Here is a 144,179-nt window from a genome sequence, read left to right as displayed (position 1 = left end):
TAGAGCAAGTCAAAACAAATAAAAGCCCCACTGTACACCAGTGACCAGGGATGCCTCAAGGGGACATTTGTGACGAATATGGTTTCAAATAAGGTCATGTTTGAATGGGTATGGCTGGAAGCACAGTCTGTTTAGAGTCTCAGTGTAAATGAGGTGTTGCTGGAAAGCCAGCTCATGGATATATCTGACTGATTGAATTTTTCCCTTATAGCCTGGGGGATGGTCATTTAGAGATTGGGAGTCTTTTCTGACTGAAATGAAAAAGATTTAAAATATATTTGAAGCTGACAGATAAGAAGCAGCAGGGACTACACACATTCCATGGACATAACTTTCTCTAAATATAAAGGATAAAGTAATAAGAGAACCTTAAAAGAATACACAAGCAATCCAGCAGCTGTGGGAGAAAGAACAATACTTCTCAAGGTTAGTCACAGCAACAGTTTGACAAAGAAAACCTCTGTCACCAAAATGAGGAGAAAGTCTACTTGTTGCCAGCCCGTGGATGGTATTTTAAAGGGTAAAGTAATAAACTGCACACAAAGTGACAGAGTTGGAGGACCATGAAGTCACATTTATGTGTTTGGGTTTATTAGCCTTGAAGACTCAGCAGCAAGGTAATTTTGCTTCAGCTTTCTTGTAATGAGGAACACCAGTTTGGCTCGCTTCTCAAAATTTCCCCAGAGAAAATGTATGTACATACACTGTTTAGTGAGCATACACCAATTCCAAAACTTGGGATAAAACTAGGTGCAAGAATATGTCATGCAATCACCTCTACTTCCCAGAAATATCAGCTTTCATTTGATAGACATAACTTTTCTGCTTTATCCTCATAACTTTTACATATTTCCTTCTGTCATGACTGGCCTAGCTTTGCTGGCTGGTGTAGGTCAGACTGAAGCCAAAACTCCAGCTGCACTCTTGTCAACCTAATCGTTGAATGACTGCCAGTCATACAAGGGTCATATACTCCTGTAAGCCCAATAAAAAAATCTGAAACGCCACACAAAATCATTAGGAAAGGCAGGTCTTAGTGGTCTTTTGTGCCCAAGAACATCTACAAAGTCCACAAGATCTCCAAGCCTCATGTGTAAGGACTCACAAAAGCTTTAGATACCTAAAAGCTGTAAGCCACACTTGGGAAACAAGTTTTGCTGCTGCTCCACATGAATTATTTTGCCTTGGAAGTACACAGAGTCACATATGTTGGTGTGAATGCATGTTGTAAGCATCAAATGAAAAACACTAATAGTAATAACTTGCACCGTAAAAGTGACCATTAATGCAGATATTTCCTTTTTTCTACCAATCTTTCCTGGCAAAAATATACAGAAATGGCTAAGTGCCTTTTCTTTGTCAGGTAGCAGTCTGGGCGTCCTAAGGCATTTTTATGTTGTGCACTGTGACATCTCACCTTTCATTCCATTTGTGGTAGGGTGATCCTGATCTTAAATGACTACTCAACCATTAATGTTGTTTAAGAAATACAGAGGCTTATACACATCTAATTAGTTTTATAAACAAGAAAATTACCATTTGAGTAGGAGAGACAAAAAAACTTTTTACTATCCTCTGAACCTGGTAACTATCTTGGGGAGTACTTTATAGTGTACAGCTGTAGACTTAGGAAAGTACAGTGGCCACCTTTTCTATTAAAAGTCAAAAGGATTTCATACCTTATGCCCTTAATATACCTTTCAAAATTTCTGACAACCTCTGGCTGTCAGCCACTAACACCCACATATTGCTTTGCCTCTGTGCACTGTATTCTGCTAATCATAAATAACAACAACTTTGACATGACATCAGTCCTCTTCTTCAAGCCTCATAAATATGCAACATAACTTGGACCAGACATTTCCCCTCTTGTCCCACCAAAAGGTAGGTGAGGGACAGAGTAGAGCTGTTTGCCCGCCAAAAACGACTCCTTCCCAATCATCATCCATACTGAACATTTTGCCAGTGGCGTAATTTTCCTGAATGCATGCCAGTGCCAAGAAGCACCACTGCAAGTTTAAAATGGTTTAAAGTTATAAATGGTTTATATCAAAAGCACAAAAAACAAACAAGTGATGGGACACAGCCAGGTGAATTGCAGTCTCCTTCTCCACTGTTTCCCACAGGATGGCATGCCATGCTGCAGAGAAGGTAATAGCAGGTCCTCCCCAGAGACTGCTTCTAAGACAGCCCTTGACATCCAAAAATTCTGTATTCATTAAAGGCATACTGCATATCATTTTCCAGTCCTTCCGGTGGATGTCGCTATCCCTGTCTTAACATCTCTTCACTGGTACTCTGGTCATCATAGATGTAAACTAAACACTTAAGCTACTATCACGGGAAGCAGTTTTATCAATGTCCACAGAATACTTTGAACAAGTTCTCCACCCTATCTGATACGATGCTTCCTATGGAAGATGACTTGCCTGGACCTACTGCAGAAAATTAGGGAGGTCTACAGAGAGGACAAAGGCTGCCCAGAATGAACATGAGCAGAAACTGAAATAGTGCAGCAGATTTGTACAGTTCAATGCAAACAGCATGTTGTCTCAGAAGCTCTAGGAGGCTGCATGCTTGCTTCAGACATGATTGCCCTTTCTGCAAAGTTTTCTAGCATGGTGAGGTATTACAGACAGGCAGAATAGTTTTGAGTATGGGAACTGCTTTTTTAGGAGATAGGAGGAGGAAGAGAAGAAAATTGATCTGATGATGCAAATTGGTCTTTATGGATGTAGGCCTACACTCCAGTTCATTCCAAGAAGCCAGTAACCAGTCCCCAGAAGGAATTAATTTAATAATGCAGATATACCCCTAATTAAGTTCATGAAGCTATCTCAGAGCCAGTAGCAGCTCTCTGGAACTCACAGAGAAGGAGTGAGGTCCAGAAGACTAGAAAACATGATACATGCTTATGAGAGTGGATAAAGGCTGAGAAAGAGAATTAGCTTGGTAGCCCTAGAAAAATGACCAAGAGCTGATATGAACTTGCTGAGAGCAAGGACAGAAAAACCCCAAAGAAAACCTAGACCCCCTCTTGTCAAATAACAGGGTTTATGCATAAGTGAGCAGCAAGAGATGTTTCCTTCAGTAAAATGTTTGACAATTTCACATGATTCTTCAATCAGCAACCCAGAAAAAGGATATGAATCTATTAGATGATAGGTGGAAACATATATTGTGGCTATTCTGGAAATAAATCAAAGAATAAAATCACTGTTGCAGGTTTTCTCCTACAAATACGTTTTGTACTTATCCTCAAGATCTGATTTTACTTTTCAGGTTTAAGGTCACTAGATGTACCTACAACTGAACTGTCAAAGGTCGCGACAAGTTTTACTGTATAGAAATTCTAACTTTGCAAGATTCTTATCAAAAATTTTAACCCAAGACTGGAAGTCTGGATGTCCCAAGTTTCACATCATCTCACACTAGAAATTAATTCTGAAAGAATATTTTTCTAAGTTTAGTTACATTGGCAACTAGCAAACATCCAACTGAACTCAGTAATGATGCTGCAATGTCAGAACAGTGAGATAAGGATGAGGTTTTTAACCTTGGTATGTCTGACTTCACTGAAGCATAAATCTTTACAAGACACTTCACGCTGCTTTTAAAGTACTGCACAGACACCTACTCTCCTAAGCAATAGCAAGATCAAGTGTAAGAGGTTGTAAGCTAAAGATATAGTCATTACACTTATTTAAGGTACAGGAAATTGTCTAGTCCTAGGAGAATTTCATCACTTGTCCTCTGATTAGCTGAAGCCATTACTCGGGCTATTTGTTTTCCCACTTCAGTGAAACTACCTGCATTGTCACCTATTTCTAACGTAAGAATTTAGGCGGGGATCCATTGGACTAGTATGCCCTATACATACAAACTGTCTCAAAAGATCTAATAAACTCTTGAACTGCAAACAACAGAAAGATCAAGTGACAGTGAAACAATAATTTCTGATAGCCTCCCATTTTGTAGATAAGCTTACCTGGAGAACAAACGGGTCCACAGGAATTTGCCTTGCACTGCATTACAGTGACATGATTACATTAAGGTTGAGAAAAGAGAAAAACCCAGACCTTTGATTAGTAAAAACATGGGGTTTTAACACTGCTCTTAAATCTGTAAAAGATAACTTGAGAGCTGTATGAGGGATATTTCTGAGCTACAGTAATGTGCTAAGGAAGACCCAGTAGCTTTAGTGACTATGATTAAGGTTTTTTTTCAGAGACAGGAAACCAACATTCAAACTTTATGACTGTTGCATAACGACAAGGGCTCTGAAAACCTCCCAATGGCAGGTTTTCATCTTAAAAGCAGAAAAAAGGCATGGTAAGACCATAGGATACTGTCACCATAGCTAAAAATTGAACTGTCTGTTCAATTAAAATTTACATTTAAAAACTAGACCAGAAGCAGTCTTTTGAAGTAGAAACTCCTTGCAAGTGGGAGGTTTCATTTTTTAAAATCACCACTGAAATCTTCTGGTGGCATTGAAAGGCAGATCAGCAAATGAAGCAGAGAGTTATCCAATTAGAATAGACCAAGAATATAGAAAACTGGTAGGAGGGTTTGAGCAATATGAGCATAGCAGACCCTACATGCAGGACAGAGACTATAATCCACCTCAGCAACCTTGTGAGCAAGTGTCATTTTTGACAAAGTGCTTCATGTTGAGTCACACCATCTGTAAGGAATATTAGTGACTCCAAGGAGATGTCATGCTTGATAAAGCTGGTAATGTCAATGCCCATCTGAAGTACTAGCTAGTATTTCAGAGCTCTGAAGAGTGGGTGCAGAAAGAACCACTAGCAATGATGAGCTTTAAGAAAGCACCTGGGAATACTGTTAATGAGAATGAGCACACTGGACGCAGTCTGTACTAAAACAGTTTTCAGCAAACTCTTTTTTTTGCATTTTGCTTGGCTTTGTTTTCATTCTTTTGTTATGCTCTCTTTGAGGAGTGATGTGCCTTTTGTGTTACAACAATTAGTAGCTTAATGCTAATTTATTTTGCTATCATTTCACTGTGGTGTTCATCCAATAACTTTATCTTTTTTTTTCATTACAGATATTAATTTAAGCTGTGCATGGAACCCAGTCTGTGCATGAAATCTTTAATCACCCTTGTTACTCTTCAGAAAACACACAGACATGTATAATTCACCTTTCGTTACGGTTATGAATAGGACAACCTTCTTTTCAGTCACATCATTCTGCGCTTCTTGACCAAATCTGAGAGAGAACACAGAACTGAATTTGGTTCTGCGAAGCTGCAATTAGCACTAGTGGTATAAGGAGCAATTTCATGACTCCGTGATATTTCAGGGCTGCTATACCCTGACCCTAGAGTTGATTTACATGACTAGAAAGATGGCTTTGAGTTTTGCTGGTCTATACCCAGTATAGAATTCCCATCAATTCTTGAATTCTCCATAATTATATCAGATTTCTTTTGGCAAAGAGTCATCCTTTAGCACATTTTTGTGCTAAGACAGTGATGCAAAGGAACTTTATTGGGAGCCTGAATTTTAGCTCAGATGCTAACGAGGTGGGTGCAAATTAAGCCAATATAATTTCTTGGGGGTTTTTTGACAATCAGAACAGCATTATAGTATGGTATTTCACACACAGTTTTTCCAAGTTACTGGCCTTTCTCCAGTATCCAGTGTCTTGGTTTTTTGTGTCATTTTTAATGTTTTTCGGCGTCATCTCAATTACACGTACAGCGTTGTAGTTGTCGTTAGATGAATTTCCCCTTTACTCTCACAAGGTTAACCTCACTAGACAAGGGATTTTGCACCAGAAATAAACTTGGCCCATCCTAAACTGAAGAAGTTGGAAATGGACAGCCTCATTTGCAAGAGGATTAAACGTATGCCTCACGCACAATAAACCAGAACACAACCATCTGATTAACAAATTTTGATTTATCTTGCAGCCTTTTCTAATTTTCTTTCTCTTTCGTATTCACTGATAACATGCCTGTGAGTTTCTGCTAATGAATTAGACTTCAGCTGTACAGTAAGTCTTAAGCTTTTCTTCAGTTTGTTCTACTGGATACATTGTTTGCTTGAAATTAACCCCTTAACAAATGAATGAATATTAGTTCTAAGACTGTATGTATGAATAAAGGCTTATATGTGATATCAAATTGTAACACAGATAGACCCTTTGATGTCATTACAGAATATTTTGCAGTGTTAAAACAAAGATGCAATGTCATCACACACTGAATATTATGTTAGGGTAGGAGAAAAAAGAAAACATTTAATTTTGATTAGGACTTTTACATCTTAGATCATTATGGCAAGATTTTTCCTCAACGAAAATAGACTTCATTAAAATGTACATGTACTTTCTCTTTTACCTCACATACATTTCAGATTAATCTTTCTAAAATAACACGTTATACTACAAGTTGGCTCATTTGTGATACAAGAGATTTGCTGTACCCTGACCATTTATTGTCCTCTGGCAAAAAAATCTTCAATTAATTATTTTAATCTCATTTGTTTGTGTTACAACTACAAAATATCATTTTGCTTTTTTACCAAGAAAGTGGGCACAATCAGAGCTATATCCTCAGTAGGTTTAAGATGCTTTACCCAATGAAAGGTTTAATTTGGCCACAGACTGGATTAGCCCCCTCCTCTGTAAGCCATATATTGCAGATGGGTTTCTCAAAGAAAAAAACAAACAAACAAACAAAAAACCGCAAACCTCAAAGAATTCTACCACAGGAGTTTTCAAGATGAAATTTTCCACTGACAATAAATTTACCCTGTTTCCACATGCATAGTCCTTCCTAGAAGAGAGGCAAGAGATATGAAGTTGTAACAGGCAAGCTACACTAAAGACGTAAAACAGGCAAAGGACACTTGCGTAAATATCTAACATACCCTTAAACTGGTTTCTGCAGCAGCCAGTAGTAGTTACATCACTGAATTAAGTAATTTTCAAGTGGAAGGTTAGGGAGGAGGCTAACAATGTTTTTTTGAACCCACTGCCCTTTCTGGAAAGTGTGCTCTCATCATCCAGGGCAAGGTCACCAGGCACAACTTTTTTGGATCATCAGTTGCCTACTCTTACTAGTGTGATTTGAATCATTGAATTTTTCAGACACCACATGCAGTAGGACCATTTCTGATGGAATTTGTTCTGACAAGCTCAGAATATGCCTGTATTCACTTCCTTTGTTGGAAGTATGAGACACTTTGCAGGTCAGCACTGTCAAGACTGCTCTTTTATTTACAGGGAAGACTTTTCATTCATTTTCTGGTCTGTCACTGAGAAGTCTCATCTTTACTATACCATGTCTTTCAAATTTCAGTTTCATTTCAGTCCTTTTTTCTTTCTGTTAAGGAAGAAAATCTTTATAATCTTTTTTTCAGTTTTACACTACTAAACCCATTATACTGAACAGTTTCCTTACGGCTAAAGTCCTGCAAAATCTGCAACAGAAATTGGAGTCTGACATCTGGAATAGGACATCCCTTTTTAAAGAGTAGTGTTCAATGCAGCACAGAGGCCTCAAGAAATTAGTATTCAAAAAATCACACTCTAAGTGTTTAGGGAGTGGCAGTGAAATCAGTAAGATAGCCCACGTATGTAAGATATATATAAAAACACCTCATCAGCTATTGCTGTTCTCAGGGAACACAATTGCCAATCTCCACATAAAGGTCTATGGTGCACCTAGAAGATTTTTAGACACATCTCCTGTAACACTCATACAATTATTATAGCTATAGTTGCAACTCAATATCTGTTCTTGGCAACATGTCATTAGACAATGTATACAGAACAGTGAGACAATAAAACAACTCCTGCAGTACTCAAGAATTTTAATCCATTCTACACTTGACAGCCAAAGAAACTGGATTGACATATTACTAGAAGAGATCTTTTCATCTGTTACTCTTAGTCCTCAGTGACCTCTTTACAATAAAAAATGGATGGCACTTTTTTAACAGTCAATATAAAAGGAGTTTGTTGTGCTTCACAGAAATGTCCCCCAGAGAACAAATCCTTTATCCTATTATTTACTATTTCTATATATACTGAAACAATTTAAAGTTAGAAAGACTTCTAATGTGGCAGAGGCTAGAATTCAGAGGTGAATGCCTCTCCATCACTTGGAAACGGTTCTGAGATATCAGCCAACCAGCACCTACTTGCTCAAATGCACTGCAGTCCTGATGGATGGATAGCTTAATGCTGCTATGGTACCCTGCTGATCAATTTATCACACCAACTATTTCTCCACCATGACCCCCTTAAGGAAAAGGAGGAAATAGGGAGAATAGAGCCAGGGACATAAAAAGAAGTAAACCAAAAATAATTTCCATCAAGCTAGTAGCAATTTCCCCGTGGCACCAGCAACTGACAGGGCCTTTGTACCATAAGATGATGAAACTTGCAGTAAGTGTTATGTCGTCTGCTAGCTCCTCTAGTTAAAACTGCAGGGCAGTGGGTGTCAGAGTGACAGACGACAAGAACAGACTTTAAAACTTCATTTCATATATATGGGATTTTTGACTGAAAGAGGCAAAATGAGTCCTGTTTCGACTAGTAGCATGCCATTATTTTTTGTTGTTGTTTGAGCAATTCTCTTTTTATAAGCCCAGATCTCCCGGCAAAGATAAAGAGACTATTAACATGTGGGTTTTAATCTCTTGCTATATTGTCTGCTCAAAACTTCCAGTATTGATCTTTAATACAAAAATATAATAAGATAAAGATATTAAGTCCTGCCATCAAAGAAGAAAGTTTTTGCTGCCCTGTTACTTCTTGCTGAAATTACCAATAATGAAATTTGGAGTTTAAAAGTCCTGAGATGGAACTTGTTCAATGTATTAGAACATTTAGAAAAATCCTGGCACACCAGATTCACATAACACTGTGACTTAGCTTTGTAGAGTGACATATTTAAATCACTGGTCACTAGAACTGAACAAATGAATAAATGAATCATAATGTAAATTCCAAGAGCTGAGTTTGGGCAGTTTAGTTCAATGTGACAAAGTATTCTGGAGAACTTACATGAGATCTTCAATTACTGGTAAGTGAACTGATTTTGAGTCAATGCTAAACTCCCACATTTGGAAGAATCAAGCATATAACTACAGGTTAGGTCACTCTGGACAGGGCAAGAAAGGAAGACTGAATAATATTCTTTGCATCTCCAAAGTGGGAGTGGGAAACAGGACCAATAAGAGATTTGGCTCAAAGCAGTGTATATTCAGTGAGGGACTCTGGAAGCAAGAACAATAATCTTCAGTAGACTGACTTCAGATAGCGAATGGAAAGCAAGAAATTCTTGAGTGAAAGAACGGTTGTTTCCTTTCTCTCCCATCCCTAGGTACAAAAAAATTTCAATTAAAAAATATCTACATTATTCAGTTGTTTGATTTCTGCAGAGGCAGTAGGTCTATATTGCATGTTATATTTTTCATTAAAATGTTACTGAAATAGTTATTCCTCTTCTGTTTACAGTGCCTGAAAGCCAGGGACTTTATCAAATGAAGTGAATATTTGAAATATGCTTATAACCATATTTAATATTGGTGGGGGAGAAATTATTCCCCTTCGCTCCCAAATCATGAAAGGAATAAAGAAAACCATCAAAAACATTTATAGAGCACTTCGCTATGACTTTTGCTGTCTGAGGCTGGAAGAGTATTCTGAGGAAATGCATTTGCTCCATCCTTATACTGTTTCTTAGACATCTGATAATGGCCTCTGCTGGAGACAGGATACTGATTTAAATGGACCTGTCCTCTGACATCTTGATGAGGACAGTGGTGCATCACTGGTCACAGAGAGAAGCCGTGCCTAGTGCATCACTGGAGGTTTTCAAGACAGCCACACAAAGCCATAGCTACACTGATCTTCACAATCATTCTCCTTCAAGCAGGATTCTGGACTACAAACTCCAGTTACCTTCTGACCAACATTTCTGTATAGAATTCTATGAATATCCTTATGTTCCTACATTATCTTCTTATAAAATGCTTCTAAATTTTAAATTAGTTGAATATAGACAGGATAAATTTGTACCTATATATTTTTAAATCTCTGGAAATTATCTTTTAATAGGAAATCAAATGAACTAGAAGAAAATCTTCCTTTTTTTTAAAAAAAAAAGGTAGGAATTATCAAGTAAAATGGACTTTCCATTTCCACTATTTTCAAGCAAAATAAAACAAATAAGCCATCACACACTCTATTCACTCAATCACGCACACAGAAATAAGAAACACACCTAAACAGAGGTGAGGACAAACAGGTTTTAACAGACCTGGTGGTCTCCAAAACTTACAAAATGAATGGCTAAAACATTATTTGAATCCATCTTTTTAAAGCTGGGAGGAGAAACTATGGCCTCTGCTAATTGGTGGGTTAGACAGGATGGATTCAATGTGTCATGAAACAGCTTGCTGACCTATTTGTGGTATCTAACAGCACTGGTAACCCAGAATCTTTTCCACTGGAAAAGGTGACAAGTAAAGAAAACAGCTTTTATCAGACTGAAGATGAAGATCATGTCTGCAGCCAGTAATGCAGATGACAGTGTATGTCCCCTGCTTACACTCAGATAAAGGGAGATTCATTCAGCTGTGCTGCCTTAAGGCCCTTAAATCAGAGTGGTAAAACAGAGCGAGATACAATTGGTGGGAACCAGCTGAATTACTATTTAGCAAACTGCTTTGGATTGCAACAAAAAGAAGTTCCTACTGTGGGTGCTGTACTTCAGTGTCACAGTAGAGCTCATAGACATGTGAAACCAGAGTAGTTGTCACAGGTTTGCTGCCAGGTACTAAAAAGAGAACAGAGAAATAATTTCTGTGGGCTTTTAGAACACACTCTTTGCTTTTGGGTTACATGATGCTTCTTAACAAACAACAAAATACTTGTTTTCCTGCTTCAGGGGAGCGAGAAAACATTAAAAAAAACCCCAACATCCTGCATCCAGATGTGCTGCTTTTTTGCTAAAGGTGTCTTCATTGAGCAGTTGTCTTAAGCTTTATTAAATACTACACATACCAGAGTTCTTCCTAGGAGAAAGACACTTTTTCTGATGGTATTTGCTCTCATTTTCTCAGAATAATCTCTTTGTTTAATGCCTTATATTGAACATGGTTTTAAGTTATTTGCCTAGAGATGATGAAAGAATGGGGTTTTGGTTGTTTTCTTTTTTGCTTTCCGATCCCCTAACAAAGGAAAAAAATGGTGATATTTACTATAAGGATTTATTTTAGACAAGGACTTTCACAAAGACACAAATATGAAATCCATGGCCCCTTTAGACACTTCACTTTCTTAAGTAATTGAATCTTTTGCTCTTCAAGAGCAGTCTATTACAAAGCAAATTGGTGCTTTGTTTCTCTTTAACAATCTTTCTTCTCCTCAGATATCCTAATCTTGCCAGTCAGTTAGTAGAAGCACGTTGTTCCATTTGCTTGAATAAACTACTGTAAAAAGCACTCAATGACCTACATGAACATAATGTTCAATTTACTCCCTAGGACTGAATGACAAAAGAAAGGTGACTTTTAATGATTCTAAAAGCATCAAATGAGATCAATAAACCATCAAAGATTTGATCCCAGGAGACCTCTTAGCAGCTCTCTTTGCTCATAGTTTCCAGAGAAGACTGTATGTGAAAACGAAGTTGTCTGCCTGTTAATGGATTTTTAGGCTTTTTCGTATGCATTAAGTAAAGTATAATTAGCACCTGCATTCTTCAAGCTTTCAAGAATGTTACTTGTGTCTGTCTATGCTATTTTCTTGTTTTGATGAAAGTTGCAACCCTCCATCCTCAGGAGCTTTGTTATAAAAAAATACGTTGTGCAGGAAAACAATGCCATAAGTAGTAACTTGATTTAGTAAGAAAATTCATTTTTCTTACAGGATAGTATGATTTTGAAGTGACAAATAAATAAATTAAAAGTTAAATACTACAGATAAATACAGAGTCTTCTAACGTGCCTCATTCAGTTCATTAGGGGTGCTTATGTTTTCTATGGCAATCTGAGTTCTTTGTTAGGTCTCTATTTTCCCTGAAGAGAGAAAGCAGGATCTCTAGGTAGGCCTTGGTTGAATATATCATGGGAATGGTACCAATGGGAAAGGGTATTTTGGTGGGAAAAAAGTGTATCGATCAGTTCAACAGTGACTGCAATGAACAGATTTTAACAATAAATTAGGTTTACTAGCTGTTCTTACTTGTATTACTGACTCACATTAACAGTCACCTGATTGATACAACAGCAAAGAATGACACTTTTTAAAGTCTTCATTATGGTAACCTATACAGCTTTGTTCTTTCTTTTTCTTTCTGCTTGGGTCATGGGGGCAGCCAGAATTTCAGGGTTTTGGCAGATGAACATTTTTCAAATCAAAGTTTCTAACATATAGTTTACTGTATTTCCCTGAGTACAAGGGGTATTGTTCTATGCAGATTAACACTTGTTTCTAGTACTTGTATAAAATCTGCTCTTAATTGAAGCAGCGTTTTATTTTAATTCAAAAATATTATCACAGGGACTGCAACACAAATGTGACCCAGTCTTGTGCTAGCACATTAGAGACAGAAAAAGAAAGTGATCTGAACAAAAGTGTAACTGTTCTATTTCTCAAACTGAACTCTATACAGAACACACATTTTATAAAGTAAGTAATTTTTGTCCACTTATTTTAAAATATACATAGGTATTTGTAACATAAATAAGAATGAAATATATGTGCATGCTTAAGAAAGTACAGTAATTGCCAAAATGAATGTAAATAGAAATCCAACTAATCTGACATTCTATTTCTGACAGAGAGGGGCCTGATACATCAAAGAATAATCACATATATCATTAAACTGTTCAATAGAGGATTTATATTTATATAACTGCCCTTGTTAGACTTTGCTAGAACATGGACTTTGGTGTGCTAGAGTAAGCTTATGAACACATTTTAAAAATATAATGTTATCACCCTCTTCTTTAAAAGGACTCTAAACATTTAGTTGAATAACAGAGTTACAAAGCCGAAAGTTTAAGGGACTAAATGGACCTGTTCTCTGTAAGTTAAATGCACATTTAAAGTAGCTGGCTGGAGTATGGCTACCTGATTTGATGGGCAGTTCTGCATTTAAAGGCATTTTCTGAATTCTATTGCTTTCTTCATTACTTTTCACAGGACAATGAACCCATTACTGACTGTCTCTCCCTTCATTTCCTCAGTGGAAAAATAGACATGATAAAGCAAAGCAAAGCTATCTTCTTAATTTGATCGATTCAGACTACATTCTTTGACCCTGAGGCTGACAGTCAGGAATTGCACGTATGTAAGTGAGAACAATGAGACCCATCTTCCCTGTGCTCTTTATGCATATATACAATACGCATAGAGGGGCTCAGAAATATTTCTTACTACAGGAAAGACACTACAAATCTTGTTCAGACAAATTGAATACTTGGGTATGTTGTTAGAGATCTTATAATTTTACATGGAAAATTATAAGCAATTTCACAGTTAGTTCCCCACATGTTGCCTTAGAATAATCCCATTAAACTGAAAAGAAGCCACATTCCCAGAAGCACTGGTGACTTTTAAGCTAAACTAATGTACTTGGAACAAGGCCACAGAAGTCGTTTTAGCAGTATTTAGAATTACCACTGGTTACTGAACAGTATGTTATTTTCACACTGAAGCACAAGCCCTGCTCTCTACCATGCAGTAAAGGGTTTTTTTTCCTTCTTCTCCCACTCTTTTCACTAACCTGCTTATCCATCCTACATTATCCAATCCTAAAAAGGCTTTGTGCAATGATCATTTGGTGGAAGAAATTCAAATAAAATTTTCTCCATTTTTATTTCTTGCTAAATTTTCAATGAAAATATAATTTGAAAAATAGAAAATTTCTCCCATTTCTCATTTATAGTAGTCAGTATTAAAACAAAAAAATCATTCCCCAATTCTTGTAAGCCAAATCAATTGGATCAAACTGCAAATCTTCTCCTGACTTCAATACTGTCAGATAAATATAAATTTCATTCCACATCCAATTGCAGTTCTGAATTCAGGTACATTATGTTTTAACTCTTTAACCGCTTGTCTCCAGTCAAAAACAGTAAAGGTAACAATTTTAATATGTGAAAAATGTGAATCATGCAGAAAGCTTGTAGCTCATAATAATGGAACTTACATGGTGATAAAACACTTTAAAAATTAACATTGTTATTAATAAGAAAATTCCACTGAAATCTGAGTGCATAGCCTCTTTCCCCGTTTTATCACAGAATCACAGAACCATTAAGGTTGGAAAAGACCTGTAAGATCATAAAGCCCAACCATCAATCCAACCCCACCATGCCCACTAAACCATGTCCCGAAGTGCCACGCACACATGTTCCTTTGACGCCTCCAGTGAAAGTGACTCCACTTCCCTGGGCAGCCTGTTCCAATGCTTCACTACTCTCTCAGTAAAGAAATTTTTCCTAATATCCAGCCTGAACCTCCCCTGGCGGAACTTGAGGCCATTTCCTCTTCTCCTGTCGCCTGTCACTTCGGAGAAGAGACCAACAGCCACTTCTCTGCAACCCCCTTTCAGGTAATTGTAGAGAGTGATGAGGTCTCCCCTCAGCCTCCTCTTCTCCAGACTGAACAACCCCAGTTCCCTCAGCCGCTCCTCATCAGACTTGTGCTCCAGACCCCTCACCAGCTTCGTCGCCCTTCTCTGGACACGCTCCAGCACCTCAATGTCTTTCTTGTCGTGAGGGGCCCAAAACTGAACACGGTATTCGAGGTGCGGCCTCACCAGAGCCGAGTACAGAGGCACGATCACCTCCCTCCTCCTGCTGGCCACACTATTTCTGATACAGGCCAGGATGCCATTGGCCTTCTTGGCCACCTGGGCACACTGCTGGCTCATATTCAGCCGGCTGTCAATCAACACCCCCAGGTCCTTTTCTGCGGGGGAGCTTTCCAGCCACTCGTCCCCAAGCCTGTAGCGTTGCCTGGGGTTGTTGTGGCCAAAGTGTTGAACCCGGCACTTGGCCTTGTTGAACCTCATGCAATTGGCCTCAGCCCATCGATCCAGCCTGTCCAGATCCCTCTGCAGAGGGATCTTATCAGTCCTCTACATCACTCAGGAGAACCTCCAAACTATTTTCCACAACTTCTTCCTGATTTTCAGCTCACCAAAAGAAAACCTTTAGATATATTTATAAATGAGATACATGAGAGATTATTCTCTTCCAGCAGGGAAGGGAAACTTGAAAAAATCAGACACATTCAAACTAATAATGAGAACAAAACTAGGACTAATCCCATGCTGTCAGTTAATTGCTGTGGGTTTACATGTATTCTGATTTTTTTTTCCTTTTTTTTTCCTTATGTCATCATTCTTCCCTTGTTTCAGGGACTGCCAAAACAATGAGTGCTGGAAGCTCAACTTCACATGTGTCCTTTTGACTCTGAATGCTCAAGCTTCAACTTCACTCTGCCTTTTTCTATCTCTCAAGGCAAAAAAAAGAAAAAACCTTACTTGTTAATCTTTTAGAAGTGCAGTAAATTTTTGTTTGTTTCCTTAAAGACTGATAGAGAAAGCTTCAGTATTATGTTCTAGAATTTTTGAAAACCTATTTTCCTGGGAATATTGCCTATTAAGGCTTAACAAGATCATTCCATACATGGACTGTAACAAGAAAGAAAAGGTGTAAATCTACCACAAATTATTTATGAGTGCACAGGGACTGCATCTTCTCAGAGATGCCTGCCAGCTCACTATTGAGGAAAGGCAAAACACAGCCTAAACCTACAAGTAAAAATTTCACCTGTAATTTTAGTTTTCCCTTAGTTAAGATGAAACAAAAATACACTGGTTGATTATACATGGACTGGAAAAAAGACTCTGGCTAGAATACAGCTGTGAGATCTATTTACAGAAGACATCAGGGGTTGGTGTGATCCAATACCTTAACAAACACATCATGTGACTTCACATGCTGCTGAACAAACACAGTCAGTGTCAGCAAACAAGTCAGCCGAAAAGATTCTGACCAAACATTTTTTTCATTTTAAAAATTTCCCAGAAAACAGCTTTTTTCAATGAAATAACTTTATGTCAATGAAATTCCCCTGGAAAAAAAATACGGTCAGAAAGCAGCCTTTTTCTGTTAGTTTGGTCATCCATGTGTCCTCCGCACTTCTGGCCGCAAGGCTTACAAGCCAATACTCCAAATCATTCAGACTAAGGCTAAGTACTGATATTCTCAGAAAAGTTCTATACCACTAAATAAAATAGGGCCACAGACCAGTTTCAAGCCTTCATCTTTTGGCTGCTTAACTGTGAGCTCACTCTGATACTGTTTTGGGCTCCTCTGCTACTTCTGTACCTCTTCTCTGAAGGGAACTAGATTAAAGCCAACTGAACAAGGCAGTTGTTAGTATCATCCTGCCACTCTACTCTTACGTAGCAATACAGTCATAGCCTGAGTTCTCTAAAGTAGCCAATGTCTAGTTTATCACCTTATATCCATGACTGTGAAAATGACAAAATACAAGAGGTAAAAAGGATTTGATTAGTCTAGGACAAAAAAAACAATTATCTTCAGAGTACTGAAAAACTCTGTTGGCTACATCTCTAATACTAAATGAAGCAGGCTAGGACATGCTCTGACCCTGGGGGCAAACTGATGGCAAAGGCAGATTTTATGCGGCTCCTCTCTTTCCTCTCTGCCCCCACAGGATGGTCTAATTCCTATAGTCCCAGGCACAGGCTATTCCCTGAACCATACCCAGACTTTTGCCAACAGTGATTTCACTCTAACAAAGTCACACTAGTTAAGTAAATGTAACCCAATTTCTGAGCAGTAGAGTACCATCTTCTGCTACATGTGTCAGATCTTCTCAAAGCCCTTCCTCCATCCAAGTATTTAAGCAAATGTTTAATGGTGTTTGAGTCAACAGTCCCACTGAAAAGTTTTTAATTGCTTAAAATAAAGAATATATTCAAGCATTCTGCTGAGCCACAGCCTAAATCCCTAAGGACCTTGGCACTTGTTCATCCAAAAATCACTCCCTCCCCGGCTGTCACAGCTGAGGTTGCAGCTCTCAGCACTTATGACCAGCTGCCTGCCATTGGCAGCTGAGATTTCTCAGCTGTGAGCCTTTAGCCAAATAACCATCAGAACTGGAATGGGTTGGGCTTCCTGTTGTTGTACGCAACCTGAAGCTCAGCAAAATGCGGTATGCATACACGTGTGTGTATACGTATGTACATATGGGATCTTGCTTTTTTGATGGATTTGTAGCCTGTATTAGGTCAGATGTGCTTTTGTGAGTAAGAATATATTTTGCCTTCTTGATATCATATAAAAATATTGCTTTCTTGGGCCAACCCTAGGGTCCACCTAAAGCAACAGAAAATTACCCATTCATTTAAATCGATCTATCCTGTTAACTATGCAGATCTCTAGATTATTTTAATCACAGTTACTATTAAGACAGTAAGTTCTAAATTTTATATATTGTTTCATTTCTCATGAAATCACATTTTGGCAAATGTTTTTTAAATTGCTGCTCTAATTAGTCAGTGAATTTTGAAAATTAAAATAAAGTTAAACGAATTGTGTTATTCTCAGTTAGTCCTCCTGATTATACTGCTATTTGCAATGTATAGCAAAATGCATATTCATTCCAATCTTGCTGGCCAGCTGGTGGAATTGCTAAATACCATTATTTCAGACAAGATGGAGCACCGAATTAATCCAAATATTCAGACAGCTTTGGCCTGGTAGAGGCTAATTTGTCTTTTACCAGTAAAAATCAAAAACATGTTAGCAACAAGCATGCAAGTTGTTGTTCATAAATTTTGCAAGTGACACTTTAGTGAAAAGGATGACCATGTAATTTGAAACAAATTCCTTACTGTAATTACAAATATAATATTTTTTAAGAGATCTCCATTTAAGGTGCATTTACACAAAGTACTGGAGACCTAGTAGAATAATTTCATAGTTTTATTTAGAGCACTCACCATTCTAGTCTTTGTGCAAAAGACCCTGCATGGAAATCTTATTATCTGATGACATGATCATTCCCTGCATATGAACAAAACTCTCTTATAAACAGCCCTGTGCTACTTAGGCTTCTCAATTTCCTTCTTTCCCCGCTTTGGTGTTCTCACTTTTGTTTTGTCAGCATCATATTCCAATATTCTGCCTTAGAAAGACTGGAATTGCCTCTGACATCAGTTGAGGGTTTGTACTGAAGATAGGAAAACTCTTGTCCAGTTATGGAAAATAGGAAGGTTTCCTACACATACAGGAATCTAGGGCTAAGGCAGCACCATAATAAAGAAATCCCATTCAAGTCTGAAAAACTGCATAGCAGCATTGTGCTGTCTTGCATTAACCATGGAACGTTTGGAAGACACACACAAACACCAAAATACACACAGTCCTGCCCATGATGTACTATAATTGTAAGAAAGGGTATGTCATACACATTGCATACGCTTTCCCTGCTCTTATAAATTCCCATGATCATCTATTGTGGACCACTGTCACAGGACACCGTGTTAGCCAGACCTCTGATTTGAGTAGGTATGGCTGTTCTTATACATTCTTATAACTGAATAAAACCAACCAAACAAGTCTCTAGACATGGTGTTAGTTTTCACTAATGCTACTTGAGAAGCAGTATGTGACTATGCCACTGAATATTGTGAATGTCGTTATAATACAAGGTGGAAGAAATGAAGTTGTGTCTCCACAGATAACTGTTGTTATCCAGTCCTAACACAAATTCAGAAATGTGCTTTTTCTCTCAGTACAGAGGACTTTACAAATAAATTGTACACCATCAAGCCTCGACTGTTCTCCCAACTATCATTGTTTTTGCAGCCACAAAAGGAGTGTTCTTAATTCTCTTCATGAAAGCAAGACCTCTCATGCACTTAGAAGAAAGAAATTTAATTTGATAGTCTTGAGTCTTTTGACTAGTCTTGTGCCTTTCTTCAGCTACATGGATTTAAAATAAAATCCAAGCTCTCAGTCAGCCCAGAGTTTACCCATTTCAGTTATGAAGCCCACTCTGCTCAGTGAGTAACAGGGCACTTCTGGTATGCAAAAGTACCCAAACTCTTTTCATCCTGGATTACTGAAGGTGCAGCAACCACCTCTGACCTTCATGTAACCACGGAAGAAGTCCCTGCTGTTCTTCAGTCTTATCATCTGCAGCAGGTGTCACATGAAAGAGAGTGAAAACTCCATATATATTCAAGTTGTTGCTGATAGTTACGACAGTCAGGGTAAATAAATCACTTGGAACTTCACTCACATTTAAGAAGATAATTTAAAATATTAAATTGCTTTAGAACAGAATTTCACTTTGGTTGCACAGCAAATCACAAAATTCCCCTATTTTCTTCCCCAAATAGCTGTTGATTTTTATTCTTTTTTTACTTAGTGATACTGACAACTTGCATATCTTCATTGAGACTTACAATGTTCCTTTGATGTGTCATTTACCCATATGACAAAAAAATGACACAAGCGACATGACATTCTCTGTATTTTGACTTTCTGCTCAGTGCAGACACCATAATCTAAAGGCACAATTAAACTTCTTACTGTGTTGTCTACTTGTTGTCTGTCTGCAAAATAAAAGAAGTGCATGAGACCCCAGTTTGTCAGCACCCAAGAAGTACATGGGCTGAGAAAGGGACAAGAGAGGCTCCTTACACTCCTCTGCTTGGCTGGGATACACATGGGCACAGTCTAGCTGTAATAAGGTTGCATCTTATTACTAATATAGCTTAATTTATAATCTTGATAGGTAAATATGTTCTTTTATAATTAGGGAAGATAATGTTGCATAAGAGATGCGGAAAAATTCTGAATAAATACACTGAGCCTCTAGCAAAGATAATAATACTTATGTGTTATGTAATTACTTTAAATATCTGTATAATCAAATACACACTCATTCTTTTTAATGTATTCTGTTCTGCAGTGAAATCTGTTGCTTTCAGATGATCTTGTAGAAAACGAAAGGAATGAATGCCTGCCTCCTGTTTTCACCAAGAGACATAATAACACGTCACATGTATAGTAAAGTGTTTTTCTGTAAGAGTACAGGCTTAGATTTCAGAGATTTGAAAGCTTGCAAAGGTGTGTATCTATGCTATGATCATATCTCTTATTATTTTAACTTATTTATTTTCACTAACCAGAATTTTGAAACATGCTTGATTAATCCAAGTTCAGGAAAAAACAGAACCAAATATCTCTGTCCTTCTAAGAGCTGAAATGCAAATATTTGATGAAGTCATCAAAACGTATTCAGATTGCAGGAAGGAAACAGAGCTCTACAATGTATTACATCATTTTACACACCTTCCAGATCAGGCCCTTGGCCTTTCTATTTATTCCAGGCTTATGTATTCAGCCTGATGTAAATCAGTTCTTTTACAAAAAGTTAGCATCACTTGAAGGATCCTGAACTGCGGGGAAAACATGCAGTCAGCTCAACTCAGTTCATTGGCTTCTGAAGAGGGAACTCAGCTTCCAGTGCTTGAAAGTATAGACTCTACATTCATACGATTGTTTTAAGGCACTAACACTAGCAGAACATCTCTGAAACAAAGTGGGGAAAAAGCCCTCAATATACGCCAGCTTGCCATTTTCTGTATGAAAAAAAGCATGCTCTTCTATTGAAATGTGTTCCAAGGCTCACTGCAAGATAAGGAAAAGCAGGTGTCAAATTAAGGAAAACAGGTAAGCCTCACATCTCTGGGGGTTAAACTCAAGCTTCCTACCCACTGTTATGTACCTGTTCCCTATCTGTATAGTCATATTTGTCATGGAAGTGAGACCCATGTCTCTAAGTGAACTCTACACAGCCGCTTGTGCCTTATAGGTCTATGCTCACTTCATTAAAAGTTAAATGGCAACTGGAATGCATAGTGCAGGATATAGACTTGCCTGCTATACAAACCAAGATAAAATCATGGGCCATCATGATTGTATTCAGAAGCTGATATGACTTGAACAGGCTTTAGTTCCAGACTTCCTGAAAAGTGAAGTAGGAACTAAATTCCCAACCAATTCAGCTTGACTGACAGGACCATGGCTTGATTTTTCGTAACAAGTATGCTCAAGTCATTCTTGGTTAATTGCTGCATGAATCACCAGACCGACTAAAATAGAGAAAAATAACTCCCTTCACAGCCTGTGCTAGATCACATTATTTGTGGTATAGTAAATGTGCATCTCTATTGCCCACATTGTGCCAGCTGCATGAATAACTTTACAACATTACTTCAAAGTATTGTCATCTTCACATATATGTTGTAATATCTGACAGATTAATACTAGGAAATAGGCTGTAACTGGAAGAATAGCCAAAACTGGAGTAAATTGCCTTAGACAGGTTAAGAGACCTCCATCACCAGAGGTGTGTAAAAGCAGATTAGACATATGTGTGTCACAAATGGTTGCTTTTGCTTTAAGGAGGCTTCAGCAAGTTCTACAAGCCTTTTTTTAGGATTCTAAAATACTATTACAACTCCCAAATGTATGAACATGAAAACAAAAACATATGGTGTGAAAATGCCTGACTTTCAGTCACCAATATACAAACAAGTCTGAGAGAAATAAAAGGAAATTTTCTTTACTTCACATGTGAAGAGTAAATTCTATTTTATCAAATGGTTATAAGTAACATATATAATTTTTTTTCTGTTGAAAACCTGAATTTTTCCCACAAAATAAAAATCTCCAATAATTTTTCTGATGTAAGTTATGAAACTATGCATTTAGAAATTACACAGAACATGACACAAGTTTTTTATAATATCATCCAGTCAGGAACTAGATACAATGCAACATGAACAATAACAGTGTTGTTTGAAGTATAAATGTGAATTAGTAAGTTTTTGAATTCTGATATAAAAGCTGATTTTTAATATTTTTTCTTCAGAATAATGTTTCTGTAAGAACATCCTGGTAAACTGTATGTAGAACCCAACAGCCTGTTTAAATTGAGGGGAAAACTGAACATGGAATATATAATTGTAAATTCAGTAAGTTCTCTACACTGATTCAGTGAAGAAACATTGTACAGTTGAGAAACATTGTCACTGTTCCCCAAACCTGCTGATCCCATCTGAGTATTAGCAGTTGAAATACTTAGTGATATCCAGCTTCAGGTAAAGATACAGATAAACATCCAAATTTTTTAGCCTAAACCACAATGACCAAGGTTATTAGTTAAACTTATTTCTCAGACGATACCCTTAAAATACCATTCCCGTTTCCCTGAATCATCTGTCTTCATATTGTGTTTTCACTACCCAGTTTACTCCCTCCTTTATACAAGTAGCTAGAAGAATAATTTTTTTATTCCAAGACCTGATCCAGAAGAACCAAACTAGTATAGGACGACTCTGGTGAGACTTCCTTTGGTTATAATTGCCAGTTCTCAATTACCTCATCTCTTTATCATGGAGTCTGAAGGATCCTTAAACCAGCCAATTCTTTGTTAATTCAAGCTGCCTCATGTCACAAAGCACTGAGGAATGAAGCGTATCTCTTCATCTTAGTACATACTTAGGTGTAAATGCGCAACCATGCCCATTTTAATTACATGCCTGCAAAGCACAAAAATATTTCCCACAGAGCAAAAACAAGGTGAAAATTGGCTTAAAGAAGCATGAGTCAATCCCTCAAAACACAGTGTTATTCATACAATATACTGCACTTTACTAAAAGGGAAATGACATTTGTAAACACTGAAATAAATCAAAACAGAAAGACATTCAGAAAATAGGTAGGAAATAACTGGTAAGAACACAGAATCTTATCGTAATAATTTTCACTTACACCAGTTAAAGAAGCTTATGAAGATGTTCCAGTTGGAGATAGGGTAATCAATAAGGGGGTTGACCACTCCTTCAGTTATCTGGGGTCAGAGTCCTTCTAGTGATGCAGATTTCATGCCCAAGAAAAATATGAAACTGTCTGAACTCTGAAACATGCGCTCTGAAAATGAGCAGTCTTCAGCTACTTGCTCAAATCAAATAATCACTTCTCTTGTACTTAAGGATCAAATCGAAATAGTGGATAGTAAACTCTGCCTGTCAAACTCCACTGAAGAAGACTAAGTGTTGCAGATTACATCTACATAAAATATCAAAGCTGTGAGATCACAAGAAAAACAGCAAAAGAAATCATGACAAGCCCAAATAAAAAGATTGAGAGAGTTTTATGACTGAATGCATGGAAACATAAAAGGTGCCACTACATAACCTTAAAGAATATGTTGCATAGTTATTACTTCTGTAAAGCTTTTTGCTGCTGCTCCAAATAATTTCATTTTCCTTGTTCTTGGTCAACTCTTGACCAGAAAATATGCAAGCTTATTAAAGAAAAGACAAAGTTCTTGCAGAAGAGGGTTCAGAGAGGATGCCATCTTTCTGGTGCTCACGAACAGGACCAGAAGTTTGGCAGCGAAAAACATTAGAACCTTCCAGGCCCCTACACAGTGAAAAGATTGAATAGAAATCAACTACACCACTTTCATCCTGTTTCCTTCTATTCCCACCCAATCCTACTTCACAAGCAAAGTAGCTGAGAAATTCAGATTGTCTGGTAACTGTATCTGCTAGTGTGGAATGTGGTTAATGACAGGAAGAGGGAAAAATAAGCTGTTTGTGATTCAAGCATATTGCAAATGATTAATATCTTTTTTTTTTTTCCTTCCACTTCTAATATCTACAGTCAAAATCTGTCTGTTTCCCTGAATAAGTAGTTTTAAGAGAGCTTTGATAGTCTTGGGACAGTTTGAGCAGGTATATAGCACAAAGTGGCAGATATTATCATATTTCCAGTCTCTCTGCATCACAAGGCATGAAATACACTATGTGTATTTATGTTTTTCTTCTTTCCACAAGAATAGAGTCACTTTAACTCCTAAATATTTTTAGAGCATTCGTACTAATACAAGCATTCTAGCAGAAAGAAGAACCCCTTCCTATCCTCTCATTTTTTTTGTTTTTAATTCAAGTACTAAAAACATGAAATATCCCTCCAAAAGCTGTTTCCTCAAGTGACTCTCATCAAAACCTTGATCTCATTTCTACTAATCTGACAGACCTCTTGTACAAAAGCCTTGCATTCTCAGTAAAACCACAGCATTAACCGTGAATTGTTCAGTGACTTCCCTGCCTCCCACCAAAACATCTATCCTCTATTACACAACTTCTTTAAGATCTTCCCTTTTTCTGGCCTGTATATTTCCAGTAACCTATAGATGCTACCTGACTACCATACCTATAAAACTGAAATATGCAGCTAAGCAACTAAAGAGCAAGGTGTTTGCAGCCCTTCCAACCTGAAGATCTGTACAGAAAGTAACAGCAGTATCACAAACTCTGGACACATAAAGCAAGAAATAACCAGATTAACGTGTGCAGCAGATTGGACACAGGGTGTGTGAAGGCACATTTAGTATCAGAATAAAATTTTCCTACTCAGGAAAGAAGAAGTGTGATAGAGAACTAACAGAAAGGCATAAATTAAATATTTAAGAAACCAGTAAAATGCATTTCAAAATAGGCTTATGACTTGTGCTTCCTTCTTCACAATGGTATCCCACTGACTTGTGGAAAAGGGATGAATAGCCCTACTCAGGGAAAGTAACAGGGGCAGTTAACAGTAATTGCAAATGACAAAGCTACAACACCACCTCTTTAAGATGTCTGCATAGCTTTGAATTAATGTTATTATGAGCCTGCATATGCTAGGGTCTCCCACAATGTAAAGAATAATTTAGACTGGCACAGCCTAATGAAAAATAACTTTAGATCAAAGTTCACAAAGAGCCAGTCAGTGCTCTTCCTCCTTTCAGAGACACTTTTTCTCCAAGTGAGAGCACTTGGATTTTATAGGGCTAATCATGCATTTGCCTAATACTGTCTTCCTCTCTCACATACATTTAAAGAAAGGATTTGAGCCTAACTGCACAGATTCCCTTGTGCCTCTCTTCCTTTCTGGAGCCATATGCAGGAAGCAGCCAAACACTAAAAAAAACCACTCCAGCAGAAAAATCCCATCAGTAGATTCCCATCAAATCATTATATTTCAGTAATAGCTGTTTGCTGGAACCAAACTTCAAAACCCCAACCAAACTAAAAGTAGGGTCTCCATGCACTCTTAAATATACACACACACACAGCTTGAAGACTGAAAACCTAAGCTGAAGTTTTTCCCTAGTCTTCTAGAGCCAGCTCTACAAGAAAAAAAAAGCACCTATATAGCCTGCTAAAATAAACATGAATCTAGAGAAAATAAATCCATAAATTCAAGCCTCAAAGCTGACCTAACTACAAAAAAAAAAATAAAAACACCAAAAACACTTCCTACAGTTTACTTTTAATATAGTAAAAGTATTCTACAGCTCTTCCCACCCACCATTGTCTATCCCTTCTTCCAATGCTACATCAAAAATAAATCAAAATTCTGTAAAGATTTATTAATACTCCTCTACCTTTCTATACCTTCTTTCCTCCTCTTCCCTAAGGGAACTATTATGATCACATGAAACTAGTTACATTCCCTTGTTTTGTGACTGGGTAGTACTTGCAAGATGCTGAACACAGCAGACACAGATATTCTGTTAATCTGCTGTCTTTCAAGAAGAATGGATCCAAGAGTGCTAAGCAAAAGACTATATAATATGCAGGTGTTTACAAAGGAATAATTTTAGGCAGTTGCAGTCTTTCCGTTAGAAAAAGTAATGCTATGAAAAAAATAAAAAGGGGGAAAGAAAGAAGACTGCATGCAGTACATGTTATATGTGTATATATATGTATAGCTAGACTTTAATTTTGAAGAGATAGTTTCAGCCATTGCATAGCTTGCTTTTTTTTTCTCTTTTTGGTGGGAGGAACTATCATCATCTTCTCTGATCTTTCTGCCTAATTTTGACCAGAGTAGCTTCACTGGTTGTTTCTAATTCTGTATCCCCATCAGGCCATGCTGAAATAAGCACAAAATGAAAAAGCATCAGAATGCCTATCAGGCAGCAAGGAGCAGCAAATACAAGTTCTAAGTACTCAAGCAGTCATTTAACCAACAACCCCAATGCTTTAATTCTCAGTGCCACTATATCTTTTTCAGTGTAAATTATGCTACCTAAAAGTGTGCAGAGTGTACCTGAGCTACTGGAAAAGTCAGTAGCTCATGATTTGTTTAGATAACATGTTAGTTTCAGGCTCTGCTGTTTCAATATGGTGTCACTTCTCTATGGATCAACTGGACAAAAACACTTACAATGCTTTCACCTAATACCTAACATATAGAAAATAACATCCATAGGGAAAACAAGCAGTATAGAAGTGGAAATACAGGAAGCAGCAAGACATGTTTATAAGGGAAATGATCCATATGAACTCAGACTCCAACTACTTTTCATTACTACCTAATCTGAGGGGGGGTTGAATTATTCCCAAGTGTCACATACTCAGAGCACAAATTCAATATAGAATTATTTTCTTCTGAGTGCCACATTTTTTTGAAAGAGCCAATCCTATCTCTCCTGTAGAAAGCAGTCTGTACCTACTAATGGATTTTTGTATCCCATCTTACAGGGTGCTAAACATCTCAAGCTCTGTGGACCAATAAAGTTATCCTCGATAATAAAGCATCAGCCCATAGTCAACCTTATAAGAAAATATTATACTAGCCTATGTATCTGTTGGTGCAGAGAAACAAGAAGACATTTTTTAGAATCATTTTGGTGTCCCTATTACAATCAAAGAAATACTTTTAAAATCTTTCTTGCAAAAAGACCATCTACACAGCTAACAAAGTCCATTCCTTCATTCAGATAGGAGGCAGCAAAGAGGAATAGAGGCAGACAGCAATAAATCAGAATAAAGAGGGCAAGTTCAAGCACAGAATAGAAAGCTGGAAACTGAAAAAAAAAAAAAGACGACAAACTATTTTGTCTTTTGTGAAGTATATCAATGTCTTGGAAGGATCTGTAATCAAGGAAGAAGAAATGTGGAGAAAGAAAATTATAGTCAGCATTGGTTTAAATGTCAAACAGAACCAATAAACAAACGCACAAAGCTCTAGTTTGGAAACAGGTAGCATCAGCACAAGAAACAAAAAGAGAACTAGGTGAAATCAGAATAGGTGAAAGGAAGCCCGTTATTTTAGTAAGATGACTGCTGCATTGCATTTATCTGCAGAGTCCTACACAAGTACTGGAACCACGGGGTGCTTTGGGCACATATCTGCAGACAGATGTGTCCTACTGAAACTTCAACACCTCCTACAGTGAGAACAGTACCAACCTGGAAGGACTAACTTGAATGGAATAATTTAAATTAGCTCTTCACAAAGATATGACTAACAATAGCCTATTTTTTTTCCTTTTTAAAAAACTAGTAAGGTTTTTCACCAGAAACAATTTAGGCCAAAGATGGGTACCAAGAGAGCCTAACAGTGGGAGGTGTGGTACTGACATTAACTTACTACTGTATGATGTGCACATTGTCCATAACCTCATTGATAATGAGAAGGTATCCACATACTATTCCAGAAAAACATATGTTAATCTCCAATGGTTAACTGTCAATAACCTTGGAAAAAGCTCTGCTTTGACTAGCACTCTGTTCTGTGTCTGAGTTTCTTAATGCCTTCTCAGACACTCTTAGTAAAAACAGACCAAGAGACAGTCCCTCAATGTCCACCCCAAGGACCACAACTGTCTGTCACATAACAGAAATAGGTTTTTAAGTAAAGGTCAAGTTAAACTGTAGTGGAACTATCTAGGGATGCTTCACAGAGTGGGTACAGCCAAAAAAACACAAAGTTAGTAAAACTAGACATAATGCTTGGTAAGTGTAACACCTTATTGCTCAGTGGATGTGCTCTCTGGGTTAATTTGATGAAACATTTGTGGGCTTGCACAATGACAAAAAGTTTTCCTACTTTCAAGACCACAGAAAAAATGCTGCTTTGTCATTCACGGGTTGCCACACCTCAGCAGAATTATCAGCTGATTTCTTTGGATATCTTTTATAAAAGAATTGTTTGTGGTAATTAGGGCTTAGACAGAAAGAACACCATTTGGTTTCCCATTTCCAGGACAACTAGGCAGATTTAAATTGGACTAGTATTTGCTGAGCCATACTTACAGCGAGGAATACTGCCCAAAATAATTCAGAAAGCTTTTCTTATACAAGACAGAATGCGTTTTGCTGGGACAGCTATCCACAACACTTAAGGTGTTTTTTGACAGTCTCCCCACGAAACCTAGATGAACAGACATACCTGAGCGACTGTGACAAAACCAGTCAGTATTCACCATTTCTCCACTGCCCCTCCTACCCTATTCTTTTACCCTAGTCTCTTCTTCCTCATTTTATTTTTCAGTGGAGTCTTTTCACTATGTGCTTGTATGCAGTATAACTCAAATGTTTCAAATTATGAACTCAGTGTATGTTATATATCCTTTCCTGTATCTACTACACAAGGATGCAATTTGTTACAGCCCCTTAGGATTTTATCTTAGTGCTTAATTATTGTATCTTGTATATCTGCACCCTCTTTTCAACTGCCATGCCTGTCATTCAATCATGAGCTTATGTAATTGGTTACACTCTGTAATTATCAAACTATATTCTCAGTGAAACACGTAACTCAAGAAGGGTTTTCTTTATTCTTGTTTAACACATGCAGAAAACAAACAATGTGGGGAGTCAGTAGAAGATGGACATTTTGTTTCTGAAATTTTAGTTGTGTTTCTGATAAGAGTGTGAGAGACAGTGGATTCAGACCACTGAACAGAAGGTCTCATCTGTGGCACACAGGAGAATGAACACTCCACCTGGGATTCAGAGCTTCATTCTCTACATTGCCTAATTTGTCTCTCTTGCTCTTGTTCCCTCCCACTATTTTTACCATGCCTGCATACAGAAGCAGTAATTAACCCTTAAAAGCCATGCTGAAGTACAGATGGAACTGAACTTGTCTCCTGTGTTTTAGGGAAGGGCTGACTCTGCTCTTCACTTAGACAAAAGCACATGGCTTCAATGCTAGCTTTTACTTCCAGGTTTAAAGGGCAGTAGAGAATATTAAAAACAGAATAACTGAGAATGCTCTGTGAACTTTCTATCAAGCAGAACACAAAATGGCTGCAAATGTCTGTAATAGTTCAAAACAGGCTTAAGCAATGTAACTAGTCTGTATGGATCAGGAAAAAACTGTTCATTGTCTTAGTACATGAACTCAGGACCACCTTTGCAAAGGACTTAGGCACCCAGAGGCAGATTTCAACAGAATTTTAGAATGACCTTGACCACATCAAACTCTAGCCATATAAAAGTATCTTTTATGAGCTAATTATTTTGGCTCTTGCTATCATTTACAGAGACAAACAGACACTCCCAGGGAGCAATTCATCCCATGACTATGTTAGAAAAAGATGAACTTGAGTTCTGGAGAGCCAAACTCTCTCTCCTTTGGCTACAAAAGGATAGATGACTACCTTAGTTAATCGTTGTCTTCCAGAGGGGCACAGTTAGGTGAGATGATTCCTGTCCTGTATCTAACCCTGGAATGTCCCCAGGTTCCTGAAATTTCTATACCTGCCCAAGTCCTCAAGTACATATTTTACAGAATTGAACACATCTGTACCCAGTTCAAAAGTAGCACTGAAAGTGGTACAAAAATGAAGCATTCATTACCTGGAGCAAGTGTAAGACAGATTTGGCTTCTGTACATAATAGGGCTTCCATCCCAGGATCCCTACTGCTGTGTTTTAACAGGTTTTGTGTAAAATGCAGAAACAGTCTTGGGAGGAGGGACATGACCCCCATCTTCCCCATTTCTTAACACCTAGCCTAAACTGTACTGCACTGGATGCCACTCTGGTGACAAAAATAGCTTGTTGTTCCTTCCCCATGCAGAAATTCAACAGCGACATTTTTTAGAAAAACTGAGGCCAGGGCAACTAAAACCTCTGCAGATCATTTTAGCCTCAGGGGATCTACATGACAGAAACTGGTTCACTCATAGCTAAAAATACTTCATTCATGGCTGCTGCCTGGGCAAAATGATGGTGTGGTGCTAATCTACTTGCCTGAGGGCATGTGTTGAAATCTCTGTGCAGCTGGATCTAATTGGACAGTCTGATATTGATAGTCTGAAAAGATATGCTGCAGAATTATCTGTGGGGACAGTGCTTCACCTCCACTGTCTCAAGTGCTCCCTGTGCGATGGAACTAAGCTTCTCCAGCAAAGCAGTCTACGGTAAAGATAGTGTTCTTGTTCCAAAGGATCTCTGTATTGTCAAGCCAGATAGTTTGGTAACACTTACTTAGCTTTTCCAAAAGAACCCAGAAAGAACTTCTGAAATTTCTGCAGCAACACATTTTCCTTCTAAAGGATATAACCTGAATTTCTATGAAACACAAACGTTCAACTCCCCTCCCACATCCTACTCAGGGTCCACTGGGAAATGAGATATGTATCTCCTAAGGCCATCCCAGAGAGTAATGTTTTAAATAAATAAATCAAACCCATTTGTCTTTGCCAGGAGATATCTTTTAAATAAACCTCTGCTTGTCCCTATTGACTGTCACATGACATCCTATTCCACTATTGTTCTCGCCACTCAACACAGTGCACGCTTCACTTTTATTCTTATCAAATACTTTTGTTGTCAATCTAAACTCTAATTGCTTTTCCTCAGTTGCAGTTTTTCTCACCAGTAGTTCCCCTCTGGATTAGTATTAACATCCAAACTATCAACTGATGGTTTAAGAAGTCTTTACTTTAACAAAATCTGCATCCAGGTTACCTCTATTACAGGATAATAGCAATAAAAGCTGGAGGCACATGGATGATTTTTTATGCTCGATGCAGTGGCGATTGGAATGAACGAGGCCATTCTTTAGGGACGGGCAAATTGAGCACAAATTTTAGCGCTACTCAGCTAGCTGAACATTGCTTGAATGACATTGTAGGCCCTACTGCAGACTGTCTATCTGACATACATGTGGAATGTCAGATTTCTGAGGAAGGAGAGAAGGGGCTGGGATCTATAGCCTAACAAGTAAATATTGGCATAATATAGATCAAAGTTTTAATCTTTGAGCAGTTTTGCAAGATTTGGACTTTATTGGACTGTGTTCTATAGAACATCCTCTGTTCACATCCCACCCAACACCCACCATAAAACAACTCCAAGTACATTAGCAGCTAACAAACCTCATGAACATATTGGTGGCTTCTGCAGAGAACAAGAACATTCAGAGGGTTTCTTTTACTTGCAGGAAAAAAATGCATTTAGAATAAGTAGACAACAGCTGTATTAAGTTTTTATTACAAGGCAGATTTGCCTATCTTTGCCTATTGCAGTCTTTCTGGTACCTTTCTGTAAAATGGCAGCCACTTATCAGACTCTCTAAACACCACTAAGGACCAAGGCATGGAGTTTTCTAACGAGTATTAAAGACAGTTCTAGGGTCTACCACAAAAAAGAAAAGGTATTCCTGTGCATGCTCTAAACTGCAAGAGTCTCCAACCCCATGCCTTTGTACTCAAATGTATAATTTAGGTTGACCATAGACTTTTCCCAGAATGGCCCTTATCTGCTGAAAAGGTCAGGCATTTGTGGGCTTAGAAAGTATTTGCAACACAATACAGAGCTAGGTGAATCTCTGCCCTGATCCACTGTTTTTGCAGTGTGTTCTCCAATGAAATCATATCTTGACACTCCCTTCACTTTCCAGTTACAACTGAAAGATCTAGGGGTCTGAGTTGGTTCTCACATGCATCAATATACTGACATAATTCCACTGGACTTAAGCCGTATTTATACTAATGCCTTCTTACACCATTCTGCCTTAAGAGTAGATAGCAGTATACAACAGTATTAATCAGAATCGGCTACTGCGGTCTTGACTAGAATTGCTCACTTACTTACACAAAACCAAGAAAACAGAATCAGCAGCTGAGACTTGTTTCAAATAAGTGCAGAGGTTGCCCATTCTATAAAGAAAGGAGCTGTGAAGCTCCTTAGTCTGACTGAAAGCTGAAATATCTTTGTTTCTATGCTTAGCTGCTTTTATCACAATAGAACATAAAGCCAAGAGAAAGAGAAGGATGATTAAACACCCACTAGTGGAAATCCATGGATGCAAAGCATTTCTCACTTAGGATCTTAGCTGCCAGGACTTCTGCTAGGCAAGAGTGGTTTGCAGCAGCACACACCTGTCAACAGTTACAGAAGTTACTTTAAGGAAGTTTATCTGCATCCACCTGGAGAAAATAACTCATAGTCACAGAAATGCACATACCCACAGTCAACAAAGATGATAGCACTGAACAAGTCGGAAACCAAAATGATAGCCATAAAACTCTTTGTTTACATTTGCAGAAATATATGTTTTCTATAACTGCCTGAAGTTTGGGAGGCTGCAATGTCATATACCAGCAGAGGTAGGTGTGCACCTCTCTGGATTTCTTGAGGCACACAATGCATCAGAGTTATAAGAGAATAAAGAATCAGCAAAGAAATACAGCAAAAGGTAAAATGAAGGAGAATAAGCCAAAGTACAGTTAAATCAGGCTTTCCGAGTATCAAATCAAGGGAGAGTGTGTTTCTTAGAGAATATAGCAGTGAACTCATAGTCAAGATTAATGAATTATATTCCTGGTTCCCATATTGATTGTGTAGCTTTGCTCAAATTACTGAATTTCCCTATCCTTCATTTGACACAGCCACTAAAAAAATGAATAAAAGTCAGGTTCAGTTCATTGTTTGGTTGCTCTGAAATCCTCAGATAAAGCCTACTGAACATAATTGTTCTTATAAATGTCAATAACTTGCACAGCTGAAGCAATTTACTTCTATGAAAAAGAAGGGTGGTTATAAAGCTTTGCCAGCCATTGAAGAAGACTGAGTGCTGTAGAGCAAAAATTTTATATTTTCTACTTCTGTAGAAAAGTAAACATTGATAATGTTGACAAGATGGGAAGAAAGCCTTAATGTGGTAAGAAGAGAAACTGGAGTTCTGTTTTGGGTTACAGCTGAATGTAGCTTTAGGAATGTGCTATTTTACAGATACTTTTTGCCTCAGTTTCTCCATCTTAAATAGGGATAGCTGTCTACCTATATCGGGGAACAAGAGAAGGCTTAGGAACAAGGACAGCTCTTCAGATTCACACTCCCTCTGTGCAAGTGTTTTTCTGCATAATGCTTCACTGTGCTTTCTTTTATGTAAGAAGACAATGTGTAGCATCGTTATTGTGTAAAACACACTTATAAACATGTTTGTTACTGCTATATATGTGGCACTCTTGGATTTGTACCTTCATACTTGACCTACCTCAAAATTAAGTCTAATTTTTTTACGGCATGACCCTGCAAAGTGGCAAGTTCCTCTGTATTCCAAGTCCACAGCGATTACTCTAGAGAATGGCAAAAATGTACTTTTTAATACCTTGTTTCTTCCCAGATCAGACCAGTCCTCACATTAACAACTTTGCTACTTCATAGACACTTCTTTGAAGTTTGATATATTGCCATCTTCATTTACTTTCTTTTTCCCGCTATTTGGACTTTTAAGAGAGTATCAGTCTGCACAAGTGTTCCCATCGAAGCCAATTTGAAGTTAATCTTTCAAGCAGGAGCTCATGTCACACTATCAAATGTTCTAGTCACTAACACAGAGCATCTGCTAAATTCCCATCATCCCTCAATATTGTAATTCTGCCTTATAAAAAGCACTGACATTTTTGCCTGTCAATATTTTCTTACTGCTCGTGACATAGTTGTTAAAACGCACAGTGAATCCTTTCTCTCTATATATATACCATCATTATGCAAGAATGTAAATTAGATTTAACACATATGATTGCCATAATCATGTATTTGGGCTTTTTTTTTTAACTTGGAACAAATAATTTCCTCAGTTTTTCCTTTGCCCCAGCAAATAGCCGCACATCTTCATTAGACCAAACTTTTCAATACCTTACTGGCTTTCACTCGACAGCTATGTTTAAAGCATCCTAATATGTATTACCAATGGGTATGCAGTCTTCCATTCTTCATGAAAGACACTCTAAAGGTTAAGTCAATTAAGGCTACCAAGTTTATATGAAGCAAAGTTAGTCAGTGAATCTTCATTTTTCATTTGCATATAGTGCTTATTCTACATTCTAATTTAACCAAATAGGCAATAAAGATGGCATTTACCTCACGAAAATTTAGTCATTGCAGGTATATAATTATCTCTGATCTCGACACCTTGGGCTCCCTTTCTAACCAGCTGAAAAACAGGACTGTTTGAGAACGATTAATCTGTTCTATAGGATATGTGTAATTTGGGCAGTAAAATTCTATGCAGAGAGACAAAACTAAAACCTCTTAGTATCGTGTGCATAAGCAAAGAGTGAGTGCACAAGGGTGCCTCAAAGGGCTTCCTCTCAATTAAAAACAGGAAGAACTTACATAGAACAGTATTCAAAGAAATGTCTTTGGTGGTTCCCACTTCTATTATTTGACATACAGTGAAAAATATTGGGTGATAAAGTGAAACTGCTTTCCAGAAGCGAAGTACATACAATGATAAACTATTAAGTTTACAGAATCATATTAATTTATTAAGTTTTATGATGATGGATGTCTTTCATTAGTAGTACTACTGCTATTATTAATAATGATTACTAGCTATGATGATTTTTCTACGGGGCGGAAATGCTGGTGATGTGGAATGAAAAAGGTTGCAAAAGATCTTTCCAATCCCTGAATGTTTTCCGTTTGTTTTTACCGCTTGGTGAAATGTGTTCAGAGAATAATTGCACATTGTATGCTGGGGTGAAGTACCCACCCAGCAAATCTTTGCTGGAGTTCTGCCCTTCCTATAAGAAACACCAAGCTGTTGCACTGCCTGGAGAAAGGACAGGCCTAGGAAGAAAACCTTAATGTTTGTCTGATAATGATTCCCTTGTGAAAGAAATCAGTTCTTTCTGTAACAGAGTGTGTTCTTGCAAAACTGGAACTCTGGGCTGCTTAATTATGCCAACACTCCATTTATCTGATGGCAACCATCAAAGACATTTATAAGGCAGCACAAATCATCTGTCCCATCTCAGTTGTTACCATCCCCAACAGCAGTTACCATCCCCAGCTGTTTCCCTTCTACCGTAAGCTTTGTTTCAAATGTTGTTGATAAAGGTTTGAAAGACTCATCTATATCTGAAGCATTCTCATTTCACTGGGGTTGAGTTTTCAGATCTTCTTAAATCAGGAGGGGAAAAATCATCTGCCTGTGTAAAAAGGCCAAGTTCTCTGTAAGTGAGTGAAAATTCCTGAGAGGGTGTTTTAAGCTGTTATATTCTTGCTACAGTTCCCTGAAGGTGCACCTAATATTCAGATTTATTTAAAATTCAATGTTAGTATTTTCTTGATCATTCATTTCCCCTTTCCACAGGGTGGTACCAATCTGACAGGGAAAATCATGATCTGTGTTTATATAGTCTAATAGGAACTGTCAAAATAGTCACTAGCCAATCAGTCATCTGTCTCTCATTTTCCAAAACATTTTATAACCCTTTGTGGACTTGTACAGGTTCCAGACAGATATGGCACAAGATACACTTGATTTAGTCTGTCATCTATTAACAACGAAAACCTTCAAGGAATTCTTCTTTGCCTCATTATGAAACAGAAGTAAAAGTGCATGGCAGGGAGAATACTAGACACAAATAGACATGATTTTTTTTCTGAGTCCTTAGTAAGTCGTGAAACATAAGTCTTCTCCATCTTTACCTAATGTAACACTCTCAACAGCTCATACAGCTCACTTGCCCAGAGGTGCTAAGCAGTTTTATAGTGGAATATTGTTCTGCTACTTTGCTGACCTCTGTTCTCTCAGGGATTGTTTCAAAATTTCTCTGTCATTCTGCCAGAGAAAGTTCCCATTGCCTAGAAAAGTGCTACCTTTCTGTCCTGAATTTCCCAGATAGACACCTACTTGTATGTGGTTTGCAGCAAGAAGCAGCAGCTGTCATTCTCTGCATGTGCTGCACATGTGGTTTGAGCACAGGCTATGTGTCCAGAGGATTCGAGATACGCTCATTGTGTTAGCAGACGATACAGGAAGAGTGGGGTGGTCTTGTGCACATGCTGTGTGTGTAGTCAGCGTTTCCAGATGCCCAAAGCCTTGGTTCAGAAGAATTTCTGAACACTGAATGAAGACAGTGTTTCCCAGCACTTGCATTTTTTGCAATAATGATCAGTATGACTAAGATATCCCTATTCTATTAGTAAAAATTGTCACAGTTATGCAAAACTTCAGCAAATCACTGCAATAAGGCAACACAGACCTAAATGAGGAATCAGTTTTACAACCAGTTCAGGGAAAAATCTAGCAGAATTTTCCTGTGCACAAAGAAGAGGTCTTTACTTTGAAGCAGAATAACCTCTTGTTTATATTGAAAGAAAAAACACAGTCTTCTATTGAAACCTTTAGAGAGCCACTTGGATAGAAGGAATTGCTCAAGACTAAGGCAGTAAAATACTTTTGAACACAATAAATATAAATTCTAAAAACAGCCCATCGACACATGATTTTCCAAGCTCCATTGCCTATGTGCACAGTCAGAAGTCTTCTCTACAATAGTACATAACCTTTGTCTCCAAAATTTCTGATCCAAAACCTGTTCAAGTCCAAAAACCTCCCCGTTAGCTTTCAAAGGCACAAGAATATTGACAAGATCAAAATAAGAAAGAAAAAAGTGAAGGCTCCGTGCGGAATTAGACAAAGAGTGCAGATTGCCCCACAGTGCATTGCCTCCCAACAGAATTCATATTCTATCTGAAATCATGGATAAGAGGGTCATAGTGAATTAAAGGAGCAGCAGTCCTGCTTTTATGATCTACCTGTGTTCCATAGTTTCATCTGAATGTATAATCTATGACTACTTTTAAGTCCAAGATCAAAGGTTCCCTCTTCCAGCTTAGTTTGCAGAGAACATGCCTACACTGAATAAGGATTCCTCAAGGTAAATTATTTATATTTATATAATGTCATGTAAACAGATAGGATTGGGAATAGTCTCCATATTACTTAAGAATTTGTTGTGCTGTTACATGTAATGCCTGTTGTTAACTTTCTGCTGCTGAGGAAACAGCTGTCTGGTTCTTCCAAGGAGGAAGGAATTGGACCTTTATAGACCATTGTAACTGAAACAAGACCAAGTGCTAAGAGGCCCATTTCTTTGGTGTGCTGAGAAAGGAAGAAGAACAATTTTACAAACAGGCGCAGGTATTAATTACCTATTGATAGATATCTTTAGCATCAGATCCAAACTTCCTTCTGAAGTCAATGGAGACACTTTGACTTACGTAACTTGAATTAAGTCTTTAGTTTAGCCTCATGTAAAATGGACCGACTTCTCAATTTTGGAAAGAACTGCTAGAACCAATGAAGGAAAGGCATATATCAGGTGATGTGAATTTTGTTTAAGCTCATTCTGCTTTGAAAGCTTCTGAGAATGAAATACTGGCAAAATCACTGTAAAACACAGTTTGATTATTCAGGACACAGAGTTTTATGCATACCCAGACAGAAACAGCTCAAGATTCATGGTCACAGTACTACTCACTACACAAACTGAGATCCCATCTGATTTTATTTTCTCCTTGCCCTAACTCTCAACAAGTAGGCTGGAAAACTGCTTATGCACATTTTTGAGTTCTGCAGTGATGCTCATCACCACTACTATTAGAGAACCCATTTCAATGACTTGAATAAGGTAATTTGAAATGCTTCATTTTCACACAGATCAGAGGAAAAGAGGACAGATGTAGATGTATCTGCCATGAAATCATTGTGCATAAAGAGAATTTGTCTTCCTCCTTTGTTGATTTTCCACCTGGTTTTCCAAAGTACAGTAATGGAGCTAGAGTGTGAGCAAAATAAAACATCCTGTCCTATGTGTGAATACATGGTGAAATCAATTTGAGAGAACTATCAACTTACTATCAGCAACAGAGCATCCTGAACTATCTCATTCAATGACTGTTGGAAAGTTGGATAGAATCAGCCCAGAAAGTTACAAACTAAGATGACCAACCTAAGACCAAAGATTTTCCCCAAAAGAGGATGTGTATTCTTCATTAATTCATCCTGATGTGCCAGTTGCTACTGTTGCATAGTTAGGATATTAGATAATGCTATGAAGGTCAAAACTCCCATTCTCTACTGCTTTGGTAAAGTTGCCGCCAACATCCTTAGTCCTGTCCAGATGCAATTTACCTTTGGCCTTTCTTCATAATAGGGCTTTTTGCCAAACTCATGCCTTGCTTCTTTCAGTGTTTAGGATTCTTTTCAGGATAAAAAGTCCTTTGGAAAGGACATGTTTCATGGTCTTATAGAATCTCAGCCCATATGTCCAAACTCAAGAAATTAGCATCAGCCACCTAAGTGAGGCAATCTGGAAATTAGCATGCTATTTTCATAACCACTGAGAGTTGGGCACCTCCACGGTGCAACCTGATCCAAACTGCTTTTTGGAACCACCTGTTTCAATTGCCTGCAAGAAGCATCCATGAGGGTTAACCTGTGTGCCTCAGACTCCTAAGTTTACAGAGGAAAATTCTATGGCACAAGGATTATCTGAGTTGGCCAAAATTTTACGCGTAAGAAGAGGGTTTGGTTTTGCTTGTTTCTGTTAATTAGCCCATGCCCCTTCTGCTCTTCCTCATGAAAATGTGAGGAAATACATTGCCTGTGGTTTATTCCTTGACTTTTCCCTTTTCTACTGCATAGCTCTAGATGAGAGATGATAGTTTAATTGCAACTCCTCTCATAGAAATGGCATTTCTTTCAATGTTTCTAGACAGACAATAATGGCTTTGAAGAAATGTTTCACTTCAGCTGTTGAAGAGATACAGGAAAGGAGATTGCAACTGAATGGTATGAGAAAGGATTCTACAGTAATGCTACAATCTGAAATGTTCCTGAATAAAAATCAATAATGAAATGCTACAAATGCTACCTAGACCATGAACTGAAGAAGAAAAACCAAACCAAACAAACAAAAAATGAGGGACCCTGGGAAAAATAAAATACATGTTAGAAAAGACATTTTAAATTAACTTTCTCAGGCAAAGGGTATCATTTCTGTTTTGATGAAACCAAGTTTATCAGGTTGCTGTGGGAATCAATTGTATAACAGCCATAATAAAGAGCCTGATAAAGACCTGAATAAATATCTGAAGTAACACTATTGTTTCTTTCTGGATAGAAGGCAATGAATAATCCAAATCTATGATTTGTCCATCAAGACTTCTGTATCCAGAATTCTATAATTCTATCCTATTTTTCCCTCTTGTAAATGTAAAATCCTTTAGAAACGTTTCAATGCTGAAAGGCTTAGACAGTCACGGGGTTGTTTTGCCACAGTTGTTCCTTTCAACTTGATTTAAAAACTAGAAGTCAAATGAAGATATTTGCAAGTAGACAACTGGCCCGAGTGTTGCACACCTTTTTTCTACTCTTGAAATAATTGGTCAGAGAACTGTGGTTTTTTAATAGGAAACATGCCAAAATTGTATCCTCCAGTTTTGACACAAAGCTACCCTGCCTAACTGAAAAGGACCAAAATTAACTGATTGGTATCATTGGCTTTTACTTTTGAAGAATCACTGCTTGGGTTTGAGCTAAGAAGTTTAGGGAACTGAATCCTCCTCTCAGTTATACCAATGCAATTGCACTGAGCTCCTCAGAACTGAAGGGAAAACAGTCTGGTATGTTATAGTTGTTCTTACTTAAAAGCTGATCATTTTCATGGCAGAACTTGCTTATTTTTCTGGATTCTGAGGGCAGATTGCATTCAAAAAGCTACATGAACCTTCTATATAATATTAGGAGTGGGGTTTTTTTTCCTGTAACAGTGTGATGGAGGTCAAACTACGAAAGCAGAGAGAGAATAATAACTGAGTGAATAGTGGGACTTCTGGCATAGCCTAAGGATATTCTTACTACCTTCCGTACAACCTTGCTTCAGCAGCTTACAAAGGAGCAGTGTCCTAGAGATAGAGCTTGTTGCAAACTAAGGATAAAATGTTACACATACTCTCTAATGTGATGTAAAATAGATTCATGTCATAGAGGAACCAGTGTAAAAGTTGGCATTTGTTAGAGAACTATGGAAACTGGAATTAACTAAAGATATTCTTTGAGAAACCGATGTTCCAGGCTGGTTTCAAACTAAGGTATGAAGTAGTGAGGCCTCAGTATGGATTTATGGTTAAAGAAAGGTGTAGGCAGATTGGAAGGGGTAAGAAAATATGTCCCATTAAGGTTAAATGAAAGTGAGTTTACTTAATTTAAGGAAGAAGAAGAAACATGATCAAAAGTGTTTCAGTATACATGAAGCTGTTATAATGGCAATCAATTGTTTGTGAGCATTGGGGAATCAGTCAAGAAATCAACTTAAATTTTCAGTCATAAGGATTTTTATCCAATACTAAGGGGAAAAAGTGTCAATAAAGTATTGCACCAGGATACCTAAGGAAAGTCTGTTTTCTTCCATTTGTCTCCTGTGGTGGAAGTGCTTGATCCTGCCTAAGCGTAGAAGCACAGATAAGATGGTCTCTCAAGGTTTCTCCAGGCCTGCATTTCTATGATTCCACATTCACACAGAATTCAGCCTTTAGCATAAGAAACCAGGGAAACTTAGTTTCCAGCTAGTCTTCACCGGATTCTAATCTAGTTGGTCCAATCTTTCAAGTAGGAAAAGGACAAATGTTCCGGGATTAGAAAAAGCTTGACTAAATTTTCCTTTTGCAATGTGTTTTTCAGGCCAAAAAGGAGCTATTCAGCCAGAAACTCTAAACTCAGCAAGTGTCTCCTTGCCCCATTGAATCATTTTATACTGATCTGTATTTTAACCTTGCTATTGTTTCAACCCCTAGACCAGTGAAGTTGATGGAAAGTGTTTGCACCACTGAGTGAAACCCTTGCACTCCACACATTTAGCTCATTCTCAGACAAATATACAAACCCGCAGGAATGTTATGAATGAAGACATGGAGAAGTAGATCTTAAAGATCCATCTTGTCTTTAAGCTGTTTGGCTTTTCACTGTTTCAAGTAACTTTATTTCAGCTTGAAGAATTCAGACATTGCAACTCCTCTAAGGGGCATTTAGGAAAATTGTCATAGCTAATAGCTTTTACCATTTTCAATGTCTAATAATGTACCTCCCAAAATAGGCAGAAGGTACATGGCACCTCCTTACAATGACCTTATAAACAAAAGTTCAGTAACACATAATGAGAAAGTAATGAGATGGGACTGAACAGAGAAGAAAGGAAAGGTGAAATATTATTAAGATTACGTATAACTATCCAATAAAAGCTCCTACATGGGCTGATGGGCTGAAAAGGGTATTTTCAGGGGAGGAGTTAAATGCATATATTTCTGCATTCTATTTAGTGTAAATAACCAGCTGGCATTTTGCTCAATTTTAGTCATTCTTGTTATTTATATGCTGCAGCTGAAACGATGCCTAAAACATTGTTGGTGTGTTTGTGTTTGTGGGTTTTTCTTCTTCTCTTAGTCCTTCAATATTCTAAATGATGCAATTAGTTTTTTACAGTTGGGCTTTCACTTTATATTTTATTCATAGTAAATGTTTATCCATAAAAACACATGCATGCACACACAGGAGAAAATCCTTTTACCAAGACATTAATGACTGCTGTTTGCAAAAGATAATTTTGCTAGAGCCTTGGTACCTTCTCAAATCTTAGCAGGTGGACCCTAATAGTTGACTGTAAAACCTGTTATTTTATAAAATTTCTATTACCATCAGTGTAGGAAAAGGTTTTAGAGAAACAGAACTGGTTAGGATGAGAAGTGTATGGTTAGCTGTAATATGACTCCATTAAATCTTACTGCATTGTTTCTATATTGATGCCATTCCAGTAACTTACACTGCATGTGCACCTCTTGTGGAAGGAATAATATAATCTTGGGAGGAGAAGCATGTGCTGCTTTGATGACAAACCACGAAAAGAAACAACCCAGGGCTTTATTGCCAGAAACAGAAGAAGAAGGATTTGTTGTACTATTCTCCCTTGCTCCCCCAACAACTAATGAGGAATCTTAAAAGGCAGAAAATCTCTCTCGTTAATTGCAGTGTTGGTAATAAGAACTGCATCACAATAAGGATCCTTTCTCCTCCTACCAATCTAATTAGGAAAAGTTCGAGAAATCATCTGAATGTGCAAAATTCACAACAGAAATTAGAGAAGCAACTCAGATCTACAGAAATGTAATAACATATTCCTCCTGGCTCAGACAGTTATGTTTTGCTCGCATGAAATGGAACCTCAACTTCCAGAGCTCCTGACATCACGTAAAATGTATTTTTTTTCCCCCATGCATTAATATGTAGGTTAACTACCCTAAATTCTGCCAAACATGTTAATCATGCTTGCATTTTTAGTCCTGGAATTATTCTCACTTATATCAATTTTATACTCCCAGTCAGTGCAGGCAAAACTTTCAAGGTCCAATTTTACACTTGGATATCTCCTAGCTTAATTAGTGTACAGTATAAAGCAAACATTAAACAAATTCATTTAGCAGTATGAGTGCCGCAATTAACCTGGAGACAGATTCTCAAAACAGTCTCATCACTACAAATGGTAAACGAGGACTAAAGGTGGCCTAATAGTGGCTAACTTAGTGCCAGTTCTGGGAAGCTTGGAATACTAACAGAAAAAATTCTTAGGTTGAGCCAGGATGAAGAAACAGTAAAACATTTTTCTGCCAAAAATAAAAATAAAAATAGAAGGGGAAAAAAAGACTTTTCCAAGAAGGTCAACTGACTTTCTGACCCAAAAGAAAAGATTTTGTCTTATGTTCAAAACATTTTCATTTTTTTAATTTAAAAATAATTATATGCAAGAAAATTTGGAAGTCACTATTTTAGTTCATTTTAATGTTTTAAAATTCGAAACTTGCCATTTACTTTGAAGTAGAAAAGTTCCACGTTTCAGAAATAAAAAGATTGTTTTTCAGATGACCCCATCTAATGAATTTGATAATCACTATTCAGTCAGTCCACACCAACCTGTCTTTTGGTTAGTTAAATATTTACCTGAAAACTTCGCCAGCTATATCTTGCATCTGGCAAAACGATCCAACAAAGCTAACAACCGAAAAGACACTTCTCACAACACAGCAGCCCTAATATAAATCTTTGTTAAAGTATGTTGAAGTAACCAGACATAATGTTAAATCTAACTCTCAGAACTACTTCTGAGAGTTAAAAAACTCTCAGAAGTCAAAATACAGATGTTTTCTCAAAGTCAAATACAGATGTTTTGACACTGTATTTCAGTTTCATGTTTAGGGGGATCTTGTTTATTTTTCCTGGGAGAAGAGGGTGCCAACCCAAAGAAGTATTGTAAGTGCATCTCCCATTAGACTCTCAAATTCAAGAAGACAACAGGTCTTGTGATGTTTCAGAACCAGCTCCCCTCAAATAATCTTTGTTGTCTACTTGGAGAGTTTGCTCAGGCAAAATTAGAGAACTTTACATGTTCATCTGAGATTTCCAGATGACTGTAGGCCTGGGAATTCTGGACAAACCCTTTATGTGCAAATCAACCCCCAGACTCACTGTATATTTCCCATTGTACATTTATTTTTTTCTTTTATGACCTCTTCCAGTAGAAGTTAGGTTTGTAAAACTTCAAACTTTGTTTGAAAGCAATACTTGTTGCACACTTGAATCACTTCATAAATGAAGCTGCATCTTAAGGTAGGACCTCTGTTTTTCTGTATTTGAGGAATAACATTAAAGGGAGCAGAAAATATCCCAAAATGCAAACTGCTGTTTTCTCTTTCCTCTTTTCTCCCACCTTTCTTTACTAGAAGCAAATACATTTAGTGTCAAGCTAGTGTTACAGCAATACGAGTGAAAAGGCTCTGTGCTTTCACAGTGAAGTGGGGGAAAAAAACCCTATCTCAGTTTACAAATAATACTGCAGGGGTCATAAAAGTTTGACAATAAAACAAAGTCATATACAAAGAGCTAAGAAAATCTAGACTTCACAATTTCTGCTCTTCTGGAAACTTAGAGTGGGTCTTGTGTGACTTCATTAGGATGCCAGCTACCAAACCATGGGAAACACTACAGTAGCTTCATTCAAACGTAAATTTAGCTCTGCATTTGAAATCAACCAGGCCGTGGAAAAAATTCTTAAAATATTCACTCTCAGTGTAGAGAGGGAGCCCAGCTTTGAGATAACCCAGGCTTGAAAAGGAAAAAGAAAATAATCACTCACTGGAGTGCTAAAATTAAGCTCTTCAGAGACAGACTTATTTAGCCTACACACAGTGCCACATTGATCTGTCTCCATTGCTTCAGGAACCCAAATTAATATCTCTGCATTATGTTGTATCATCCAAGAAATATCAGCTTATTTCGAGCTACCTAAGGGATCTCTGATCTGCTTTGCTGCTATGCTTTGCATCATACAAACATATCTCAGGAGCTGGCTGACAGAAGAATATTGAAAATAAGAAAATAAGATCTGACAGAGTCAAAAGCTAAGATGTTCATTTATCTCATGGGGTCTCGGGGATGCTTGCCCCCATGCCCATGTCCTCAGGCTGCCCATTTTCCTGTATGAGTTGGGAGGCTCCCTGTACTTTTAGACCCCAGTGACTTGTAGGTAGCCTTAGCCACTGCTTATACCTGAAGGATTCTTGACATCTTGGTTGTGGGCTTGAGAGGTACAAGACTTCTTTAACTCTTTGGAAACCCAGACGCTGCATGAGCTGATTAGCTCTGCAGACAGATAACTCTCCATGCCACCTGGGCTGCCACGCTTCTCAGATTATTAGTTTTATTTTGACTGTTCCTGAGCCTGCTGCAAAATTAGGGGTCTAGGCAGGACAGAGAGTAACCTCCCGAAGAGATTTTTAAAAGATTTTGCTCCTGCACATCACAGTTCTCAAATTTGTACTTTGTCCCTGATTTAGGTACCTTTTTGGTTTGGGGTTTTTGTGTTTTGTTTTTTCACAAGTTTGGCATTTTCATTTAAAGGAGCCAGTATGCTCCCTCTTCTTTCTTCTCAATTTCTGCACGACTTTCTCCTTGTTTCATGTCACCAGCTTGGACTTGTTTTGAGCCAAAACATCCTCTCGGGCTGAATCAGAGATAATAAATCAGTACTTTTCTTCGGGACTCATGCTTCCAAACAGTGAGGGCAAAAGAGGTATAACATGTTCAAGACAACTGTGTTTCTCTCTCAGCAGTATTTTTCTCTTGGTAGTGATTATAGAAGTGTAAAGAACAATTACAAGTCAGGCCACATTCTTCCCTAAGTATAAAACCCTTGGATGGCTTTCAGTATATTTTAATTTATAAGCTTCATGAATGAATACAGAGTATGTAAATGTGCTCGTTTTTATTAGAGGTACTAGTCTGTTTTGGGATTGTACCTTGCATTAATTCTGCATCTTTGCAAGCATCTACTTAACTGTAAAGATGAGGAAACTTTGGATCCATCATCAAAGCTTCTAAAAATGTTTTAATCATAGCTATGAAACAGAAAGGTGGAATGGAAATGATTTAAAGAGTATTTCTGAAGTGATCAAACCACCTTGTGAGACAAGGTTATTGCAATGCTTCAAAAGATTGCACAACAATGATTTCACTTTTTTTAGTGCAGAATAGCTGTTTAGGTCTAATTGTTATAAATATTTACTTCCCTAAGACCTGTGGACTTGGACAGATGAGCTTACCATATACTTCTGAAGATCTGAGTTTTCTATGTCTCTCTGATAGACTGCTTTATATAGTCTTGAATGGTATCAGCTAGATTAGATGGAAGTGGAAGTAGAAGGACACCTCAAAACTGGTAACAGCAAAAAAATTTCCCTGGTACACTAATCCCAGATCAATCAGGGAGCCTGACTCAGCAAAGTTGATGTCACTGGCAATTTGCTTATGTTCAAACCTCTAAGAAGCCTGAAAAGAGGCAGTGAAATTGGGGGGGGGGGGGGGGGGGGGGACACCAAAAAAAAAACCAACTCCCCATTTCTGAAACAATCTGAAATTGGATTCTGGCTTACAAACAAAAACAAGCCCTACTTTCCACTTGGCAAGAAGCAGTGGCTCTAAAATGCTATATGATCAGAATGGATTTTTTGTAAGAAAAGATTGGCTGATAAGAAATACATTTCGTTGTTTTTCTAGGAAATCAGGGAAGCTTTTCAACAAAAAGATTCCATTGTTCACAAGGGTACATGCAACAATTTCATTAGTTTGTTGTATTTGAGAAGACTGAAATATGGTCATGTTTACAAAGACCAAAAATTTTCTTACAATTTTGACATATAATATTGATAGGGTTTTTTAAGTTTATTGATGTAAACAATACAGAAACATTCACATTAAAACATGAAACATTGAATCCTATGATGGGAACAATTTTAAAATTTTTAGCAGGAGACTATTTCCCCATGCTTATACCTATCACATCTTTTTTACAAGTGACACTGTTTAAGAAAGTAATTTAAATTTCTATATTCAATTGTTTTATCTCTGCAGCTCTATGGAAATGTTGCTATAACACTGGAAACCATGACAACTGATTCTGGTTTCTGATTTCATTACAAGATTATACCTTACATAGGTTCATGAACCTTTCATACAAGACAGAGTTAATCAATAATTTCACAACTAACTCTTTCAAAAATATGTGGGTTGACAGAACAATATTGCTTCATTGGATCACTCTTTTTAAAGACGTCACCATTACATTATTACTGGAGTCATATCGCTGCGCTTTTTTAATTGTTGCCCAATAGTCCCACTATTTTTTGACAAAAGGCCAAGCAGGAAAACTTCCAGATACAAAATACCCTCAAGAAATAAATCGTGTGGACTTCTGGCCTTAACACACAACAAAATCTAAACCTGGGCCAAGTTTGTCACATAAATGTATTGCTTTGAGGAGTCACACTTAGTTAATTCACTGTTTTTAATATGCATTTCCAACTTCCTCTAAGTCACCAGCACTTGAAAGTGAAGAGGAGAGGTCTGAAGGTCCTGCCACGTTTTAGCATGGACCTATTTTGTTGCTAAGTCTTCATAAAATGTCAATATTACCACATGCTGGGGAAGTGCACTAAATATCAAGCTGTTACCTGGACCAGTATCACCTTTCCTTTTCACAATGCTTTTGAGAATGGAATGCCCTAACAATTCACAGTTTAGGACTGTTAATCCTGACCATTTAGGAGTTCCCTACAGCTAAGAACACATCCAAAACAGAGGTAGAATTTAAAGTATTAGCTGGGTTAAGCAATTCTCCTCTCATTATGTTGGTGTTTGTGATTACAGTCTTTCACTTCTGAATTACATCCTTTTGGTCTGAATAGGAAGAAGCCTAAAAAAGTGATCTGGAATAGGTAACTTCCATGAGTCCCCAGTCTGAGGCACAGGCAGAACCACTCTCAGAAGAGACAGTTTTTCCTAATTCCCTGCTAAATGGTGACTGTCATAATTTACTGCATCAATTATTATGTTAGTGCTTTAGCAGCAAAACAGAAATTAAAGAATTGTTATTAAAGAAGAACCAAATCACAGCAGAATAAACTTTAGAATGACTTTGACTGCATTCTGACAATCTGTTCTCTCCAGAATCCTTTGCGACTGATGGTTACTAGAAGCAAAATTTGAGAGTAGATGACCACTGACCTTGATCAGTCATGACCAATACAGCACTTCTTTATTTTTGGTTGGGAAGAAGCTGCAGTTACCAAGAAGTTTCTGTTGTTCCCAGACTGTCTAAGCCAAAGTTTTTCAGTCAGAATTACAAAGCGTTATTATTAACCTTCATTTTCAGAAAGGAATGTTTGTTCTGAAAATAATAGTAAAGATTGCAAGATTGATGCATATATAAATATTTGTATTCTGATGTGTAATTTGAGAAAAGACCAAAAAGGTTTTGTCAGAACAGAACCATTCTTTTATCACAGTGCAGAATTTAAGATAGCTTCATCTCTGTTGCTCAATGACTGATACATATTATCAGCTCTCATCTCTGACTATGTTTCTTCCTTTCCTATTTTTCTTTCAACTTTGATCTTACTCTCATTTCTACTATTCACAAACTTTGTTTTCAGCACTGGAGATGGCTACTTCTCTTTTTATAAATCCCCTTCCCACTCACTTTCAGCTAATAGCAGTTTTGCAGCTGTCATTTGCTTCATCAGGAGAAAGCATGTGAACCTGAAGTTCACCTACATTCTACTGCTTGGGAGTTAGAGAGTTTATATCTCTGCCAGATACTGGCTGAGTGAACTTGGGAAGTAGATTAAGATCAACTCACTGAAAATAGTCCATTAATTTGGCTCACCAATTTGAGACATGTCACATTTAATTTTAAGATTTTAACAGTCTAAGTGCACCAATATCTCCAACTGAACTCAGTGGGGAATGCATGTGTTCAGTAACTCCATCAGTTATTATTGTAATATATTTCTATTGTTTGTTTCTTGTTGAGATAATGAGCAGCTGCTGCCTGTGAATCGATATAGGCTCTGTGCACAAGTCAGAAACCAACATATGTCACTGTCAAACTATTATATGCAATCCAGAACAACCTAGTGCAAAGGTAGCTTGTAAGTATTCTTGTGGAGTCTCAACTCCTGAAAGAAGTACAGACAACTGTTAGCTTCTGAAGGATACTAGTAAATTACCTCAGCAAATAGAAAGGAAAGTGGAAGGACCTTGATTATATAGAAAATATGTATTTTCTAGTATCACAGACTTGGTTCACATATCTATGTCTTGTGGAAAGATAGGGGAAGAAAAGAAGTTTCTTGTCTGTATTTCACTTACTCTTGCTTAGGATAGAGCCAGACACCTCATCCTTTGCCACTGACTTCCAATTAAGATTGGGCTTGTTTGCTGTTTGTGATCTCGGTACGGCAGTGAAGAAGCTCTCCTACAGGTCTCTACCACCTCATGCCCTAAAAAGGCAAATGTTATAGCGAAATTAATTAGTACCTTCACAGAAATATAAACAGTAGGGTGAAATCCTGGATCTACTGTAACCAAAGTTTTGCTACTGACTTTAATAGGATCAGGGCTTCTCTCAGATTCTTTATAACCTTTATGTTTACATGTTAGGGATTCAGCCTGTCCACCAGAACCCAAAAGTACAGACAAGAGGAGGTGAGAACGAGTATGATACTGCCCCTCAGATACATCTGGGCAGGAATGCAAGTACTGTGTTGCTCATCTTGTAAGGCTCTTAGAAATAACTTTCAGGTGTGCATCTGTTTCTGTTATGTTACTTCATGTACTCCACAATGGATTCATGTATTTAAAAGCAACATATTAGCCTTGCATTTAAAAATAAGACTGTATTTTTAATTCTTTGTCTAAACAGTGGTTCCAAAAAACCTATTCTATTTTCAGTCATCCCAAAATTCAGAGGTGCATTTATTATAAAATATTAATGGCAATGACTTCAACCCTGTTCTGGAGTATCAGTAGGGATAGCATCTAATTACCAGGCCTGTTTGGGGTTCATCTATTGCCCAACATTTTACCTTAAACTTCTTCCCTCTCTAGCTTTACCTCATTGATCCTTGTCTTGCCATCTTCTAAGGCTTTCTAATTCTATTCTTTATTTTTATGGTTACCTTGAAGGTGTTTATAGACTGTAGAAGGTATTTATAGACTTTGATCATGTCCCCCCTGAGGCTGCTCCTCTCCGGTCTCCAGAGTTTAGCTCTCTGCGTGTTAGCTCATATATCTCATTTTCTAATCTGTGCATCATTTTTGTTTCCCTTCTTTGTGTTTTCTCCTGATTGTTCTATGTGCTTCCATACTGTAAGAACCAGCATAATACAAAATACATAACACAGGAGAAATCCAGGTGTTTTTTCCTCCAGTGCTATGTAAAGCAAAACAATTATTGCATAAACCCTAAACATTGTTTTCTCTAGCACAGTATTGGTTGACAGTTTGATTTTGCAAAGCATAGTTTTAAACAAGCCCAGCTCGGCTCTGAAATCTATTTTAGTCAAATCACGATAGCATTCAGTGGGGCTGAAACCTCTGCTTTTTTCCTATGTCTTCTGTGACCAAATAGTTTTATTTCTGTATCTTGCACTCACAGAATTCAGAGTAGTTTTCATCTGGGCTCTCACACTGCTGTATTTCAAAAGCAAGGAGGTATACAAAGAAAGAGTTTCAATTTGAACCAACACCTTTTAAATATACGTGTAGAGCACTGGCTTTTACATGCTGCCCACTGCCCTATATTGTCCATATTAATGGCAGATTTGCTTTTAATTTCAACAGTCAGGCTCTGGGACTGGGTAAAACAGGACTCCAGTGTTTTAATGACTGCTGAAGTAGTACTTCTTTTACTGTCCTTACTTCTGTTAGATCTTTGTCTGCCATGTCAGTATGCTTTTCAATAACACACAAATACTGTCATTGCCCTTCTATAAAGGGGCTAACTATAAATGCTTTCTTGACTATTTTCTCATATAGATTGTGCTTATATAGACTGCTTTCATCCCTAGTTAACCTTTCATACAGTTTTCCGCCTCCACTTAGGATTACAGACTGAAAATCTTGTGCCGGCTGCACAGAATTTTATTCCTTGAATAATCCTGCTAGTTTCATGAAGTAAAGCGCTATTCAGCTGGAGTGAAAAAAGCTGAATTAATATTGCATATTGTTTTCAATATTCTGATCAATTACAGCTGACATAAATCTTTTTATACATTTCAAATACATTTTATTTTTCCTGCAGATACTAAAAGCTTCTTTTTATTTTTTCAAGAACAAACTAATACCAGTGCTTTGACGACAAATGTGTACAAAATTATTACATGGTGAAGAATGCCATTTAGGTTTCAACACTTTATGTAAATAATCCAATTATGCAATCAGACAAAGCCTAGTTAACTAGGGTTAAAACACATGCAATCAAATAGTGCACTTATTAGGCAGAATTTTAGTATGTCATCTCTCTCGCAAGCATAATTAGGTTGCAAAATGAATATATACGTAAATAAGTGGAATTCTTGTATTTGAGGATAAACAAAAATCAGAGATGAGCCATCATAACTTTAATCATCGAAATGTATTGTTTATAGAGGGTAGGTTTCATAAAGAGGTGTGAAAAGTCTTTTTCCAGGCCAGAATCTCTACCCTGCCTCCTCATGTGCCATGTTTAGAATGACACATTGAAGATACTTATGAATCTGCTTTGTTATAATTTACAAGTCATCCCCCTTGTTTTTCTACCACATTTACACAAGTAAATTCTGATGTTCACCGGAGAACCTAATTCCAATAAATTTATTTGGCACATGTTTCTACAGAAACTGTTTTATTTTCTTTGGGACTCACAGGGAGCAGTCAGAAACCTAAAGTAAAGAAACCGAGGAAAGGACTCTCCCCATGTGTTTTCAGCTTGCACCACGGAAGACAGAAGCCAGTTAAATCAGCTGTCAAACCCTTTAGATATTTTCTGCCTTTCAATCTACAGTCAGGAGATATGTCACAAGGATTCAAAACCCTGCAAGGCTGGTGGCCCTAGGTTTTGTTTTGTTGGTTTGGGGTTTTTTTTTTGTTTTATAGCTGCTTTTTGTCTTTTGATTATGAAGGAATGTTAAACTGAACAGAGCCCTGGCTATAATTACAGTAGTAATCCACTTCATATCAATGTCTTGCTGTTTTATCCTTCACTGACAATGGAAAACACCCACAGCACCCACTCAGGCAACTTCTGGAAACATTTCAAGTGCTTGTCTAGAGCTGGATAGGAGCTTTTATGAGACTGTCTCCCACTGCTCTTTTGTACTCTACCTCTTCTACAGAAGCACAGAAGTTCACTCCTGCCTATGTTTTTAATCAAATGTATGACCTTTAATTTCAGGTGGTAGATTTTTGTAAATCTTCTCATTTTTTGTGGTAATAATAAAGCATTTAAAATAAATACTAGGCAGGACAGCAAACCTCCTTTTGGTCATTAATAATATCTTCTGCTTAGCAGTGGGTCAGCACGGTTTATTTCAGAACTGGCAAGGCCTACAAATCACTACAAAATAAAAGTGCCGAACGTAACTTGGAAGAGACTGCCCAGGGAGCCTGTGCAGTCCCCAGCCCTGCGACTCGCTATATTTTTGAGAAATGTTATTCAGGAATGAAATGCGTGAGGCTAGTCCCGTGCCAGGCCAGGGGTGTGACCGCTGCCTGCCCACCACTCTATGTTACTGGGAAAAGCTGTGCCTGGGACAGCTCCACGCTCTTGCTCGCAATGCAACAGGCACACCTACCACAGCATTCGCCTCTCTGAACCCTGGTGTCCCGCCCTGCTGAAAAGACGGGCTACTGAACTGGGTTTAACGGGCAGGGTGGGCTGGCGAGGAGCTGCAAGGCGCCCGTGCCTCAGGCGCCTCAGGCGACCCTGAACCGCCGCGGGCCGGTCATGGACGGTTCCAACCGGCTGCAGCCGGCTCGCCAGCCGGCTCCCCAGCCGGTGGAAACGGCCCGTCGCGCGCCAAAGCGCCAGCGAATCAGGGTAGATCGCGTGCCGCTGCGCGGGCGCGGGGGGTGCGGGTCGCGTTCGGGGCGGTGAGGTGCCCTCTGAGGGGCTGAGTCCCGCTGGCGACCCCGCCGGGACAGGGGCACCTTGGGAGGGGCTGCGGCCCGTCCCGGAGCAAGGGGAGCGGCGCGGAGCGGCGGGTGAAATCCGTTCCAGCCCAATCGCCTCGCCGAAGGGGCGGGGAGCGGCTGCGCATAACGTGCAGCGACAGCAGGGAGAGCCGAGGGGCAGGAGGGGTGGACCGGAGGAGAGCCTGGGCGGGGGGAAGGGTGCTTCCCGAAGCGCTCAGCTGTTTGTGGGGTTTTTCCTCTGAATACCCGCATCGGTAATTAAAAGTTCATTTAGACACCAGAATAAGCCTTGATTCTGGGAACTTGTGGCGCACTGGGCTTGCGGAGAGGCGGGAAGCAGAGCTCGAGGGGACCCAAGAGGGCTTCCGGGTCGGAGGGCGATGGGGAAGAGCAGGGGCGGCTCCTGCGCCGCGAGCTGGCCTGGGCCGGGCCCATCTCCCGGTGCGGGATCTGTGAGGTGTGCCCCAGGGGCTGCCGAGGCTGTGACGCCCTTGTTTGCGGGTGCTGGTGGGTGCACGGGGCTTTGTGCTCCCAGGGAGCTTGTCAGGGGTGGGCTGAGACGTTGGGTCCTTTACTCTGACTGAAATTGAGGAAATGTGGAACACCTGAAGCCATCACTTCAGAGAGGTGCTGCTGCCGTGGCTGTGGCAGTTCTGGGAGACAGTAGGATACAGCTGATGGCTTGAGAAAGCAGTGCTGGGGGTGGGTGGGGCGGGTGGTGTTGGGGCCTGTGCCGCTTGGAAGGACTGTCCTGCACAAGGGAGGAGGTGATAAGCAATTGCCTGATCTTGGTGTTCCCACAAAGGAGATGATACTCCCATGGAAATATCCAAAATGTGGGATTTGAAATGGATGAATATTCAATCTGCTCTGATGTTCTTGGTGGTGTACAGGGATGAGGTCTCAAGTTTGTAGTAAGAGTTCAGGTTATGATGATGGTAAACTTGATAGTTAATGTGTAGAGGTAAGGGTTGGAGTTTGTAATGGATATATGTTCAACCTGATGTAATCTTCTTGGTTTGCTGTCAGCATCTTGGTGTGTGTTTTGTAGGGGCAGAAGATGAGTTCTGTAATAGGTGCATGTTCAGTTTGTGAACAATGGTAAGACATTGTGAAAAATGAAGAGATACATTCTGAATGTCAGTCAAGCATCTTTAGCAAATTGGCATTCTACCCATCCAGGTATCCTGCGATTTGCTTCACTGCTACCAGACCATTCAGCTAATGAATCTGAAGATAATCATCTGAGATGATTCCTACTTAGCTTCCTCAGCTGGAAGCTCTGGTGCCTCTGAGATGAATGTTACTTTTTGCAAGTTTGTTTAAAGTGGGTAGAAAAGCCCTACTAAGGATTAAAAATACAACACCTGGGAGATTAATAATCACACATTCATTTGGAATAAACTTTAAACCCAGCAGAGGTCAGCACCGTAGCCTGGAGCAAGGCTGAGGAGGTCTAAAGACACCGATTATTGTACTCATGCAATTGAAATAATGGGGACCTGACAGTATGACTGATAAACAGCTAGAAAATTAATGAGCTGGTTGCCTGTCTTCCATCAAAGGACTGCCAAATGTCTGTACAAGGTACTACAAAAGACACTGGCATTATGTGCAGACTAAAACACTATTTAAAGATTTGTGGCGTGAACTGAACACATGGTGTTGCTAATGACTGGAGCTTGTGTGCCCACTGTGAATGGATTAAGTAATTAATCACTTTAAAATTACACAATGGGAGATTATAATTAATAAAATAATACATGATATAGTGTATGAGGGAGGGGAAACATAACTTGTATCCTTTGAATTCAGGATGCCAGACTGTAGGAGTGATTTGATCACTTGTAGGTTTTTCTTGTGCTTGTTATCTGTACGGTTAATCCAGTTTTGAGTTGCCTCAAGTTTCACTCTGATCGAGGGTGAAAGAGCGAGCTTTCTGGAAGAGATAGGATTATAGAAAGAGTTTGGAGCAGTGTTCACTATATCCCAAAGTCAGGCTCTTCGGACACCCTGCAGATCCAAAAGTTAACTAGTGGTCACTGGGGTGCTCATAGTGGCTAGTGGTAGATGCAGAAGAGGTAACTTACATGAACAATTACAATTATCATCAATTTGCATTCTCACTGACATAACTTCCTGAAGAAAGCCTTCGTGTACTTACTGACACTCCTGAAGGCATTAGACAAGTTTTAGCAGAGAAAGTAGAAGAGACAGTGGTGTCTTTACTAGTCCAGGGGTTTAAAACCTGTCCTAAGTGATTTTCAGCTCCACGTCTGACCTCAGCTTCCCTTCAAAGCATTGAACTATCATCAGGACACAAACCTGTGTATTACATGGTCCATCAGCAGCCAGATGCTTCAGAAGAAAGTTTCAGAAACCTCCTGGTTTAGGCACATGCTATATAATCTTCCTTCAGGCCTTCTCCTAAACCCTAATGGTAGGAAGTGACTCAGGCCTGAGAGACCTGAGAATTCCCTCCTATAGCTGTGTGATAGTCCTGTGGTGAGCCTGTGCTCTGTTCATTGGGCTGTGATGCTGCCTCCCCCATTCTGGAGAGCCACGGACCCTGAAATGCATCTCACCACATTTTAAAGAGGTACCTGTGCTACAAAAAGGTATAGCCTTGTGTTTCCTTTGGGGAAGAGATGATCTGTTGCTGTAGGGCAGAGTGAACATCCCTCCTCATGCTGACAAATACTACTGGGCATTCTCCCACAGAAACTGAGAGAATATTTGATGAATCAAAGCTTCAAAGAGTCAATCTTATCTGTGCCCAATTATTTGGCACCATGTGTGGGTGTACAGTGGGAAGCTGAGTTGAGAGAGTGTAGGTTTTCAGTGTAGGGCCCCAGCATGTTACTGAAATATAAATGGTAAAAATAATACAGAAAAGGACAGGGATTTTCCCAGGTAAGTAGGGGTTTGGTATTAGAGTCTCCGTTACCAGTAACAGGCTTTGATGATTTCAAGAGGCCTTGGATCAACTCCTATGTATAGTATCCTAAAGAGCCTTTTGAGTCATAATTTACAGTCATATTCTTGTGCACAGCAACAGTTTGAGCTCTTGATTTTATTTGACACACATTTGTAAATGGTTATCTGAAGGACCTGCTTTCAGCTTGATGAAAATGTTGCAAAGCTCTCAATACTTTCCTAAATGCATTAGAAGGTAAATATTTCTTTGGGGGGCATTAGCACCATTAACAGCAGCTTCTGCTTTTCCGCTTCCCAGGAATTTAGTAACCTTCAAATGCGTAGACTTCCAAAAATGTCAAAACATGAGCAAAGGGAAAAGGCCATTATATCTACTCAATTACAGACTTGGGATGTCACAGGAAACGTGAGTTTGTCCCTTGGACTGAACAAGAAGGTTGATGGGATTAGTAAACCGAACACTGTTCATGTGAATCATTTGTATACTGTATGCTTTTACAGGACATTACCCTTGTAATAGCTGCACAGGGTTTATTAGTACGTAAGGCAGTAACGTGCACAGTGTCCTTATTTGTTAGTGGTTTTGTTTCATTATGCTTTCTCTTACAAACTAACCAATTCTGTTAAAGCACAAACTTGGCAAGCTTTGCTATTTTTTCAGTTAAGTTTTTGTAGGTATGTAAATTCTAAATCCAGTACTGCAAGGATTGTGTCCCGCTGTCACTGCACACTGTATCTCGCCAAATAAGGTCCTCCTACCAGTAGAGATCTCAAGGTGCTGCAAGAACAATTTAAAAAAAGCCAAAACCAACACAAATGTTATGCAATCCAAGTCCACTCCCTCTGCTGGTGGATATATGTCTCCTGCTGTGTGTTTATTAGCAAAATCAATCACCACCCTAAGGAGCAACAACAAAAAATCACTTTATAAATGCGTCTTAGCAAATAAGAATATGGGCTGTAGAATTTTAAAACATTTAAAAGCAAATATCCTGCCACCTGAATTATACAACATTCTCATTTAGAAAAAAAAAAATCCAGTATTAAAAAAAGAATGACCTCTCATGCAAGAAATAAGACATTTCCAGAACATATTCTGCTCTAGAAAAGTGGAGCAGAAATGGTCAACGTGAAATTATAACAAGCTCTTGACCTTCCCTGGCCCTTTATGCATTTTCATGAAATGATGTAATTCATTATTTCCACTGATGTGCGCAGACCGGTGGGCCAGCTTACTTTGTATTCATTTATTCAGTCCTGAGTAATCTGTGTTTAATAGAGTGCTGGAGCGTGTCAGAATGAACAATTAAACCTGATTGTTATAGAAGACAACTTGCCATTATTGCCAACATTAGTTGTATGTGCTTTATTTTTTTAATAAAGAAGGGGTGTTGCAAGTTCAGTATATAATCCCCGTATTAAAATTGTACACTTTTTTTATTTAGAATGGAAATATCTCTCACACACTTGGGACCATAGTAATTTGCATTGAGGTCTCAATTGATTGATGATGCAGGCTGTAGTTTTTTGTCAAGTCTGTTCTGCAGGGATAAGCAGACTGGAAAGACCCTGAACAGAGCACTAGGAGAGGAGTGGGATGGAAAGATCAGCTATCCCATCAGTAAGGTGCAAAGTTTTGGAAGAATATATTCTGTGATGCAGAATTTGAGTGGTTTTGCTGACTTCTCAAAGGGAAAAAAATGCAGCCTGTTTCAGGTATAATACATTTGGTAAATCCTTCTGCCTGGTGGGCAAAGAGAAGAATATCCAGGAGCGTTTTAAATGAGTGGGGCAGAATGCATATACAGGGAATCCCATGGAGTGAAGAAGCCATGGAAGAAACAGTTTAGTGAGAATTGTGAAAGAGTAGGATAGCGTGTATGATTTTTGGTACCTTTTCCTAGAGGAAATCATAACTGTTCCAGTGTGGCCCATGAAGTCCTAGAGGCCTAAAATTTCCCAGAATAGCTCTTTAGTTTAGCCGGTGGGAGCCTGTGCCTTTGCGGTAGAAATACCTAAGTTTTATGCTCACCGAAACATTAAAATTTCAGCAGCGTAATTACAACCTTGGATGATAGTGTTTGAATATACACGAGTGTTATACAACTCTTGCAGCAATTTGGCTTTTCTCATGAGGAAGGTGCAGAGACCTCCATAAATGCCATGAGCAGGAAGGGTCAGCAATTGAATTGGGATCAAGAAATGAGCCTGGTAAAGGGCCTGAGTGGTCCAGATTTCACTGCAAGCTGGATGTGCACGCAGGTGGCTTTGGGAGTGTTTGTGTAACTGTCTGGTGTGATTCATCCTCCATGCCTTCTTCACTTTGATAGTTACAGCAAAGCTATGTGTGCCAGTCTGTGCCACCCTCACAACAGCTGTGTTAGGAGGCTTGGCTGGCTTGGATGAGTTTTGCTGGTTTATAGCTGCTGTCAATCCTGAGCCAGCAGAATGTCATTGTACCCAAGCGTGTGCACTATCCTCGTCCCTCCTCAACATGGGCAACCGTGGTGCTCAACATGTGCCAAGGCAATGAGGAAGATCCTTTGAGACCTTCCATTGTGTTGCACCACTGGACAGGGGCATAGCAATGAGAGAGGAACTGCAAGTGTTTGGGGCCAGCCTCCCAGAAAGGCATCTCAGCATCCTTTGTCCTCTCTAGTAAATGGGGCAGTGGCTTTTGTAAAACCTGGAGTGTCTCATCTTTCCTTTATCTTACTATAAGCTGCTGAAGTGGGTCACACTGGGTAGTGCCCTGTCACATGAATGAAGAGGAATGTGTGGAGGCAGACCAGATCAGCTAAAGATCAACCATTAGATGATAACCCCAGTAATCACCAACCACGCACTGTCATTTCCTTGCCCTGTAGATTATCAAGAACTAATGATGTTGCGTTGCAAAGCAGGTTGGGGAGGTGGGGAGTAAAGAATAGTGAGAACAAAACAATTGAATGTTGGAAGGCACCAAATGCGGAGCTGTTTGCCAACAGTTCCCTGCCCTGGGGTGTTCAGAAGGAAAGAGGAGATATTTTGTGTCAAGAAACAGGTGGCTGAAGGAAGTCCTGAGAGAGTCCTGTGATCCTGTGTCTTCAGCTGTGCCTGTATTTGCTCCTCAGTGCAGTGAAGCCTTATGAAGTAGCAGCAGGAGTGGTGTCTGGTGTTTATGTGCTTATGCATGTAGACAGCTATGAGTTTTTAAAAGACTGCAGAATGAAATTCATTTTGCAGTAATGAAGATTTTATCTGAGGTAACAAGGAACACCAACTCAATGTTTCACTTCAGAGGGATGGCACAGGTAAAGCAAGCCTGCAAGTAACAAAACAGATAAACACGAGTAGGTCAAACCTGTTCTGTTAATGCTAAGAGATACAAAGTTACGAGAAAGGAAGTGAAAAAGTGCACAGTGCTTATCAGCACAGTGCTTAATATCGCATGCATAGAAAACCACAGCTCTCATTCTTTTCCATTGGCTCCAAGAAAGCTACAAAAAACAGCACTGGAGAAGAAGTTACAAGGTGCATCTTACCTGGTTGTGCACACTGGGTGAAATATGCAGAGGATTAGAGCAGTGTGCTAGACAAGGTAATAGCCCTTCCACAATGATTCCACCGGCCATTTCTGGTTATTTATTTCATTGTTAGTTCTTGCAATGTCTTTCACATATCAGAATCCTTCAGGACCCAGTATCTTCTCTCAGGGGAAAATACTGCTTGTTGAATGATGTTAGTGTACCAATTAGTACAGATTGTGTTTTACAACTGACCAGACAAACCACAAATATATCTTTCCTAAGCTAAAGGTGGTTCCTCCCTCCACCCCAAAATGCACACTTGAATCCCTAGCAGTCCATCGACCATGACGATGACAGGAGTTGTAAGCAGATTCCTTTCAAGGTAAACAGCAACTCATTGTCTCTTACATGTCCAGCAAAATCAAATTTACAATCAGCAGACTACATACTGCCAGCTAAAAACACAAGAGCTATTAAAGATTATATAAGATGCTCATGGATGTGTCTAGCAAATTAGCACAGTTGTTCAGAGCAAGTGTTTTGTTAATTGTAATATATTCAGAACTGCACGCTGTGTTTGAAATGACCCTTAAATGGCCACCTCATACCAGTGAGATGACAAGACGTAGTGCACTGAGCTGTGAAAGAAAGCAAGGAGGGGGGATGACAGCGGCCCAAGACGTATTCACCTATATTCACTGCCAGTGTTGTCAGGGCAGCCTTTCTTCTTATGCCCTAAATCTTCGATTCCATTTTTAATCTTTATTTATGATTTGTTATTTAGTAGTTTGCAAAATGAGCTAAGTTGCTTTTAAGGAAACTTGTAAAATAATTTTGAACCAAACTGTATGAGCCCAAAAGGTAAAAGTTATGTGGGTTGGAGATGAGAAGCTCTTTGTTCATTTCTTTGTTTTTTTCAAAAGGTAAATAATGCTACATTTGAAGCAAGTATTTCCACACACACACCCATCACATGTAGAAGCACTTAGGCTCTGGGTCAAAGGGACTTTAGACTGCAGCAGTATGTAGATCACGAGATTTCAGAAACATGGTGTAGCAGAAAGGATGCTGAGACAGTTACTAGCAGGTTCCGTGCCTGACGGCACACATCGACTGTAACAGTGAGAGTTACTTCTAAGGAAAAATTAAACCAGAAAGTACTGGTGGTGCACTCAGCTCCCGTTGCAGCACATAGCTGCCGGAGCCGGTGCTGCTGGCTGATTTTCTCTGCCCCACCAGCTGCCCCGAGGTGGCCAAAAGCTCAGGCCTGGGGAGGGCAGGGGGCAACTGCCGGGTCCCAGCCCCGCAGGCAGCAATAGGAGAGCAGCCCAGGGCAGTACTGCCCTGAGAGAGCCCCTGGGAAAGGCAGGCTGCAAGAGCGTGGAGGCAAGGCTCTTAGCAATGCAAAGGCTGAGAAACAGTAAGGCACCAAAAATCACAGGATAATTGCTGTTTAACTCATGAATTAAAACCGATTTCAACAAACAGACTGCCTGAGAAAACAGTTCACAAAGGAAGAAAGCCCTTTCCTTTTGTCGTTTTCCACCCAGAATACTTTGATACGTTTCTTTCTGAATTGTGTCTTCTTACAAATTCTCCTTTTAAAAATAAATAAAATGGAGACAAAAAAAAAATTAAATGCCTGGAATTGAATATTTATTCAGTCCCCAGTTTTTTTCCCATTTGTTTACTTTGTTGGCTGACAAACAAAGAAATCCATTTTTCACGCAGCTCTGGTACAATATTAATCATCATGAGTACAAACAGCAGAGTCTAAGCCCATGTCTATTCATACTGTGTTATGCTGCTTCATGCTTCTGCATACTGAGTAGTACCTACTCCAGAAGTAAAGAAAATGAGGCTGTGTGATTGAACATGTGAATAAGACTGGCAGTTTCAGGTCACATAGCTACTTGTGGGATCTCGGATATTAACATTGTTATTTTGACCTAAAGAGATAATAACAGCAGTTCTCTTTTAAATACATAAACTTACTCCTTCTTTTTTTCCTTTTTTTTCTCACAGGTTTTCGAACATGACTTCATGTGGCTGAGAGCTCACTGCAAAGTAAAGGAAGGTATACAGATTATAACAAGGCAACACATGTGGAAAATGCTAACCAGCTTTGATGTGCAGGCACAGAACGTTTTTACGGTTCAGAGGGTTTCTGGAAGTGTGCAAAGCAAGGAGAGAGGTACGTTGCCCCTTCTCTGCTAGGCTTCATTCTGAGTATCTGGAAGGCTTTTCACCACAGTGCTGAACAAGAGCATCTTCAGGGGAAAAAGAACCCAATAGGATTTAGCTTTTGAGCTGCAAGATCTGCTTTTCTACAAACACAGGCCACTCTATCCTTAAGCACTAAATTGCAAGCTAACAAAGTGAAAGCATTCAAGTTTCCTTCTGTCATGTGTTCAAAAGTTCAAATTTAGTAACTTTAATTGCTAGTTATCAGTAGTTTGTTGCTTTTTCCCAGAAATGCCAAGAGGATGGGTAAGAGTCAGTGAAGAAAAATCTGTAGCCAAAGAAATGGCCCAATTTACCACCCCATTTCTGCAGGCCATCTCAAAATTTGGGATAACTTCTGTTACTGAAAGCAGAATCTAAAATCCATACCATAAAGACCAAAATCTTAGGCTGTGAATCGCTTTTAACCTGTATGAAACTTCCTTCCAAGGTATTTGTACAGCAATGCAAGAAGAGTGGAAGCTGTTCAGGTGGGTATTTTCTCAGGTCCTCTGGTGTTCATACCATTCAAATACAGAACAGTAAGAGGAGTGGAAGGGCTTCTTAAGGCATGTTATATCCAGTGCTTTGGTAAGGTACATGCTTGCAATCATGAGTGGTGATAGAGAAATTGATGAATAAATGGATGCCTGTCAGAAAAATGGATGAGTGTAACACATCCATCAAAAAAGTAAGAGTGATGTGGCTACACAGAAAGTTGCCACCTGTTCTGTGGTAACTGCCAGTGTTTGCACTTCTTATGAGTAGCTAATCCAGAGAAAATTGGTCCACAGTGAAAGAAACTTAAGCTAAGTCCTGCCTAGATAATACGGCTGAATAAAACATGCTTGCAAAGCATCAGAGAAATTTTGCACCTTTCTGGGTGGATACATACTTTTTGTTGGCTTTAAATGGGCTTAGGTAAATAGCAAATTTATGACAAACTTGCTCAAGAAAAACTCTTCAAGCTTTCAAACAGAAATATTCACAGTGTTGTGATAAGCTCCAGCTGAAATCAAGCATATCAAGAGTTAAAGGGAAAGCAAGGAATATGTATCACGGTTGAGAGCCCACCTTTAAATCTGGAGGAAACTGAAGTAATAATAAACCAGGTATTTTGCCACATTAAAAAAATAAAAAGAGGAATTGACTCTACTATAAGGACAAAGAACAGTCATTTGAGAAGACAAAACAAAGCAATACTTAAGTGCATTGAAAGAACAAACTTTTCTCAAAATTGAGTCTCTTTTAGACCCGAGCAGCGACAATAATGCCTCTGTTGTAAAAGGGCAGAGTAAAGGCGTTAATCAGTTACTGTGATGTCTCAGAGCTGCATTAGTGTAGCTGTTTATAGTTATGGATATGTCCATCAGTAGCTAGTATGTGGAGACTGATGCTAAGAATAGATTAATACTAAGAGCAGTGGTTGTTTCAGAAAGCTTTCTGCTACCTAAATGTGAAACATTTCTGCTTATGTTATCTCTTTCTCTTCTAATAATCCAGAGGATTTGAGGCTCTGCCTTGGGCAATGGGATATGCATAAGGTCCACCAGCTGATAAGCAGTCTCAAGAGGCATCATGCCTAAGGCTGTGGTTCGATGATACAGTAAATTCAGTTTTCAGTCTCCTAACATAACTTCAAAAATGTCACAGCTATGTGAACTGGTATCAGCCACACTGCTAGTTCAAGTTTGTTTAAAAATACTCAGATGGGTGAACTTATTGCATCAGGCTTCACACTGCATCAGATTCTGCCTGCCTGCAGCACTCTGACTTTAATTGCTAGAGCAGGAGCATAATCCCAAAGGCTAGTATTCTGGCTAAGGATCCAGTTTCACGTTACAGCAACCTCACATTACAGCGACCAAGAGGCTGCTGCTAAAAGAATAGTTCTGCTCCTCCATCTCCTGTCAGCAGCTCACTCCCACTGCCAGGTGTGACATCAGTGTAGGACCACTATTTCCAGCACAAAGAAGTGTGTGAGGAAATGCACAGGACTGGAGGGCAGAGCAGTAAAGCATGTTCTGGCAACAGTCTGCAGTAGCATCGGTGAGACTGTAATGTGGAACCACACCCTAAAGTCAGCAGAAGGGCAATAACATGTGTATGCTTGAATCAAACTTAAAATGCTGTGCTGGTGGATCTGGGATGTTCATATTTACGACTGCAGAACCATGGCAAAGGCATCTCAGTGAGTCAGAATTCTTCCAGTGCACCCTGCTTGCTGCTGGCAGGGAGTCTTTGTCAGTGCCTTGTCTAGCAAGTAACTCAACTCGGTACTATCAAGTATTGTGACCCTGCACTTTCTTCATTTCACCGGTGACAGTGACCACCGCTGTCCTTCCAGACAAACTTCTGCTGGAGAAAGAGTAAGTGAGCACCACTCTGTAAGTCAGAATCTGCTTCAAGCACCCATCTAAGCTGCTTCAGAAAGACTTTATTAAAAATGTAAATGTTTTAGCTCCCCAGTCTATGTGTTAAAGCACAGCCCAGGAGCTGGGTTTTTTTGTTTCACAATTACAATAACTCCTCTTCAGCACCAAATTGCTCAAGCCTCTTCAATTCCTCCTCTCAGAGGAATTTATTAGTTTCTGAAGTCATGCCATTTATTCACAAATATCATCCTGGTCTCTTGAATGCAGCTGTCGAGACAAAAATAAATAAATAGACCAGACTTCTTTCAGGTTTTTCCCCCCTTTTTTCTTTTCCCCACCTTTCTTGACATTTATAAAATGTTACAAAATTTTCTGCCAGGAAAAGTGTAAAATACTTTTACAGTATAGCTGTTTTGCTGATTACAAAAACATTGTTGTAGTAGCAATGAAGCAATAGGCTTGTAAATCTCCTCTGTATACTTGGCATTCATTAAATTTAGTGGAGTGACAGTTACCACTCTGCAAAATACAGTATTTTCAAGGGAAGATGCAACACGTCCTGTTTCCAAGATTGTTTCTTATGGCAAGTCAGTCAGTTGTCACGCTAAATCTTAAGTGGAGATTGATGAGGATTGTTGGGAATATCATATTTGTCAGAGAAGTGCTGGGTCACCCAGTCTTTTATTTTTCAACAAGGGCACTTGTTAGACAGTATCAGTTACAGTCCCTGCACCGGTGATTATTTTGGCCAGTATGTGAGGTATCTGCTCCTTTACACATATTGTGAAGGTCCAAGCATCCTGCCTAAGGTTAACCAGCTGCCAGGTGATCTTAGTGTCTGTTACTGTTGATATGACATCAGCAGTTTGCCTGTATCCTTCACACTGGACATTATTCACTGCTGCTCACTAGCAGCAAAAGTCATTTTTTGCAAGGAAGATTTCCAAGCAGCAGATTTCAGTGAATCGTTGACTTGATGTTTGATATTCATAGTGAGTTCTTGGTTGCTTCAGACATAATGTATTTGACTCCTCATTAGAAAATGGACCATTCTAAATTACAAAGAGGAGAAATAATATGAGATGAACTGTGATAAACAGAGCAAGAAAGGAATCAAGAATGTTTCTGCTTCTGTGCAGATACACGCACAGAGAATTAAACGTTAGTATTGAACATGTCGCTCATATGGGAATTGCCTATTTGGCTCCCATCAAGGACACTAAGGAGTTTTAATTGTAGAGCTAAGAGTTTCCTTCTCCAAGATTTTGAATCAAAGGGCAGAATTTGACATCAAGAAACTGGAGTTTAGTTAATTTCATTCTTCCAAAGGAAGTAGAGGTTGGCAGGGAAAGATGCTGCGCTAGAGCTTTGTCTGAAAACCCTGTCTGTAAGGCTATGGTTGCACAAGGGGAACATGGCTTTGGCTTTGCTTTACTTGGCCACCAGGTCAAAAGCCAGCTCCAAAGTTTAAGCCTGTGCAAAGCATATTACTACTTTGAGCACAGAGTTGAGGTAGCACTGTCTACACTGTTTATAGGTTCATGTAGCCTCCTTTCCAGCCCAGGTAGTATACGCTGCCTGCAAAAGGCAATGTCAAATGACCATTATAGCCAGTGAGTACTAGATCCCACTGGTGTACATGGGAATTCTGGAGCATTTTCTTCATCATGCAATATTACTCCATGGGCAACATCTCTAGGAAGGATCTGAGCTTCTGTCAAGTGTCAGTGTAGGCAGGAGGTGTGTAAAACCTCTAAAAATCAGCAAGTATCTTTGTCTGTGAAACTACAGAAAGAAGCAGGAGCTTTAGTGGTTAATGTTCCAATCATCTGGGCATGTTCTCTCTCTTCAGTTTATCTTTATTTTCTTGGTTCCACAGAGGCCTGTAGTATTTGTTTCTGTTTTTTGTATTAACACATCGGTTTTATTTTTAATTTGGTTTCTGAGTGACTCTTAAAATAAAGCAAATACTAGCAATAAAAATTAATTAAAAGAACAAAAATGCATCCCTTGAAAAGAGGAACAGTGTATACTAAGGTTTCAAATAAATGTTTAAAAGTAGGTATAATTTTAAAGTAATTACATTTTAAAACCCTGCAGGAAAATCCTTTTTCCCCCTCCCCCAAATGAATATGCTGCAAAGTTGTCTCCCTAGTGAAATTTCGAAGTCATGAAATGCATGGCTATTTAAGGGAACATGCTTTCAATCTGTGTCTAAGGAAGAGCATGCTGGGAGGGTATCATTCCGATAAATGGGATGAACCAATTCCTGAGATTAGTAAAGTGGCATTGTTAATTGTCAAGATGATGCTGAATAGACAGAGGCACTTAATTGTCGTGTTTGTGCTCCATTGAATCATTGTCTCTTTGTGTTGTTTTTAATTTGCTTTCTACTGTAACTCATGAAACTTACATTACTGCCATTAAGGTGAATTTTTTGAAGCTGCATCTGCTCATTGGTTTGCCGATTCCCTCTCTTGAAATTAGATTGATGTAGTGTTATATATTCATTCCAATCTAATGACTTTTCCAGAGCCCCAGAGTAAAGAAAATGGGTTTCATTAATTTCCCTAATAGCATCACTGAAAGACATGTAATGTGCAAAGTTAAAACTTCTTTTGTTTTTAATCTCTTAATGATCTCTTTTCCCTTTGTTCAGACTATCCTTAGTTTTACAAAAATAGAGAGGAATGAAAATGTCTCTTGGTGGATTTGTCAGGGAAGCGAGACTTCAACCATTTTGGTGGAAATGTTTCATGGCATCTTTATGTTCTCTACTGATGTTTATTCCGCTATTCAGTCCATTTATTGCTCCATAAATTGCAATGATGTGTATGGTTTCTTTTATATTTTTCCCATCCCAAGGAAAATGAAGACCAAGTTGCTCAGCTGCATCCTATTTGGCATCCTGAATTTGTGACTTGTCTCTGAATAGAAGTCTAGAAGTGCCATTACAATAACAGGAATTATTTTCATTGTAGCAAAAGCAAGATCTTCACGTTTCATTTCTCCTGACCTAAATTCCCAGGTGGTGAACCCAATTATTTGACACACAAAGTTTTTACTAAATGTTCTGTTTGCTGAAAAGGAGTTCTGATTATTACAGCTGTGCTCTGACTTGGACAGCGTGAAGAGGGATAAATACCTTCAGAATAGGCTGTCTGAACCTAGGTTGTGAACCAACACCAGAAATTAGGTGTTTTCATGGCTTAGTTGCAAGATGAGGAATGAGCAATCTTTGCTTGGAAGTGGCCCTAATCTTAATTCATCAGAGGAGTTCATTCCATTGAAAGGTGAGGTTAACAATTAATTATAGGCTTCATCAGTGTCAGGGCCAATAGTCTATGATCATTTCATGTGCCTTTTTTTGTACAAACTTAGGCTTACTTTTTGGATAATGAATGAAAACTAGGTGATAAATCATTGTTCGGTGTTCTAAATGTTTCCCGTGCTTATTTGCATCACTATTGGGGTTTCATTCCAGCGAAAGAGGAACTTCCATCATCTCTTGCAATGTAATTGTAAAGTTTTCTTGGGTCCCACTTTACGTATATCTCAGGGTTTAGCTACATCATGGCACAGAGTGAGATACAGTGATCTCTAGACTGCCTCAAATCAACATATTTGGAACTACTAAATGACTGCCCTTACTTAAATACTAGGCTTGCAGACTCTGGTATGGCCTTGTACTGACATCATAGCTTGAATATGAATTAATATTTATTGACTCAGGAGCATTAGGGTGCCATGCAGAGCCAAGTCAGGATACAAGGCAAATGCCAGGTGTTGGGGATGTTGCCAGCACTGCGGAGACTGTTTATCTTGAGCACTGTGGACAAAGGACCACTATTTCCTCTGTGGTATAATCCCCAAGGACAACAGACATGAAAATGCCCCTCGCCTCTTTTTTTCACCTGCACTGAAGACTAGCTTAGTCAGGAGATGCAATGGGCATTTCATGTAGACAGTTCTAGTCCCAGTACTTCATTGGCAACTCTATGTCTGACCATCATCTGACTATGCTGAAGTTAAGAATGGAGTCCAAGCTTTGTCACTAAGCACTACTCTTGCGAGACAGTCAGGCAACTGATAAGTACATCCTCTAGTCAGCAAAAAGGCATTAGAGGATGAATAGTGAGCCATCAGTGTTTGTGCATTAGACATCAGACTTTTTGATGGGGAGAGGGAAAAGTGGGTGGTTTTTCACCTCTTATGAGATATACCTGACTCCTGATTTTGGCTCTATTACTGTTTCCAAAACTATCTGAAAAGTTTCTCTGTCATCAGCTGAGCATGCTTCAATGTATTTGTCCAACTTATCTGATTTCCTAGCAAAGGATTTACTGATGATGTTCTACTAATTTGCAAGTTCCAAATTTTAGCACACCTTTTTTTATGCCATTTAGACAATCCTTTTCAGTGAAAATTCACTGTTTTGGGATAGTGGTAAGCACCAATTGACCTACTTTTCCTATTATTTACTAGTTAAATTATGTACTACAGAAGCTTCCTTGACGTGCTCTCCGGTCAACTCCTGCATGTTCCAAATTTGACGGAAGAGTCAGCTCATTAGTGCACTGTCTGTGTGTAGGAAGAATATCATCCTATTTTAGCATGATGTGTCTGACATTTTCTTTCAAATGGTATACTACAGCAAGAAAAACTAATCTTGAACATGCTCTGCTCACCAAGTATAATGGAAAACTGTAATTATACCATCCTGAATCCATATCTATTGTGCATTTTGTTAGAAGTCCCACAAGTCTACATTACACACTAATGAATATTTCAGTTATGACCTAAAGGAAATGAAGTTTGCGAAGGTTTCTCGACAGAAAGACAAGCAGAAACTCAGTTCTGAATAGTTTGGTTCATACTTATGAATTATCATGGAAACTTGACAGTGGCAGGTAAATCTCACTGTATGAGGTCATGCATTTCTTCAGTTTACCTGGTTATGTCATATTGTGATTTGCGATGATCCAGGCAATGTTTCTCTTCATTTAATGCTATGAAGTTTTCCATGTATTTCTCTGTAACAGCTTTGACCAATTTCCATACTTCCATTATGTCTTTACATGTTCAAACACTTTATAGTTATTGATTCCTGTATCCATAGGAATAAATGTCATAACATCCACTTTTAGAAGGTCCCAAAAGTAAGAGACATCCACAAGAACAAAGATGTATTCAATGGGACATGAAGAAACTGGTCTTTGAGAAACAGTTTTGGACCAGGGACAAAATGTCCCTGCTCAGCAGTAGTGCAACATGTCCAACACCTGCACAAATCTCAGTCAGTTCCTTCATGTTTTGCTATGGCAAGTATTTCCTATTGGTCTACAGAAGCAGTAAGTGATGTTCCATCTTACTCCAAAGCAGTGAGTCCATACCGGCCATGTTATCAAGGTACATCAAGGTACATCAAGGTACATCAAGGTACATCAAGGTACATCAAGAGAAGGAACTCAAATGAGAGTTCCTTCTTCATCTTGCTTAATGAGGGGAATTAACTGCCTTATGAATGTGAGAAGTATACTGTATTTTCAGTTATTGTAATTTTACACAAATGTGGTGCCAAAATTACAACCGTGCCCAATACTTTTCATGGGAAATTCAAATAAGTACTGTCTTGGGCATATCTGGGTTTTATATGTCTGTCCTTATTCATGTGTCTGTAAACCTTTTGCTCTATTTAACCATCGAGCAGATGCACAGATTTTACTGCCCTTCATTGCTCTGTGCCCTTATAGATCATATCTTCAGCATCTTGCCATCATGTGAGCTGCAAGGACACTCCAAAGTGGCATAATTACCAAAACTTCTTCTACCACAGTTCAAGCCTTCTTAAAAAAATAAAAAAGATAGCAAAAGTAAAGCACAACACTTTTTTCTTCTGGATTTTTTTTTTTTTAACTGAAAACAGACTTGAAAGTGTGTAATAGTATTTGCTTACAATTCTGTATCATCTCAGATAGTGGTCCCTCTCAGATCTAAAGGAATAAAATTCTGAAGTTTGAATCTTTTCTGTGATTTAGTTTTATTTACCACGTATGTAAGTTAATGTACACAGATCATATTAGGATACACTATATTCCTATGCTTTGTCTACTGAGGTAAATAGTCACGAGGGTGTTTATGATGCCTTTCATTTCTAGCAACACAAGATGGCACAGAACACAATATTCAGTCATTGTTTTGAGTGTGGATTTGGAGCACTCTCAGGGGATGAGGTATTTGCATTTGGATATCTAGTTTGTGTCAGAACTTCACAACAAAATGGAATAGCTCTTTTCATTCCGTACTTGAACACTTCTCTCACCCACCAAGATTTTGGATCTACCTCCATTAGAACTAGTACTGAGAGGAACAGAGGAACAGGGTAGCATTGTCTTCATCTAAGCCAATTTTTTACCAGAATATTTAAACTCTTTCTGTAAGCACAACTCAAAAGGTAAGGATGTGGGCATAGCTGTACTTCTGTCCTCTTTTTAATCTTTCCAAATGAACTGATCTCAAAAGGTGCCTGCACCTTTTTTACTTGCCTCTCTGAGGGTGGAATCTTGTGAGGGGGACTTTGGCACCAGAGTAGAGCCGTTCTTCACTCTGTATTTCTGACTTCTAGGTTTTTCTTCTTTTTTTCAGAATTAAAGCAGCTGTCAGGAATAGCTGTCTTAAAACAAAAGCACTTTAAGACTTGGAATAAAGCATTAGAGGGGATTATTTAAAATTGCAAGAAGCCATCAATCATATTCAGTTTCACAGGAATGTATTCGTTATTAGAATCTAAGCTTGATAACTTTCCTCTTAAGTTGCAGGGAAAGAAACAAAGCAGTTCTCAGTTGTCTGGTTCTCTCAGCTGTTGGTGAAAACCAAGGAGTATATAAGAGATTTTCACTGTATTGGGCCACAGTTGGACTGGCTTCAATGGAGGCCACTGTTATCAAAGGATAAGTAGTTTACTTGGGGGTTTCATTTTTTGCTGCCAGCCAAGGGCAACACATTTACTATCAGTCATATCTGTACTTACACCACTGGACCCATCTCTGCTGAAACAGAGGAAGGAAAAATTGCAATGGACATCAGCTCACTGCTAATCTTTGTCACTGATCACATCGGCTGATAATGCTACAAAACACTGATATGAGCTGCAGGTTTAATATCTCAAGAAAGGATTCCCTGCAGAGATGTGTCAGCTTTATCAACCCTAATTTAGATAGTAGCTGAACCATCTGAACTTGATTTGTGTAGACACAGAAGAATAAAAATCAGTTAGCAAGCAGTTTACTCACATCCAATTTCTCAGCTGCATTGGCTGAATCAAGTGACTGCAAACCTATAAGCAAGAAGAGACTTAATTTCTTTTATGAACCCAGATTCATATGCACTGTATTTTAATCTCAGCCCCACAGTACTTAGGCTCACAAGGAGATTACTAAAATGAATAAAATTCATTGGATTATAGAAGGAGATAGAGAAGTTAAATGATCTGAAATACATTTTATATGAGACTTTCATTTTTCAATAAACCTTCAGAAAACAAGTCTGTCTGTTAGAGGAAGGAATATATTACTGCAGTGCAGGAGGTTTCAATAACTTCAGCCATTCACAAAGGATTATTGAGACATTTATGACTGAGGAAAATGTTCCCCATCAAAATAAACTGAGATATGTTTTCCAAGATGCTAGTCCAAGCAACTGCTTGAGGGAGTCAGAAAACTTGCTTGGGAAGTGCTGTGCTTTAGCAGGTTCTCAATGGCTCTCAGCAAAGTGCAGCTATGTGAAACGTTGGACCTGATATAAATAATTGTGTACATCACCTCTACTTCCTGTGCTGCATTTCTGTTCCTCTTCTTCATAAATCCCATCATATATTTGGCCTTTGGCACACCCATCCTTTACAGACCTGCTTTGGTTTAAAAGACAGGACTTAAAAGTTCACCTCTTAATCCTACATGAATCAGTTTTTGAACATTGGCTGGTTTCATCTCAGAGTGGGATATATGCATTTCAGTCCTTGGGCTCTGGATTTTCTGTTGGTTTTTTTCATTATCCTGTGACTGTCTAATGTAAAATAATTGTTGCTTTTCAGAGCAGAGCCAAAAGTCAGTGTGCTCTCTCCCAGTTATGAACGTTTCTAGCATAGGCACCTTGAGCACAAGCTAGAAGCCTTTCCCTTCTTTTTTTCCCCAAGGCTTGTGGGTTTTTCAGCTGGACTGTACTATGAATCCAATGTAGATGGCAGCATCCCAAGAGCAACTTTGATTCAAAGCCTTAAATTGCTGCAGGAGGGGCAGAAGTTGAGCCAGCTCCCCTTGGCTAGTTCCCAACAGCCCATGTCATAGCACCTGGCCTTTCAGGGACTCCAGGAAGCTCTGTGGATCAAATTGCTGGGGCCAAGAAGAGTTTAGCACCCAAAGGACCTACTCTCCATCTGGGCTGAAATGGCATTCCTAGTAAAAGAAACCTGAGATAGGGATAGAAATACACCCCAGACAAACGCCTTAACTGAAAGCCCATCTGTCTTTGAACGTATTTCTTCCCTTTAGAAAGGGATTTGAGGTAAAGAAGATGTTCAGCAGACTCTGTTTGCCCTTTCCCCAGACTGTCTGTGAGTTCAGGTCCGTTCACCACTGTATCCTGCTCTTCAGACAACAAAGTTTAGATACCTCAGCATACGTAGGTGGAAAATTAATTAGGTTCTTCAGCTATATTCATGAGTTGCAGTCTCTCAAATAAGTTCCTATTTGTGCCTGAAATTTCTATTGTGAAGTGTTACCTGTGCAAGAAAGGTTGCACCAGTTTAACACAATGTACTTCAAACACTTTATGTCTTATTTTAATTGCCTGGCTTAGTTTACAAAGTGCCACAAGCTAAATCAGTTTAAGGGAGATTTAAACTTGTTCAAATGCACTTGATGGGAGAGTTTACACTGCTTTAACATGATTGATTTAGGTTTGAGTCACTTAAACTTATACAACACTTGTGTATAGACAAGGTCTTGAGCTCTGCAAAGACATGACGTTAGAAAGGTGAATGGTATTCCTTCTGATTATTTGAGGACTCAATCAATATATAGGATATGCTTAAGATCTTGTTTATTTTGCCAAGAATGCCCAGAGAATGGCGTGTATTTTACCAGAGTAGAAGGAGAAAAGAGGGAAAGACTTAAAATCTAGCATTTGAAAAGCAGCCAGTCTGTATGTTTAGCTAACAGTTAACAAAGCTTAAATGAGCCCAACCCACTCTGTTGAATGACAGTGCAAAGCATCTCAATGGATTTTGGCAGCACAAAGGTGTGCTGCTGAGACAATATATACATTCCACTGTGAAACAGACACTGCAAATTAAAAATCTGAGCCTGCTTCTGTAGAAATTAATGGGAATTTTGTCACTGACTTCAAAAGGAGCAGGATCAGAAATCCAATTTCTTGCTATGTTGACTCTACCTTCATTAGTGGCAGAGGTGAAGGAGGGGAGCAGAAGGATGACTTTTTATTTGGATCTTACCAACTTTGCTTTTCCGTAAATGGTCTCCCTTTAATTTTTCAAATTTCTTTTACTTCTGAAACGTACCTCAAAATGAGAAGCACATGTAGGGTGTATGCCATAGATGATAGTTACCTTTCTAAGTGGAGACTGAGTTAGCTTGCCACCTCCTATAATTTTTACTTCCTCTGCTACTTTTTAAAGAGCTATTTATGATCAGTGACAGCTAGAAGAGAAATGTAGAACAGGTCATCAGATGCCCAGTCTGTTTACTTAAACATCACATGTTCACTTGTTATAGAGAACTGATGGACACCTTGTCTCTGTCTTTACTCAATTACTGTTAGAGTGTGGGACACTGACACAAAAGGAAGCTTTGAAAAAAGAATTATTTTTTTTTATAGATATGAGCTTACATCATGACTAAATAGAAAAAAAAAAAAAAAAAAGAAAAAAAAAGATCAGGTCAATGTTCTGGCTGAATTAGGAACAGCAGTTCATAATTAGTTTAGCTTCTTGTTCCAGTCTGTTGTAGGGAAAATATAGGCACTGAGTTTGTAGACTTCAGGGCCACCTGAGGTCACCAATGTGGTTTTAGCTTTTGTATCATAGCCAAGAAGATGTCTATAAGCATATGTCATAGACTTGCAGAATGATACTTGACAATTAACTCATTCTTATGTGGTACTGTTTTAGAGAGTATGTATTTTCCTGGCTTAATCACTTCACTTTGTCTCAGCTATTAGTCTTAATAAAATACTGTAACAGTGAACCAAATCCAAGTATGTGCCTCCTCTGGCATTTTTTTGTTTAAAGCACTTGCCCATTGCGTTCTTGAACAATCAAAAACCCTCCTTGGCCAAATGTATACTCAACAGCTTGTCCTTTTGATATCTCAGTGGGGTAAGATTTATCTCACAGTGAAGGCACCACAGTCCTACCATCTTACAGGACCTGGTCAAAAAGTCACAGTTACAAGGAAGAAAGGACATGCGTGTGGATGTGGCATTGTGGGATGTAGCTTGATGGACATAGTGCTGTGTGGTGTTGGGTGGGTTGTGGCTTGTTATTGTTGTTGTGTGGCGTGGGTTTTGTGGTTGTGGTTTTTTTTTTTGTTTGTTTGTTTTGTTTTTGTTTTTTTTTTTGTTTGTTTTTTTTGTTTTGTTTTTTTTTCCCCCCCCCCCCCAGGTTGGACTCGATGATCTTACAGGTCTTTTCCAACCGTACTGATTCTGTGATTCTGTGATTCTGTGACAACCTTAGCAGAAAAAAGAGTTCTTGTATTTTCACTCACTGTAGTTTTCACAGCAGAGATTCAGCTTATAAACAAAGGATGCAGCCTATTTAGACAAAAAAAAATATATTTTAAATGTGACTTCATCTTCCTACTCATCAGACTGTTTCTTCTCTCTCTTTCTCCTTGTGGATTTTATAATCCTAAATGTTGGAACACTCTGGAGTACGGACAATATGATATCACCCATATGCCTGTTATAATCTAACACAAAAGTTAGACTGTCCATAGGAAATATCAACTTAGTGTTTTTAGTGAGGGAATGAGACATTAAATAGTGACAGAGCACCAGTTTTAGGAAAGAAAAATTACATGCAAACAGTTACCAAAACCAGCAAAGTGTGACGCACTGGGGTGCTTGCTGGAATAACAAATCATGTTTCAAAACCAGCCACCTGGTTTTGAAGCTCTTTATGGAAGAAAGGATCAATGCTTTTGATGAAAATTCCCCCTTCTGGGACTGCAAACTGTGGTGTGTGATTAAAAATAATTCACCTAAGAGCTTCACACAGAAAGGAAAAGCTTGCAAGGGAATGTAACTGCCTTTGGCACAGACCTTGGCTGCTTTCGCCAGACAGAACTTTAATGACAGCTGTTCTACTTCATCACACACATGTCCTTTTTCACAGTGAAGGAACTTCTATCGTTCCCTTGGGCTAATGCAGACCCAAGGCATTTGCCCTACGTGCTGCACTCCTGAGGTGTAACGACACACCATGCAGCAGTGCCTAAACTCTAGTAAGATCCGTGCAGAGCACTTGTCTCAACAAAATAAATCTCTGCTGAAATACGCTTTCAAAGCCAAAAAGTTTTATGGAGAGAGCAGTTGTAATGGAGCTTTTGAGGGGAGGAAACCTAAAATCACCTGAATTTAAAAACTGCCCACTTCCAACTGAAAATGGAGTTTTCAACCTGATACCCTTTGGGGAATACACTGTAGAGTGGACGGAGAGCAGCAAAAAACAATTTAGAAGCGTCAAAGTTGTCATTAAATTAAACCTTTTTTCTTCTGCTATTCCAGTCCTTCCTGTAGCACTGATTTCATCTTGGCCTTGCTTTTTCTGTGCCTATTTACGTGGGCCTGGAGTTAACAATTCTGACCTCTAATATATTTGAGAGATCATGAATAGACCAGCTACAACCCTGACATGTTCTTAATTTCCTTTTTAACTTTCAGGGTGATATCTGTAGACTAGCACTCTTAATCTTTTTGAACTTACAATCGCAAAAAAAAAATTCCTAGTTACCTTTTTAGGGACATTTCTTAAGTGGACTGCAGAACCATAGGACTTTGCATATCACAAGGTAAAAACAAGTGCTGTAGATTGATTAATTGGGGGAAATCTGTCTTTTTTTCCCCTAAAATTGCTTTGTGAATTAGGTCTTTTCAGATTATTTTTGAGTTGAAGACCAAGGAAGGAATCAAAATAACAAGGGCAACACAGAGCATTTGGAGAGCATGGCAGAAAGTTTAAAAACCCAAAAAATATTGCAAAAATCTCTGAAAATAAAAGAACTTTTTTGACCTGCCCCCAAAAAATTCTGTTTACCTTTGGGTTCCTATGTTTGCAACCACAATTAAGAGTAGCCAGTGTCCTAAAGAATGGGAATTCATTGCTGAGAATAGGAAAGTCTGTATCCAAACAGGCGAGTGAATGCATCTATTACATCTACACAGACCGCTGGCCTCTACAGACCTGCTCAGTCCCAGTGTGTAAATCTTCACAAATGGGAAAAAAAATCTCTGACTTTGGTGGTTTTCCTCCTCTCTATTAAAACATGACTCATTTTTTTCATCACTGAATAGATTATTTCTTGACTTAAGGGCTTTTCTAGTTTTGTTGATGTTGTCCTATGAAAAATCAGGTTTGCATCCTCGAGTTCATAAACTCCTGGACCTGTCTGTAATGTCTTTCCTTCCCACTTTAAGAGACCACAGCTGAGCACCCTATAGCATGACATGGGTAATATTCTTGTCAGTCAGCATGCTGTCAATCAAATCCTTGTTTCATTATTTTGGCTTTGTCCTTTTGGCAGGAGACATTCATCTTCCTTACAATCAAATTTTGTGGCGCCAAAGGTCATGCTTTCTTTTTTCAGTCTTCATGGTCCTCCTTATGCAAAAGCCCCCCTTCAAGTGAGGCCAACGCAGTAACTGGCACATATCGCTCAAACTTAGAATGGTACTTTTTGGTAAACGCAAGCTGAATGTTCTCATCAGCTTCACTGCTCACTGATGCTTAAAATGAAAGAACTGCCTAGGATGATTGCTCTTCTCTATTGCTTTTCAATTTTATTCTGTTTCACATTTCACACTTGCAGATTGTATCCTTACTTTTCTTCCCTGAATGGGAAAATCCCCTAATTTCCCTCAATGTTGGAAACCCTTTCTTCAGCATTTGAATAGAGCAAGACACAGAGAGGTTGATTCTTTAGGTCTTGGAAGCACCATGTTATTTAGTGCAATCAGGTGCATCCTGAAGACAGTATGAAATACGTTACTCATTTTTAAATTGGAGAGACCGGTAATATCTAGAGATCAGTGAGTTTTTTGGAAATAGACAAATGCCCATCTCATCTCCTCTAGTTAGTTTAGATGTTTTGTTTCCTCTTCCTCAAAAAAGTGGCATTTAACTTTTATCCTTATATCATACAGAATGATAAAGAAGTTTCTGGCACCTGAGTCCTGGAGCATGACTGGAGTATTATCCCTTAATAAACCCGCTGTATAGCACCAGCTTCTGGATCTATGTAGACTGCATGGAAGCTTCGAAAGAGATGGGCTTCCTGGAGGTGAGTCTCATCACAGCAGGGTCTTTTTCCTGGCCCAAAACAACTACTTTAGTTCACATCCACAGCTACTGCTGTTGATGCACCACCACAAGCTATGACAACATAGCTACTCAGCACTCTGCAGTGCTATTGCCTGCCCAAACAGCCCAGCAGAAAAGGCACATGGTGAGGACTTCTGCTGGTTCTCTGCCATTCCTCATCATGATATGGTAGGTATCATATTATGAAAGATATCTAGTCACTAGAAAACTGGTGGAAACAACCAGTTTCATATACTAGTACTGTTTTTGTAATAGTTCCAAGTCAGGACCAGCTTAAATTGAGACCGGAGATGCAAACATAAAAAAAATCAGAACCCCATTATTCATCCTAGACCCCACCAGTCCTTCAGCATGTATGTGCAGTAGCAATGTGTGTATCTCATGGGCTGTTTCCATACTTCCACTGAAAGATACTCCCTTTCATATGTTTCTTTCTACCCTACCCTTCATTGTGTCTAGACAGTTTCTTGATTGTCTGAAAACTGTCAGGGAAGGCTCAGTGTATACCGCAACCTACCAGGTGCTTTTGGGAGTAAGCTTGCTGCACACACTGAAAAATCTGTTTCCTATATCACTGTCTATATTTGCATATTTGCTATCTGTCACATTTCTCGGAGTGGACCTGAGGTAGGCGTTCTGAGACAGACTCTCTATGATACAACAACAGTTTTCCATTTACTGCACAAAACGGAAACTCATTAACCAAGGGACAGACTCATCACAGTCAATAATAAATAACTGTTGCAAAGAAAAACAGTGTCCATATCATACGAATAATGCAAATACAAAGATAATAGGATCATCAAAGATGTTACAGATAGGAAAACTGCTTTTCCTCATCTACTATATGATGGATGTCTTCTCTGCAGTACATATTACTCATTATGATATCAATTTCAACCCTTATAGCTTCAAATCCTCTTGGGGGGCAAGGGGCATATAGAAAAATATGCTGAGTCTTCAGCCTAAAAGTTCCTATACTGTGGTCTATTCAAATGGACTGGAAAGGACTATGATTATTGTGCTAGTGACCTTAGGCTATTCACTTCTTTCTTTCTTTTGAAGGTTTGCCTACCCAAAAAATGAGTAGAAATATCCTTACTTAACTAAGCTCTCCTGATGAACATCACTGAATAGGAACTGTTTATCACAATTAAATGAACACATCACATCAGAGAGAGATCCCAGCCACGTAGCATCCCACAGAATTCTTCTCTCTGCTTAGCAGAAATGAAGAGGTACTGTAAAACGATGTCATCTCCACAGCAGAGGTAAAAATAAAATGAAGTCTGGAGTTTTAAAATTTCCAAAAGACCATTACAATTAAAGTATATGCATTCAGTACAGGGCAATTTCCATATGATCACAAAGAAATAATCAAAGTGCTCTTAACTTTTAATCTTCTTTCCCTCCCTCTTTTCTTGTTGGTTTAATCCCCAAGGGTTATAGCATTTTGGAACCATGAGTACTTGCATATTCTGAAATAAAACTTCTATTGCACAGTGTAAATTATTCAAGACTAGAGATCTAGGGTCCATTTCCTATTGACTGTCTGTGAGCAGATCAGCATAAGCAGTCATGATTGGCTCTTTTTTATTTTCTCATTCTAATTGCAATCCCTCTTCACATGCAATTGCTTAGTAAAAAGCATACAGCACTTTGACATAGCCATGCCTGGGAAGATGGTTTAATAAAACAGGACTAAGCATGTCGGAATTTAAACTGCTGGGACAATGGATATTTCAGTTGATCAAACCATAATAATAATAATTTCATCAACCTAATTACTTTGTCCACCTCAAAATTCTATATATTTTTTAGTTCCTGTGTTTCTTCTCCTTCTTACCATTTTAAATCCAAGCAGATTTTAAAACAATATTGCTTCAAAATAGAATATCAAAATACTTAATTTTCAAAATGTCAAAAAGATTTTTTATTTAAAACCAAACATATTTAAATATATTTTGACTCAGACTTTTTACCATACTTCAGAATGAATTCACAACAACCTCAGACAACTGAAACTTCATTTTTCTGCAAGGAACAGCTCTAGTCACAAGTACAAATGTCCTGCTGTGTCTTTGCCAGCACTTCTTTTTTCAATCTTGGCTGCAATAAAGTAGTGTATGAGGGTAAAGAAAAGAAACTGAACCAGTTTTATGGTCCTCTAAAAAGCTTGATTTTGAAAGTGTTGCCTGGCATAATCAAAATTTGTTTATTTAGTCTGGTGCTGTGATAGTCTATAGCTGAGATTTCTGTTTCAGCTGTCCCTTCTTATATCTTGTTCATTCTTGCAATATCTTTCATATACTTTTTTTCTGCTATGCCCGAACATTCCCCTTGTTTTCAGTGAAAAAAATACTAGTACTTCTCCTTCCCCCATCAGTGTCTCAATGTGAAGTATCAAATAAGAGGCTGAAACATCATCACCTAGATTAAATTATCATTAGATTCAGATTATATGAGACAAGTCTCTTTATCAAGATACAGGGTGAAAATAGTGGCATCATTTTAGCAGGGCGAAGCCCATATTTCATGGCTACAGTTCATCTCTGGTTCCCATAGAGTTTCTTTTTTGTTCTAAAGGCTTTGCGATCTTTCTCTGTGTGTGTTTGCACACTCCTCTAAGCAAGTGTCACTGTATAAAAATACTTTTGCTTCTCACAAAGTCATGTCAAAAAGAACCCTTGGTGTCTTATCATCATATCAGACTCCCAGTGTTTATGGAGAATCTTCTATAGTGCAACAGCCTTCACAGTTCTTAGCTGCCAAGCAAAGAAGTTAAATTCACGTTGGTTGCTATGTCCTCTGGGCAGAAAGAAATGGAGGCATTTTAGCAATACATCCCATCAGGTTGGCAGAGAGCAGTGGGCAGATTCCAAAATTAACCTTTAAAGAAGAGTTAGGAGACATCATAGTTCTTTAGTATATTTAATTCCAGCACTGTCCAGAAAGATTTGCTGCTTCTCCTATTGCATTCTTGTCATTGATATTACCAGAATATGCTACACGCTTTACTCCCACCTGACACTTTACACATTGTTTTCCCTGTCTGACCCTAAGGATACACATGCTTCTGCTTTTCATCTCTGAAGTTCAATCAGATCTCTTTGTTGTATTCAGATGTCAGTGTGGATAAAAATCCATTCCTTGCAAAATGCACTATTTGACTGGCAGAAGAAAATCACCTTTTATTTTTTTAAAGCTCCTACTAACCACAGTACTACTGTTGAATTTCATTCACATTTCCCATATACTTTGGGAAAGAAGACAAAATGTCATTCCTTGCAAGAATGTGCTTCTAGAAGCCTTTCTCCCAAGTGTTCTCCCCCCAAAACTTTTCCCTCCAAGCAACTGTGAGATAAGAGACTCTACTGCAGAAAAACACCGTACTGAATTGTAGGAAATTGTTAGACATAATTATCCAAGCTGTGCCCTAACACTAGTATTCAAATAACAAGTCATAAGTTATTCTTTCTAACGCATGCTATGCGTTTCTCAGTAACCCACTGAAATAGTACTTACAATGCCACCGGCATAAACATTTACCATCAAACAAAGATGAATGCAGAGGCCGTTTTATAGACTTATTTGTGAATTGTTGAGTCTCTATTAAGGTCCACCAATAAGCTTTGGGTTTTACAGGCAATGAATACACGATCAGAAAAAATGAGCATGTGCCTCTGCCCTGAACATATTACAGCATTTTTTAAAAAAATGCAGGTAGACAAGAATTCCTTTCTCTTCACGGGGTTTGAGTGAATTCCAAACAGAATTATCAGAAAGTTTTCCATTAACTTAAATGGATCTGGAAAGGATCAGTGCATGGGCTTGCACTTACAGTGGCAATGGCATTACACTTGCTTTGAACAAAATAAGGAAGAGAATTGAATCCTGACGTCTCAGTAAGGCAAGGTGAGTTGTGGATTAAAATCAGACTCAAATTAAGTTTAATACACTGGCATTACATTGCTGCTATGTCTTGGTACAATGAAGACATGTTAATATGTTTCAGAGAAGCTGTAATGGAGTCCTGACTCTACCAGACAGATCGGGTGGATCCGGTTGGATTTTGTCCTTACAATAAGCCCTCCAAAGAAGACCAAAAAGGTAATCTGAATGGGTGCTCCTGCTACCACAGTGGGAAGGAGAGGTGTGGAGACAGACTGCTACCAGTGGAAGCAGTTGCCCCCTAATACATCACAATGACATCTAGCATTTATAAGGCCTATTTTGTTTCAGTTTCTTGTCTTGGTCAGAGTGGGAGAGGACAGTCAAAATATCAGAAATATCTTGCATTGCTATGCCTGCTGGGAGAAGAATTTTACTTATTCTGCAGGCTACTGCTGGGGCAGATGTTCATAAAGTTGATGAAGAGATAGAAAATTTTGTGACATTTCAGACAAAAAAGATTAAAAAAATTTCCATCTGGAATTTTAGAAGAGCATTTTATGTGATTTTACTGTAAGAAATGCCAAAGAAAAGCCCATCATTTGGACTCATGTAGTTTAGAGGTCTCTGAGGAAAATAACCTTGGTGGTTAAGGCATTAAGGTGTGTGTAGAGTCCTAGGCTGAGCTTCTGGTACTGCCCCATATTTCTTGTGTGACATTAGGCAGTTAATCTCTTACTGCTTGGGTTGTTCTTCTGTAGAGAGTGAATTACTACAGTCCTTTGCCTCACAAGCCAGTGTTAGGGTAACTTCGGGAGAGAGCTTAGGTGTCCAGATCTGGTTGTGATTTAGTCCCCAGTGCGGAAGTGGAAAACTGAGGGAGTAGCATCAGTAATGCATCCACTTTAATGTTTGCTTATGACAGTTTCTACAAAAAACAGTCTTTCACCCTCTATTCTCTGTCCAGGTATCCATCTTGAAAACTCAGTATTCTTCTATCCTTTCCTGATTTCTGATCTGACATTGCTCAGTATTGAGTTTTACCGTCTCCTCAGACTCCACAGGCAGCAATGATGCGATTCATTCTGCATTAGGGAAAAACATCAGGTGTTTAGACATTGGCTTTAATCAGCATGGCAGAATAGCATTACAGAAGAGCTTTCATTCTGAGAAGTAATATTGTTGGCTGAGTAGTGCAACAAGCTGTGTGCCTACTGTCTGTAGGTCTGGAGCTCGGATCTAAATCAGGGTCCTCTATGCACAAGCCAACCTCTGAGCAGCATTTTCAGTCAGGGAAAGCTTTGAATGAGAGCTTGTGCCCTGTGCAGTCTTGCACAGATGTAGCGTGGGATACTTCACTGGCATGAGTAGGATTTTGCAGGTTTAGAGCCAATCTTCTAAAGGAGGCGTGACAAGCCAGTTTTGATTTTCCCATCAAGTTGCTCCAAAACTTCTTTGAATCATTATGTTAATGATGTCAGATCAAGATTTTTTTCACTGTTTTATATCCATGGAAAGTTTTATGTGTCTGTCATATGTCATTGCTTTTTATTTAATTTGTAAGAATTTATCTTAAGAACTTCAACGTTAAGCCTCAAGCCCATAGTTAGTATATATACTGAACCATACATACTGGGTTAATGTCTTAATGTCAAAAGTCACAGCCTATCTTGCCTTACATTTACACAAATTGCTGCAGACCTAATCCTTGCGCTGGCTGCCTGCCAGCACTGTGCTTTCTCCACTCCTCACTGAAGCCAGAGAATTAGAAGGTGCTCAGCACTGCAGTACAGGCCGGTCTGGTGCTCTGTATTATTTCTGAAATACAAACTTGTTGAGATATCTCTTGCCAATATCTTGGTTTATATAAAGCATGTGGTGATAGCCAGTGGTATATACGAGAAAGATAGCTGGAGCTGTTATCTGGACCTAGCTACTTCGTGATTTCACAGCTGAACTGACACAGCCACCCTTTACTTTTTCTCAGCTTTATGTTATATTCTGCCTCCAGAACTAGGTTGATAGGTGAGTAGGTACTATATAGATGCCACCATCAGTAGATTTTCTGCCATAGGTGGCATTTCTTTATACCCCTAAGATTCTCTTCGACATGTCATCCATGAGATTATGAAGTCAGTCCAGCCAGTTAGTGAAGTAGATAAAGACAATTGTGTAATGCTTTTGCTGGACAGTTCAGACTAAGCTTCTAACCAGGACACTCCAGATTTCATAACAGCAGGGAGAAACCTTGTTCAATGGGGTTGTTAGATTGAGGATAAAGGTATTTCGGAAGGAGATACACATTTTATTTTGGAAACTAAAAAATGTAGATGGTAGCTTCTAAGGAAATTGTCAAGGTGTGACTCTAGGCATTCGCTGTTGGCTGCTGTTGAGGACAGATCATTAGGCAAGGAGGTCCCTAAATCTGAAACAGTTTGGCCGCTTTCACCTGTGCTTTATCTTTTCTGTAGCAGATGAGATACAATTTATCATTTTGGAAATAGTGTCCATAACCACACACTGCTGTCCTGTCACCACAAGATGAATTGCCTGGTAAAGACTCAGCAAGACATGGCACTTTATGTATGCATTTATTTCAAGTATGTTATATACCAAAAGATCCCTGAATTTATGTCAGTTTGATAATCAAGTCCATTTGAATTAATTTGGTCAAAACTGCAATAAAGGAGGTTTCTATGCAATTAACTTTTCAGCAATCCTGGCTCCTGCTGTGTATATTGAGCACGAGGAAGTCTGGCCTCATACTGTAGTCAAGTTACTCCAGAAGCAATTTAAAGATTTATTTTAATCACATATTTTACTGCTTACACACATACTTGTGCACAGCTAAAATCACATTTATAGTTAGCCCAGTGCCTTTCAATTTTTATCAATAATAACAGAAGCCTGCATATCCCCACAGAAAGGTGTCCCTTTGCTCTCATTTCTCCATATTATTTTCAAGCCTTTTGTGATACTAATTCTCCCAGGAGTGAACACTACAAAGATCTAGCATCAGCTTTGATGTAATATATCATAAACTCGGTCCATACTTCATGCAGGAAGCCTCAGAGACTGATAGAACAACTCTGTGTCATTCTTAAATTTCCATGGATACAATACCCTGAGGTGTGCAGTAGGCCCACCTGATATTTAGGGCTGGTTGCATAACCTTTGAATCTAGGCATCATGCTGGTACAAAATGGAAAGGCAATAATTACTAGAATTAGAAAAAATAATGGGAATTTATTAATGAATCATCTTTCCCCTTAAGCTGTACTGTAGCAAGAAATAATCACAATAATAATGAACAGTGTTATTATTGGACCACATTATGAACACCAGTGATTTTGTACCAAGCTTTTACTGTCAGGGGAATGGTTCATTAACCACAAAGAACACTTCACATTAGGGATTCAGTTTATCTGGCCAATTTAGACATTGTTTAAGTAATTTTTAATTAAAATTGGGATTCTGCATTTTGGAATGGTGTACTGGTTCAAAGGAATTATAAGCACAATTACTACAATCAAGTTGTTAGTAAATGTTTTTGTTCCAGATAAAGGTTGGGCACTGGTCAATCTGTTAAACAGCCATTCTGGCCCACCCTGCAGTTTCAGTTCCAGCTGGGGGTGGATGAGAAGAGGAGGAGAAGGACAAAACCTTTTCATAACATAGAAATTTTTTTATTTGGCAAGGGATAAATAAAGGAAATTCCCTGGAAAGTGGGTTATAGACAGGAAAGGAAGAATTTTGCTTGTAACCTTGATATCAAAAACTGATTTCTTTTGATCAAGCCAGCTGTATGTCACATTATTTGCTGCGGTAAATATCCTTTTGGGGATGAAATTGAAGCCGGGAAAAAAATTTCACTTACATTGTTCACAATATTTCATCCCATTACAGGATAATATAAAATTAATGAAAATTGCCTTTAGTCTGGAGAGGAGTCCTAGCCTCCCAAGGACCAGGCAAGAAAGGTGCCAGTGCTATATCTTAAGGAGGATTCAGATTAAACCCCCAGTCAGTGTAAATATCATATAATTTCATGGACTTCTATGCCTGTGTCTCAACACCTGCTGAGGATCTGTCACAACTGAAGTGTGGGGTTCACACCATTTTAGACCTCATTTAAAATGAGAAGCAAGCATAATCCATGACTGTAGGTACTTCTTCCTGTACATAAACCAGACTGTACATTAAGATCAGCCATCAGTATGAAATACTAATTCAAATTCAAGCCAGACATCAGTGACTTTGCTGTAAGTGTTTACACTGCTTTCACGCACCTGACAGCCAAACAGGGTTCAAAGTGCCAGCATCACTTTCAAAATGGATGCAGTCAGGGAACCCCACTGAGATGTAACTGATGTCTCAGGGTGGGGGGAGTGGAAGGATGTAGGCTGCGTCTGCATGAACTGGGGCTTCTGATGCAAGCAATGTCCTTACAAACTGCACAAAGTAAAATTTAAAAACTTTATAGGTGGAAAGACTCAGGCCTTGAGGCTATAGCAACTGCATGTGGGTGGAGGATAGAATGATGGCCACTGTAATATTAAAAAATTAAACATCAGAAAGGCACTTCAACGTACCTAAATCTATCATCCTTCTAAGCAGTGCTGAAGCACGTGTTTCAAGAGTCGAGTGCTTAATGTTAAGCATATGCTTCAATTTTCAGTCCTGAAGAGGAATAGCTTTTTAAACACAGGTTTTAGAGAGGGGGATTCATGTTGTGGCAAACTTGCCTTTCTAATTAGGCAGACAAAACTGTTGAGTTCATCAGCTGCAAAGCTGATTTACACCAAAGGTATCTAATTCATTTTCTTCCTCTTGAGATTAATCGTGATAAATCTCTTCCAAATGTACTAAATAATGACATGAAATGAAACATATTCTTCACGCCTAAATGGATGGTTTCTCGCATCCTAATGGAATATTGGTGAAGAATTACAATAGTCAGAAATGGTTCAAATACACTTGTTAAGAAGTAATAACAAACAGGTAGAGAAAGACCACAGGGACTCCACTAGCCCAGTTTCTCTTTGATTTCCTCATTTTAATTCACCTATTTTCTTCACACTATTCCCCTTTCTTTCTTCACTAAAGAAGTAATTGAGTTGTCTTTTGAAGATTCTAATGACTCCTGAAGTCATATTTTTGTTGTAATTTATTTCACATGTGTGTTCCTCCACAGGAAACAGCTGTGTCTTCTGAATGGGAGAGGAGACTTTTTAGAGATCTCTGATGACAAAAGAAGGGGAGGGGGGGAGCCGTGGGGCAGGGGATTGTATGTGTGTGTGTATCTTCATCAGAGAATTGGAGAGAGTGTGAAGGAGAGGAAATTCTGATGGTTCTCCTATTTACTGAAAGTATTCGAAATGCCTTTCCTTTCAGGGAAGACGGGAGGGGTAGCCTGGGATACTGTTCCCCTCAGCCCCGCTGCACTCACTGACTGGTGACTTGGATAATGGAACAGGGAAGTAGATGCTCATCCCACCCCAGCACATTACCATCTAGCTTTAGTTTTGATATCAGTAAAACTTTATACACACACAAGTTAAACAGGATTTCCCCTTCCTTGAAAATGTTTTGCGGAGTAAATACATCCAAATATGCCCTCTCTGAGATGTTCTGTAGACCTTGTCAGCTTTCCCGTTTGCTCTATTAGAGTTTCTGCAGGCTATTTGTCTTCTTCATCAAGGACTCTAAAGTTATTCTTAGTGATAGGGCTTCAAACAACACATCCCTCATCTTCTAATTATATAAGCACATCTATGATTTCTTCTCTACAAGTAGTTTGATCTGAGTTTTTCTGGAGTGTCCTGTTCTTCTTAACATCTCCTTATACCCAGTGTCCATCAAATGCTATTTGCAGTACTTCACTGATGGTCTTGGAGATCAGACTCAGCTCTCCACTTGTCTCTACAGAGAGCTGCCTCTCATTTCCATTTATTCTGCATGACAGGCAGCAGACCTTGCATCTGCTATCAAAAAGAGAGCTCTTCTGCCTAAAAATCAACATATGACAATCTCCCAAAACTGGGAGATAAAAATTGGCATCTAAAAATAAGGTGTCCATGTTTAACAGCAGGGGTAATAACAGAACAGGTTGCATAACATAGTAGTAAACAGTCATAGTTATATGATGCAGACTGATATATACAAAGCAAACCAGAAATTTAAAAACCATGGTTGGGAGCCCAGAGCAGAAGAGACAGTAGCATGAGATTCTTTTCCAACCTTAGTGATTCTGTGATTCTGTGATTCTGTGAGATGGTGAAAGACAATCCAGAAGTCACGAGGATAAAGTCTTCCACTGGAGTATGAGGAAAAGGCAGTAAAAAAGAAATCAAGGTGTCAAAACAGAATCAGATGTTCTGATTTCTTCAAAGTCTTTCGTGGCAATTTTCAAACTGGTGTCATGAATGCTAATCAGATGTGGGCACCTAATTCAATTTATCTTCTCTGAAAGTTCCCAGAATGCAAATCTGTCCAAATTAAGAGCCAGAAAGAGAGGTGGTGGGGGCTGGAAGAACAAACACAAAAGCTTAAAAAGGTTGATATTTCTTTTCACTCATCTTCTTCTTTATGATTAATTGAATTTCGGTTAGTAACTAGGCACTTCTTCAGGCCCTTATTTAATGTCATGCAGGGGAGAGGCAGTAGGTGTGGGCAAGAGAGGTGAGTCATACCTTGCTCGAGAGGGAACCTGCTGTGATGTTCATAATGCACTGAATTAAATTCAGAAATGTGAAAGTTTCTTTTTCTCTTATTCCTACACCTTTTCTTTTCTCTGGTCTGACAGACACCCAAATTCCTGACAGCTTCTTAATACTCATTTGTACAATTGATAATTAGGCCTGAATACAAGTCTACTCCTGAATGATGATAAATCGTTCCTCATTTTTACATAAATACAGTAAAAACTTACCGTCTTTATGTATAGTTGCCTGGTGCAGAGGCAAGAACTCCTCTCTGCAGTGAACTGGGAACTTGGCCACCTCTCCCAGCAGCGGTCCAAGACTGGCTGCAGCATATGTTCTAACAGTCTCCAGCTTTAAAGATGAGGGGGCAGTCATCTGGCTGTTCCTCTACTGAAACATCCTTTTCTGATTATCTGAACAAAAATCTGACTGTTTGGGGTTAAAATCAGGGGAGCATGTAACAGCACAATGCTCTGTCATTTTAAGAGTGGAAGTTGTCTGAAGACATTGCCATCTGGTGTGTAGAAAATAGGAGATTTTGATGTTCAAGGGGAAAAAAGCTCTATCAAACTTACAGAAGAGGTGGGATTTGTTTCCCTTGTTTCATTATCATGATTTGTAAGCAGTTTCATATGTCATTTGTAAGGTTCAAACTGAAGTTACTTAAGCAAGGCGGGAGAGAGTGTTGGTGACAGGAATGAAAGACCTCTCTCTTTTGAGACCCTGCTAGGAGGCCCTTGTGAATATAAGCCATCATTCAAATTAAAAATAAAAGCTGCAGTCTGGGATGTTTTATGGGGACACCACCAGGCCTTAAGTTTCACTTTCACTCTTATTTATTTATTTTCTCTGTGAGCCAGTTGTCCATGCAGAACATGACAGTTAATTACGCCTCTCTGTTTCCCTCTGGCAAACAAAGCACAAGTAATGCCAGCAGGGATTAAACTGTTTGCTTTTGGTTTACAAGGAATTAAAGCGTGTGTGCAGTAAATTTTCCCATAAAGGTCTTTCCTAAAGCCACGGACTGGGGAAATAATATTAGCAGCTAACACTGTGGACGCAGCGCACAGTTCAACAACCTTTAAATAAATGACCAAGATGTTTTCCCCTCCAGATGGGCTTTACTCAAGGTGTGTCTACATGGGCTTCAGCAGGCTGATGTGAACACGCACTATACCTGCACCCTGCCAGCCAAATGCATCCACATCCACATCCAGTCTGACAGCCCCAGGAGGGTTCATTAGCCAGGTCCAGTGCCGCACTAACCACAGCTTATACCATTTCCAGGTCAGAGCCTATTTACATCTGCCCGGCTCTGAGTGCCAGCAGGACAGCACGGGCATTGCAGCGGGACTGCAAATTCAGTTCTGAATTCAGGATGTTTCAGTGATGGGTGTGCTCCCCGTAACTCTACCACTTGCTTGTCTTGGCTGAATACCCTCCTGTACAAATGCTCTTTTCTAGTTGTTTGTAACAAGACCTGTTATGTTCAGAAGGACCAGGTCTCTGTCAGAGGGCTGAGGAGTCACTAATGGGCAGATTATTAACCTGTCTGCAGCTGTTTCAAATCTGTCGGACACCATTGACCAGAGAAAGTGCTGGAGGTCGATCTGATGGTATCAAACTATCTTATCTAAACTCTTATTAAATCAGCCGATAGGAAGTTATTTTCCTGTGTTGGCCATCTTGAAGCAAGTCTGCTCCAGTCTATTTGTGCAAGGCTCAGGTTCTCTGAGACATGGGGGATCACTGCTGATTCATATCTCTTGACAGTTTTAGGAAGAGGACCCCAGGTCTAACCAGGCCTGGGTGCTGGGAGCCTCTCCATCCAAGCGAAGCAAGTTCAGTTCCAGCACAAGGCTGCTCTGAACACGCTACAGTTTCTTTTTCCACAAGCAAAGTGAAAGCCCATCTGCCCTACGTGGGGTCCCTGGCAGGTACATCCCTGGAGAACAGGGGAGCAGAGGTGCTGGGGGGAACTCAGCCAAAGTCAGAAGCCTGACATCTTAAAAATGAACAAAAACCATGCTTCAAAGGACAGGGACCAGGAAAAGGGGTGAAAGGGGATTAAGAAAGTGGGGTATGTGGTGGTTTATCTAAATAAAGTGCTTGAGCTGTAAATGGGGTAGTTCTGTCCAAAAACCTACACTCCACCTCTACAGGATTAATCACAGAAGAGCCACACAAAGGTAGCAGCATAGGGAACGATTGCTAATGCTTTAGGTTTTCTGTGGAAAACCGAGAGTCAGTGCCAAAAAATAGTACATGTATTTTATTGAAGAAAAAGCCAGAAAGGATATACAAATACAGATTCTAGCTCAGGAAATCCATAATCCATAGAAATCTGGAGGCTGGGAAAACACACCAGACAAAATACCATTGTATGCTTGTCCTTTTCTAGCACACTGGCTATGTAATTATGCGCGCTGGAGAATATCTTTCATGCATATTTTGACAATAAGGCATAGACTTTATCTTCAGACTGTTGTCAGTAACTGTTATCGAAAACTTGAAATCATTAATAAAAACAAAAAGAGAAAAAGAAATTCCAGAGCACACTTGTTTAAGGTGCAGGGAAACTGGAAAAAACAGCAACAGATTGAAAGGAAAAGGCACTGCAGGTGTAATATTTAATGGAGTGTTAATTGTGCAGTAGCTAAAAATAAATAGGCGGCACAGAGGTTGTTTTGGGGTGAGTGGTTGATTGCAAGTGCTAAGCTCTACGATTAGCACTAAAAATGATGAGCTCACTTTTCTGTGCTGCAGTTTGTATTAGGAGGTAAATGGACTTCTCTGTGCAAACTCTTATCAAACACATACTGAGGAGGATAAGACACAGGCTGTGGTTTCTGGTAGTCTAGGTACTATTTACTCTAGTGTTTAGGAATATGAACCACCCCTTAATCTCAAAACCTCATATCTTATATTCAACATGAACTGAACTTCTGTTTAATGACAAACTGAACTATTTCAAGTGGAAGGGTAAGAGCTTTATAGCTCTTTAATTGTTAACATTGGTCCCTATCCTAATGACGATCAATAGGCAGGAAAATCTTTTTAGTGTTGGAGAAGAGCTTTGACAGTGTATATTAACATATGAACTATGAGACTCACACCTGAGGATCACCATATGGTATATTTTATCTCAAATTGTGATTCAGGTTTAGAGCTGAACAAGCTACACCAAATTTAGCCCTTCTTCTTTATGCTTGCAAAATGTTCATCATCTACAGAAATGTTCATTAATCCCAATTATTCAATCAATATTTTTTGCAAATGCTTCAAATCCATGGATTGTTCAAAAGTTCAATTTTGTGCCTGTTATCCTGAATGTCTTATGTTCTAATTCCTTATTTCTAGTTCGTGGTCAGCTGCCTAAAATGATAAGATAATGTTGGTGTTGCACAGCCATCTATAAACAGCACCAGGATTTGACAAGGGGACTTTTTTGAAATTTCCATTGCATGCACATCTGCAGTTGGATTTGCATAGATGTTCTTAACTCCTTGCCTATTTTACTGCAGTGAACAAAATTTCATCACTGAGTATTTTGACAGAGCAAATAAAAGGCACAGAAACTATAGTTACAGCAACAATATGAGTGGATATATTAAATAAAGCAGTATGTACCATTGAAGCAAATCCTTTAGTTGTATTTGGACCAATGTCTCTGTATATACTGTTTTTGTCAGATTTCTGTCATGATTTTGTCTCTTGCAGAATTTAGCAATAATTTTGGAATCAAGCTAGAGAAGAAAACAGCTAAAGGCACAAGAAGCTTTTGTTTCTTGGACTGGTCTGTTCATTTAGATATATAGATACAAGTAATATGCAAACAGGGCACACATAAACCTACATGAATAGCTTGCTACAAAGTTTTTTCTAAATCCATCACCTTTTGCTCTTGTTTAGATTCAGGCATGTTTGGTTTAGGTTTCCCTGTACCATTGTACCAAGTCTTTCTGTTATGAATAGATGAATAATACATGCATATATATGCACACACATAGATTTCTCTATAAAAGGTGACATCTGGGTAAAAATTTTGGCCAGTGTGGTAGCCCTGATATATCTGTACATTAGTAACATTTTTAATATTGTTGTTAAGGGGCTGATCCTTGAGAAAAACACTAGTCATTTTTGAAGTTACTCCTTTAAGTAAGTAATGTCACTGTTTGGTTGTGTAAGGGAGTCAAAGGACTAGGTCTTGAGTTTGTGTTGTTTATTATTTATGTTGTTGCTGTTGCTATTTAAAGATACTCAAGTATAATGCAACCACTGGTTGAATTTCTATGAGAAGACATTTGTATATATTTGTGTTTTCATCCAGGAAGAAATGCAGGATTACCTGTCTCGGCTCCAAAACAAACCTACAGTAGGTATGTGCTGTGTCCTGTTGTTGCTGTGAGCATACATTTCTGCTTGCCCAATCTTCTGTTTTCTCATTTGCTAAAGCATCAGGATGTGAATGCTGAATATCCCTTGTGACACATCGTCCTGTAAGCACAAACGAGTAAGTGCTTTAAACTGTTTGCACTTGAACATGCCTGTGCCTTCCCCACAAATTAAGTGAAGCTGATAAAATAGAGTGGAATGGCCATCTATCGGAAACACAGCCTACTGAAAAGGTCAGAAACTTAACAGCAGATTTCTATAATTCACAGGAGGCACAAGACATTAAAAGTTACGGCCTCATTCATGTAACAAAGATTGTGTCAAGAAAATAAAATAGTACAATATTTGTCTATTCTCATGAGAGCATTCATCAAAAGATGAGGAAACAGCTTTGAAGAAGATCATTCATCTAACGCTGGGAAGATTTCTTAGCTGTACAATCCACCACAGAAGTGGCAGGTTGCTGCACTTTTGAAAGCAGAGCAACAAAACACATCTAAAACCCTAAAGGATTAAAAGGAACATTTCTTTATTAGCAGTCTAGGGCCCCACTGTGTGAAGCACTGGAGAAACCCAGAATCTGCAAACCATTTTGGCTTTGGGGGGGATCTCCCAGGTTAGGGTGAGACCCAACAGGTTAGAAATTATGTGTCCATTTACGCCAAGCATCTTGCGAGCATGTCTTGACTCCTGAACAGGGTGCCCACCTTGGCCACACTTTGACCAGAGTGGGGTCCACCCTATTGCAACCCCCATGCATCTTGGTTTGCTCTGGAAGGACGCCAAGGGACACAGCAGGATGGGGATGGTACGTCTGTCCTCGCCTGGATGACCAAGGGGTCGGACTCTTCCTTTGGGCCCTGCCCTGCCAAGAAGCTGTGGCTTGGCATGACAGATGGTGTTTTCAGCACAGCCGCTGCTGCCGGTTCTCATTAGAGGTCCCGGTGGAGTGTTAAGCAGACCTCTGAACAAGGTGACAAGGCTTCTTGATGAGGGGGCAGTTTGGAAGACAAGGTGCCTTAGCTTCCTGGTGATAACACCACCACCTCAGAAAGGAAAGAAACTTCTTGCCTTTAAATACAGTGGCCTGCACTCATTTGCATTTGCCATATAAATGCCTTCCTGAAAGCCTTCTGCTGCTGCTGTCTCTGGCCCTTCCAGCACTTTTCAGGTACCTTCCATTTGACAAATTACAAACCTCACTGAAGGGATAACTGGGCATTTTTTCAGGTTCAGAGCCCCAAACATGTTCCACTTGTCTGCCCGTGGGAGAACGCTGCTCATATTATGGCAGTGTAACATTTCTAGCAATCATATAGGTGACTCTCTCATTACCTGTGCATGGCCCAAGGGATAATAGCAACTCTTTTGAAAGAAGTCTGACCCCTGCCAAAGTTTCTTGCTACATAAAAGTATTTGGGAAACTGTGCGTAACCAACTGCCCCATTCCCATATACAAGTCATATGGAATACTGACTGTTACAGTATTGAGCAAATCCAACAGTGTGGGAAAGCACACATTGCTTATTTGCATAAATCCTTCTTTTAGCTTCAACTTTGAGAGCTTCCATAGGATTTCAGAGTTTTATGAGCCTCACTCTGACTTGCTTTCAAACTAAAGAAATTGGCTAAGACTACCAGGCAGACCTGGGCTTGCTGTAAGACAGACAAGAACTGCTTAGAACTGGGAGAGTGATTTGATTCCTTCAGCAATGCCCGCCACTGCTTCCTTCAGGATGTGTGTCTGGTGTACAAAGAGGATGCAGACACTTCACAAATTCGGAGTCAACATTTTCCTTAACACCCTTCCAATTTGTTTATTGACTTAATTCTAATGGCAGTAAGGTTCATATCATCAAATTAGCTTTATTAACCCTTCTCTATGGAATCCTCTGTGTGTTTTAAAATGCATTCAAATAGTCTTTGCATCGTCATTTGTGTTATTTCAGCTGGGTTTTTTTCATATATATATGAGTTTATATCAATTTTTTCCCAATGTACAATAACCTTTTTAATTGGTAATGCCTATTGCATAAAGCAGAAGTTATTTGACTGTGAAAAAGACAATCTATCACAGCTTTTTTAATTGCCTCTTTGTTAGTTATATCTTGCAATATTATCCATTAATCATTTGTGAGCTATTAATACCAAATTTGTATCCATTAAAACACTGAGCTGAAAACCAGGAAGCGAACATTTGAAAAAAATGCTTATTATGTTGGATAAGGTCCAAAAATAAGGCATATATATAAAAAGTAGGTATTCTTTTGATCAAGTCATATATATATATTTCTATATAATAATATAAAATATATGCTATATATATATGTATTTTCCTAAACTGCTAAGTTTAAAGAATTTTGTTTCAGCTTTCAGGTTATAATACAATCATAAAAATATCTTGACAAACTTGAACTGAAACACTATTTTCAACAGAATATATTGATAACATAAAGAAACCCTGGATTTTTAATTTTTTTTTTTTTTTCAAAAAACAAATGTTGCCATTTTTATTTACAGGTTATTTTAACACTTCTGAGGGGTTTTCTCCCCATTTCTGCATGAAAAGAACTCTGATTTTGGTGTTCCTCATGGAAGGGGATTTTTTTTTCCCAAACAGTTCCAATAGTATGGAATAATTTAAAGTTTAGCTAAACAGCTCTTAGTTGAACTGCTTTGTCCAAAGTTTTTGTATCTTATTATTTCCACAGATCAATAATCCACACACTACAATATGCAAGGCTTCCCTTTAGGATTTTAAACCTGCCCACATCTCTTAATCATAAAACTCTTCCCACACTAAGTATGTCTCTGCATCTGACAGAGTAGTCAAATGTGACGAGAAAGGAAGTTTCTCGAAGAGGATAATGAAAGATTAATATCAAAAGTGGGAGTCAAAACTGCAGTTGTAGAACGTGTTCTTTGGCAGCCTGTAAGATACAAGTACTAACAAGTAGGAACAAAACTGTGTCTTTTTGTTGATGGGAATTATCTAACCTGCTACTGAGGTATACTCACTGATAGTTTTCTTTCATTTTATAATCTCTACATGATTTCAGTATCATCTGTCCATTGCATGAGAGATTTATGTTGCATTTCTATCAACGTTTCCAAAGGGAAGGTAATCAGATATAAAATACAAACTACTGGTGGTCCATAAGATACCACAGGCTGGCCCACATAATGATTGAATATTTAAAAGCCAAAACACTTGCATGTTTCCATATACATAAATGAGGAAACAAAGAAGGTGGGCTGAAATGCAAAAATTGGTGGTGGTTGCTCCATAAGGTGGTCTGTGGGGTTTATTTTACTCCCCTTTTATTTTGTTCTACTAAGATTGGAAGACTCTTTCATTAAAAAAAAAAAAAAAAAGAAAAACTGATCTACAAGATAACACGTGACCAAAAAAAGCTGACGGATACAAAGATTTCAGCCATGTACACATTTCAAAGACTCCCCTTTAAAAATGTATAAAAAGACATCAAACAAAAGCACACAGATAATTCAAAAAGCCTGAAACTTAACATAATTTGAAATTTCACACTAGAAGGCCATTTCTATCTAAGACTTAAGCTTACACTACTAAAATCAGTGTGAGCCTTGCCCTCAAATTAAAGCAAGGAGGTATGCCCTACATTAAGCATATTTTAGAATATAACTTCAATTACAGGTTGCATCTATCTATCACAGTATAAATAATATTTTTTTTTCTTATTCTAAGAACTAAAATTAGACATGCTATATCACATGAATAAGAGACAATAAAAATTTAGCTGTAACAATTAATAATACCTTTTACCAAGCTTTTCATCCTCAAAGTAAGTTAGTAATTAATCCTTATAAGCAATGCTAGTTGAAGGACATGTTGTAAATAAAATATCTGAAAGTGCATTATAATTTTTTTCAAGATTTTCTTGCTGATATATCCTCATTTAGGGAAAAGGAATGTGATTCACAAGTATAGTTCAAATTGTGTTCATTCTTAATGAGGTCTGACTTATAACATGGGATTATTTTTTCCTCCAGATAACCAATAGGAATCTCCACTGATTTAGGTGATCTCTGGAAAACATCCTTAATTGTTGGTCTAGTTTCCAAGTGTATGAACAGAAATCAGAATTTGACTAGTCCAGTCACATTTGAGAGCTGTTATTATTTACACTCGAAAGTGAAGACATAAAGGCTGAAAGTATTGACAGCTTGCCCAAATTTTCAGAGCAGCACGGTGTTTGGTCCTGCATCTCCAACTGCCATGATTGTCCGCTTAGCTGACGTAAAAGGGGTTTTGTCATTATAAAATAATGTTTCACCATATTGATATTTCTTACTCGGGGGTTCCCTTCTCTGTGAAATTATGAGAGTTATGGTAAATTGGGAAGCGTCTGGTCCTGAACTTCCACAAGTATAAATCTGTTGCCTAATTGATCATGACCACATCACATCTTTTCCAATATGATTGTCTTTGTCTACATGAGGTTATAACAGCTGCTTAAAGGATATTAATGTGTTAGTAAACATGATTTAAATCCTTTTTGTTCCTGTAGTCTGGAGAAGAAGAGCCGTAGGATCAATAAAGGCAGTTGTGTTTTTAGCATTGTCACTTATCCAATATGGTTTGGTAATGATTCATCGGTCAGATTTGTACCAGGAACTAAGGATGCATAAGTACCAGCAGGTGAAATATTTCCAACTTACTGTTTATTCATCCCAAAGGGAGCTTCAGTGAAGAATACTGGGAAGGAGATGACAAAAGCTTAAAAAAAAGAATAAATGTTAACCTAGTTCATTCTCAATGTATATTTTGAGAGTAAGAATATACCTGCAAATACATTTTAAAATAATTTCCCATGTATTCTGCCATATTTTGCTTTGTCTTTCCATTTCCAATTCTTGGTTCACCCACCAAACCTAGCCAAATCTACTGATGTGCACACCATCCATGGAAGGTGACTCCTTAGCCCTTGTGCTCCCACACTGTAGATGTGATGTGGCAGAGAGGTCCCCAAGTCTGCTCCATCCCCTACCTTCACTCTTAGAGGTGGAAAGTGGGCATGAGCTGGAAAAGCTTGTACCCATGTTTGGGAAAGGTAATGTGCTGCAGCACATACGGAACTGGGGTTTGTTCAGAGTCCCCATCTTGTCTCCAGGTTGTTCCTTTGCCTAAAATAGAGATTATTTATGATAACAAGTAATTGTTGTCTCCAGACTGGAGACCACTCCATCATAAATATTCTCCATTCTAGGAAGTTTGCACTTTTGGTTCATTTAAGTAACTCCTTCCTTTGATACCTTTTTACCCCTCTGCTTCCTAAACCTAGCTATGCAGCAGCAGCAAGGCTGAAAAAGACTGTATAGCTGTCATTCTTTAAAACTGCAGAGAGTAAGGAGGATGGGAATCCCCTCTGCAGATATTGGTTTATCGCATTTTATTAGATCTGGTTCCTGAAGGGAAAGCCATATTAAAAAAGCATAGACTGGATTTTACTCTCCATCATAATAACGCTTCTAGTACAAAAGGTCAGTTGTGGATTGATTTATTTTCTTTTATATCAAGAAACAGCTATGCTTGAATTCTGCTTCTCAGAAAACAACTAACTTGGACAAAAATGTGCATCTATCATAGAAAACTGCAAACATGACCAAAGGCACATGGACTTGGACATGTCTGTGCTGTAAAGAGATGATGGTTCTCTCTTCCAAGAACTGAGTTCACAGCCCGCCAAAAAAGAGCAGGGAGAAGCTGGCTGCTCCAGCATAGCTTGGTGGAGCACACCATTTTTAAAAGCAAAAGGAAAATTTGGTAAATGCCTACTCTCCAGGCTGATAACAAATGTGTGTTGACACAACTGATTTAGGGCCAGACCCTCCCTGCCCCCTTGCACCTCTCTGAACCCATGAATTGAAGGCTAGAGGTGGGTTACATGTGGTTGGAGGAGCGACTATTCAATCCCAATTCATGCCTATTGCAAGGTTTTCGGGAGGGTGACCACTCTCCTGTCCAGTGTTTGTGTGGTTTGGGAGGTTCATAGCTGCCACTGCAGTACAAACTGGGGGAGGGAGGGACCTGGGGATCACTGTGTTATCTGTCACATATCTTATTATTTCTGAGAAACACTGCAAGCAAAGTGACAACTGCCCAACCTTCCAGGAAAGGGTTAAGTCAATGGTGGATACTGATTCCCATTAGTTGAGGATAATGCCAAACCACTTAGTTCTGCTCTAAAGAACAGGTCCTTGTAACTATTGGTCATGGAGAACACTTCCATGACAAAATGGGATGTTACTACAAAAAACATGTAAAAAACCACTGAAAAACATTTTCATAATTCAGAGAAAAATAGACTTAGAAATATTTTTGAATCATTCACAAACCTTTCTTCCTGAGTGTGGTCTCTGCTGGCCAGCCACATGACAGCATCTGGCTACAAACCACCCTCTGACTACTAATTCAACCATAAATTAGACCCATAGCCTGTACTGTCAAGGTGTCCCTCTCCTCTGAAAGAGTCAACAAGAGCAAATCCAGTGTCATCTCCCCTTTGTGAAGCTTAGACAATTGCCCCATTGGATCCTGGTAAATGACTTTTCGCTAGAAGGCTTCATTATTGTTTGAAAATAACTTGCAAGTCAAGCAGGCTTTCTGAAGAAAAAGTCATAGGAATGTAATTATAATGCAAGTTAATCCTCTCTTTATCATACAAAACAAAGTGCTTTTGTGAAACACTGTATCCATGTTCTGAAGACTATTGTGTTTACTGGATGAAAAAACAAATCAGCTGGAGATAAAGCTGTATCTTTGACTTAAGATACATAATCAATAACCTTGCAAGGCATTCAGGCTACGTATTCACTAAGGAGCTGCTTTAATCAAACACATCCATGTCTCTTTTAGGATAAATCCCCGTTGTCAGCTACACTAAAACAGTATTTTCAGCTCTTGTTTTCATAACGTTAGTCCTACATGACAGTTCTGTGTCATCTGACAACCCTAATCCATCTCAAGGTTAGAATCTATTTTGTATTTCAAATCTCCCAAATCTCTGACCACTTAGTTTAAGTAGGATTAACATAAGCACCAGAAACCACAGAGAAGCAACGAAAGGCAAGATTATGCTTTGATCTGCTCAAGTAGACATTTGCTGAACTCCAGCTATACAACAAGCAGCAGAGCAGAGCAGAACAGCAAAGCACAAGCCTCAGAGCAAAGCTTTGTGATGGATGTGCATTGGTAGAAAATTACCAGATACTTTGTGTGCTTCATTAAAATGTTTTACTCAGAAAGTTGGGAGAAAAATACCAAAACTGTTCTGTCAATAAAGCAGAAGCAGATTTTGCTTCAGCACAATTGTTAGTCCACTGAACAGACTAAAATCACTCTGGAAATGTTCCTCATGGTACTGGAATTTAAATCAAAGTTATTCCTGTCCCTATACATGCACTATTGTACATTTGAATGAGAAGTATTTGTCTACATGTAAGTGGAGAGATTACCTGTAGCGATTAATATTATTACCAAACTCAGCTGAAAAAGTTGTGTAAGCTGTGTCTGCTGCACACCAAAACCAAGGGCCTGATCCCGCATTTCTGAGGCAGGGTTGTTTTAAGATTAAGTAATAAAATTATTTAATGGAATTGCTAAAATTCGTTTTCTGTTTCATGGACATAGAATTTATTTTCTAGGACAGCTTTTGTGGTTCTGTGCTTATGTGGATATGGTGCAAAAGGAACTTTGTCCACTGATAACCCAAGAAAGTCGATTAAGTGTCTTTTTAGCATTTCTTGTGAGAGAAATGTACAAAGAAACAAATATCTTAAATACTGAAATGAGATTTAAAGTAAGTTTTAAAATTGTAATTGCTTCCTATTCAGTTGTAGCCTTGTATAATCAGTCACATTTTAATAATCATTTACTATTTGCATATTTTTTCTTTAACAGTCTGATTTTCAAATGGAAGCCTTCCACTGAAGAAGGAATGCTGATACTAATCTTATATTCAAAACCACAGTGTGAGTGTTGTACATATTCTGAACATAAGCTTTTGCAAAGCATCTTACCTAAGACTGTCTTGTTGCCTGATGCTAGAACAGTGAACGTTTTTTTTAGTTCTGAAAAACTGTGGTTTTGCATTCATTAGTCTTTCGTATGGTTTTTACACCTTCAGAATAATGGTGTCATATTTCTTATTCCCTGAAGTAACTAATATTCTTCACTTTTTTGTTTTGTTTTGGGTTTTTTTTGCTGCTGCATTAATGTTGAGTGTTCTGGCTTCTGAGTTTCAAGTAATATTAATGAGAGAAAACACAAGTTTTTAAAATAAATGCAGATCCACAAAAAAGAAAAGGAGAAAAGCTCTCCTCTCCTCTCCTCTCCTCTCCTCTCCTCTCCTCTCCTCTCCTCTCCTCTCCTCTCCTCTCCTCTCCTCTCCTCTCCTCTCCTCTCCTCTCCTCTCCTCTCCTCTCCTCTCCTCTCCTCTCCTCTCCTCTCCTCTCCTCTCCTCTCCTCTCCTCTCCTCTCCTCTCCTCTCCTCTCCTCTCCTCTCTCCTCCAGCATTACATTGCTCCTGATCAGTTTTGGGCTGGGCAGTGGACTAGAACACTGGCAGAAATGATGGGGGGATACATTCAGATGGGTATAGGGACAAAAGTAAAAGGTATAGTAGAGAAATTGCAAACACTGAATTTTTTTTAAGTTGGCATCAAAAGGGACTTGTCTATGCTGTCTTTCACAGACAGGCGTCATTCAGCGCCGCTGAGCTTAAGTGGCTGAACTTGAGCCAGCTCCATGCATAGCACTGTGTTCAGCTCACAGACTCTCCTTTTAGGAGACAAGCCATCCTATTCTGTGACCCACAGAACAGTGTCAGGTCTAGCTGCAGAAGACCTTATAGACCCAGCAAGTAGGGAGCTCCTTGGAATTATTCAGCAAATCCATTGGATTGCAGTGATTCATGACTGAACTGCTGAGGAGTCTGAACAGAGGACTGAAGAGAGGACTGAACAGACTGAGGGGTCTGGAGCACAAGTCTTATGAGGAGCGGCTGAGGGAACTGGGGTTGTTTAGCCTGGAGAAGAGGAGGCTGAGGGGAGACCTTATCGCTCTCTACAGTTACCTGAAAGGGGGTTGCAGAGAGGTGGGTGTTGGTCTCTTCTCCCATGTAACTAGCAATAGAACAATAGGAAATGGCCTCAAGTTGCGCCAGGGGAGGTTCAGGCTGGATATTAGGAAAAATTTCTTTACTGAGAGAGTGGTGAAGCACTGGAACAGGCTGCCCAGGGAAGTGGTGGAGTCACCATCACTGGAGGTGTTCAAGAAACATGTAGACATGGCACTGTGGGACATGGTTTAGTGGGCATGATGGTGTTGGGTTGATAGTTGGACTTGAGGATCTTAAAGGTCTTTTCCAACCTTAATGATTCTGTGATTCTGTGATTCTGTGCTGGCTTCCATCCTAAGGCAATATAGGTAGGCAGAAGATGCTTTCCCATCTGTGCTGTTAACAGTGGGAGTGTTCAGTGTATCTCTGAAGGGACATTAAGTCCCTGGCAGTCCCTCACACCCAAGCAGGGAGTGGGTCCGAAGGCAGCTGAATCCTTCTGGCAGCCAGTTCCCATCTATCCCTGTTCAAATATGAGGGATCACCTGCTGCCAGGTCACCTGGCAAGGGCTCGTTTGGGGACATGAGGAGGCAGCAAGGATGCACCATTCTCCAGTGCCTCCTGAAAGAGCTACATGATACACCGTTGCCAACAGCTTGGATACCATCCATACAGCCAACAGCACTTGAAGGAGCTACACCCTCTTCCCTTGTGTTAGTCTATTGAATGTGCAGCCAACTGCATGTCGTGGGACAGCAATCCTGTCTTTTTCTGGTATTCCCAGTCTTCCCAGTGTAGAGAAGTGCAGAGAGCCACACTGAAGGTTGCCCTATAAGCCAGTTCCCCTCCAGCCATGGAACTGGATCTGTCTGCTCCACCCTGGGACTCAGTACCCTCACACTGGTAACCAGTCCAGTGAAATTATCGTACTAACCTCAATAAAGCAGTTCATTATTTTCAATCTTGTAATTCCATGGAAATGCTTATAAAGAGGACAAGGTAGGAAACTCTGAGGGATGATGGGATTCTGCAATACAATAAAAATGGATTATTTTTCTTAATAAAAAGGGCTTTTCTGAGTCTTGCAAGCCCAAAGCACTCAGCTCTCCTTTCAGTATCGAAAATCCGCTTTTTCTTAAGCTTATATGCAGTAAAATGCTCAGCTGACTCTCCCTGTGTCTTTTCCTCTCCAAAAAAATCTGCTAATGTGTCCCACAATATGATGTTATAGGAAAATCACCTTTGCTCTACAGCTCCTAGCTGACTTCTAGGGGTGAAAGCTAGATCAACTCAGATGTGGTTTAATTTAGAAACTCATGTGCATTACAACAAGAAACTCCTTTTCCTAGTGTCATGTCAAAAAAAAAAAAAATTACTGTTTTTATATAATTTGTAGGTCTTTTCAGGAAAAAAAAATCTGAATAATGGAGTTTGGGTCCATCAAATATTCCCTTTCACTCAAACAGCTCTTTTTAAATTGACCTGTTTCACACTTGGGACAAATCTGAGTATTTTAAAGGTGTAGTAGCATCTGCTGAAGTGTTGTTTTGCTTTGTGCATGCTAGGAATTCAAATGCAGGGTTTGCACACCAGAAAAAAAGGATCCTAGCCACGAGGTTACTGCCTTTCTCAGACTTTCCTACTGGAGAATTTCTCTCTGTGTAACTAATTAAATAGTTAGTGGGAGAAAACCAAAGAGAAAGATCGTAGTCTTATGATCTTTCTTATAATTGTGATTTGGGGGGGGAGGCAGGGCGTTGCTATTCATTAAACTATAATGAATAACATTCAAGATAATATAGGTCCAACTTCTCTCGTTTACTTTGGTGTAGAGCTAGACTAATAAGACGATATAGCTTATGCCAGTATAACACTTCATGTCATTGTGAGAAGTATGCATCCCATAGAATGCTGTCTGGAGGAACAGAAATAATTCTCAAAAAATAGCCAGGAGGAAAATATCTTCTGTGCCCATTTTCATTCTTCAGTGTATGTTGTTCATACATTAGTCCGTGTGGTTTTCTGTTCAGTCTGGCAAATCAATATGTCTGAACCTTCCAATAAAACTTGTTTCTGCAGTTAATCTGCTAAATTAATAAGAAAAAATGCATGCCACAAATATCTCTCTTTTCTTCTACACTCAGAGAGAAGAAAATGCAATAAATAACATCTGATCTGAATGAAAACCACTTACCTGTGGATGCTGTATGAAAGAGCGTCTTGTAGAGAGAGAGGGAAAAGGATTTGCATCACCTACCTTAGGTTGCCACTATAAGACCAGTAGACTTCTTAGCTAGTTACAGATTCCGTGAGAGGGCAAAACAAACAGGAACCTAATTCAGGTTCTGTGAATCTTCATTTGAAAAAACCTGGAGAGGTCTGCTGACCCTCCGAGAGCCTCATTTCCTAGCTGGGACTTAGAAATACTAGCCTAAAAGTTAGGCAGTGTGAAAATCCCATTTTCTGTCAGCTTTGTATATCCAGCCTTCAAGCTGTAATCAATTTTTCTTTCCTTCATTCTATTTTTACTGCTCTGCTGAAATTACAGAAGCATCAAACTGGAGCGCATCCAATAGCCATTGCTTCTCATGGATAATAAAAACTGACCTACAGCCAAGAGGAAAATGGAGCAATAGAAACTTGCCAATTGAACCTTTTCCATATGGGCTTTGATAATCCCATTTTCCTCTCCCTTTCAGGTCGGTTGCAAAACTATCCACTGCTTGGATCAATCACCTCTGTCATGGTACCTACCTCATGTCTATGATCCCTCTTTCCATTTCATATAGCAAAAATCTTCCCATATTCACTTTCACTAGCCTTGATGTTCCTTATTCTTTTTCTGCATGAATAATCCATGAAGTTATTGATGCCCTGCACTTTTCCATTTCCACATTTCCATTAATGCTGACCTTGACATCCAACATATATTTTCTTTCTTTCATGGGAGAGGTTCCTCAGGTCAATCCAGTACCTTTTCTTGGGGCATATGCAGTCTTTATAAACCTTTAAATCTCCTCCAAAGCTGTACCTAGTCTGCATTTGAAACCCACTTAACATTAACAAAGGATCTGTTTTGCTGTGACTTAACATAATAGTTTCACCATCACATTTCAGCTATTGCCTTCCTATTGACATTCACTTTGTATGTATGTAAGGGGCACACAGCAATTTTTTCTTACACATAAAATCTTTTTTAGAAGATCCTGGACCACAAGTTGGGCACATTTGGTACAGGTCTTCCTTTTATATAATTTGAAGGAAGCTATGGGAATTTAAGAAAATTAAGAAACAGGATCTTATTTTGCTTGGCCAATCAACAGCTTTCCACTTAAAGTGGTGCACAGGAGAACCTGTATCTGTATTCTCCAAAGATTGTCCAAGAAGATAACCCAGTTGGACTGGACACAATCCAAAAGTACTCTGAAGTCAGCAGCAAGTCTCTCCTTGACCTCTCTAAAAGCAAACTTTCATCCAGAGAGAGAACAGATATTAGGATGCTTCACATTTCTTCATTCTGAACTAGTTGGGCAGGAGATACAGAGAGGACAAACGAAACCCATTAAGTGCATTGAGGAAGATTTCGCTGTGTCTAGATTCTTTCTACCCATTATTACGCTGGCAGTTTCAAAAAGGTGTCAATTTCCTGTGCCAAAATATGGGACTAAAACTACAAATCCTCTTTTGGATTCTTGAGAAGAGAAACTATTTATTTGTGATTCATGATGAAAATATACCTTATATACGAGTATAAAAGTAGCCAGTTTTGTGTTGCATAGAAAATAGCCTTATAAATATCTCTTACATTGAATTGCTTATAGTTCTTATGCTTTATATGCAGGATAAGCCCTGGGTTTGAAATGTGTTTATTATTTAAAGGCTTGTTTTGATATATCAAGGTCTCTCCCATTCCTCCTGATCATCCTTTCCTTTGAAGGTTCACTACCTGATTGAAATGAGAATTTCCATCCACTGCATCAAACAAGCAATGATCTCTTCTGAAAGGTTCTGTATTTAATGGCACCGTGTGTGATGGGAGCAGGGAAGGGAGGGAATTTTTTTTTCCCCAATCTCCCTGGTCATCTCGTTCTGTGTAATAATGTTGAATCTACCATATTACAAATGGCAGAACTAACCTAACCTTGGTGTTTCTCTAACAAATAGAATTCAAGCCCAGGTTATAAATGGGCTGTATATTAAAGACAGAATGAGAAGCCCAGAGGGGAAGGCAATATACCCAGTAAGGTCAAATACCTTTATCTCATCCATCACTATAGTTCTTCACTATACAAACTTTGAATGATAAGAGGAGAGAATAAAATACAAATGTTAAAACACATTTTATACATTAGGATATTTACAGATTAATACCTTTCCAGGATTAGCTCCTGTACTCAGATTCTTTCCTGGAGACGCTTCATTCTGATTTCTGTTGTTACTACCATTAATTTGTGCATGTTAGCAAGGCATATGCAATAGGACTTCCTGAAAAACTAATTAAAAAATATTTTGTTTTCTTGTTTTCCTGGGAGTTCTCAAGTTCTAAAAGCAAACCTTGTGATAATTTTTATTTACACAATAAATCACTGGGCAGCCATTGAACTCAATAGAGTTTAGTTTGTTTGCAAGTAAGGATCTGTCTCTCCCCTTCCTGAATTTACAGTCCTTACCTTCAAGTAGCTTAGTGTTACTAAAAGTTTGACAAATATACTGGGGAGACAGATCATAGTCACCATCTTGGCTACTCTGGAATGATGTTTTCTAGAATTCAGCTAAACCTCCTTGGGAAGAGGACAAATGCTGTTGGAGCCAGTCTTAAACTTTGTAATTATCTTACATTACAGCTATAAAGCAAGTCCAAAACTCACCACCTTCTTTCTAAAAAGAAGGTGCTTTTTTGATCTTGTCTTCTGTCACATAAAAGCATAGCAACATATGGGTACACATACATTCTTTTTATATATACAGTCAGCACTGGTGAGGCCCCAGCTGGACTACTGTGCCCATTTTTCGTCCTCCTCAGTTCATGACAAAAATGGAGAAACTGCAGAGCATCCAGCAGACAGCAACCGTGGCAGTTGGGCATAGACCATCTGATCTACACAGAGAGGCTAGTGGTGCTGGACTTGATTAGTCTGGCAAAGGGAAGGCTGAGAGGTATCTGCTCAAAGTCTGCTACTGTTTGAAGGGTCGTTACAAAGAGATGGAGCCAAGTGGTGCTAATTAACACCAGGCAGTGTAACAAGGGACAATGGCCAAACTGTGGCTTGCAAGCTTCAGGGTGGACATTAGGAAAAAAAATTCCCCTGGAAAACCAATGCATCTCTGGAACAGGGTGTCTGGACAGGCTGTGATATCTCCATCTTTCAAAACTCTGAGTGGACAAAACAATGATTCAGTGTTGGCAGTAGTACCACTTCAAGGAGGCTGGACTAAGTGGCCTCCAAACAGGCAACTGAACAGGCTTCTATCCTGGGGAGATGTTAAAAGAACAGAAAAACCGCAGGAAAATATTAGACATGTTGTTTAAAATATTTCAGGAATACACTCGAATATGGTGGAGATGAGGATAGGAAAGAAAAGAAAATTACAGTCTTTTTTGATAGTCAAACCTGGATGCTACAGTACATGCACATAAAAATGGCTGCAAACAACATAGCACAAACTTAATATAGCTTGATGATGGACAACTGTTAGCATTTGTGTCTGAAAATCCTATTTGCCTGCTAGATCTGTGGGTCAAATTGTATGCAAACCTGATTAAAGTCCCTGTTTTACCTTTTGGTTACACAATAAGAGAATACACATTTAGGCAAATTTGTTACATGCTCTGGCAGACCACAACAGAGACACTTCAAAAGGGCAGTGTTTCAGTTTATTCTATGTATGAAGTTCCAACTGATGTATCTTCATTGATGAGGAATGAGGTTGATCGACACAATAGTTTACAGATTTGAAAATGGCAGTTTTCTGAACTTACTGTATTGCAATCTTCTGACTTGCATCACACAATGTTTTTCTGGTTTTGTTGATAGGCTTTGATGACATCAGCACATATGCTGAAGATTTTGTGCTTTACAACTCAAAATTTAGCTTGCACATAACCTTGTTTCTGGTTCACTGGTCTACCTCTCAGTTATTCAGTGCATTTTATTTGTCAATAGAAAGGAGATTTGGCAGCCTGACATCTGAGATAGATACACACCAAAAGCCTGACCCAAGATTGCTGAGTCTGCAGAAGTACTGCTTTTGATGCAGAATATTTGACAAAGCCTTTGATCTAAAAATTCAATCATTTTTATGATACTGGGTGACATTTCCTTTATTGTTATCCCTAAATCCGTCATGAAGCATTGTTATATAAACAACATTAAAAAAGGTTAATAGGTGGGCACAACCCTGACTAGCATATCCAGCAATGAAAGGTTTTCACATCCTGAATTCACAAGAGATCTCTCCCACTGAAATGTGCTGAAATAAGCAAACAATGCTCTCAAGCTTCTCTGAACAGTCAGGTTTTTGCTGTTGATAGCAAAGAACTTGGCTAGGTTCCTTTAAACTCTCTCCTCTGATGTTTTCGCCACCAACTTCATAGTGATCCCACATGAGAAAAATAATTGAATCTCATGCATTGTGATTTCCAGTTTCAACTTTAAATCTTGTTATGATTCTTCCCTAAGACCTGATGCTGTGGTATTGTATCAGCAGCTATTGGCTTCCCATAAAGCCAGGTCCTGCCTTGCTTCAACAGTACGTATTGTAAGAGGCCATCTTTGCTCCAGAGACATTCGAAGTACACAAGAAAAGCAAACTGTAGTAGGGAAAATGTAGGAAGTATGAAAGGTTCTCATCATTGTCAGAATGGGTCATAAAGCTAGCCATGTCCTTATTCATTAAACTATACTTCATGTATTGTGTAAAAATATCTATCCAAGAAATGTAAGACAAGTGACTTAGAAAGTTGTAACAAAAGGGTAAAAGGAGAAGCCACAGGGAGGCAAGTGAAAAAGGACACCAGTCAGGTCAACAATATCTTTAAGGGTAAACATTAAAAGAAAGTAGATCGATAACTGCTGTTTCACATTCTGTGGTGTTCTTGAAACAATGTACTGTTCTTTATTTCTTTCCTCTAACGTGGTATATTACTTCTTTGTTTGTTTAATGACACCAGACATGCACTTAAGAAAATTGCACACCAAGGATCTGATTTATTGCCTAGGATTCTATTTGCATTAAAAAAACAACACCGAAGCGGTATTTGACAGGTACGTATCAATTCAACTCCTAAGGGGTGTATTTTGAGTCAATTGTGCGAGGAATTAGGCATGCAGTTAGTTACATTTATTTAAATCTGTGAGCATTTAGTACTTTTCCTCAGGAAGTAAAATTACAAACAGGCTGACTTGATTCAAGTACTTTGCAAGTACAACTTTGCCATCCTGACCCACCCAAAGCCCTGCCATTTCAATCTACAACATCCCAAATGATATCCTAAATTATTTCAATTGAATTTCATTTTTATCTTGGTTCTGTGAGTTCCAAGCCACTGACAATAATTATTCCAGACTGCCTAAGGCTAGTCCAACCAGTATGAGTTCATTATCAAAAGAATGATACCTGCCTGTTCCTCTGCATGTCATCTTCGAAGTACATCCAGAAGTTCATCTAGAAAAAAGTTTTCAGAAGAAAAGCTTGCTTGTTACGGAGGCAAAGATACAAAACCCAGAGGATTTAGCATTCTACTGACCATGAGACGACTTCTTTTCTGTGTTAGCATAATGGATACAAATTCATTTCATTCAGAAATCAGCTACCAGGACAAGAAAATTGACTTACTTAAAACTGTTGTAGTGCCTGCCCACTAGTTGGCAGAAACAGAAAAAAATATTGATAAAAAGAGGAATATTTATTTCATACTTACAGTTACAGCTGATGGGGAATTTGCTAGCAAAACAAAGTTGCAATAAAATATAGATTTGTCATTACCATCTGCTTCTCAAAGTCCTAATACTTTATGAACATTGATGCATTAAGTCTTAGCATACCCATGTTATGCAGATCGCTATTTATTAGCCTGTTCTATAGAGGCATAGCTTTATGTTGGCCATTTGCATAAACATTAATTTAATGCTATGGAAGCACCTCTGCGTCAGACTTTTAGGTGGCCAATTCCCACATACTATCTGTGGCACTTCAGCTTCTAAATTGCTGTTCAGCAGCACAGGAAACAGCTGCTTTGTAGGTCAGGCTTTCAGAAGAATCTTTGAACATTGGTTGGCAGAGAACCCTGCTGCTATAGGTGATATACCCAGAGAAGAAAAAGTGGAAAGTCCTAAGGATGCCAGCTGAGATGGAGGAGTCTGACCTAATATATATTTCAATGTATGAGGAAACTAGCTCTTTCTTCATTAGAGAAGTGGCTGAGCAATGAATGAAGCGTGTATTCATACAGAGAACACCAGCATCAAAAATTACGGAATAATGCACCATGGGTGATTTACAAGAAGGAATGCATACAAAGAGATAGAGCATCAAATTAAGGCAGGATGTCTAGGCTTTAATACCAGACCCAGTCCTCCAACCATGAGTGACACTTTGGTTAAGTTAGTTAAACTGTTTGTGCCATTTCATCCTGTCTCGATGATCTTACAGGTCTTTTCCAACCTTAATGATTCTTTGATTCTGTGATCCTTTGGTCTGCCTTTTCTATCTAGACACTAAGCTTGTTAAAGCACGGACTGTACAAGAAACAAACTTCAGCAAACCTGGTACACAAACACTGCCAACCTCACTGCCACAATTGTGACAGTTTCCTCTGCATGTGCTGACTCACTGCCAAAATACCAAATGCAGCACACGCTAAGCCTGGGATATTTTTGCATTAAGTAAAGATGTCATAGATGAACTTGGTTCCCACTTGGGCTGACTTTTTTTAATAAGGACTTAATGCAGAGAAAGATGACTATTCGGGTACATTTTCCTCGACCCAGTTTCACCTATGGGGTTATATGCTTTATTTATTTTTAAATTAATCATAATGGATGAAACTGCAGTGTTTGTGTGTGTTCATATCAGCAGAAAAAATGTTGCCAATTTTTTTTATTATCAAGGTTTTTTTCACTTTCCATGGGCAGCTATCATCTGTGTTCCATTTAGAATATCACAGACTTTTCTCTTAGCTCTTCTGTCTATCCTCCTTTCTTAATGTATGATGAGTATGTTTGAAAGTTGTAGGATATTGTATTTTCTTTCTGAAAGGAGATATTGTCCTTCTTCTGCTTGCGACTTTCTCTTGATCAGCCTTCAGTGCTCCTACAACAGAGATATGGTGGTAAAGCTCTTCTATGAGCAGCCTTCTGGTCTTCGTCCCATTACCCAGTTGAGTTGCAGTCACCACTGAACTTCTGAACTGGTATTACAGGACTTTTTTCTATTGGGAGAGGAGAGGGTTACTTTTCCGATAACACTCTGATAAGAAATTATCCTTTATTCTTTCTAACTTATATGGTTTTTAAAGAAGACCACCTTTTCAGAAGTGATGCTCAGCAATAGAAAATTGTGAAAGGTACTTTTAAAATTAATGTTGGCAAGAACCTCCTGTCTTGCCAGAAAGGAGTATGGTGCCATTGGTATTACTGTCATTCTGGTGACAAACAGGGTCAAAATATTAAATATATAAAATCATTCTTTTAAGTCTCACCATGTTCTTGCTTTCCACACTAGCCTGCAGATATGTTGTACTATTCAGCTTTGAGTCTCAAGTTTGCTTCTGTTGTGGTGGAAAACTGTATGTATGTCCTTCCACACTGTTTTCATCCAACTGGAAACTAGGGTAGATAAAAAGCTCAGTTTCAGCCATTGAGTTTTCAGACCTATGAAGAAGTTAATTGTTAACTGGTAGTTATTTAGAGATTCCAGAGTTACTGGAGTTTTAGACTCGTGCCTATTTGCAATCTCATTTATCAGTTTGGGAAAAGAGGAAAATAATAAAACTCCCAAGTCTTGTTACAGAAAAATAAAAAATGCAGCAATGGTAAACCTTGCTTTTGTGAAAGAATTTTGTGAACACTTGATTCTGCAATGTAACCAGTTTTGTATGAAACAGCATTTGTTTGGAGAGAGATTTTTCATTAGACTGATGCAGATGTAAAAATAAGAGACCAGCTTTGGAGGAGACAAGCTTGTGAAAAGTCTGTTCTGAACAGTTTAACCTCTGCTAGGGTTCAGACATCAGAACTCATAAAATTCGGTTTGTTTTTACTTCCAGTCACATTGAATAGACTTATTTAATTTTTTCTCTAATTGCTAGATGAATCCATTGTTCACATAAATAATGTGTGTGGGCCAAACACTCAGGAATTAAGGTCTGAAAAATCATACCAGATATGGTCTTTCTGCTAATATTTCTTCTGAACTAAAATCACATTCACTTAAAGAGCTCTACGGGGAAAAAAGAAAAACATCAGTAATGTCTTTTTGCTGGATTAATGACAAATTGACTAATGTGCTCTACCCACTTTGTGCCATTCCAATGACATTGAATAGCTTTAAATATGGTTTAATGGCATTATTGAAATGCTGTTGAACAACCAGAATGCACCAGCAAATCTGTCCTTTCAAGTATAATAGATTGTATAGGCTCATTTCATGTTTCTTATATCCAAATGAGATTAACACATAGTTTTGTTTAAATGTAAGATGAACATAAGGTTCAGCTCAGTAGCTGTTATTCAGAAAAAGCTCTTTCCATGTTTTCTGTTCAAGTGAAAACTACAGGAACACGCCAGAAGGAATCATAAATCATAAACAAATGCATTTTTGTGCACTTCAGAATTTTGCTGATCCACACTTGTTGACCATTGCTTCACAAGAAAGCAATAAAATAACCCAGTATTGTAGAAGGATGATGGGACAGACATTATTCTACGAGATACATTACATTACTTGTCATCCATGATCCATATCTGTGTGCAAATTACCACAAGTTACCACAAAGTAAACTAGGACATGAATTTACACACTTTTATTTCAAAGGCCACAACACAACCTAACTCATTCTGAAGTCTCCTCTGGCTCTGTAGAACTGATTGAGAATAGTTTTATATATTAACCACATTCCTTTCACACTAATGATGCCTGCGTTACAATGAGTTGATATAAAATGTAAACAACATTTCTAACAACCACTAGTTAGTCCAATGTGTGTACAATTAGCAGCCTTTATGATTACCCTTTAATACATTTATTAAAGAGTTCATAAAAATGCTGAGTCCAATGTATTTAGTATTTTTCCCCCTTCTCTGCAATAAAGCACCTTAGTATGAATAGGGAAAGAATGACAAGCTGAAATGCTTTGCATCCCAGTCTGTCATTTAAATTATGCAGGAATTACTAGAAATGAATTTCTGGTACTTTAACAGAACTCAAGTGTTTCATAAGCCGTAACAACACAATGGATTTGGTGATCACTTCAGAATAATCGTGACGCTGCTGCTCCTTCTGCAGCTTTAAAAGACCATTCAGATTTTTTTCTCTATTTTAAGCAGTTTGCAAAACCCAAATTCTCTCTACCAGCAAGCAGTGCTCAACTGCATACCAAACTGAGAGGTGTTTCTCCATTGCTCATCAAGTCCTTTATCCAGCTCAGCTGATATCCAGCTCAGCTGAAACAATAGTACCAAACACAGGCTTGAAGGGAGTGAAAGACATTTTTTGAGTAAGAAGGTAATATAAAAAAAACATCCATATACCTCAGGTCTTTTTCTCACTCTCCTGGAGGGTAATTGGGGCTGATCTTAGGAAGATATAAACTACACCATTCTGTTCTCTATAGGTGTTATATACAAAGTGATTACATCTCATCTTTATACCCTAGAAGCTTTGGTCTCTATTTCTCATGCTATCTATCTGCAGAAGAGATAAGCCTGAAGTCCTTCTAAATAAGTTATAAATTATTTGTTTCTCTAGCCAAAAAATTGTGGGAGAATTCACCTTCCAAGTCACCATCAACATTTTTTAATTAATTGATTTGTTTGCATATTTTCCATATATTACTGGAAAATTATGAAGTTAGCTGAAATTATAGTCACAACTGAAATTCTATTATCAGGTTAAAAGGAACATCTTTATAATTATAGTGAAAATTTTGTGGAACTCTGACAAGCTGAAGATTTTGAAATTCGGTTAGAATTCATCAGTGATCAACGATATGCAAGATGTTATCAAAGTTATCCTTCTGAGGGTTATGTCCCACACTCTAAATATATGCCAATAACACTTGTTTCTGTAAGACTTCACAACTAAAATTAAAATGTCTTTAGGTACTGATTTTCTAACCCCCCCCTGAAATCTAGGAAAATCTGTATATAAATTCTTACTGTAAAATTTCCTCCTATCTCTGACATGAGTACTTCCCAAATGTCCTTGGCCTTGAGCTCTGGACAGGAACCTTCATAGTTCTGGTTTATATTCATATGCTGTAAGAATCATGCTGTCAGATCCTAACAGATCACTCTTCACTACTTTTTGGTATCTATGTTAGCTTTTCTTAATGGAGAATATGTACTTTAGGAAAAAATATTCTGTACTTTGGTGATTAATCTTTCTCACAAAAGATACGGTGTGGCCTTCAAGCCTCCTGAATACTATTGAAGAAGTGACAGTGATTCCCATCATCTGTCCAGGTTTCATGAAAGCAAATATCAATAGTTCATAGAACAACCCCTGGGAAATCTCTCATTCTCAAGGCTCAGGATAGGCAGCTATGCAATTCATGCATGGCTACCATAAAATGAGATTGAAGAAGGGTAGCATTAGGGTTTTGGAACATTGCTATATGAGCTGGGCATCAATCATTACTCTTGAAACTACCTGTCATATCACTCAAACTGGGATTTTGACAGGTTTGAATGTGCCTGCTAGTGTTGGCTCACCAGGCTGGTAATTGCTATCTTTTGCCATATTATGGCATCCATCTGCCCTCCCACACTGAGTTTTCACTGAATGCAAATGCATCTCAGCCCTAGAGAAACAGTAAATGAACAAGCGGCAGCTTTTAACAGTTGGTGGCATCACGGTAATTCAGTACTAAATCAATGCCCCCACTATGGGGGACACGGCACTGCAGTGCTCCTAATCACATAGCTGAAATGCAAACCAACTTTTGACCACTTGTACCCATGAAGATTTTTTTGCCAGATTGAAAATCTTTGCCAAATTTGCATATACATCATGTTATTAACACAGAATTACAAAACAGCCAGTACCATTTCAAATATTAAAACATAGAAATGTAGAAAATAGGCCTAGAAAGGCTCTCAGAAGTTGTTCAGTTCACTCCCTTGCCTCAAGATAGGATAAGCCGTACCTAGAATGCAACAAATCATTTTTTGCCATAAGCTACAAAAGCAAGAAGCCTTATTTACAATTAAAAACGATTACATTTTTGCCATATTATGTTCTGGCAATAGCTACCTGCACTATCATGGAGAAGAGAATTATTCCAGAAAACTGATCTCAAGCAAGCTCGGCACTGGCTGAGGAACTGATTAATAATTTATAATTCAAAGTATGTAGATCTTGGTAAGCACTATTTTAATATAAATCTTATGAATCTATTATCTGTTATTTGGCAGATACTGAATTAAGTTCAAACAGAAAAGCATGTTTGACAAAAGAAAGGGAGATGAGAGTTTGTGGGTAGAGGAAAGCAGACTGTTGGAAAGGCTAGGGGGAGGGAGCAATGGGTTTTATTAAAATTACATTACGTTGGTCAAAACCAACTCAGATATTCATACAATCATAGAATCATAGAATATTTTGGCTTGGAAGGGACCTTTAAAGGTCATCTAGCCCAACGCCCCTGCAATAAGCAGGGACATCTTCAACTAGATCAGGTTGCTCAAAGCCTTGTCGAACCTGACCTTGAATGTGTTCAGGGATGGGGCATCTACCAGCTCTCTGGGCAACCTGTTCCAGTGTTTCACGACCTTCATTGTAAAAAATTATTTCCTTACATCAAATCTGAATCTACCATCTTTTAGTTTAAAACCATTAGCCCTTGTCCTATCACAACAGGCCCTACTAAAATGTCTGTCCCCATCTTCCTTATGAGCCCCCTTTAAGTATTGAAAGGCTGCACTAAGGTCTCCCCGGAGCCTTCTCTTCTCCAGGCTGAACAACCCCAACTCTCTCAGCTTTTCATCACAGAAGAGTTGTTCCATCCCTCTGATCATTTCTGTGCCCCTCCTCTGGACCTGCTCCAACAGGTCCATGTCTTCCCTGTGCTGAGGACTCCAGAGCTGGACACAGTATTCCTGAAGTATTGTCAATTTTCTGATAATACCAAGGTTGTTTGGGCAGCATTTTTGGTAGAAATATCGGGAGCTGTGAAGCATTTCCCCGCTGCCTTTAGGAAGAATACCTACCACAATACCAAAGGTACATGCCGGGAAGCAGAGACCCCAGCCCGCTCCCATTTCACACAGGGCTGTGTCCTGTGGTGGCTTTAGAAGAAGCTACTACCACTGCTATTTCCAGGTTAGAGGATGGAGGAGGACCACAGGGACAGCTTTTCTTGTGTGCACAAGCAGCAGGACACAGAGCTGGAAGCTCAGGCTGCAGCCAGCACAAACTTCGTGACGCAGGGAAAACCACTCTGCGGTGGTAGCACCTGAGCAAATTGAGCACAGCAGCCACAGACTTCAACCAGTCCTCAGGCTGCTTCAGCTTGCATGGGAACAGGCAGATCACAAAAAACCCCCTTTGCTGCCACCTTCTCCTCTTTTAGGGGCTGTACACAAAACATCTGAAGATAAGCTACCGCATGACGTTCACCTAAAGAAACTTTTGATTCTTCACTCAAATTAAACCCAGCATGAGGATGCTTTTGTCCTATATGTGCTTTGTAGATCTTTGCCCTCCAGATCTAGAAGGAGCATTCAGGGATCCAGCCTAGCATGCCTGATTATTTCAAAGAAATTCCATCCTGTGATCCAAAGGCTGTTTTAAGGCTGTACAGCTGTGGGGTTAATCACTTAAGTGTCCATAACTGGATAAATGTTATTTGTTTGAGTTTTAAATTAGAAATAGGAATCACAGTAGGACCTGGCAGGCCAGCAAAAGCTCTGTAAAATAGTTGTATGTTAGTGATTATATTAATTCAGAGTCCTTCTGTGAGAGGTATAATTAAATGTTCTTACAGCTGAGTACGTTCTCTTTTTCATTTTTTTAATCTGCATTTTTTTATATGTTTAGTTTCAATATTGCCTGGGCCAATCCATTCCTCTTACGGACTCTGATACTTAAGCAACATGCACTGCATTTCAAAAGTCTGTCTCAACTGAGAGGAGAACAAAATGTCTTTCAGGGTCTGCACTGCACTCTTCTTTGCAGAAAGAATTGGAAAGCAGGGCTCTGAACAATGTCTTTTAGAAACCTTCCATTCTCAGTTCTGATCCCATTTCACTGTTAATGTTCTGGATTTGGTGAAGTGACAGTTTCATATGTTTCATTGCTATAGTAACACTAGCAGAGGAGCCTTCCTAACTTAAAGGAATTTAGAGACACTGAAGGAGATGGTTATGTGGAAGATGAAATTGTAAGTAGATATAAGAAAATTAATGTCTCCTTGAAAAAAATAAGAAACTCTTAGAATTTTTATGAATTCTAAAACATACTTCATTTTTCTTACTTTGTAGTGGTCTGCTAGTTCGTGATAGAAGTGAAATGGCCATTGTCCTGGGCCCTTTCATAACACAGGGAATCTTTGCTTCAAAATCCTGAGATCATAGGAAGAAGAGTGAAAGTTTTATTATCTACTTCTTACAAATGAGAAACTGAGCCACAGACAGATTTAGACTGAATATCAAACTCCTGAGTCGCTTTATGCACAAGAATATAATTTCATGGAATACAAGTGTGAGAAAAAGATCATAGACATTTATACAAACAGACGTAAAAGAAAAGCTCCTCTTCAATTTTTAACTTCCCTTGTGACCTTTTTTAGGAGTGCATAGCTCTTGAAGACTACTGTCGCTGCTACTGATAACTCGCCCTACTGGTAATTGTTGGTAAACTCAACAATTCATTAAATAGCACTCAGAGAAGCAAAAAGTAGGAGTAAGCACTCTCCCACCAGTTCTTTAAGGCTCTTATGCGTAATTTATCTAGACTTGCTCATTTAGGTGTTGTCTAACGTCCCCCTCAATTACAAATAGACTTCAAAATACTTTACCATCCTTATGCGATACAAACACAACTCTTCCTCTTTGCTCAAATACAGACAACATTTGCCTTTTCTGTTCATTATTAGTACTATTACAATCTCCAACTATTAAAAATCAGCAGTTTTGCAGGCTTTCAAGAATTTACTTCTCCAAAGAGCCATTCCTTCAACTTGTCTTAGACACTTGTCTTAGGATGAGGTGAATCTCTTTTTATAATTTCATTTCCTTCTCCACTGACTATAAAGGCAGCTTAGACAGCTAGACTGGGAAAGATGTGTTTGGGTAGTTTTCTGAAGGCTGAGGTTAATAGCTTGCATATACTCACTCCATCTGCCATCAGTGGCTCTAATGCTTGAAGCATTAGAATTGCTTGTGTCTTGTTCTAATGAACAAGTTCTGATTTCTTTTCTTCCTACTCAAATTCCTGAAACTGCTGAATGAACACCTAAATAAAGACATTGTTTCAGTCTTTCTGAAGACATTTAGAAAAATAAAAAAAATATTTTGCAACTCAGAGAAGAGTTTTGACAAATAGCAAGGACATGTACTACTTCCACTGCAAAGTTTGGGGGTTTTGGCATTATATATTTTCTTTCTCTCCTGTTTTTTTTTTATTTGAAAGTGACTTGTAGCCACAGCTGCAAAGGTGTTTTAAAAGTTGGAAATGAGCGCACCTAAAGAACTGTGAAATCTGGATGGCAAAATAAAGTATGTTCAAGATTTATAATTTTACAAAAGCCTTGCTGCTCATAAACCAATCTCATGGTATTTTTAGTGTCTGACACATCAGCACAAGACATAATATTGCTTACAGTAGAAAAATAGCAACTTACCAAGAAGACAAGAAAATGAATTTCACACTTTCAGCGTTACAATGGTGAGATGAAGATACAATGAGCCAAAAGAATAGTAAGAGTGAGAAAAGTAAGAGTCTTCCTATTTGACTTTAAGTGCAGGTTTTTTCAAACACGAGAGCAACTTTGAAATGAATGTGAAAATGAATGGGGTCAGGATAATAAGTTTATCTTATTTGGTTTCCATTTCTCAATATAATGTGCAGTGCCTTCAGCAGATAAGTAGGGTAGTATTTATCCTAAATACAACTCAGGTTTATCATGAGAGCAGATTGTTTTGCCTTGTATCCTTTCCAGCCAGTTTCATGGTGGTGAAGATGAATCAGCTCATAATGTCAGAGCCAAAGGATTTTCCTTGCATCTGTTTTATTGACAAATATTTTTTTTACAGGACAGAACAATGGGTGAAATCAATCCGCACACATGACAGTCCCTCATGTTATGACAGAAGGATGAGTGCCAGCCATTAATCTCTCCTTGTGACAGCCAAGGACTATGCAAAATCATTTTAGAAAAAGAAAAAAGAAATGCCAATGGGACTGTAGAAAGAAGGAGGTCAAGTTCATCTCAAATGAATAACAAAGCAGACAAAAGACTGGATGTTATCTCACTTCTGTGAGCTGGGTTGAAATTGTTGCAGTTAATTAGACAATTCCAATCCAGAATCCATAGCAATGCATTTATATGACACTGTGACTGAGTTAATATGTCCTATCTCAGTCAAATACACTCACTGCAGTGAAGTCAATTCCAAATTGTAAGGGTGGTGTGAAATTTGTTTCAGGTTACAGATGTTTCCTTCTTTGGTATTTCTTCTCTTCATCACAAGGTCACTTTTTAGTGAGTATTTACTTCATGTTTATGTAGCTGACTAATAAACAAGTCAGGGATGGACACAGGGATGGACCTTCAATTTGATGTAGAAAACAGCTTTGCCAGGAAAACTTAAAATTTTGGTAACCAAAAAGTGATTCTGTCTGGCTTTGCTTTTCTCAATGATGTTATCAAGCCATGGTACATCCATATACAAACATCATTCACTTTGAGAGGTAAACCCTTTATATCATGTTGAGGAAGTGAAAACTTCCACCGTGAGCAACTAGGCACCCTTCATGGAAGTTCCCTGCACATGAGGAGCTGAAGCATGTTCTGCGGCTTCTCACACATGCTCTGCTACAAGCAGAGTGTATATCCTTGAATGTTAGGGAGCTTTCAGTATTAGCAAGACAAGAATACACTCTCTGGAGTCTTCTAGGATACAATCTGGGTAGTGGATATAGTAATTCTTTTAACTCTGTGGAGAAACCATAGCTCCAACTCTGTGTGAATAGCGTCATTGAAGACCCACATGTTTGTTGTGAGAAATTAGATGTTTTTGAACTGGATGCTCTGTACATGACTAATACCGTGTCATGGTCCCACCTTTTATTCATATCTCATGATTTATTTGAAGAAAGGTGTAGGTTCATTAAAAAAAAGTCTATTACACAGGTAAATATGTAAGCATTATTACCCCAGAAGGACAAAATGAAGAAGAAACAGGACAGAAATGTCAAACCATTTAGCTAAGAGAAATACAGCTGGCTTTTCATTTACCCGTTTTTCTAGCAAGTCACCCAAATAAACACTTAAAGGTAAAAGCAAGTCTTACTGCACTTTCTTGACACTATAAAACAAGGTTTGACCCCACATTCTTTCCCTGAGAAGTGAGAGGCTTTAATCAAGATTATTCAGCCAGATGAAATGCACCATCCACTCTCTTCTCAGAATGAGAAAACATGGATCAAATGTTTGACTAGTAAGCTAAACAGTTTTAAAATGGAACATAATAGTAATGACTCTTCCCCTACGAACAGAAATGAAACAATTAAAGGGTCTTTTTCCTGCCCTCATCTGGGTACAACTTTTAATAGATTTTAGGTTTTTTGGGGCCAAATCACAAACTGTGATTATAAGACTTTTGTGGATGTTTGAGATTATTGGAAGATTTTTTAATTGACGTAAGGTTTCAATCAAGTAAAAAGATCTTCTGGATAGAAGCTCATTAATGTCTTTATTCAACAAGACCTCATTTCAAATAGAAAACTCACAGGTCACAGTACTCCAAAAGTGGTCAAACGTTGTTAAATTAGTAATAGCAGACACTGATAGAAAAATTGCAGCTGAAACTGTGTTAGCAGATGACCTTACTGAGGAAGTTTGACAGCAGACCCAAGATGACAGCTTGTAACTGCCCTCAAGACCAGAAGGTCAAAACAGAAGAATGTGTCAATGGGACGTTGAAGAAGCAACCAGGTTAAGAGGAGATGGTGAAATCAGCCGAAACACAAACGATGAACTGTCAAGGCTAGGGCGTAACTGATGGACTGAAAAGCAGGAGGGAGATTAGGAATGTCAGGACTGGAATAAGTTTCTCTGAAATGTGTGCAGGGAAAGGTCATTATAGATTTTTAGATTCTTCATTTAAGTTGATGTTGTGGGCTTCACAAATTTCCTTGGAGAAGTCTGCTTAGCTCAGAAACACAGAATAAGATAAGTCTAAAACAAACAGTGACGATGAGGTTAATGAAGCTAGCAACAAGCTGAGAGGTAAATGCTATGCTGCAGTGTTTAGCTACATCACGTTCATAAGAGACAAGTTGAAACTTCATCATTTACTAAAGCTTTCAAAATTTTTGGTCTTTACCAGCAGAGTTTTAATGTTATCCATTCTAGCTTTGTAAACAATTTGTTATTTTCAGGTGCAAGGCTTTAATTTCAAGCACATTTAAAAGTAGGAAAAAAGCATATTTTTATCTTGTAAATCCCCAAAGTAGTTACAGCTTAAATTAAACAATCCAACTATTGATTAAAACATTAACTGCCAAAATAAACATGGCAGGACTACACATAAATGTCAAGTGCCTTCAAACTGCAGCTATCAGTAACTAATAACACTTTCAAGTAAATCTTTTCCACAGTTTAAAATGTAACAGCTCTTTATGGACTTGAAAAGACTTTTCCTTCAGTAGACTGCAGTGCTTTAGATGGTCTCTGACATTTTATTTCGTGAATTTTTAAAATAATGTGCAGAATGTCTACTAAAGTTTGTATTACCTTAACAAATGGAGGAAATTAGATACTAATGAAAAAGCAAATAACGTAACCCCCACTGCCCTTCCAGAGCTTCTAAAGAAACTGTGATTTATTTCTTTGTTTCTCGCCATTCATCACCAACACTCACTCTTCAAGGGTCCAGTCCTGCAGAGGTGTAAATCAGCAAAGCTCCACTGGCTTCAGTGCACTTATGCAAATTTACAGCATGATCCATTCCCTTGCTTTATATTTCTCCAAGTGTATGAAGCACCTAGGAATGCTGGCAATACTTTGTCATGAACTCATTATTCATCATTTATCTACACTGAACTGTCTTTTTCATCTATTAGTCTTTAGCTATTCTAAGCCTTTCCTTATCTACCCACACTTTTCCTGCTATTTACCTTTCCTCTCACATCAGCAACGCTGTCGTCTTGTTATCCATACTCTAATTTTCCAGACCAAATCTCTACACTGGTATTACAAGTGTTCCAGATGCTTAACACAAAAAATCAAATTAATTTTCTTATTAGCAAAAAATTGGATTCTTATAAGCTTAATTAGTCTGCTCTATTAATATGCCGATGCTCCAGCATCCAAGTTCCTTCCATTAAACAAAGGTTATATCACTACTAAGAAATGCCAATATGGTGAGAAATGTAATCTCACTAGTTCAGTACTCCACTTTTGATAGTGACCAGCAACTTTTATTTCAGAGAAAAATAAAATGCCTAAAAGGTAGACAAGTCTATGTCTAGGAGTAGAGCCTTCACACCTTTTCTGACTGGATAGTAGTTTTTATCCTTTTGCACTCCATTCACTGGAGATAAAGCAGTAGTGTTTGTGCAGAATCAGCGGTCCATTTCCATGTGCTCTGTCAGCCTTAAGGTACCAGCCAAGGAAAACATAAAGCGCAGCCTAAAAACCACCTTGCAGGCAGAGCAGACATGAAGCCTCCCAGAACAGGTGATGCAGAGCGCTGCGCCCAGAGGTGTAGTTGGAGATAACATGCTCAGGCAGACTAGAGCATCAAAAGCTGGGAAACTGGGTGAGCAAACAGGTCAGCACATAGTGAAGAGCGGCTTGCAAGAGCAAGGTCAGCACAAGAGGGACAGAAGTCACAGCTCAGGCTTCTGCCTCTTGCTGAAAGCACCTGCTGAAAGCACTTTTCCTGCCCTTCATCTGGAATGGACTGGCTGGATTAGCAACAGCTCATCCGCCTTTCAGTCTGTCACATAAAGCCATCGTATCTAAAGCAATTGCAACACTTCTTGTTGGCAGTGTTTAGTGACACCTTGTCCCTCACTCCTCACAGTGTGGACCCGTTGAGAGGAATTCAATGGTGCCTGAACAATAGTAATCTCTGTCATGTTCCTTCACAGCAAGCACATCCCAGCAACCCTCTTGCAGTGTACTCCACTACAATGGTCGCTTTTTCAGCTGCAGTGTATTCCTCCTCACATTCCTCTAAGACTTGAGCCGGACTCAGTGCATATGTCCAGGGACATCGAGCTAAGATGCTTTTCCAAGCATATTTCCAGTGATCTTTTGCAGCTGGGTAATTTTTGTTAGTTTATCTCCTAGTTAACAGGGCTCCCTTATCTCCCAGATGACAGACTCTCTTTTTTTGCTGTGAAAGTCACATTTGCTGGACTAGAAATTATTGTCCCCCTCAAAGAGCAAAAAGCCAAATTTCAGCACTCTGCTACTTCAGTTTCTGTGCAAGAAACAGTTGCAATAAAGTGAAGAATTTATTTTTTATTCTTATTTTTTAAATAAGAGGGAGCTCCACAGTTATCGTTGTTACGGATAATCCTGTTAAGCTTTGGGGCAGCTGGATACACATGCAAATATTTGCTTACCCTCTCAATTTTACTTTCCACTGTAAATGTAATGCTTTTTTTCCTTGTGGGAATGCCAGTGTAGCATGTACTATCCAAGAGCATAAAGCTTAGCAGAACAATTATTGGCAATTCTTCTAGAGGAATGCAAAATAAGCTTTCCTCCATGCTTTGCTAAGAAGTAAAAAGAAAATACAGAGCTTCTCATCCTCCATTAAGACAGACCAGCCTCTACAGTTAATGTTAGCTTCATGCCAAATTACTTTACTAAGTCAGAGAAGAAAGGCCTAGTTTTCTTAGTCCCCATGGTACGCTGGGGACTGGACTGGCATCTGGCCCTCAAGTAGTGTACAACGCTTTTATGCATCTATACTTATTAGCTAATATTGTGACAGTGTCTTCACATGGTGAAGAATTAGGACTCCTCAGTAAGAAGGGAAATTACCAGTTCACTCACTTCTGTAAGTAGTCATCCTGTTGTCAGAGGCAAAACTATCTCAACTGGGGGGATTTTACTTAATTTAACTTACTACCAGTTAATAGAAACATTTAATTATCAGTTTGGGTAGCAAGGAGGAAAGACCATCCAACAATTAAATGCTTTGGGAAGCACCTTTCCTGGCTCAGCATGTTCATTTATCCCCAGGGAAATCATTTCAGCAGGAAGATCAGACAATTCCTGCACCTTAAACAGCCAAAGGCAAAAGGAAACCACCTGTCATCCCTGGTTTTTGTGATGGAACCCATGGTCTGAGAATACCTATCACACCAAAGGGATGTTCATGAGTGGTATGGGCAGCACCAGAGAAACACTTGGATGGCATTGGTGGCCAACCAAGTGTATCCGTGAGATAGGTCTTGGGCTGTGTATAGTCTTTTGCAGTTTTGCATGGAAAAAAAGTTTTTATTATCTAAGCAAGGCTTTTCAGGATAGCAATTTAAATTTAGATGTCTAAATTCTACCTCAGTTCCACTTGGAAAGTCATGGTCCTAAGGGCTGGTAGAACAAACTGTGATATTAAATTGCTGCTTGAAACTACAATGAGCTTTGCAAATAGATCTACCTTTTTTCAGAATAATAAGTCTGTAGTTTTAGCACACAGAAAAACACTGTAATGTAACATTATTTTAAGAGTTGCCGTTTCCATAATGAGACTGAGTTAAATTCATCAGCACCTATTCATTGGCAAAGAAAAATAAACAAAGACAATACGCCTTTAGCCCGTTTAGTCTCAATTTCTCCTCTGTCTGCCACTTATGCAGAACTAAAGGGCTGATCTGATGCCTATTAGAGTCAATGACAAAACTCCAATTGATTTTGAATAGAGTAAAACCAGGTCCAGAAGTTCTTAGAGATTTCTTCTGCCTAGGTGAACAAATAAAGTGCACTTCAAGTGAAATGCTGTCAGCACACAAGGCAGTGTTCAAACACCAAATGTTAAGCTTGTTACCCCTCTGACTGACAGCAACCAGCCATCCTCTGTGCAAGTTAGCAAATTTAAAATGACAGTGTGGACAGAGTGCTTCTGAGTCCTGGGAAGTTATTTGGTCCTCTGCACGGTAACATTTCTTCTTAATTATTTGCCTAAGTAAAAATCTCCCTCTGGTTATCCACTGAGAGAGGAATATGGATCTGTCCCTCACTACTGCAATCAAAGCACTTATGCATGCATTCAGCTGTAAGGAATTTCCAGGGGGGACTATTCACATTATGCTATAAAACAGCTATATAGATAAGATTTGGATGGTGGCTCAGATTCACACACATTGGAAATACTATTGCTAAAATGCATTTTTAATAATAGTAATGTTTCATTTTAGAGCACACAGGCATACCAAAAGGAAAGCATTGGAAAATCCTGAGATTGTCCCCCCTCTTGTTGTGCTGGAATGTTATGGTGGAAGTATTTAAAGGAACTAAGCTTTCTTTTTCTCTAAAGTCAAATGTTGTCTTTTTTTTGTTTTGTTTTGTTTTTGTTTTTGTTATAATTATGTGGGATCCTACCATTAGGCAAAGTAATCTAAACTCATGTTTGGAGTATGTATAGAGTGGGATAACCAAGAAAACATGTACATTTAACTTTAGTACTTAAAACCTTAGAGTACACCATGGAAGAGCTGGCAATATGAGGTGTACTGACGGGAAGGATAGAGCATCAGCAACTTCAGTAGAAGTTGCAGGAAAATTCAGAGCTTAGCATTGGGAACAGAGGTATGGAACAAATAATGTGGAATACCCTGAAGAAATGTCTCATGATACTTCTGAAACCAAGCAAAACTTATGTTTCTGTTGCCAGGAAATGGCATGCTAGCCCTAGGGTCTAGAAGCACATCTACAGGCAGTCACCTGCACAACCCAAATGCCAGCAACAGAACAACTTGGTGAAATCCCCTCTGTAGAACAGGATCTTTCTCCACATCAGAGGATCTTGAAAAGTTCTGTATAATCTGCTTTTAGATATTCCAGACAGTATCCAGCACAGCTTTTCATGTGAAGAATATAATGCACCCTAATAGGGAGGACAGCTGAAGGAGTCATCATGTAGCAGCTCAAAAGCAAAGATTAGAAAGCAGGTCTGCTGGCTCCCTGCTCAACAGTGGAAACATGTCTGTTCTTTGCCTTGTTGGTCAGTCTGTGAACAATTACTGCAGCTGGCAAAACATAAGCTGAGAAAAGAGTGCCTGTGCAATAATGGTCAAGAGGACAAAAAGTGCACTAAGTCCTGCACTGAATCAATGCTGGCACTGTTCATCTGTGCCAGAGGAGGGAAGAGAAGGATTTGAGAACCACCAGCTGTATACCATCCGGAGGAACCAGTACTCTAAAAGCAAGGGTGAATTAATATCAGCACGCATCCTTATGAGAGAACACAGGTTCATATTTTTGTTGTCAGGGAAATTCCTTGGATGGGTAAACCTGTGGAATTGCAAGCGTTGCTGAGAAAAATGTGAGCTGTGAAAGGCAAGATAGAATCATAAATTAAACAAGAGATTCTAGAAACAAATGTGCCCTCAAAACTGCCACTATGACTAATTCAGCATTATAAGTACATAACGCAAAGCCTGTCTTTATTAGATCACCGAACTTGGAATCATAAACCAGCAGGAATTTTAGTTGTGATATAAAAAAAAAAGAGAGGACATGCAATGAATTTTAAAAGCCAATGTACAGTACAGGACTGATCTGTAGCAGAGGCATTGGCAACATTCCCTGATCAACAACTGAAGTTGGCAGAATAAGCATTTGACGCCTCTCAGCAGTTGTGTACAGCAGCAGGTGGAGCAGGAAGGAAGAAGAGTCTTTTAAACAATGCTCAAGACGGGCCAGACTGGGCTCTATTTCTGGCTACAACCCAGCAGGCATCTCTCCACTCAGTGCCATTTCCCAAGGCACTGCCTCCGCATTAAAGTCCTTATTCTCTCTGGTCCTCTCAGGTTTTGCTGACGGTGCTTTGGCAGACACTTGCCACAGTGGAGCACTGAACTCACCTGGGCCTTCTAGGAAACTTATAAGACTACGAAGTTAGAGGTTGCTCAGCTGTTTGGTTGTTGAACAGATCAACTACAAAGGCAACACATTTTCCCCTTTCTTTCTGAGACACTATAGTGGAAAGAAAAATTAAATGAAGCACAAAAATGTTTTGGGGATGGGTTTTTTTTTTTGGTGCTCATTTTCTGTGGGCTCTCTCTTTTTACCTTGAAATTTATAAAATAACTGGCATAATCAAATACCATAGATACTCAGCTATTGAGCACACACAGCACTTACACACATTAAAGGACAGAAGCACAGAACACATTTCACAGTAAAATCTCAGGAGTTGTCTGGGTTTTTTAATCTCTCTTCTCATCATGTGATTCTGGGCAAAACTCAGCAAATGCAACCTGAGATCCCTATCTAAGCTGCTCAAGTCAGCAACATTTGCTAGAAATCAATGCAAATTTTCTGCTCAGTCCAGCTCTCTGATGTACTAGTAATACTTTATAAGTCTTTAGAGGTTTAGGGGGATGGTTTAAGGGTTTGGGTACTTGTTTAGGTTGTGTTTGTTTGTTTTTTTTTTTACTAAGCCATTGAATGAGGAAAAAAAGGAGAGGGGCGAACTCATAATGATACTTTCCAACAGGCATTTGTGGTTTCATTGCAGGCTGTTTTCAAGTCAATTTCCATTAAACTGAGCATTCCTGCAGCAGTGACCCTCAAACAAGACTTTGGTGACGAATAACACTGAATGGCACAAAGACTATGGAATTAACACAGCTGTGTATCTGTGGGTTTGCTTTGACAACTAGCAACTGGTTATTTTTCATGGACAGAGAGATTAAGGTTTCTGCTAGCTTGTTTATCTCTGAAGCCACTTTTAATTATTCTTATCTTCAATCCCCTATGGAATTCAAATAATACACAGTCTCCAGCTCCTCACCCTCCAGTATAGTCATCTCCTCTTCCTGTTCCCTGTCCCCAGCTTCTCTGTTGAGGTTTTCAACAGGACATTTCTATAGATGCTAATGATGAGTTTGCAGTATTGGAAAGTCTCAACTCTGAACTCTCCTTATGTTTCCTGCTAACGTATGGCTGACTAACATATTGCCAGTTCTAAAGCAGCTGATGAAACAGCTGCTATAGCAATGATCACCATTCATTTTTCAAAGTGTCTGTTAGCTCAAGAGTTTATGTACTGGCATTGTCATATTAAAGCAGAACACATTTTTGCTGGCTTTGATTAATAATTAACTTCTAGGTTTTGTTTTATGAGCTCTGTGTGGCTTACCACTGGCAATACCGTACCTGCACTTTTCAGATGCGTACAAAGAGCTGATTGCTGTGTGCTGGCTGTGATACCCATGTGTTAGGATGAACTGCACCCATGGCTTCAGATCTCCAAAAGGGCTCTCACTGATTATATTCTTCCTGACTAGTAGTCTAATTTCTTCCCAGTTAACTCATGGGAGAGAGAAGCTGCACACCCCTCAGGGAAGTGGTGAGTGCCGTTCGCTCCAAGCGGGAAGCAGAGGGATTCTAGAAAGCTGCCTCATTTGTGCTGGCATTTCTGCTAAACAAAGCAGTCTTTCTCCAATCCTGAAGCCTTACGCCACTCTGACCTTGGTGCTGAGCCTAAGCGACCGCTGTGGCCATTAGATTTTATGTAAAGGAGCAGCAAAATAGGGTGAAAACAAAGGTTTCTTAAACTCATTTTCTCCTAGGGAAATGCACCCCCTGATCTCCGGATGCCCACTATGGTAGTAACTTGGCAAGGACATTGGTTATCACTGAGAACAAAGCTTAACGTATGTTCAGCAGGCTCTCAACTTAAAAAAAACCCATTCAATTCTACAGAACCCTGGCACCACAAAATACTTCCCACTAGCATGCAACAGCATCTCTTTTTTCTCCTCTAACACCACCTCACGACCACCCAAAATTTGTTTTCACTGCTAACAGCAGTTGAGTGTGATGACTTCTGAAAATGTTCAGCCACAGGCCTCTCTGAAAAGGCAACACTTTGCATGCCTTTTCATGAGAGAATCTCAGCTAGCTATTCAGTATGAATGCTAATTAATTAAGCCTCTCAGTATCACGACACAGAAACAAGTTACAGGGATCGCTCTCCCCTCCCTGGCAATGTTCCTGTCTCTGGGTAGAAAACAACCGCTGTTTAACAGCGCTCAACACAGCGCACCTCCTCCTACAGCAAGGCTGGGATGTGAGGGGGGTCAGAGAAAATATAACTAGGATTTTCAAAAATGCTGGTTGCCAACACCTCCGCTCGTATGAAAAGGGCTCACAGGCATAGGTGTTTGCCATGTGGTTTTTGCATTTACGTTCCTACAAAGCCTGGTACTCATAGGGCCTCCATGGCTCCCATATCTGTCTTTGTGAGCACAATTTGCTCGTGAGGCCTGTAAAGGTGTTTTTCACAGCTTGCTCTGGGCAAATAGTGCCACATGCCTTAAAAGCATGTTTTCTGATGCTGGGGTAAATAGGAATCGCGTTCCCTGTGCCCTCTGCAGTGCAGGTCTGTCAGGGCCCCAGGTGCATTTGCCTCTTTGTAAAAGTTCCATTGACAAAGGTAAGGATCAGTTCCTCCACTGGTAAAAGCTGTTGTGAAGTAAGCTAGAAGCGAGGACCTGCCCTGTGTCCCTTGGGAGCTGCCGAGGCTTTATGGTGGCCCCCATCTGTGCTACACCGCAGCTGTGTAGCAGCTATGCCTGCACCCAGTCTCCGAGACACGGGCTGGACTTCCCAGGCTGCCCGTGGACCTGACTCCTCACCCCAGACTTGCAGGATGATCTGTGGACTGTGTGCAACCCCAATTAGCGTCGCCAGGCCCAAACCTGACTGGCTGCTAAGCACCCTGGCTACTTGTCAGTGAGGTCACCCCTCCTGCTGACCTCCTTACCCCACTCAGCTCCCCGCTCCCCTTCCTTTGCAGCCCTTGCTGCTCCCTGACAAGATCTGCCACCACGCTGACCCAGGGAGGTATCACAGCACAGCACAACTCCTTCCCGGCACAGGTACTCAGGTTACCTTTTATAGGTTATACATCCAGTGCATGCAACTGGAGACGGGACTGGTGAGCCATCAAGTTGTTCATCCATCCCAAAGTACACATTCAGCGACGTCTTGGCCAAGGTGCAAGCCATGAGGAAAAAATTAGGGTCATATTACTCTGCAAACTTAACCATATTTTCTAATAGAGGTTTTCTGATAAAAACAACATGACAGCCACGAACTATTCAGCAGTAGGGTTGTCCAAAAAGATTTGGCAAGCACTGACTTTTTCAACTGCACCCATTTCTGGTTCCTGAAGTGCAGAGGCATACATGTTTCTTGGTGATCTTCTGCCTTTCCTCTCTTTGACTTTTTATCTAGAAGCATAGGCTTACATCAAACAGATGAAAATAGTGCCTACCATTTGCTGATTAGCTGTTTAGGGGCACAGAATACATTAGAACTGAAACACACTTTCTGTGAAAGGAACCAGCAATCATTTACAGGCTTCAGTTGAGCATTCATAGCATTAGGTTGGCTCCCTTCTGGGCTGAATTTCAGCTTAAGATCTTAATAATTTAAAAGAAAAAATTTTGCCGATGGTGCCATGACATTGATGCTTCAGTTTGCTGGTAGATATACTGGACTCAGAGGCTAGAAATGCGTCACTCCTTTGGAGTTCTAGCCAAAACCTATCAGAATCCTGTGTAACAGAGAGCATTTTAAGGAATCCGTGAATTAAACATTCAGTAGGCATTAATGGATCAATGTCATCTTAAGCACCAATTTATCAGTAATTAGAAATTAAAATATGCAAAAGAAATGGCATATAATAGAAGTGTAATTGGTCATTCAGTGTAAAAAATGATGTTACAAATGTAGACAAAATACTCTTTTTTTGTAGTTTTCTCATGACTAATCACATATTCCAAATTTCATTACCTCTTTGCAATATGTATTCACATTATCCATGACATGGGCATCTTTAATATCGATAACACATAATTGTATTTGCCATAGAATGATGGAACAAGATCACTTGGCATATAATGCCTGAACATGATTCCACTTCTGATGTCTTCTCTTTGCAGAACACTAATCATTATTAATAATGTATGGCATTAGATTTTTGAGCTTGCCTAGCAAATGTCACAGCCAATGCTCTGCTCAGTAAAGAATTCTTTGTGAGCCAAGCACCAGCCGTGTATGGAAATAGAAACTGACCTAAGGGGACTTACGTGGTTAAAAGAAACCCCCTCCACCATATCACACTGATAATTGTGTCAAAAGATGACCACATCCACGTTAGCAGGAAATTTTACTTTCTGGGGGCACACACATTTCCTAACCTCTCACTACCCCCACAGTCAAAAGAAAACTTGTTCTAGGCCTTCTTACTCCTGCGTGTAAGCACCACATCTACCCATTCTCTAGAGGTGGTGTCATCTTCAACACAGGCCTTACCTCTTCCCTCCTAGTTGCCAAACCTTTTTGAGATTCAAATTATTCACCTCTTTCTCCTCTGGAACCTGGGAATACTTCTTTGCTTTATTTAATTCACCTGGAAACTTCTTTCTTTCCAAGTCTTGTGCATCAGGGAAGATGAACTTCTGTAACGTTTCTCTAAAATCTCTTAAAATCCCATCACTGCTTTCCAAATTTCTCTGGAATTATTTCACTCAAGCAGCAAAAGTAAAAGCATCTGTTCTGCTTTGTCACTTCTTCCAAACAGCAAATAAACTGCAAGCAGATTTCCTATCCACAAACACCATATTTCCAAGGTAGCATAAGGAGTGTTTTTAAGAACATCATCTCATTCTGCAGCAAAAAGCTCACATCAATCTGTTGCTTAGGGCACATATGTAGATCTTATTAACTAATGTCTTTTGCTCAGTTCTCGAGTAGGGATCTGATTTAAGATCTCTCTGGGTTTCCCAAAGGCTCTTGTGACCCTGCCAATAGTTACTTGAAAGAAAAACATCTAGTGGCATGTTTGACTTTCCTTAATGACCACCTGCAGAAGCACCTCTACAAATATGCAATGCGGTAAAATGCAGTAGCTTTACATCACTGTGCTAGTTGCATTTCTCTTGGTTTCTTCTCATTCAACCTATGTCTTTTCTCACAGTGGCCATTAGAGACATAATTACACATCCGTACTCTGCAAAGACAGTAACTTAAGCAATAAATAATGCAATTCAGATGTTTATCTCCCACACCTAATACCTTTCTGATTATGCAGAAAAGTCCCAACCCCATATCCACATCCATTCAAGCTTAATTATTCTTAAGCATGTACACAGTCCTATTGTAATCTATCTGATTATTCAGGTGTTTTTACTTGACTACATAAGTGATTGCAAGATATGGGTCTTTGCATGTAAATCCTTCCCTCCACCTGTAAAAGTAGTGGAAATAATACAGTTGTTGAGCATCACAACTACTACATTTGTCTCAACTGTTTAAACAGTAGCCTATTAGGTCAAGAAGTAAGTACATAGACAGAAAAATCTCTATCGCAAACCAATGCAACCGTGATCTACAAAGAGTGCTATTGTAATAGAAAATCTGTCCCTTATAGGGTTTTTTTTAACATCATATGTTCACAATACTGTTTTTACAATACTTTTAGTTTACTAAACAAGAGTTTTTCAGGGTTTTTGATGTTGTGGCTTTCAAACAGCTTTTCATTAAATCATTGCTGTTGCTAACAGTCAGTTTGTGGTGTTGTGGATGGTCCAGCACTGGCATCCTAGTGAAGATCTACCTTCTCTGTGCTTCAGTGGATTAAATATAATATGAGTAATATAATGCAATGTTATAAATCAAAAGTACTACTATGTGCAGCATCCCAGATCAAAAGAAACACTATGGAGTTAAAGGAGGTCCAGAGAAAGTTGGTTAGAATTATCATGAAAACTCACCTACAAAGAAGAAAGGAAAACACTGAGCTTGTTTATCTTAAGGAGATTAATAAGACAGGCTACAAAAAAAGCATACACACTTATAAATTAAGCACTGAGAACTTCTGTCCTTAAGTATAAGACAAAAGGGTCAATCATTTACGTTCAAAAGGAGCAACTGCAAAAGAGAAAAATATTTTGTTGAAAGAAGACAGTTTGTTCTGTTAGAAGAAAAGTTCCACACCCTTACTCACTGAATAGTTAAACAGCAAAACTCATTGCTACAGGTTTTCACTGGTACCAAGTATAGCTCTGGGGAAGAAATGGGCATTTACTCTGACAAAAATATCCAGAACTAATGGGGGGAGCGCCCCACCTCTTGTTTCAGGGTTAAATCAATCCCAAGGCAATACCAATTAGGATGGGTGCAAACTATTCCACATCTGCCAAGCATGATTTCTCATACCCTCCTTTGTAACACCCAGGGCTACCCACTGTCAGCCAAGGGACTGATTCAAAGCTCCCAGCTGTCTTCATGTTGCAAATATTCTTATCACACATTTGTTCCAAACCATTGCCATCACAGAAAATGTTTGATGAAAGAAAATATTTTCATTTTGTTTCTCAGAGAAAATGAAGTTAAAGAAAAATCTCAGGTGAACAGACCATCTTCATTTGCTCTTTATTACTGGTTCTTCTAAATCAGCTTTTAGAGGGTTTTTAGGAAGACTTAGGAGAGAAAAGAGCATTTTACAAAAAAAAAACCAAAAAAAAAAATGAGGAAACCACTTACTAAATTCCAAGCATCACTTTACCCCTCTGACTTTTGCAATGCAACTATCCTGTGCTGAAGTGCCACACTTAAAAGTTCTCACTAAGATTTCACTTACCACCATCACCTGAGGTGAATCATAATCCAGTTCTCCCACAAATTGCAATCACCTTCTAAACAACTTTCAGCATTGTCCCTGCAAGCATGACCAAAGAGGTTCAGAAGTTTTGCATTATTTTGTTTATCTACAGTGCTCACTCCATTCGGTTTCCATCTCAAGTTATTTTGGTACACCTTCTGTAACTCTTTCCCAGTGATACAGTATATTTATGTGCATATCAGGATTGTTTGTTCAAGTGAGGAAGAAATAGGTGAAATGACTGAAAAAGGTGCAATTAACAGAATTATTTATTCTTACTTATAAATAACTTACATAATTTTTACTGTAAGAAAAAAACAAGCAGGGAAAATCCCTCAGTGATTAAATAATGTATCCCCCTGAGTTATTTAGGAAAGCAATATACAGCAGCAGGAGATGATGTCATACAGGTTGAGCTACAGGTATTCAGAACATTCATGCACTACTCTAAAGCTTCCTGTGTAAAAGTCGAACTTTGACGTGAATTAAGATACTGACTTATAAATTTAAACTAGTAACTGTAACATAAAAGCATATGTCATCAGTATGTCAGGGTTTGCTTCTGCCGATAAAAATACAAAAAGGTGGAGGCTGAGCAAAGGTGGAGTATGAGCAAAACTGTTACAACAGATTTGCAGGGGAAGGCTTCAGCGTTGGCTCTACGTACACTAGCCTGAACTAATACCTGATCCGTGACCAGTCTGTCAGAATGCCATGTTCAGAGAAGGACAGAGACTGCATCTTCACCAAGGGGGCCTTATATACCTGTATGCAACTGGAAGAGGCAATTATAAAAGTGAAGTAGTTTCTACTATTTAATAGCAGGTGACCTCCTATACTGAGGATCTCACCCAGCCTGAAATTGGGGTCAGTTAAACTAGAAGAGAGGTGGATCACACTCTGACCCTAACAGTTTTAATTCATGCAAACCTAGAGAAATGCAGCCAAAGACATGCTGAATCTAAAAAAGAAAACTAAAAAGCCTGAAAAGCTTAAGCCCAAAATATCTGAGAGGAATGAGATAGGTCTTACTCTAAGAGCAATGGGAAATAAAATTCATCCGAACCTTTTGGAGCCTGAAAGAGTTGGTGCTGAATATAGTTCAATATATGAGCAATAGTTCAAAAAACAGAATGGCTAGGGTTTGCTGCTAATTGCTTAACACATCCTCATTGCCTGAAGCATGACCTCACACATTTTAGTGAGATGACACTCTAATTAACATTCTGCAATTGTCTTTAGTTGAAGCAGGATATGCGCTTTGTATAGGCTACTTTGCTTAGGCAAAACAAAACGTTAAGGAAAAACTTTTCTTTTTTATCAAGGCATTAGCTTTTGTTGGCCTATCTCAGGTTTCTATTTGTATACAACTAATGTAAACTATCAAAATGTTAGAGAACATTACAGTCCAGAGAGGTATAAACTGAGGCATTCTGGAGCACTTTCAATCCTAAATAAAAACAAACAATGTAGCACTGAAATTTGTTGTGGGTTCTCCAGTTAATCAGCATTCGATGCAACCATGCCACAGCTATTTCAGTGTCTTCCTCTTAGATCAAGCTGCAGTGTGCTTAAGAAAGACTGAGACACACTTAATGGAAAACTTTCGCCATTTCTTTGCAGTAACCACAAGAGTGACGGCAGCAATAATTAATATCTCTGTGCTTCACAAACAGTGAAATCAGATGCACAGTTTATCAAGAGTCTGTGTATGTAATTTTTCCATTAACAACTCTGCAGACAGAGCATTGATAATTGTGCCTGTAGTGAATCCCGATGAGGTGTATTTACCTGACATTGTTGAAGAAGGGGAAAAATGAATATATGCATTTTAAATTTTTATGATTACATTTTTACTGAAGTGTGGGGGCCTGAAGTTTCATGACTGTTTTAATGCAATTGGTTCCACTTAGGAGAGATGACATGTTGAAATGTGATGTGCTGAATGTTTCCCAGGTAATTGGAATTCAGTCAACAACAACACTGGGCATTGTCACAGGTTTTAAATAAAAAGGCTTATCTTCCTCTTTTATATTATGGGATATGATGCATCATATTATACAACATCATGATCCTAGATGACAGCCTCTCAAACAGAAATTAAAAAAGTTTACTTCAGTCTGCGTACTCGTCTTGAATTTGGATCACACAGGCGCATTAAAATGTATGCGTGTGCAGTCAACACTTCCCAATTCCCTTGCTCACATAAATGGCCACATTCATTCCTGATACAACTCTGATGATTTGTGCAGCATTTCAGTCCCCTCAGGGGTGAATTTGAGCCACTGTTGGTGCCTTTATCCTCACTGTTTGTGCATCCTTCCCCAGAGCTGTTGGAGGGAGAAGCCGCAAGGAAAGAGGAAGGGGCACTGTGGAAAAACTTGCAGCATAACTTCAGAGTGCTGCAAAAAGAGCTCAGTGGGTTGTCATGGGAAACACAGCCTGGCACTCACTGATTCTTCCACTAAATGAAATTCTTTTGTATTAGAACAGGGAAACAACTAGGGGCGAGTTAGCTGACTGGGAAGAAAGAAGAAAGACTCTGCTGCTATTGAAATCCTAAATCATGTTTCAAACAAAATTCATATCAAACTAAAACAGATACTGAAAACAGAAGGTAAATTTTCACATTCTCCAAAGTTTAGTTCCTATACAGTTCAGAAGAAGATGTACTGAATTTTCTTCCAGAAAATTTGGATCTGAGTTTTCCCACTTGTTCTTTTTAGGCAGGGAGCAGCTCTCTTTCTGAATATTTGTTTGCACCCCAAAAGTGAGGAGCCCAGTGTGGGGTCCCATATTTCTGAGAATGAGATAAACTGCATGCTGCTGGTATTCTGCAAGAGGTATTTCCCTGAAGATTTTTCTTTAGCTGGACTATTCAAGGGGTAAGGTATAATTTAAGGCTCAGCCATCAGAAAGAGACTTTAAGCCCACCACTGTTCCTCACCTCACACACAGGTGTTTCTTCTGAACAGAGGAAAACGAGACTTTCTGGGTACGTCATAGAAAGCCAACAACTGAGACATACCTTTCAGGCTAATGCTTTAGATGTAAAACTCAACTTCTGCAAGGTTTTTCTGTCTAATAAGGATACCTACCCAGCTATAAACTTTGACCTGCAAATGCAGCAAAATACCTGTTTTGTCTGTGTTAATTTCTACACTCCAGTGTAGATGCTGAATTACCCGTAAAGTCTAGCTTAGAGTCTTATAGCCATCCTCTGACCTTTAGTTAAAACCAAAAAGTTGCTACCAGCTGAAAGTGATTTGATGGCTTTGGGTAGCAAGGCTGGATTTGGGGCCAAATATCTGCCTAACCCTGCCACTAGAGATAGAAGCTTCTGCAGCAACTCCCAGACTGAAAGGACCATGATAATCCAATCATCGTTAAGGACTCTCTTTCATGTACCTCTCAAGCACTAGTTACCTCTGCGGCTATACAAGGAGACATATTTTCTGTAAGAGAATATAACGCACGTTGCAAGTTGCTTGGTTTGTGTTAACCATCAGAGCTCAAGTGCAGCCAATACAGGTACCTACTTCACCTTGGCTGAATGTCTGGGTCCTGGGCATCTAGTGCTGTAAGAAATAATTTCCTTTGTAAACCATATTTCAAAAAACAGATTATGCTCCTGTGTTCATTATTTCTCTGTATTTGAGAGTGAAATAACCAGAGAGAGATTTCTAGCTGAAGCCAGTATCTTACGGGCACAATCTGTAACCTGCTAAGGCACCCAGTAACATGACAAGGAGAGTGAAAAGCTTCTGCCTGTGTTTGTTTGTGATACTTCTTTGCAGGCAGATGCAAAATAGCACCAATTCTCACCCACCCACATCTCATCTCTCTCTCTCTCCCCCAAGCTTATTTTTAATAGTTCAGAAGTTATTAGTGGGTTATCTCAGCTTTCTCTCTCCACCTTCACTCCTCTATATCATGATGAAAAGATCTGGAAAGAAAGACATGGCAGGGATTGGGGCAGGATGCTGAGGCAAACAAAGAATTTAATTCCCTTTTCATCAAGCATATGTCATTAATCTTTGATGTTATGAGATTAATCTGTGCATGAAACAGAAAACCCACTGACTGATATTTCCCTGGAACAGATGCTCTAAATGCAAAGTACCAAAGAGAAGCACTGTGCAAAACAAAGGCAATCTGGTGCCCTTCCTGAAGGATTAAGATATAGTTCATAGTGTTCCTGAATGGTTGGTCCAACCAGTCTAGATACAATGAATCACTTGTATGTTAGGACCATATTCTCAACATAGTCAGTCACAAGTCTGATCAGTAGAGCTTTAGTTGTTATTGTCTTGGAGTGGAGTTTAAACCTCTGTCCATAATGACAAAACAAGTGTAAAGATTTTTCTTTTCAAAGCAGGTGTTCCCTGGGATGCATTATATAGCAAAGTTTCAACTTGGTTATCTGGTGGGTTATCTACTGTTATCTAGTGGTTATCTACTGTCTAGCCTAAGCTAGGCAGTCTTGGGCCAGCCAGAAGACCATCCATCTCCAGAGACAGCTCTCCACACACCTATGTTTCATTGCAAGCAGCATCTACCCAGCCTGAGCTCGCACTGCTTTTGAAACTCCTCTGTCCTTTAGGTAAGCAACATTGAAGCCATTGCAGGAAGAATTCACGCCTGTCTGTCCAATGTGAACCATGTGATGCTGCCACAGAGTAGGTGGGACATGTTAGATATTCAGCCCAACCACAGGGCATGACAACCCGTTCCCACAATATGTAGCATGATCTTGAGTCTGACATAAAAATCAGGACAGAGCAAAATGTTTCCCCAAATAGTGCTGAGTGGGCTGCTCGAGAGCTGGTATGGAGAGGTGTCCAAGCACCAGTGTAGGCAGAGCTGATGTGAGATCAGGTCTGAGACCTCTGTAGAGGCTAGAAGTGCCGAAACCACAAAGGCCATACTCTATAGTCTGCACAGGCATTGGGTCTAGGCTGATAGTGAACACATACCCCTTTGGAGACTAGTACAATTATTTATTACTTGTACTGCAGCAGCACCTTAAAAATGCTCCGAAAGGCTTGTACTCCATGGAAGCTGTAATATCTGACTCTAGAAATCAGTTCAAGTGTATTTAAAAGCATAACGGCACAAAATGGACTTTTTTAAAAAGAACAGGCCACTGCAGGGCTAAAGCAATCCAGGAAAGTACTGTTCAGTATTATTTATATGATTCTCTTTCCCTGCTCCTTCCAGAGGATTACAGTGCCAATTTGTAAACCACTATAAACCACTATGAAACTAAAGTGCCTTAACAAGAGAAAATTAGTTAAGGAAAAATGTAGCTTTCAAGTGCAGGAGCAGGTAAACTACTTTCAAATCAAAAGTTCAATTTAATCTGAAAGGAAAACAAATCCATCAATGTCTATTCAATTTGCGCTAAAGCCTAGAGGGACACTCGACTCAAGTTTCAACTGTGTCTCTCTATATATATGCTCTAAGTCTTAAGCTCTCTTTTTTCTCAACATAAGCTTTGCACTTGGCTGTCTAATTTAATTTTCCTTTCACACATCTGTGCATGTCTAAAAATCGTTGAAGTTTTCTAGGAGACCTTTAGTTGCTCAGTTTTGTTTTGGATTTTCTTGTATTTGTTTATTTTTTGTCTTAAAATCCAGAATATTTTTCACTTCACTTAACACTTGACATTTTAGTAACAGCAACGATCCCACACTGAGATTGTTCAAATAGAGCACTAATATTGGTAAGAAACCCCACAGGCCTTTTCTGTCCTTTCTTCTGCAGTGTGAAATTACACTTGTTTTGTTGGATCTCCAGCAGTTTCACTCATCTAATCCATTACTGCACAAGAGGCTGTAGAAACTAGCAAAACTTGTGATCTCTCTTACTTTTCATCACCATTTACTCATAATTCTTGCAATGCTTTTCTTTCAGTCTCAAAGTAAAAGTAAAACACTAGGAAATGTTTTGTAGCCTGGCATGTGTGGCGGTGTGTGCCATATATCTTCTATGGGCCTTCTGAACTCAAGATTGCTGCTGAATAGATGCTTAGAGTTGTAGAATCATAGAATTGTTTAGGTTGGAAAAGACCTTTAAGATCATCAAGTCCAACTCTTAACCTAACACTGCCAAGTCCACCACTAAACCATGTCCCTAAGTGCCTCACCCACATGTCTTTTAAGTACCTCCAGGGATGGTGACTCAACCACCTCCCTGGGCAGCCTGTTCCAATGTCTGACAACCCTTTCAGTGAAGAAGATTTTCCTAATATCCAGTCTAAACCTCCCCTGGCGCAACTTGAGGCCATTTCCTCTTGTCCTATCACTTTTCACTTGGGAGAAGAGACCAACACCCACCTCTCTACAATCTCCTTTCAGGCAGTTGTAAGAGTTCAATAAGGTGTCCACTGAGCCTCCTCTTCTAAAGGCTAAACCACCCCAGTTCCCTCAGCCACTCCTCATAAGACTTGTTCTCCAGACCCCTCACCAGCTTCATCTCCCTTCTCTGGACACATTCCAGCACCTCATGTCACTATGTTTCCTCCCACATCCAGTAAAGGATGAAGATTCTCCTTAGCCCTCCTTTTGTTGCTAGTGTATTTACAGAAACATTTTTTGTTTCTTTTACAGCAGTCACCAGGTTAAGTTCTAGTTGGGCTTTGGCCCTTCTAATTTTCTCCCTGCAAAACCTCACAACATCCTTGTAGTCCTCCTGAGTTGCCTGCCCCTTCTTCCAGAGGTCATCAGCTCTCTTCTTTTTCCTGAGTTCCATCCAAAGCTCTCTGTTCAGCCAGGCCAGTCTTATTCCCCACTGGCTCGTCTTCTGGCACATGGGGACGGCCTGCTCCTGTGCCTATGAGACTTCCTTCTCGAAGAGTGTCCAGCCTTCCTGGACTGCTTTGCCTTTCAGGACTGCCTCCCAAGGGAATCTGTCCACCAGGCTCCTAAACAGGCCAAAGTCAGCCCTCCAGAAGTCCAAAGTAGCAGTTCTGTTAACCCCCTCCTTACCTCTCTGAGAATCGAAAACTATTATTTCATGATCACTGTTCCCAAGACGGCATCCCACCATCGCATCCCCCACAAGTTCATCTCTGTTCACAAACAACAGGTGCAGTGGAGCACCTTCCCTTGTTGGCTCACTCACCAGCTGTGTCAGGAAGTTATCTTCCACACACTCCAGCAACCTCCGAAATTGTTTCCTCTCTGCCATTATGTATTTCCAGCAAACATCTGGTAAGTTGAAGTCCCCCACGAGAACAAGGGCTAGCGATCGTGAGACTTCTCCCAGCTGCTTATAGAATATTTTGACTGTCTCCTTATCCTGGTTGGGTGGTCTGTAACAGACTCCCACCATGATATCTGCCTTGTTGGCCTTCTCCCTGATTCTGACCCACAGACACTCAACCCTATCGTCACCATCGTCAACCTCTAGACAGTCAAAACACTCCTTGACATACAGGGCTACCCCACCGCCTCTCATTCCTTGCCTTATGGCACACAGGACTAGGTATCCCATTTTGGCCCTTCCTTTCCCTGTTCCTTTGGTTCAGAAATCCCATTAAAAACTGCCCATGATCACAAAACAACTGTAGTCTGAAAACCATTGTCAATCCTTATCCTAATCTATTGAATTTGGCAGTCATCAATACTATACTATGGAGAAGAGCACACAGAACCAACTGACAATACAGCAGGCTGAACAGAGGTAATATTCATGCCTTGTTCTGGAAGACTCTGCAGTTATTAAAAAATTGTCCAAATGTCACGAGGCACTCAGCTAGAGGCTTGATTTTTGCTTGGTTTGTTTAAGCTCTTTTTTGACTGTATCTCTAGTGGTATACAACAGCTCCAGGGCAGGGTTATACTAAAAGATATAATTCTATCAAACATTCAATTGAAGTGTCACAGGCCAAATAAAATTCCAAGTGCCTGAAAGAGGATAATTTTTCACATGCCTAATATTTTGAAGTAAAAGCAAATGGGAAGGGAAATGGTTTTGCCTTTTCCACTCAGATCAACACATTTAAGTACTTTTTTATGCAGGGAAAAAGAGCAACATTCTTAGTGGTTCAAAAATCACTGGAAAGTCACCTCTAAGCAATTTGTGTCCTTAAGACAGATGCTTGATGAATTTCCTGTCATTTTCTGCTTCATGGCAAATTTTCAGTCAGTGAATGAGTTTCAGCTTCTCATATAGAGTCTAGTGACTAAACTTCGTGTGGGTGTACATACTCTGTAAGTCAGCTATAGAGCTGTAAAGCTCCAAGTCAAGCTTGAGAAATATTTGCAGTACAGTGGGGATTTGATTACATGTTGAGAAAATCTATTCAGTGTGTCTTTTCATGATATTTTATCTCCTATATGCCCAAAGACATTCTCAGCAAATGGAAAAATAAGCAAAATTGAATTTTGCCCTTTTGATTGCTTGTTTGCTCATGGCTAGCCACAGCGAGAGACCATATTCCTCTTCCATGGACTTCACTACAATTCTGCAGCAGCTCTCCCATCTTCAGTAATGCCACAATGGTCTTATACAAGTGTAAAGAAGGAAAAATTCAGCTCAAAGACTAACATTTCTTGTCCCCACATCTGTAGGTTGGGCGCACTCTTAGCTCACATTTGAACAGCTAAGAGGCTTGACAATTAACATGCAAACACTGTGGGTGAATGAATTTGTGTCTTTTGCCTTCTTGACCCCTTGACTGAAGCAACCTAAATGAGAGCTTGTATTTAATCATAGAGGAGCTCCCTGAGGAGATAGTGTAACCTCTGATACTCTTCATGCCAACACACTAATTATATGTCTCCTTCACAGAGGAACAAACAGAACGCTTCATTCATATTGTCAGGCTTTCACAGATCTTCCCCATGGGGCAAAAATTCTTTAGAAGAACTCCTGTCCTTCATGCGTCAAATTGCAGCCTAACAACTTGCAGAATTGTTTTACATGGATTGATCTTGTCATGTATTATCCAACCTGCCTCTCACAAGGTTTCAGAACAGTACATCAGGCTGCCCACAAAATCTTAGCATAACAACCCTGACATAAGAGGACAGGTAGAAGAAAAAAAGGGAGTAAATAGGATCATAATAGGTTATGCTTTCAGTAAGTTTGGATGGAAAAATGCAGAAAGACGGCAAAAAGACGGAAAAAATCTTTTGTGATTTAAAGGAACTTTCCATGGTGAAATATTTTAAAACAATGCCAAATTTCATTCTAAAATCATATGACTAGAAAAAGAAATTCCTTAGGGTCAGGCTAAAAGTGTTGAGTGCCCCAAAACACTGCAGTATCTTATTGAATAATAGTTTGGAGAAAAGTAATTCCAGATCGTTGCAAAATGCAAATTGATTTTTTTTCTACTAAAAATAAGAGAATAAAAATTTCTTTATGTCTCTGTTCCATACCATGGTCACTCCAGCCTGGATTACACTGATTTGGTGTGGCTGATTTTGGAGAGGATTGCTCAAGCACCTGCTGGAACAGAATGCAGTTCTTTGCCTTCTTCAGAGCTCAGACTTCCATGAATATATTGAATCATACCTAAATGGTTCTCTGAACTCCTAAATTTACTTACAATACATTTTTAAGAGCTTGATCTTCATTTTTGAAGCAATCAGTTAGTCACACATCAGCTCTATGAACAGTAGAATTTTGATTCATGGTAGACAGTAGAAAAGTCAGCAAGATGAAACATTCGCTTGCCAGGGGATCTGACAGTGACTCAGAGCTGACCAACTGAGTCTGAAGCCTGGTACCAAGTTATCCAATTTGAGACAGTCTCTACAAAGAAAATTATTCTTTCAGTATCCAAAAAAAGGAGGAAGTCATGAAAATTTCATTAAACTGAGTCAGGACATGGCTGTTGGCACTGTTTTTACGTGGAAGATACATACACAGTACAATGTCTAATAGCTTAAATGAAACCTTAAAATGTGTGTGCTATCTCTATTGGTTGGACGCAGATGAAGCAAGGCATCCGAGTTCCCTGGTGGTTTTCTGTTAAAGTATGCAAAGGCTATCAGGATGTCTGCTGTGGGCATTTCCCAATGGGTTAATTAATGCTGCTTGGATCCTAAAATAAAACAAGCAACTGAGTGGTGCTTATATAGTTGGCAGTCAAAATCAGGCTGGTTGAAAACTTTTTATTATATCTTGCCTTTTTTATTTTTTTTAACAGAAAGTGCTTCCCCCAGTTTTTGTTGTGGGTTTTTTTTTTTTTAATTATGAGAAGTGAGATTTAGCTATGCTGCCAAGGTGCCTCATGGGAACTGCAGATCTGACACCATGCTTCTAACTTCCTCTGAGGGGGCAGATTCCCTGCTATAATTTTTTTCTATTTTATGTAGAAGACTCAGCTTCTGTAAAATATCTATGA

The sequence above is a fragment of the Gavia stellata genome, chromosome 8, assembly GCF_030936135.1.
Source record: "Gavia stellata isolate bGavSte3 chromosome 8, bGavSte3.hap2, whole genome shotgun sequence".
NCBI lineage: Eukaryota > Metazoa > Chordata > Aves > Gaviiformes > Gaviidae > Gavia > Gavia stellata.
The sequence above is the reverse complement of the archived record's forward strand: the minus strand, read 5'-3'. Positions refer to the sequence as shown.